This window comes from Gopherus evgoodei, chromosome 23 (genome assembly GCF_007399415.2).
Source record: "Gopherus evgoodei ecotype Sinaloan lineage chromosome 23, rGopEvg1_v1.p, whole genome shotgun sequence".
In the NCBI taxonomy this organism is placed as follows: Eukaryota; Metazoa; Chordata; order Testudines; family Testudinidae; genus Gopherus; species Gopherus evgoodei.
This window is the reverse complement of record NC_044344.1, coordinates 6,800,741-6,942,356: the sequence shown is the minus strand read 5'-3', so window position 1 is coordinate 6,942,356 and position 141,616 is coordinate 6,800,741. Positions and strand designations below refer to the sequence as shown.

General features: G+C 43.8%; 5 protein-coding genes and 3 long non-coding RNA genes across 23 annotated transcripts in view; 5 read left to right on the top strand and 3 right to left on the bottom strand.

Moving 5' to 3' along the window:
* Window positions 1-7,917, top strand: part of LOC115639000 (protachykinin-like) — an 8,215-nt gene extending 298 nt beyond the window's left edge. The window contains 5 exon segments of the mRNA XM_030541235.1: window positions 1-167; window positions 2,294-2,393; window positions 3,202-3,234; window positions 4,430-4,482; window positions 5,872-7,917. The exon segment at window positions 1-167 is cut by the window's left edge and continues 298 nt beyond it. Coding sequence (XP_030397095.1) covers window positions 60-167; window positions 2,294-2,393; window positions 3,202-3,234; window positions 4,430-4,482; window positions 5,872-5,976 — 399 coding nt within the window. The 5' untranslated portion in view covers window positions 1-59 and the 3' untranslated portion in view covers window positions 5,977-7,917.
* Window positions 7,918-8,000: 83 nt separating this feature from the next.
* KAT7 (lysine acetyltransferase 7) lies at window positions 8,001-24,592 on the bottom strand. 2 transcript variants are annotated; one of them, XM_030541227.1, is made up of 15 exons: window positions 24,348-24,592; window positions 21,949-22,159; window positions 20,258-20,434; window positions 19,801-20,040; window positions 18,507-18,589; window positions 18,181-18,270; window positions 17,144-17,242; window positions 16,859-16,969; window positions 15,728-15,919; window positions 15,273-15,362; window positions 14,347-14,487; window positions 12,798-12,891; window positions 11,930-12,076; window positions 10,417-10,523; window positions 8,001-9,832 (listed from the first exon to the last, which is right to left on the bottom strand). In XM_030541227.1, the coding sequence occupies exons 2-15, from the start codon at window positions 22,118-22,120 to the stop codon at window positions 9,731-9,733; spliced, it is 1,845 nt and encodes a 614-aa protein (XP_030397087.1). In that variant the 5' UTR covers window positions 22,121-22,159; window positions 24,348-24,592; the 3' UTR covers window positions 8,001-9,730. The 2 variants fall into 2 exon arrangements, with proteins under 2 accessions (XP_030397087.1, XP_030397088.1); XM_030541228.1 differs by having other exon boundaries at window positions 21,949-22,096; window positions 24,348-24,591.
* Window positions 24,593-24,737: 145 nt separating this feature from the next.
* Window positions 24,738-32,285, top strand: LOC115639001. The gene is made up of 3 exons (XR_003997560.1): window positions 24,738-24,947; window positions 29,508-29,607; window positions 31,440-32,285. It is a non-coding gene; the product is annotated as an uncharacterized LOC115639001 (long non-coding RNA).
* Window positions 32,286-36,680: 4,395 nt separating this feature from the next.
* LOC115639002 lies at window positions 36,681-37,152 on the bottom strand. The gene is made up of 2 exons (XR_003997561.1): window positions 36,756-37,152; window positions 36,681-36,722 (listed from the first exon to the last, which is right to left on the bottom strand). It is a non-coding gene; the product is annotated as an uncharacterized LOC115639002 (long non-coding RNA).
* A 7,967-nt stretch (window positions 37,153-45,119) lies between these two features.
* Window positions 45,120-74,350, top strand: FAM117A (family with sequence similarity 117 member A). Of its 5 annotated transcripts, none has more exons than XM_030541229.1 (8): window positions 45,122-45,283; window positions 61,913-62,079; window positions 66,201-66,296; window positions 66,916-67,020; window positions 67,392-67,526; window positions 70,661-70,886; window positions 71,292-71,445; window positions 72,522-74,350. In XM_030541229.1, the coding sequence occupies exons 1-8, from the start codon at window positions 45,160-45,162 to the stop codon at window positions 72,862-72,864; spliced, it is 1,350 nt and encodes a 449-aa protein (XP_030397089.1). In that variant the 5' UTR covers window positions 45,122-45,159; the 3' UTR covers window positions 72,865-74,350. The 5 variants fall into 5 exon arrangements, with proteins under 5 accessions (XP_030397094.1, XP_030397089.1, XP_030397090.1 ...); XM_030541230.1 differs by having other exon boundaries at window positions 45,123-45,283; window positions 71,325-71,445; XM_030541232.1 differs by lacking the exon at window positions 45,122-45,283 and adding an exon at window positions 50,681-50,702.
* A 6,193-nt stretch (window positions 74,351-80,543) lies between these two features.
* SLC35B1 (solute carrier family 35 member B1) lies at window positions 80,544-88,386 on the top strand. Its single transcript, XM_030541502.1, has 9 exons — window positions 80,544-80,769; window positions 82,863-82,966; window positions 83,639-83,769; window positions 84,410-84,440; window positions 84,671-84,831; window positions 86,038-86,164; window positions 87,135-87,241; window positions 87,548-87,701; window positions 88,053-88,386. Exons 1-9 carry the CDS (start codon window positions 80,567-80,569, stop codon window positions 88,103-88,105), a joined length of 1,071 nt encoding a protein of 356 aa, XP_030397362.1. The 5' UTR covers window positions 80,544-80,566; the 3' UTR covers window positions 88,106-88,386.
* A 7,213-nt stretch (window positions 88,387-95,599) lies between these two features.
* LOC115639115 lies at window positions 95,600-107,670 on the bottom strand. 3 transcript variants are annotated; one of them, XR_003997604.1, is made up of 4 exons: window positions 107,418-107,670; window positions 105,803-105,866; window positions 98,466-101,221; window positions 95,600-97,764 (listed from the first exon to the last, which is right to left on the bottom strand). It is a non-coding gene; the product is annotated as an uncharacterized LOC115639115 (long non-coding RNA). The 3 variants fall into 3 exon arrangements; XR_003997605.1 differs by having other exon boundaries at window positions 105,817-105,866; XR_003997606.1 differs by lacking the exon at window positions 107,418-107,670 and adding an exon at window positions 107,043-107,106.
* Window positions 107,164-140,667, top strand: SPOP (speckle type BTB/POZ protein). 9 transcript variants are annotated; one of them, XM_030541494.1, is made up of 12 exons: window positions 107,164-107,294; window positions 107,924-108,075; window positions 111,563-111,634; window positions 126,766-126,912; window positions 127,529-127,650; window positions 128,172-128,323; window positions 128,425-128,552; window positions 133,357-133,534; window positions 134,221-134,276; window positions 134,705-134,827; window positions 138,551-138,693; window positions 139,456-140,667. In XM_030541494.1, the coding sequence occupies exons 4-12, from the start codon at window positions 126,835-126,837 to the stop codon at window positions 139,598-139,600; spliced, it is 1,125 nt and encodes a 374-aa protein (XP_030397354.1). In that variant the 5' UTR covers window positions 107,164-107,294; window positions 107,924-108,075; window positions 111,563-111,634; window positions 126,766-126,834; the 3' UTR covers window positions 139,601-140,667. The 9 variants fall into 9 exon arrangements, with proteins under 9 accessions (XP_030397354.1, XP_030397353.1, XP_030397352.1 ...); XM_030541493.1 differs by lacking the exon at window positions 107,924-108,075 and having other exon boundaries at window positions 126,770-126,912; XM_030541492.1 differs by lacking the exon at window positions 107,924-108,075.
* Window positions 140,668-141,616: the final 949 nt, after the last annotated feature.

Genomic DNA, 141,616 nt, shown 5'->3' with positions numbered 1-141,616 from the left:
AACCCAACTATTTAAACATTTGCCAGTAGAGGTTTAGACGAGGATCGTTGTCAAGAGCTATGGAAAGCTTATAGCTTTTTCCTGCTGGTTTTCTTTGTTTACAGATTTTCTGTTTTGAAGATGTGCCCAGTTTGGAGGAAGACTCTGGGACGGCCCCATCTCTGAAGGTAAATGGCTTATTCTTCCTTTCTTTGTGGATTTTTGAAGACTGGGAGGGTGTTTTAAAGCCATTTATGGCTTGGGGAATTTATTCTCTTCAGTATCTTAGCACAGTCTGATTTAACTTTATAGTCTCCTGCAAAGGAGGACCACTAAGAGCTAGTAGTGATGCTTTGCACTGATGTAGGATTTGCTCTCATCATAGTCCTTTCCAAACAACAATACTCACAACACCACAGGAAGGTGTGGTAGGTAGAGAGGTATTTATTATCTCCACTTTACAATCGAAAACTGAGACCTAGACAGATTAAGTGACTTCACCTCAAGCTTCTCTGGTTAAAAAGGAAAAGTGTGTACATATTTTTAAAGGAATGATTTCTAAGAAGTGAAAAACATCCATCAGTAATCCCGCTGGTGCTAGACACCACAGCAATGGGTACATTAGAAATAAGGTACTTTGAAGGGTTACTACATATGGTACTTTTCTAGACAGCGTTATCTGCTTTGAAGTGCAGTTGCATACAGAAAAGGGGATACGTTAAATATAGCACCTTCTTCAAGTCCTATCTGCTCAGATCTCTATCACTAGTAAGTGTTAGCCAATGCAGCTAAGGGACAGGAAGCTAAAATATATTCTGCCCCATGTATCAGCAGCTAAATTGTCATGCAAGCTTCCATTGAGTACTGCAATCTTTTCTACTGGCAATAAAGGGAAAAAATAACAACCATACTTAGCTTGTACACAGTGCTTTTCATCTGTAGTTCTCAAAGCACTTTACAGAAGAAGGTAATGATATTCATCTCTACTTCACATGTGGGGAAATTGAGTCACAGAGCAAGGCCATGATGTGCCAGAGGTCATATAGCAAGTCAGTGGCAGAACTGAGAACAGAATGCAGGAATCCTGACTCTCAGTCTAATGCCCTTACCACTGGACCACAGTACTATCCCAGTATGGTTTGGAGTTTCAGATCTCATGGAGAGTTGGCAGGCCTGGCAGTCTGAAAACTCCTCTTATGATTTGTAAGCTATAAGCAAAGTTGACAGGAAAATCGTTGAAAGCACAAGGTGGAACCCTGTAACGTCTTAATGATACATAGGAAGTGCCAGACTGGATCAGATAAGTTCGTTGTCCTGTCCCTGGCAGTGGCCAGTACCAGCTGCTTCAGAGGAAAATGCAAGAACCCTACAGTAGGTATGGGATAATCTGTCCATCAGAACATTTTTCTTCTGACTCCCATCCATTAGAGGTTGGCTCATGCCCTGAAGCAGGAAGGCTCATGGATCTTCAAAAATTCTGTGATTTTTCAATTTGAAACATTCTTTTTACTAACAGCACAGCATATTAAACAGGAACTAACTCCTACCCTTTATAAGAGTTCCAGCCTTCCAGGACATGAGGTCAGAGTTAAAAAAAATCCACATTTGTGACATATATTAATACATCTGAGAATCTTTACATTACATGTGGCAGAAATCACTTATAGGCTATATCTCAGTAATAAGGAACAAAAGAAAAAGTGAAATTGTGAGTTTGTTTAAAACCAAACACTGAAACACACTCGTCCCCCACAGTGCACACACTGAGCCCGATTCTCTATTGCAATGGAGAACTGGGCCCCCACACACTGGGGTTTGTTTTACCTCTTCATTTGCAAAGTATATACAGCAAGGCTCCTGCTTTGCCTCCTGAGGTTTTACAAGAGCCATGATGAAAATCACTCTTTGCCGTTGCGTGTTGTATTATCATTAATGTTCAGTAGTGGTTAAAATGACCTGAGCTCTGAGTGGAAATTTCATAACCTGGACTATCCAGCTACAGGGATTGGATCTCCCGGAGTCATTTCAATGGAGGGATGAACTGAGGCAATGGCCCAAGCTAAGTAGCACTATGGCAATTAATGTCAAGCTGTGTTATTGAACTCCTATCAACTCTCTGTAGATATCAGTATCTGCATGTGTAGGAAGCTAACGAGTAGCATGACCAATTTGGCATCCTTTAACTATTTCACCCTCAAGGCTCCAAGCTGCTGCTTGAAGGGAAGTTTTCACTCCCAGACTCTCAGCTCGTTCATTACTAACAACGGGGATGGGATTTCAGCTTCTGTCTTTGGCTCTCCCTTTTGCTTTCTAGGATGAAGGCTTGCAGAGCGGCTCACTCCAGCGCTTTGCACAGCTGATGAAAAGGGGGAAATTCCAGCAGTTCTACGGCCTGATGGGAAAACGGGCTAGTGGTAAGTTCAGTGTTTATCAGAAATAAAAGCAACAGGCGTCCACCCTTGCTTATTATATCAGACCAATGCATGCAAATTGCCACTGAATGCAAGGACCTAGTACTTTCCCTTGTTCAACAAGAGAAATGTTGGGCTTTTCTTTTGGTGAAGGGGAGGTCAGCTGCTTTCATACTGCAGCCCTAACGGACTTCTATTTTCCCCTCACTTCTGTGATCCTTTGTGACAACCACTATTGTTCTGCCTGAAGAGATTTCATTCAGAATTTATCAGTGGCACCCTGATAATCAAAGGGTCAATATTTTCACAATACCACTTTTCAGAGGAGCCAAAGGTTACCAACATTATCCCCATTTTAGAGATGGGGAAACTGAGGCTCAGAGAGGCAAGTGACTTGACTAAGGTTACAGAGTGAGTTAGTAGCAGAGCTAGAAGCAGAACTTAGGTCACTCTTCTCCCACTCCCATGCTCAAACCACTAGACCAAATGGCCTGAGGAACAAGCTCAGAGTCCTTCCTACACAGCAAAACTAGTCCCTGCTCGTCTCCACTGCACAAGAATGAGACTAGATCTGAGCACCTGGCAACACAGTATTAATTCGCCACCTCTTCCTCTCCTACATTAAATAGCCACCCAAGAGGGAATCTCATTGCAATTATAGCACATGACCTTGTACATCTCTCTAGAATGTGGGCAGCGTAATAAGCAAAATGCATATCTGATGTTACACAGATCACTTGGAGAGATACAGGGGAAAAAGAACGAGGTGTTCACAGCCCAACCTTCATTTCTCTCTTTCTTTTTAAAAAGGGGGTGCCACATACTTCACCAGAGGAGCATAAGAGTGGAGTGTTTCTTTTACCCTCATCTTTCTGTTTGTAAAGGCAGTGATGCACATTCACCCCTACCCACAGCCCAGGGCGTAGACACAATAATTTTGCTTAGGTCCCCTGCCTCTGTGTCCCTAAAAATGATAGATGAGCTTTTCCACCACCAAATCCTAACGGAGTCTAAGTGGGTCCTTGATCTGTTGCTAAGGGGAGGAAAAATGTTACTAATGAGATTGCTGTAACATGCTGATGTGCTCCAATCTGTATGAAAGGAGAGATGAGCACAAAAACCATCTTGAAACGTACTCATGCTGCTTACTCCCCCGCCCCCCATAAAGGCAGATAAATACCATTCCTATTTTACAGCTACAGAAACTAAGGCAGGAGGTGAAGTGACTTGTCCATGGCCACTGGAGGAGTCAGTGGGATTAGGAGTTGGGTGGCCCTGGGTCTCAGTTTCATACTCACACCCTCAGAATACCCCTCTCTTTCCAAACAATGAGGGGCAGGGGAACGCTTCAATCCTCCATCCTGCCCTCAAAGGATTCTTATTTGCACAGGTCAACACTCAATACCTAGTTCTGGGCTTTCCTGGAGTCAGGTCGATCCAGACAGACTAACTTTGTCCGAGCTTTTTTTTTTTTTTTTTTCTTCCTAGCTTTAAACCACAAAAATTTTTTGAACCAAAGTCCCTTCTTAGGAACAATACTGTCCTCTCCGCTCAGCTCCAGAGTAGCTCTGGGCCTGTGGCAGAGGAAGAGACACTCTTCACACTTCTAGAGTATGGCCATTCAGCAATAGACAGTGGTTCACAGTAGTATAACAGGGGAATCTGTGACAAAACCAGAGTAAGGGCTTGGCTACATCCTGTCTGGGTATTGCTTTAGCTAATATCGGTTTGAAATCCATATAAATTATACAACCCTCCCCTAGTGTGGATGCAATAATGCCAGCATAAAGAAGCCTTTTATCAGTAAACTGCAGCCAGCCCAGGGGTTTACTGCTTGAAACTATTTGGTAGAAAAATAGTTTTACTGGTACAAAAAACTGTGTGTAAACCAGGCCTAAGGAGGCTGAAATGACCAATTACCATGTCCACTGTTGACATACTATAGGTATGGGTCTCCTTCTACTTTTCCTGCCTGTAATAGGTTGCGTTTCACTTTTACACGTCTCCTTGCAACCTCTGCATCTCTTTTCCCACGCTAGGGCACCAAGGAGAGACGTTCATAGGACTCATGGGACGAAGATCCTCCAGTGAGGTGGGTGAGCTCCCATGCCTGACGCTCCTTAGATCAGTCTCTCTCCCCTGTCCAGCTATTCTGACAGGGAGCTCTCAGCTCATTATTCACCTGTTCCTCCTCCTCCACCCACTTATTTATAGGATCCTCTATAGCTGCTGGAGTTTGCAAGAACTTTGCTTGATGCAGACAGACCCTCATTGGTTCAAGTCTCTCTGGTGGCATTTGTGTGTGTACAGTTGTGTCTTAGTCATGCAGCACAGGGTTTTTATCACCACCTCCACCCAATCCTTTCACTAAGGAACTGCCCTCTTGGCAATTTACCATCATATATACTACATGCTGCTGATTACTACTCCAGCTCCAATTCTTGAGAAGCAGCTGGTATTACTAATTGGGAACTGCCAACTTTCCTACCCAAATTAGTTTGAGCACAATTTAAAAAGAAAGATACTGATTCCCAAATATTGGAGTATGAGGATAGGGCATTTCCCACCTTTACGTCCACACGAGAGCACAGCCTAAGAAGCTAGGGAATAACTACTAGTGCACATGATAGCATGACTTCATCCCCTCTGTGCAAAGTTTTTCCAAGTTGCCGTTTTTCTCTTCCATAGAATACTTTGTAGCTGCAGTTTATGATTTTGAAGGAAGCTAAAACTTACTGGAACCCAAGTCTCTTCTTACACCCGCCCCCCTTGCATATATTTTCTGCTTCAGAATTATTATTTGTACTAGGATAGCACCTAGAGGCCCCAATCAAGATCTGGGCCCCAGTGTGCTAAGTTCTGTGCAGATGCATAGCATGAAACATTCCTTGACACGAAGAGCTTACATTTTCAACAGACAAGATCAACAAGGGGAGGGAGAAATGATCCCCAGTTTGCAGATGGGAAACTGAGCCCCAGAGAGATTGAGTGACCTTGCCCAAGATCATACAGAAGTCCTGTGGCAGAGCCAAGAAAAGAAATCTGGGTTCAGGAGTCCCAGCCTTGTGCCTTAACTGCAAGACTACCGTTCCTATCAGGCCTGAAGGTCTTCTCCACTGCAGAAACTGGATCTCAGACCTGGTCCATAATAAAAAGTTAGGTGGACCCAGCTATGCGAAAAATCCACCCCCTGGGCGACACAGTTAAGCCAGTCTAACACCTGGTGTAGACAGCATTAGGTTACAGAAGAATTTTCTGCCGACCTAGCTACTGGCTCTGAGGGAAGTGGATTACTTACACCAATGGGAGAACTCCCCTCACATTAGCACTGGTACTACATACACTGAAGTGCTTCAGCGTGCCGCTGCAGCGCCTCAACTGTGCTGCTGTAGCATTTCAAGTGTAAGACCGAGCCCTTGCTACTACAGAAACCCATCCAAATAGACTTCCCTCATGCAGATATTTTTCTCTCCTCCTACAGAGTCAACACAGGACTGGGACAACAGCCAGCCACTTCCTGCATGGGAGCCATAGCATGACACTCCATCAGCAACCAACATCTGCTCCTTTCCTTCACAAGCACTAGATTACGATAGCTATGTAGTCTGCTCATCTATTCACACCCCATGAACGGAGTAACACAGTGCTTTCTAGTACCAGATAAGCGCTTTAAGATCTTTTCTTTTACTACTGTCTCCTTTTGTCAAACTGCTATGATGTATAAATGTATTGCTGTTGCAGCGAAGAGTTGGCGCTTTCTTTACATCACATTCGATGAGCAGTGCACAGGGTTAGCACATCCCGTCCTTACTCCTGTAGACAGACAGACATACACACTTTGGTTTCCTCGATAAAGCCTGAAATGTAAGTTCTTAAAAATCAAAAGAGGAAGGAATGCTTATCTAATAATTTTCTTCAGTTTTTTAAAGTTAATACCTGACTGCATGGAGCTAGTGGGGACATAAAAGTTGAATAACTTAAGTACACAACGTATATGGCAAGAAAGCTTTATTTTCTCTCCTTCATCTCCCATTTCAATTCATTATGGAATAAGCATCTATTGTGGGGCAAGCACAAAAAATAACACCTGAAAAGCTTTCAGTCACCTCATTGTGGGGTGGGAATGGAGATTTTTTTGTTCTGTATTTGTACACAGAACAATTGTTCAGCAGCATTATAATGGGATGCATCGCTCTGGTAGGTTAGGCCACAGAGCTCTGTAGTCTAAGGTGCAGAGTGTAATTAGGAGGCTACTGCATTCAGTAAACTTTCACCATTAAGAGTAATGAAGAATTTCCTAGTAATCAAATAGCAGCCTCAGCTCAAAGAGACTACAGTGTGTCTCAGCACCATCTTCCTCTTGAGAGATACATACAGCTGCTCGTTGAGAAAGACACTCCCCTCTACATCCCCACAAACACTGTGCGATCCTCACAGAAACCTTGAGCATCACATTCATATTTCCTCTTGTCCCTGTAGTCTAATAAATAGGCAAGTGATCTACTGGTACAGCTACCAAGATCAATGGTTTCTGCCAAATTCCCACGAGTTGTTTTCTACGGCAAAAGTATCAGACTTCACCAGAGTGAGACATTCCCTTATTTCTAATGTCCAACCCTTCTGCTATAGGAGAAGGGTGGGAATGATGTCAACAGAGGCTATTTAGCAATGTTCTCATCATCAAGGTTTCATATATTCTCCCTGCTGATCAAAGGCTCTTCCTCTTCATGGAGGAACAGAGCAGGTGGTAACACAGGGTAGGTGCACAGGATGCTCATCCCAATCAGAGGGTAAGAGAGGAGAGCAAGAAGAAGGGGAACCCAGGATGAGTTCGCTTCCCACAGTGAATCTCTGGAGAGAGATGGAACCAGAAGCAGTTTGATTAGCTTTCCAATTTAAATCAGACATTGTAGCAAAGGCTCGAAATCTTTAAGGTCTGCCTTGAACTTCAAACTTTTGATCTTCAAAAGACAGAGACTTAGTTCTTCAAAATTCTCCGGGGGGGGGGGGGGGGGGGAGAAGGAAGAAATAGGTCTCATTTCAAAGAGTTTAAGGCCAGAAGGGACTATTGGATCACCCAATCTTACTCTATACCACAGCCCATTATTATCACCAGATACCCCTATATTAAGTCTGAAGACTTCCATTAGACTAAAGCATTTCAGTCCTCAGTGGACTAAACTGTGTGCCACAGGCAGAGAACAGGAGACTAAAAGGTGTCATGATCATGGAAGAACAACTAGGACCATCAGTCCTAGGAAGCTCCTCCCTTCTTTCAACAACTTTGGGTGGCCACTACAGTCAGCTTGGTATGAAGTATGGACGTTGGCAGTACGGTCTTTGTGTAACTCTAGCAGGTACAATAACCCTTTCTCAACAGCACCATCCACCGCAGAAAGCCATTTCTAAACAAAGCTAATACAGGATCTAGGACACCTTTAACGCAGCCAACTTGAAGGCTGCTTCAGTCACTATCCCCATTACAATGACAGCATAAAGGCAGGTTCAAAAGTATCTTACACGTTAGGAACGGAAAAGCAGTCTCACTTGACGGAAGAGTCACCTTAAATCCCCACTGCTCAGGAAAACTAAAAGGAAGGAATTGACGACTTGAGCAGAGAACATGCTTTATTGAGAAGTAGATACAGGAATAGCACATTCTACCACATCAGGGGAACAGAGTTTAGCTTGTGTACATGACTGGCCTTCTTCCCCACTCCCCAGAGTTCCACCCTGCCAGATGTCTTCAGCTATAACGTATGATCCAAGGACACTTGACAGCAATCCTCAGTAATGCCCACAAGGATATAAATCCTGTGCCGAGATCTATTTATTTAGGGAGGCAAAGAAAAAGGCACAGCCCACCATGAAAGAGCCCGCAGAGAACTTCTCCACACTGGGAATGGTCAGTGATTAACAAGAAATGGCCCTTACTTACCAGCACAGGGTAAGAGCTTCATTTCAGACACCACGCAACAAGAGATCATCGGAAGGGTCTAAATGCAGCTATCACTCACCTCACATCTGTCCCCTTGCAGGAGGCAGATAGGAAACACATAGCACAAGGACAGTGGTTATACTTGAAAGCCATTTTACGGAGGTTTCTTTTGGTGGTGCAGAGGGGTGTGTGTGGGGGGTCACTGTTGTTCTACAAGAACAGATAGGATGCACTGTCAACAGAAAAGCAACCATCCACACAGCTAGCTGGACCTGCTGTTGATGCACAGAATGTATGCTTTAGACAATCCAACAACTGAGGATATTGCTTTATAGACTCTCTGTGGCTGTTTGGACAAGGTTATCAAAAATTCACCTGAAATTAATATTTTATTTCTTTAATATATAGAATCTTTTCAAAAGCTACAATTCAAAGACTGTTTTAGGAGAACAACTAACTTGAAATACATAAACTTGTTTCTATACGTGTAAAGGAAACCACCAACTCCAGCAACAGGAAATCAGTGATATCTGACCTAAGAGGCCTGTACTGCCACGATACTGTACTGCCATGATACTGTACTAACCTCAGGAGAGCCTGCCACACCCAAAAGGGCTACTCTGTAACAGTATGGCACACCAGTGCTTTCACAATATTAATCTGGACTCTTCCAGGGTAACACCAATGATCACACCACTCACTGACAGGTACAAGTTGTGCTAGCTTCAGAGTGTACAATATTAGCAGTCAGTTTTTGTTACACGAAGACCTGGTATATTATGTGGGGAAGCTTTCTTTAAAGAGGTGTCATGCTGTCTTACTGAAACTAATTGATACATGGGGTAAGGAAGCTCATCAGACAGGGTTAGTTGTAACAATGCTAAAGTCAGTAAACTGGCAACATGTTGAGAACCTGCTTGGATGCAGATTTACAACCCTTTTCCCAAACAAAAGGTATTGATATAATAATTTGGAGAACAGATTTGTAGACCTTGTTCAAAGGCCACAGAAGCTGTCCTGTCCATTACTTAGAAAGCAGAGTGCCTGCAGGAAGGAACACAAACAGATTATAGGACACGACACAACCTCATTGGAATAAGAACATGAGGGTAGAGGACCAGTGACTGGACAGGTACAGTACCAGATATCAGAACTCCTTGGGCCAGTGCTTGGGTCCTATACAGATCCAATCCTTGCAACCTCATTGAGGCCGAAACATAAAGTTCCTCAGAACCAGCGTCTGTGGTGTGCACAAAAGATCTGGGCCAGAACAGTACCAAGGGGAACTGATCTTCCAGGAGGGTACTGTACCAGCCAATCACAACAGCAACAGATACAACAGAGATCCCTAGGGTACTTCCTACTGCTGGGGTTCTTCACTGGCTTCTGGAGTGATGGCCAGTTAAGTTCCCTTGGGAGGGGTCCATTTCAAACAACTGGGATCCATTGTCTTATTGGTGTTTGATCTTTTTGCCTCTTTGGCTATCCATTCGTCAATCAGATCCTGAGAAAGAGAGCATGAAAGGGCAGGTTAAACCAAAGAGAATAATTGATGTGAATTATCCATTGGACAACCCACATGTGAGTCCAACACTTTGGAGATGACCTGTGCACCATCTGCTTGGTAACACAGAGATGACACTTTGTGAATGGAGCAGCCCATATTACTTTTTAGGAACTCCACTAATAACATAGGTCAGGCTGTCTTCATCTACAGGTAAGAGCCTCAGGAAGGGGAAATTAAAATAAACAGTGAAGAAGAGCTGGGTTTGAGGATTTACTTGCTTAAGACTAGCAGTGGAATGTCCCTATGTCAAAAACAGCACAGAAGGTGGTTAAAAAACAGAGGATTTCTAAACTAGTTGGGCAGGAGGGAAAAATCAGACTGGGGACCCATCTGAAACTTTATCAGACATTTTTTGTTTTGCGTTAAGATTAAAAAGTTCCCTCACCAGAATCAAAGCGCAAGAAAACCCAACACAATGCATAGGGAATGTAGATTAAGATAGGATATTATCCTATGGACCTAACACACAAAGCTGAACTTTAAGCAACAAAAAGTGCAGGTGCAGCCACCAGAAGTCTTACCTGTCTCTTTAACACCAGGTGTTTTCCCTTCCAGTATTTGAGCATCTGAAGTGCCTGCAGAGTACTAACAATGTCAACAGGGTTCACTGCAGTCTCCTGGCTGATTTCTGAAAAACAAGGTCACAGTCCACAGGAGGATAGGAGGCAGCAGGCCAGACCACCAAAGAATTCCCTCAAGACTGCAGCTGTCGTACTTGTTTAGTTCTCAAATATAACTTCATGTTTTGCTGTACCCACTCTTCATAATTACATCTACAAGATGCCTTGCGAATACTGGGATCTTTTAAGTTTAATGCCAATACTCATTCCTCTGCTTCAGCTTGGTTAATGATTGGGGAAGCAGTGTTATCTAGTGGTCAGAGCCCACAGGCCCTGTTGTGTCACTGACTTGCTATGTGACCATAGGCAAGTCACCACCTCTGTGCTTCACTTTCCTCACCTTCAAAATGGGAATAATTGTTATCGCCCAAGGGATGACTGTGAGGCGTAACTGTTTGTAAAGAACTTTGGAGAGCCTTAGATTCTATACAAATTGCTAGTAATGAAGTCTACGTATCTATCACTGCATAGATTCGAAGTATTTTTAGAAATTTTCGGAAATCTCTCCTTAGCCAAAGAGTTTTTCCCTTTTGAAATTAATATTCTAAATTAGCGATGCATTTCATCCTCTAAAGAAAGCCATAACACAAATCATCCTCCACCTCCTGGTACTCTCTCAGCCAGTTGGCATATGCAGTGACTGAATGCCATTTATTCAGACCTCAACAGTGACCATTGTGGAGGAAAACTATAAAGATTTACTGGATTGTCACACAAAACCATCAATTCATACAAAGACAAGAAGAAGAGAGGCAAAATGGCCCCATATTCTCCTCATATGAAAGGAAAGTAATGCTGCAGGTCAAATACTTCAGCCAGCTGGCCACCAATACCAAACCTCAGAAGAAAACAATTTGGATCTATTGGGACCAAGCAAGAGAATACTCACCACCTACGCTGAGTAATGCAGCAATGAAAAGGGTTGATTTTTGAAAGCACAGACATGAGCTAAGCAGCAGTCCACGTGCCTGCTGTGTTCCTACTAACTAGATCTGCATAGCATCAGAGGTGTAACATTACTCATTTGTATCTAGTTATTCAGTCTTGCTTTTCTAGAGAGTGAGCTGACGCTGACTTTCAAGTTGCTGTTTAGATCCCTATCACTCACTGTTTTTCTTTTTATTAATAAACAATTAAGGGCATAAATGGGGGTGCTCTGAGAGTCTTCAAAACCCAGCAACCTAGCTTAATTTCAAAAATAGTGGGGTAAGACAGCCAGACAAAAACCCATCTAATTACAGTCTAGAGGAGCCACGCCACTTTAAGAACCCCAGTAGGAGAAAGCAACTCACCCATGAGGGTAAAATGGACCAAACATCAGTCACTGCAGGTCTGGGGAAAGGGGTGAAGAACAAAGCGCACAGAAACGTTCCTGAACAAATTCTCTATGAGCTCATTTAGCACTAGAACCCACCTTTGATAGAGATCTCTTTGCCTTGGAAATTATGTAGATAACGGAGAAGAACTTCCTTCCAGTAACTACGGTAGCTGATAAGGCCCAAGTCAGACAGTGGGCGTTCTGGAGAGCCAACCTTTTCTTCCACTTTGGAAAGTAAATAACCTGTGAGCAAGAGAAAACATTTACTCACAGTATATCAGGCTCTCTCTTGACTGTCAACTAGCTACAGTTAACTGCAGGGATTTGTCATCACGGATGCCCAAAAAGCAACGTGTGTGTTGCATAAGTTCACCAAGAAATAGTTAATCTGGGGCAGCCAATGCCTCCTGAATACCACTGTATGTGTAGCATTGGAAAAGCAGCTCAGAAGTCTTTTTCCATACAGACAGACCAACTACAGCCTGCTAAGTGGTGAACGATTATAATTCAGTCCAGGAAATACTGCTGACTTGCATCATGATCAGGATGATCTGAGACACATTTGGAAAGAAGAACAAGAGGCAACTGTGCAGATTTTGTTAGCATAAGTTTCCCTGCAAGGGAGTAACAGTACCTGGATCTGAACCATGCTAAAGGCTCTTCTTTTGATTGGCCACTTCTGCGCCCACATATCTGTTACAATCCTGCCCTGAATGTCCCCACTGGCACACACATGCAAAAGCGTGTGCTCAACAGCTCTTCTGGGAGTCAAGGGCACGGATACATTATGTGCAAGCTTGGTTTGAAGGAACTTTATCTGACTCAGCTGTGCACTTCTCTGCTTCTCAAAAGTCAGTGCAGGAATACAGTATAGAGACAAAAGCTGAACTCTTGAAGATAGAGGGTTTGCCTCATTTCACAGACATTGCTGAAAGATTTTGTCATAACTTTTCCATATACTTACTGAAGTCAATGAGCATTTTGCCATAACCCTGCCTCATGTACTGGGGCATCGTCAGAATACAAGACACATTGTAGTTGAGAAAAGAATTCTTCTCCTGAAAGCAAGAAGAGGGAGGAACTAGATCAGCAGGTCTCAATCTGCACAAACAGCAAGTACATCACTATTGCCGCAGGCCAAACAAGGCAGCACAACTGATGCAATACAAGTTGAGTGAAACAGCAATGTAATAGCCAACCTGACAACTAACTTTCAGTGTGAGCGTCTTCCACCCACCAAGCTGGCTTAGAGTTTATTACTGTATTAACCATTAAACTGGGTATCCACTCTCATGATTGCTAGGGGTAGGGTGGAAGGCAAATAGAGCCCTGTCATGAGAGACTGTTGATTTAATCAGGACATTAGAGTAGTGCTGGCATAGCAATCTCTGTTCTGAATCCAACAACCTTCTTAATTGCACATGCAACATAAAATCAACACTGCATTAGAATGATACACATACTGCACTAGCAAAAAGTTTAATGAGGGAAGAGACCCATTAGGACAATGTTATCTGCAGGCCAAGGCAGGATATTTCTTTATGTTTCTTTAGTGCTTTATCCAGTTATAATTTAGGTGGCTTAAGAGACGGAGCTTCCAACACTCTCCTTGGGAGACTATTCTACTGTCTAATGGCTTTCATTTGCTGCATTTTTTACTCTCTTAGGACAACTGCACCACAGAAACTGCATTTAAATAAAGATAGCTAGGAAGTGTATTTCACAAAGATGTACTAGGCATAAAGGAAAAAGTCCAGAGACACTTCTGTCTATTAAGGAGGCAACATGGGTGAGCAGACAAGGCAGAGAACTATGAGCCAGGAAACTTAGCTTTTACCCTAACTTCTGCTACTGACATGTGGTGTGGTCTTGGGCAATTCACTTCACCTTTGTTCCTCAGTTCCCCTATCTATAAAATGGATATGATATTTTCCCATCTCAAAGTGCTTTATAAAGCTCTAGGGATAAAAAGCATCAGAAGTGCTAACTATACCTCTACCTCAATATAACGCTGTCCTCGGGAGTGAAATAAATATCTCACCGCGTTATAGGTGAAACCACGTTATATTGAACTTGCTTTGATCCACCAGAGTGTGCAGCCCCGCCCCGCTGGAGCACTGCTTTATCACGTTATATCCAAATTCGTGTTATATCGGGTCACATTACATCGAGATAGAGGTGTATTATCAGAAAATGAATCTAAATGTATCACAAAGGAATTCATCTCCATTTGAGATAGCGAGATCCTAGCTAACTTGTATACAAGTGATTACGAATTACTGTTTAATATAACGTCTCTTTGCAAAGTTTGATTTTGCTAGCAATTAGGAAAGCTAAATAGCAAAGCTTCTGAAAAGCTTTTGTAGTTTAGCTTTGAAATTTTAGCTCTGCCTGGACACTTGGATGTTGGGACTTGTAGAAAACTGAGGAGTGAGGGTTTGCACGGATAACCTCTGTCTCAAGCTACAGCATTACTACAGGTTTACATATATCGGTGGTTGATTTCTACTGACCTTGGAGAAATACCCTATCAGGTGGCAGCCAGTGTTGTCAGCTTCTGTCATGACATAGAAGAGGAAGGGTTCAACGTCATAATACAGAGTCTTATGATCCAAGAAAAGCTTCGCCAGCAGGCACAGGTTTTGGCAGTAGATCTGGAAGCAGAAGGAGAATCTGACACACCTGTTTGTCATGGTGCAGCATCTCTGAAAGAGAACCCCTTCCACTTTTGAAAGGATGGGAACTGTAACAAAATACAGATTAGAGTAGATCTGTTCTTCCACGAAATGCGTGTCTTCTCAAAACAGCTTCATTCCTAGCCATGGCAACAAACCCCCTCAATGTCCAGTTTCTAGCAGGGCTTAGAAGGGTCTTCCACTATAGCAATGGCTCTAGCCATTTGGAGGCAACTGTACCACTTCACTAGACTGAGCCCTCAGTTGTACCTGCCAGTACACACTACATGCTAGTCAACTGTGAATGCTCTAACCAATAATGGAGCTGGGTTGCTCCGCTGCAGTTTATAGCACTCGTAACTGAATGGGAGACAGGCAGTGGTGGCTTGAGTCCAGGAACTGAGGGTCCTCATTAAAGGTTCAGAAGGGGAAATGAACATACAATTGATAGCAGCTCCTGCACTAGTACTTGTACGTGAACAAGCCGATGGTACTATGGACCTCCAGGAGGGCTGAACAACAGCCACGAAGACGATGCAGATACACATTATTCAAGTGCACTGTTGAAAGACCCAACCAGTGCATTAAGATAACTACTAGCATTGCAAGAAGGGGCAGTGTAGGCACTAACACCCCTTCTGGAATCAGAGGGAAAGAGGCCATGATCTCCTGCTTCTCTGCAGTATAAGGCAGGCAACATATGAAGTGCATTAGAAAAGTGAAAACCAGAAGCAAGACTGTGCCACCATTGCAATTCCAGTTACCTTGTTCTTTTTCCCATCCACTTCAAACACTGAAATGGAGCCTTTGCGGTAAATTTCGTCCCCTGGTGGATGTTTCCAGACACATTTTGCCTACAAGAAAATGACAATCAAAGTTAGGATAACAATACTGCTCTAACAGCTGCTCTGAAAGCAGAGAGAGCCTCTTGGATACTGAAGAAGTGTTCCCAACACGGAAACATTCATTCCTGTTCAGCTACAATGAGAAACTGGATTCCCAGCCCCAACTCCTACTCCACTGCAGTCCATCCAGTTGGCCCAGGGATTAAGAAAATCTGAGAAAACCCGTCTTCCTTTCAAAGCTGTGCAGAGCACTTAGCATTCAGGGAGGCAGGCTCCCAGAGAGACTATTAGAGTCCAAAACAGCTACTTTGTTTTGACGTGTTTTCATTATACTTCCAATCTCTAAACCTGGGCAACGATCACCAAGGATTTACCATATGTCTGCGTAGTATTGTCTGACTCTTCATGTATTTGAGACAGAACTCGCACATGTAGAGGCGTCCCAAACGAGCATACTCTTCTGGATAGGGAGAATGATACCAGGTGTCCAGCTCATAGCGGCCAAAGGCAATTGTTTTAATCATGTTGCTGCCTTCTGTGATCTGGCCCTGAAGCCGTAACTTCTCCTATCAGCGGAAGGAATAGAGGAAATGTAATAAAAAAGGAAAAGGAAAAACAAACATTTATTTCCCTTCTGTGAGCCTCTTCCAGAGCCATCTTACAAAATGCAAATCCCCAAGGAGCCCTCCATGCTAGCCTGACACGTTAACAAGTTTCTTGTCACGCCGGTATGGCCTGTGATCTCCAGGACCTCACATCACTCAACCTTACCGTAGATTGTTAACTTAAAAGCAAATTTACCCTCCCATGCCACTTTGTATTTTCTCCCTCCCATAAGGGGAAAAGGGCCACTGACCATTCTGGTTGAGGTGGCCCCAAGCTACCACCAGAGACCATCAAAATTACTTCTGGATCAGCTTTGGGGGTGGGAAACGGCATCTCAAGAAGCCCTTATCAGTCTAGCTTAAGACACAGTTCCGAACTCCAGGATGGCAGCGCGCTGATAGGCTGGCCTCCTGCAGAGCATTTTAACTCTCAGCTCAATCAATACTAAGCTATTGTTTCAATGTGTGAAGCTGTTGCCCATTCTGCCCAGGAACACATTGAGCTTCTCTCACAGGAGGAAAGCTGCAAATGAGCACTTGATAAATGGGACCGAATCACTCTCTTGGCTCAGAGCTCTCGCAGTGTCCAAGACAGGAAATGCACAGCTCCAGCTGTAGCGTGGGCAAATTCATTGTCGTCAGACACCTCTAGACTCCTTATATTTTTAAGACCAAAATACAGGAAGACAGTCAGCCCTGGTGTAACTCCACTGACTTGGCTCTTATTTTGAACATGTTTCACTCTGCATTCTATTGCCATTTACACTTTGCATAGTTCAGAGGTGGTTCTCCTCACATGCTCTCACTTATCAGCACAAGCACTGCAGACTGTGGGCACATTCAGCTCTTGGAAAAGCAAAGGCCGCTGCTAGCAGACATGTTAAGGATTACGAGTCTCACCAGGTCTTCAGAAGCTCGTGCTTGTGCTCTTCGGAAAAGCTCTAGGTCATACTCGCTAGTCAGGTTTTCCAAGAGGGGTTCTCTGGTGTTGCCATAGGTTTGTCTGTGTTCCTGAAACAATTAAATATTAGGAGCTTTAAACCTCTGAATGATCTATGCCAGCCTTGGGCTGCTGAATGCCACAGCCTTGTTAGCCCAGCATTCTGCAGGATGAGTGGAAAGCAAAATCTCCATATGCTTGTTGCATATTATAGAAAGGAACTAAAGTAAATTTTGCTGTCATACCATGTACTTTTCTTTCTGCTCCTTGGTTAGTCCCGCATTCCTTTTCTTCCTCAGCTCTGCTACTTTCTCTTTGTACCGCAGCTGTCTCTCTGTTGGTGCCTGAAAGAGAGACGCTAGGAATAGTCAATGCACTTAGCTTACTTCATATTGCCAATATCCTTTCAGTTCTAAAGGACTCAACATTCCATGCGTTCCCCCTTTCATCAAGTCTTTCTCCCCTGAAGGATACATTTAGTTGATTGTTCGTCACCAACAGTTAGGAAGGGCAACATGAAATCACAAGGCAACATAGGACTATAGAGTATGCTACGTGAGCAATGGGTTAATAATGTGTGCTAGCTGCATCTTCCATTAAAAAAAAGTGTTTAAATGAGTTTTATGAATTTCAAAGCTCATGAGAGAACACAGATTAGAGTCAGGCAGAGCGCAGACATGGAAAAGACAGAGTCCTCTTTCTTCCCCAGGCCTGCTAGTACGCCTCAATCCCAATGCATAGAACCATACTCTGTCTATTTGGGATTTTATCATGTGGACAAATATTCCTTGGAAACAGACTCAGGTCAAACTTGTTACAAAGATAAACTCATCTAGATTTGAACCCAAGTGTCCAAAATTTGAGAAGCATGAACCACTGAAGGCCTTCTCTTTGATTTAGCAGAAGGTATACTGACCAATGCGTTTCTGTAGAAACACGTTTGTTCTGCATTTCAAAAAGCATGAACAAAGAATAATCTCTCAGCACAGCCACAGCCTATTTTGTGTAACTATAATAGATTGCTGGATTTTGATGTTTCCTGTAGCAATCAAGGACAGCCACATCCCGTGTTCTCACCAGCAACCAGGGTTTGGGCTGCTCCAAACCCTCATCTCATGATTACAATGGAGAGGATAATGGTGCATGAGGGCCCAGCACAAAAGCACATCTCAAAAGATGAATCAGGAAGAGGAATGCAAGAGTTCCAGTCACAAAAGCTTGAAGACCCAAACTGAGGTTTTGCACCTGGAATTGGGAAACTGCTTATGCAGAGAACGCACACCTGATGTCTGGTGGCATGCCTGTTGTTGTCATCCTGTCTGTGGGACAGCATCCTCTCCTCGATCTGTTTATCTCGGCTCTGCGCTCTCACCTGGAAATCAGAACAAAGCCCTCAAAGCATGTGAGGACTCTTTTTCCAGTCCCCCTTTGAATTCCAGTATACAGAATGCACAACATGACATAAATATGCACTGCTGTTTCATGTCTGAAGTGAGAGACTACACTTTGAGCATAATAATCATTCATTTAACCCTGGGCTATTAATGACAGGCCTTGACATCTCGTACTGTAAAAGCAGAATGAAAACAGAAGAGGAAAGAAAGTTACCTTGCACTCATCTGCTGAGAGATTATGATATAGTGGACATCCTGATATGGAAAAGTGTCTCTCATGCTTCCCTGTTAGGTGTCCTGTGGAGAACAAGAGAAAAAAACCTTATAGCCAGTAAGTAAAAAAGCCAATAATTAAAGAATCTTTAGATCAGGTTGTTAGACACTGTGGCTGGGTTTCAAAGAGGGGCTTAATAAGTTTATTACCCATAAAACAGGATGAACAAACCTCATGATTCAAGAGATAAGCTGTAGGGGTCAAACAGAGAACCCAAATATACACACAACATCACATTATCAGGTTAGATCATCTTCCTTCCAAGTATCCTGCTTCTGGCAGTAAAAGGGTCTTACCTCAAGGACCCTATATTTTCCCCAAGCCTTTCTGAGAAATCACTTTCCTGTCACATCACATCCGTTCCCCATGTACTCTTCATCCGTCCACTGCAGGGTGCAAGAATTCCAAAAGGATTTACTAGGCTTGGAACCAACAAATTTCAACAATGTTCCATCCAGAATACCGCAAGATATCAATGTCAAGAGGGTTTTTTCATTTTGTTTCAAAGTGAATTTAGCGCAGATTGCATTTGTCCACAGAACCGGTAAAGTTCAGATAGCGGCAGGGCAAGCTTCCTCCACACTATCCTGTCATAGCACTGACACGCATTGACCACCCCAAGTGAGAAAGGGTATTTCAAACTCCATGGCCCATTTGGTTGCTCTCTTTGCTGAGAAACTATTAAAAAAGGGGCAACTAAAGTTTGTGTAGGCGGAAACTGAAGCAAGATCAAAACTATTTCCACACATGCCAAAGAGCCAACAGGTTGCACAGCATCTAGTCACTTCTAACAGACTGGATCTCAACTACTGACCTAGAAGAATATTCCATTGACCTTCCAGGCCCAACGCTGCAGAGAATTTTGCAGTAAACTAACAGCTTTTTGTATAAGTGATAAGGCATCTTGAGAATTCCACTGATCTTGGTGCAGACAGAGAAACTTGGAAAAAATCAGCACTGTAACCATCCATTCCCAGGCTTTTCTTCTCCTCACCACCCTCAACTATTTCCGGCCAAAAGACACCCCTGAAATGTATGTATTGCTGGTGTGTTCCAGTCCCCACAAGTGGTTTTCTATTTCAACCATCCAACAAATACCCTGATCCCAATAAAATGCATGCTGCTGAGACATGCAACTCCACCCAGTGGGGATTCTCAATCCTGTGAAACATGGGCTACTGAGCTCAATGTCAGAAATGGAAGGGAGAGAAACTGCTCTTGGAGCTGGCTTTACCTAGGGAGTTGCAACCAGGTGTGGGACACTTCATGTTGAAGTTGTAGCTTTCGTGGAAGCGGCGGCGCTTGGGGCGGTGAGACAGGTCACTTCCAGAATCCTTCATGGACATGTCCTTGGCAATGCTCTCATCATGGGACACATTTGGACTGGAAATATCTATGTCAGACTCTGAAGAGGGGGCATTCCCAGTTGGGGTGCGCGGTGGAGACTCGTCATGATCCACTGCATTTTTGGTATCTGAATGAGAGTTAAGACGTTATAGATTTGCATGAAGGGAAGCTTACAAAGAAATTAATTATGTGACTTCACACAACACACAGCCACCTGCTGCAAACCCTCATCCTTAAGGCCCTGCATTAAACCCTCAGTCTCATAGGGCTGGTCTCAGAAAGAAAGCACACCACTTAGCTGACATCGTCCTGCAAGCATTCAAAGCCACACCTCACTCCCGTACCTCTATCGGATAAGTCAACCACTTGCTCTGTTTCTGATCCAGATGAGCGGGTCTGTCGGAGTGGATATTTTTTTGGAGTCACAGGGGTGGGTTGTTGTTGACTGCGGGTCACCCTCCTAGTAGAATAGGCAGGCTCCTCTGTGCCAAAGGATGGCGGATTACGAACTGGGCTGGAATCTAGTTTAATTAAAAAAAACACCACCAATTTAATTGAAGGCAACCACTACCAATCACTAACCTGCCTCCCCGCCTGACCCCAAAGCCAGCGTCAAATTACCTCGGGTTCTGCTCCTATCAACAATCAAAACTACAGGTTCAACATCATCTGAACAGCAAGGTATCTCTTCCAACACCATTGATACATCTACTAGTATCGAGATCTGTTTGTCTAAGCTGCCCTCTTTCACAGTTTTACAGACACTACGAGCCACAAGAATCTGAGGAATGAGGCACAAATCAACTTGCTCTGTACTCCATCATTTATCCAATCGTTACAAACCATCTCCCAGTGAGAAAGAGAAAAAGCTGCCAGTGAAGATGAGAATCATTACTAGTTAGATCAGCCCTCTGTATACCACAGCTGCTTTTGGTGCAAGGCAGTAGAGTTGGAACCCTGCATGTAACCTTCCAGCATTACCATCCTTAAAGGTTCTCAGGCAGCAAATTCTCCAGCAAAAAATGTTTTTTCCTTTTAATTACTGTCAGCAGTCGTTAAATCAACTGTGAGAAAGTGGAGAAGTAAAACATACCCTCAGTCTAGATGCCAAAATGTTAAAACTTACAAAATATACCCCACTGACACAATATATTGATTACACTCCATTATACAACAGGCTTTCAACTAATCTGAAAATACACTCCTCCTCACAGCACAGAGCCTCAACTTCCATTTCTGAGCACCTCCAAGCTGCCTGAAGTCTCCAAATACCAACTTCCCTCTTTCTGTCTAGTTATTTATATGCTGTTCTCATCACCATGATATTACTAAACTAAAATTCAGCAGAAAAAACCCCAAGGTCCAGTTTCAGGGACATGGTTACAATGAAGCCATAACAGAACAGCAAATTCCAGGTGTGTCAGGCCTTTATGCAAAGGCATGTTTTGAACATTTCTTTTGATTACAATACAAATAGCTGTTCCTTAAAACAACTCAAATGACTTAGAAATTTTGGGAACATTCATTCATGTGAATGATACTTAGCACTTCTATATAACTACACGCTTAAGAATCTTTAAGTGCACCAAAACCACTAAACTTGAGCATCACAAACGTTTGTATTAGGTAGGCAGCATCCATTATACACATAAGGAAACTGAATTAGAGAGGTCAAGTGACTTTTTAAAGGTCTCAGAAAATCAGTGGCAAAGCTAAGAATAGAACCTAAGAATTCCAACTGCCAGTTCCTTTAAATACAAGACAACACTACTTTTCAGATTAGGGAATAGATAGGAGGTCAGACTTCCAACCCCGTTTAATCATTAGATTGAACAGCCTCATTTATGCAATGCATCCATGCAATGCCTTTGTTCCTTTCCCTGGCACACCTGTATTCAATGAGAAAAAATAATGAATGGGATTAACTAATGTGAAGGTATAGATTCACTGAAATTCCTTTAAGTATTACCAAGCCAAGGATACTGTGACTGCCCAGCCAGCTGCATCTGGTGGGGCTGGGAAGAAAGGCATTTACCTTGAGAGCTCTGACTGAGCCTGGCTGAGGAACGGGTCACGCGGGCGGATCTTCGCGATGTGCCATCGCTTTCAGAGCTGTCCGTGTGCTCAGGATCTGTAGAGAAATCGGAGTCTTCGGTTCCATCTGAACTACTGCCTGCATTCCTCTGTAACACCACAGACCCAGACATTAGCACAGGAGCACTTCTACTTGTATACTTGTATTAATACTAGAAATAAGAGAATATTTGATGCTATAAAGATCATTTCAATACACAACAAAAACAAACTAATGGCATCTGGGTAGTTTGCTCTGGAGGAAAAACTCACTTTAGTACAACAAAGATGAGATATCAGACAGTACCATCCATAATACAGGATTTTTGCAAACAGATCAGGTCCATAAAACTGCAGATGACACTAATTTCATTTTAGAAGAACATACTTGAAGTTTCAAGCAATTCAGACATTAGCTCCCTAATTTAACACAAAAGGTTCCAGACTACCTGCTCTCTTTCCAGGGCTCTCACTATACACCACCTCACATAAGCAGCAGTGCTTCCCCTTTTATCCTCTGAAAGCATGCTCTTTCAAGAAATTAAGACAGCAGAGCCAAGTGCATCCTGGTGATTGATGTGCAAGCACCAGCAGAGTTAGCAGTGGGAAAGATGGGAACCAAGACTACATGTTCTGACCAAATGACCATTCCACTTGCCCCACTGGGGCAGGGTTTGGGGTCCAGAGTGGGAGCAATGTGAAAGAAAGCCCAGGACTGAGTGAACATGCAGGATTTCATGCCATGGCAAGCCGATGAATGCAAGTGCGTCATCCTGAGTCTTCTGGATGCTCCTATATACAGGGAGTCCCAGCTACACAACCCTGGGATTTGGGAAGGAGGAAGGTGAAGGAGCTCAGGGGAATCTGAGGGGGTAAAGAGGGGAGTATAAGGGGTAGCTGATGAAGCCCATCAAGGGTGAGCTTTAGCAGTGCACAATGGTGTAGTGTAGAGAGGGTATGGGGGAGGAGCGAGATAAAAGCAGTCCTGTGGGTGTGGTATAGCAGGAATAGCTAAAGCAGCCCACGGTGGGGATGCGTTTATGGCATAGAGGGAAATATGGGGGAAGAAATAAGGCCAAGTGCAGGAGGGTGGCACAGATAGGCACAGCATGGGGAGAGCTAAGACAGTCTGGGTGGTAGTACAGGAGAGTGCATGGGGGGGGGGAATTAATGCAGCCCAATGCAAAAGTCTTCCCTGAGGTACATTAACTCAGCCAGATATTTGCCTAGTTTTACACATAAAAAGCACTAGTGAAGTCAGTACCAACTAGTGTCACACAGTGATTTGCTTACACTGCTCTCTATACTAATACACTGCAATGTAAGTACACTCTATGTCCCAACTGATCTGTTTGGTAATTATATGGTAAAAATGAGAAAGGCAGGAGGCTGCAACTTTCCAGTACCAGTGGGGCTGTGACACTTGGGTGGTTTTCGGCCTGATTTTGTAAGCAAGGAGTTTGTAAGTGAGGTGAAACGGGGGTGGGGGGGTGCACGCCCAATCAGACGCCTGAAAGGGGTCCCGTGGTGTGGAGAGGTGGGGAACCCCTGCTCCAGAGAGTGAGGCGAGCCTAGGGTGGGGACGCTCTAGTGGGGAGTAAGGCAATCCGGGGGGGAGGGGAGATGGGAAAGGGCAAGGCAATCGGGGGGGGGGGTAACAGAGACTAAGCCAAGCGCTACACCCCCGTCCCTGGCTTGTGACTGGGGCCGCAGCCGCTTTGTTTTGCCCCCGCTGCGGTACGGCTCACTCGCGCGCTCCCCCGACCTGGTCCAACCAATCACGGGGGAAGAGGGGAGGGGCGGATAGGAATCCTCTCCAATAGAAACGGTAATGAGAAAGAAGCGCGGCCCCAGGGAGTGACTGACAGGAAATTTCGGCCTATCCGCGTGCATTTCGCTGCCACAGAACCAGCCACTCAGGGAGGACAGATTGAACGGGAGGGAAGGGAGAGCGAACGGGAGAAACAAGGCACGCGTGGGGAAGTGACGGTAGAGGGCGGACACGGGCAGCAATGATGTCCAGTCATGGTGGAGCAAACCCGTAGGGAGGAGCCAATCAACGACCAGGTTTCCAAATAGGTGTCCAATCAGAAAGGCAAGAAGGCGGAACGTGCTCCAAGAGGGGGAAGGGGGAAAGATGACCGTTGAGGCGATGAGTGACAGCAGCGGTGACCAATCAGAACTCGGCAGGCCCTACTGAGGAGCCATTCAGGTTGCAAGATGGGCGGGTGCTGGGAGCTGAAGGCCGCTATTTTCGCTCAGTTTTCATGGCTGTAGGGGGCTGTTCGGTGGGGGGCAAACAGGATCTAACCGCCCTTTCCCTCCCCAGGGCTTTTCCAGCCTGCTCGGCCCTGTACTCACCTTCCTGCGCGGCATCCTTGGTGGGGGCGGGGGCAGGGAAGGTGGTTGGTCTCCGGTGCCCCCGGCCCGGGAAGCGGCGGTAGCCGCCGCGTTAGCACCGGCAGGCTCCGTGGTGACAGCCGTGTCTCTCGTTCTATCTCGCTGACGGTTACTCCGCGCCAGGCCGCTCCTCCACCGCCAACAGCCCCTCTTTCCAGCTAGGTCCCTCACGCTTCCGCCGGGACACGGTCCACACCCCCGTCACGTGACTCAGATCCAGCCTCACGCCAGCGGCTGCCGCCATCTTGGATTCGGACAGGTAGAGTCAGGGGATCTGTTAAAAATGAAGCTGGTGGCAGCCATTTTGGATGTGGGCACTGACATTTCTAGCGGGGGGCTGCCCGCCATCTTGGTTTAGGGCATTAAGAAGGATTCGACCCTATTGACGCTCAAAGTTTGAAGGGCCGTTTGGGATTCGGACACGATGTTTTCCAAGGAGCCTGATGTCTGCGACCGATTAGAGCAGCCCCCGACTGCCTCTGAGGCCATGATCGGCCATCTTGGATGCTGTCAATCGAGCCCCTTGTTGGTTTCATTGATCGATTCGGTGTGAGTAGGTCGGTGAGTATCGATGATTTTCCTCTGCGAGGTGGGAGAGTCAGGTGTTGTGGTCTCGGCTCTGCAGCTTGCCCTCCTCTTTTCCTGACTACCGGGGGCTTATGGGACTTCATCCCTGGGTTCTGTCTTCTGCCGATTCAGTCGGATATCCGCCGCTGAGGCGGGGTACGACAGGGGGCATCAGGGGACTGGGAAACCGAGTTCTTTTTTTACCCAGCTTGGGGTGGCAGCGTGAGTTGGTGGCTGGATCAGCTCTTTAGGAGACCAGTGCTCATTGTAGGATTGAGGTCTTAAGGTATCTTTCACATCAGAACTCCAAATAATAGCTCTTTCATATTTCAGTGAGCCAACACAAAAAAAGTCAAATTTCAGCGGCTTAAAAAAATGGCCCACAATTATATAGGCTACTATATAAAGTCACTTAAGCACTTTTGAAAATTTTGCCCATAGTGATGATTGGGATGAAAATTTGCAAAAAGAAACTAAGAATCCCAGTTCCCCTCCTTATTATTTTCACATGCTGATGTTCTTTAATCTGGCATTGAGATGCTGTGTGATAAAGTCACTTAACCTTTCAATGTCTCAGTTTCCCCGTCTTTCAAATAAGGATAATACTTCCTATGTGGATTGTAGGCATAACCCAGTAACTTTTGCAATATGCCTAATGGAATGAGTAAGTAAAATCTATATTAATAACTATTTATTTAATTGTTTTGTTATAGTCTGCTGTTACAAATCTGAGAAGGAGAGAACTCTATCAAACGGAAAGTTTGTGTGCCAGTCACAAATAATGAAAAAGATTAAAAGAAATGGGGGAAATGTTATTAGATTTTTAAAATAGCAATTCCTTCTAAGTTAAGCAGACTTCTTATTGGTACAGGTTTAAAAAAAAAAAGTGGAGATATACCTATCTCCTAGAATGGGAAGGAACCCTGAAGGGTCATTGAGTCCAGCCCCCTGCCTTTACTAGCAGGACCAAGTACTGATTTTGGCCCAAATCCCTAAGTGGTCCCCTCAAGGATTGAGCTCACAGCCCTGGGTTTAGCAGACCAGTGCTCAAACCACTGAGGGCTTGTCTACATCAGAAAGTTGCAGCGCTGGTGAGGGAGTTACAGCGCTGCAACTTTGAAGGTGTACACATCTGCAGGGCACCACCAGCGCTGCAATTCCCTGTTTGCAGCGCTGGCCGTACTCCCGTTTTGTCTCGGGTGTAGAGGATCCAGCGCTGGTGATCCAGCGCTGGTAATCCAATGTAGACAGTTACCAGCGCTTTTCTTGACCTCCGTGGAAGGAGGAAGCCTCTGGTAATCAAGCTGGTTTCCTTTCCCGGTTTGCTCTCTCGGTCCCGGAGCCAGCCAGCAAACCGCAGGGAAGGAGACCTGCTTGCTCGGGGTTCCGGGACCGAGAGAGCAACCGGGAAAGGAAACCAGCTTCGCCGCGGTTTGCTCTCTCGGTCCCGGAACCCCGAGCAAGCAGGTCTCCTTCCCTGCGGTTTGCTGGCTGGCTCCGGGACCGAGAGAGCAAACCGCGGCGTTCCCGGTTTGCTCTCTCGGTCCCGGAGCCACCCAGCAAACCGCAGGGAAGGAGACCTGCTTGCTCGGGGTTCCGGGACCGAGAGAGCAAACCGGGAAAGGAAACCAGCTTCGCCGCGGTTTGCTCTCTCGGTCCCGGAACCCCGAGCAAGCAGGTCTCCTTCCCTGCGGTTTGCTGGCTGGCTCCGGGACCGAGAGAGCAAACCGCGGCGTTCCCGGTTTGCTCTCTCGGTCCCGGAACCCCGAGCAAGCAGGTCTCCTTCCCTGCGGTTTGCTGGCTGGCTCCGGGACCGAGAGAGCAAACCGCGGCGTTCCCGGTTTGCTCTCTCGGTCCCGGAACCCCGAGCAAGCAGGTCTCCTTCCCTGCGGTTTGCTGGCTGGCTCCGGGACCGAGAGAGCAAACCGCGGCGAAGCTGGTTTCCTTTCCCGGTTTGCTCTCTCGTCCCGGAACCCCCCTTGAAGCCGCCCAACAGCGCTGCAGTGTGGCCACATCTAACACCACTTGCAGCGCTGGTTGCTGTAAGTGTGGCCACTCTGCAGCGCTGGCCCTATACAGCTGTACTAATACAGCTGTAACAACCAGCGCTGCAAAATTTTAGATGTAGACATGGCCTGAGCTATCCCTCCTGCCCCCACCTGTAAACAGTTAATGAGCTAAACATTCATTGCAAGGTTTGTTTATTGCTATAATAATACTTGATGATGTGTTTTATATTTCATTAGCACCATATGGCAGTACAAAGATCTCAGAGTACTTTAAAAATTAATAATAATCTCACAACAGTCTTATGGGGTATTGTAGATAAGGCCAGACCCGCCCTAGAAAATTTTGCCATTACACTAAGGCTTTTTGCTGGTGTAAAATGCCATAGACACAGTTACGTTGGCAAAAATGTCATATTGCTTGTATAACTCATTTTGTTGGGGAAGTTGGGTATGAGCTTTACATTGCACTTTTAGCATAGACAAGGCCTAAATGTTATCCCTGTTTCTACTGATGATGAGTGACCTATCTCCTCCAAATCCTAAACCTTACAAAAACTGAGGTTGTTTCCTTCCACCCCAAACAAATCATGATGTTTGAAGGGCTTAAAAATTCTAAGGTTCTTTGGCTGGATGTTCTTCTATAATCTTGATATTTGATGTATTTGAAGACAGGCTATGGAATCTAAAAGAAAGGTCTTGATCATCTGTGGTCATTTAAGAACGGCACCTTTTCATTTTTGCCAAAGTGTGAACTCTGGGGTTTTGGCCCAATTCTAATGTGGGCAGTTATATTCTTCCTCACTTAAATCCTCTTTCAGATTCAATTGGATAAAGAAGCCTTTGCTAGTGTTCCTGCACATTATTAAACAGTGCTGGGGTGGGATGTGGCAGTTGCTGTATTTCAGTGTTGGGTGAAGGATTTGTCTGTGCAGCTTGTACATCAGTTATAGTTTGTAAAGTGTTTTGAGAGAAAGTTCTGTAGAACTGAAGTTCTGTTAAGTGTGCATCATACACCTGTGACTTATGATTTTTGTGGAATGTTGCTTAAATTAACTTCTTGCAAATGTGCACATCCTGTCAAGTTAGACTTCTCTGGAAGTGTCAGTGCTGACAAGAAAACTATTGGCTAAATGGGACAGACAATCCTGCTGTGATAATACTTGATTCAAATTTCTTTGCAGAAGTTAATAAGTAGTGAAGCAAAACAGCATTTTGCAAATTGCTTAGAAAATTGCTGCATGATCCTGATACAATAATTATCTGCTGCTACCAAGGGACAAGAACTGTAGAATTGAGAACAAAGGGCATTTTGTGGCCAATGAGACATTAATTTCTATATTTAACATGGCCAGGGCTTTATTGTAGTTATAGCTGCATCTTGTTATGTCAGCAGAGCTCTCTAAGCAACATACACTATATAACCATGTTTAGAGCTGGTTTATTAGGCTGTTACTGGCTCTGTATCTCCAGAGTCAATATTCACTTAAAAGTAAGAGTCAGGGTCCCGTGACTCCATTTACTTAGAGTACAGGCAAAGTCTATTTCTGGGAGTCTTTATTTGCAGTGCTCCAGTGTGTAATATTCTGCACTTAGCCATAATGTTTCAGTTGGTAATATCAAAGCATTGCACAAAAGTGGGTAAGTTTTTGACTACGTTTATACAGACGATGAAACTGAGACACTGAAGTTCAGCAATTGGCTCAAATACTACGGCACTTGGAATCTAGGCCTCCAATCTCCCATGCTTCTAATAGCAACACTGACTCACTTTTATAGTTCCTAAAATAGTTACTCCTAGGGGAATTCTGTGCCAAAAAATTCTATACATGATATTTTCAAATTCTGCATATTTTATTCATCAAAATAACACAATATAATTATGCCAGTTTCAATTATTTTGGTAATTTATTTCAAAATACCTCACAACAAATATGTCTATAACAAAAAGATTCAGGAAATGTTTTTTGACAAATAGATTCCTTACTAGGCATATTAATACAGAACTTTGAGTAATTTATTTAAAATACAATACAGAAAAGTGTATTCCTGCACCCCTCAGAAGCTGTGCAAAGGCGTGGGGGAATCAGGGGTAATGAGGGAGAGGGAAGTAATTGCTGGGAAGGAACCTGAGAATGAATTTGAAAGGTTGTTGGGTTTGGGTGGGAGAAGTTTTTGGGAGGGGGATTGTTAGGGGGTTGGGGAGCCTCCTCCTTGCAGACCCTGTTTGACCCCTAGCCTCTCCCAGTGATTCAGGCACATCTGTCCCTATTCCTGTGTGTCCCACCACCCTTCCTCCGCCATCGCCATGTTTCCTTTCATCCTCTGCCCATCATGTGTCAGTGCATCCCGCAGCCACCCCTCCTCCTTCCTTCTGTCCCCATGTGTCCCTGTACCTCCACTCATCCACCCCTCCTCCCCCATCCCCATGTATTCATGCACCTCCTGCCTGCCCCCCAGCAGTATATAGTATGAGGATGATTGACAATACCCCTATTTTTACAAAGTATGCATGAATGGAAAAAACACATTTTCCTCCTGTAAATAGGTTCTGTTCAGATGGCTGGTGAGAAAGGAAGATAGATGCCTTCAATGCTGAGTTTTTCCATCCTCCTTGTCATCCTCTGTTGGAAGGAAGAAAGGACCAGGTAATGACTATTATGCTGCAGCTTGCCAGAACTTTTCTCATGCAGATAAATCTATGATGGAGCTAATATTAGGGACTGGGTGGCTCAGGGGATTGAGAATGGGATACAGAGGCTTTTGCTGTGTGTCTGCTAGTTCAAAATCCAGTTCAAGTTGGGAATGTCTGGGAAATGATAAAATCTGATGGCTGTTCAGTGACTTGCATGTTCAAAGTCTCTGTCCAGCTCCTCTCGAAAATTCCACTATCGCTAGTTCTGATTAGTGCAGTTGTAGGTACTGGGGAGAACTATGTAGTAAAAGTTTTTGTTGTGCCTGCCCTGGACATGCTTGGTTCAAACCCTAGTACAATCATTCTCTTTCACTAGCACAGATTGATTGACCTTTTCAAGATATATTAGGGAGAGGGTATGGGGAGGACATTTGTCTATTTCTTTTTTGGCCATTGTGTTAAAATAAATTCCCTTGCATGCAGAGCAGTGGGCTGTGTCAGGAATGAGGATCCTTCTTTCTGTCTGGGTTTTCAGGCATTCCCTTCATCACCTGAGTTTGGAATAAGACATTTAAAGTCTCATTTCTACACTGACTTAGCATTACCACTAGATGTCACTGTATTAAGCGAGTTATTCACCCTTCTAGATCTAAAACTTCACAAGTTCTTAAGTTAAAGGGCTGGATCTGACTCCACTACATGCAATGATCAAATGAACTTTTATCTATGAAGGAAAAAAAAACATTTCTGGCTCCCTGTGGTCCCTTAACCAGGACTGAAAATCTTCCAAGGAAGACCCAGAATGAAGAATTTTCTGGAGTCACTTTGGGTTAAATTTTCAAAAGCACCTAAATAGTTTAAGAGCCTAACTTCCATTTTCAAAAGTGACTGAGGAACCGAAGTCTCACTGAAAGTAATTGAGATGCATTGTCCAAATCCTAGCAGTATCAGCAACTATAGGAGGTGAAAGGAAAAGCATTCCTGAAGAAGGCTGTGGCTCTTCTGATAAGTAAAAGCAGTCTTCCTAATATCTAGTGAGGCAATGGTATGTAATGGTTAGGACAGAAGACTGAGAGCTGAGAGACTGGAGTTCTGTACCTGGCCCTGTTACAAGCTTGCCAAATCAGGTAACACTGTTTTAGGTTACCCACCTATAAAACGAGGATAATACAAATCTACCTTAACCAGGGATGTCATGAGGCTTCGTACATGTTTGTGAAGCACTTCACGATCCTCAGTTGAAAAGTGCTGTACAAGAAGTGCTCTATTATACATTATTAATTGCTAGGGTTGGGGGGTTATTTTTTGTGAGACATTAAGAGATCACTTTACCTGCAGCAGCACAGTTAGGTGAAGTGGGGACAAATGACATATGAGTAAAACACGACACAGGGGAGATATCTGAAACATTGGCTTTTCTTTGCATGATTGCACATATCCATTCCATTTCAGATGTGTGTGTGCATGCCCAGGGTACCAGAATCACGGATTTTTCCCTTAGCAGTGGCTGTTGGGGCAGTACATGGACCCTTCGTTACCTTGTGCTGCTGCATGTTTGACATAAAGATCATGGTCGCCCCAGACCCTTCTCAGTTCCTTCCTACCATTGTGACTGGTAGTCGAAGCGTATCAACTTGCCACTGCAAGTTTCTCCCTCTACAGGAAAATTGTTTTTCATTCTGTGAATAGTAAGTGTATTTGTTAGTGTTAGATTAGTATAGGTTTTCTTTGTTTTTCTTGGTAGTATAGGTTTTCTTTGTTGTTTTTCTTGGAGCCTGGGTTCCTTTTTTTTCACCGGGTACCAATGCCTGGTACTAGAATATGCCTTATTCTCTGGATTTTAAGCCTTGTGCAGGCTACAAGAAATCTATGCCAGTGACTGTCCCTCATTACACCTGCCTGAAGTGCCTCAAGAGGGTCGCATTCAAGACTGCTGCCAGATTTGCAGAACTTTAAACCCCGGACAAAAAAGAATAGAGAGGTGAGGCTGTATCACGTCTTCTTGGAGGCAGCCCTGCGTATGCCTTCTGAACCTTCCCGCTTTGGGCACACACTCAGTATTCTGCATCAATGCAGATTGCTCTCTGGACATCACTTCTGAATGTTGGCACTGATCCCCTACCCTGGCGCCAAGAAAGAAGCACAGAAGATCAGATTCGTTAAAGGAGCAGAGGCGTGGCTCCACTAAAGTAGTGGTTCTTAAACTGTGGATTGGAACCCCAAAGTGGATTATGATCCCGTTTTAATGGAGTTGCCAGGGCTGGCTTAGACTTGCAGTGGCCAGGGGCTGAAGCCAAAGCCTGAGTCCCACTGTGTGGGGCTTCAGCCTGAGGGCTTCAGCCTTGGGGGTGAATGGGACTGAGTGAGGCTTTGGCTTTGCTCAGCCTTCACCTGGGGTGGCAGAGATCAGGCAGGCTCAGGCTTTGGTCTCCCTTCTGGGTTGGGTAGTAACTTTTTTTTTTTTTTTTTGGTCAGAAGGGGGTTGCAGTGCAATGAAGCTTGAGAACCCCTGCACTAGAGGATTGAGGTCCCTGCTACCATCCACCAATAAAGAATCAAGAGGACAGGGTAGAGCATCCTCTGGGATGCACATACCAGTCTCTTCTCATCAGGGGTTGTTCAGGTGTCAGTAGAGCTGTCATAAACAGATAGTTAAGGGTTAATGTCTCTCTTTTACCTGTAAAGGGTTAACAAACAGGGAACCAAACACCTGACCAGGGGACCAATCAGGAGACAAGATACTTTGAAATCTCAGTGGAGGGAAGCCTTTGTTTGTGTTTTTTGGGTTTGGCTTTGTTCTCTCTGGGATCTGAGAGTGACTGGACGTACTACAGGCTCTAATTTTCTATTCAAGTAGTAAGTGCAAGTAGAAAGGCGGTTTAGTCTTTTTAATTGGTTTTCTTTATTTGCAAATGTGTATTTGGCTGGAAGTATTTTAAATTGTATTTCTGCTGGAGGAGGCTTTTTCTCCACTTTCTAGAAGCTGACAGACCCTGTAATATTCCATCTTGAATTTACAGTGATCTTCTTTATTCTTTTTTTCTTTTATTAAAAGTTTTGCTTTTAAGACCTGTCTGATTTTTAACCCTTGTTGAGGCTCAAGGGAATTGAGTCGTACTTAACAGGGAGGGAGAAGGGTGGAATCCCTCTGTTTTAGATTCACGGAGCTTGAATCTGTATATCTCCCCAGGAGCCCAGGGAGGGAACTCCTGGAGGGGAGGAGCAGGGGAGGGAAATGGTTTATTCCCCTGTGTTGTAAGACTCAAGGAATTTGGGTCTTGGGGTCCCCAGGGAAGGTTTTGGGGGGACCAGAGTGTATCAGGCACTGGAATTCCTGATTGGTGGCAGCTTATCAGATCTAAGCAGGTAATTAAGCTTAGAGGAATTCATGCTAGTACCCCAACTTTTGGACTCTAAGGTTCAGATTGGGGAAAGATACTATGACAAGAGCTGCATCAGAAAAGCGTCTCATTCCCAAGCGTATAATGCTAGGACAATTCCCATGCTCACCTATGCTGTCCCTGGAGAGATCTTCAAGGTGTACGTGATAAATTGTCACTGTCTTTCACAAAAACATCTCTTTCAGGGCTGATGGTGGCTTTGTGCTGCCAACTGCACGTCACTGGCTAGGAATCTTGGGCCTGATTCTTTACTGTCTTGACCTTGTATAGTTACTTATCCCTGTGCAAATAGGGTGTAAAATGCCGACATGCTGATTTGGTAGTTTTTACACTTTTTTCGCATGTGTATGGAGATGATACAAGGTGCAAAGCTGTAGTGAATCTAGTCTGGATTAAAGAGCAGATGCAATTTCACAGCAGTAAGCCTGGCTCTGCAGCTGTTGTGCCTCCACTTCCTTTGGAGTTGAGGGTGTCCAGCAGTTCTCAAGAGGCCCTTCGTACTCTTCAGGGTTAGGCCCAGTCTGAGTGAACTTGTGTATAGCCCAGACTGTAGCAATCATGAAGATAGTCTAGGATACTGGATTCATTTTCATGTTGGCACAGTGTACTTATTCATGGATTTAGCAATTAAAATATTCATCAGCTGTTGTATGCAAAGGGGACTCTAGTTTTGAGCGTATGTGCCCACAGTCCTTTTAGCAAACAGCTGGCTGAGATGGACCGATGCCTCCTCTTCATTCCCTTTCTGCTCTGATTTCCCATGAAGCAGAGGGCAGCTCAGAATCCTTTTGTCTAGTAACCCCAAGTTCCTTTTCCAAGCCAGTTTGAATGTAGCCAGGTACTGTAAACAATAACTACAGAAATCTTCACTATCAAGAGACAGTCTTGGACACCTACCATTTATTGAGTTGAAAGTTTTTTTGCAGGGCACAGTTAGCTTTAGGTAGACAAAGGTACTACAGGGAACTCCAAAGAACTCTTGCAATTACTTTTTCTGCTGGCATCGCAGGCAGTTCTCTGGAGCCAGCATTTTCTGGAATCCAAGAACAAGGTCTAGGCCAGTTTGGCCCAGCTGACTTTTAGTGTAACGGAAAGCAGTCCAGTTTAAGCTTTGCTGAAAGCGAAAAAGTTTTCACTCAGCTATAGCTGCAGACTTCCTGGTTCTTTCCCCCGGCCCCAATGTTATAATTGAATTTATTGAATAGGTCCATAATAAAAGTAATTTTTGCTAAGCAGGGTCAAAACACCTCCTGATGGGCCAAATGTTTTATGCCTTCCCTGCCCCACCCAGCTTGGGTGTTTTGTATCCTCTTGGCTGCTTTTGAATTCATGACCTGCTCCTTTAATACATTCCTTCCAGTCTAAGCACTGCTCTCCAACTGCCTGGCACTGATGTTAATGTCTTGCTTCCTGATCAATCAAGTCCTTTGCATGCTTCCTTAAAGGAAAACTCTACTCATTTTATTCAGCCCACTGGCGCAAACATTCCCAGGGGTAATAAACATTTATCACTAGGACTAAAACTTTGACACACGTGGGAAGGGAGATTAAAATGTTTATCCCACTTGGCATTTCTGACCCTATCCTGTGGGCAGTCATTTTCCCCTAAAATTGACCCAGGCAATGTGGATAATGAGTAGCAGAGACTATGTAATTTCCTGAATAGTGGTTTGACTGTAATAAAGAAAGAAGGAGAAAAAAAAAAAAGAGAGACTATGCCCTTGGTTACAGATGGTCAATTTCCCTGGAGTCAGTGGGTGTACTGGGGATAAAATCTGGTTTGCAGTGTTTCAGTGTTTAAACAGTGGCCCCAATTCCCCATTGTCCTGTGCCTTTTGTAGTCACACTAATATGTATAAAATGTTATCAGATCAGACTGCTAGCATTTTATACCCACTTTGCCCTGGATTAAATGAGTGCAGTGGTGAGTTGGGCCAGTAACGTGTCCTTTTTTCTAATGAGTGTCAAACTATTATCAAAGCATATGGGGAAACAAGATGACTGCTCTTTCCACTAGGCTTGCACTCTGCCAGAATCACTCTTCAACAAGATGGCTGCCCTAGGAGAAGGTTCAGAAATGCCAGCTGGAATTGAAAGTTTATTTGAAAACTCCTGTTTTCAGTTTATTCATGGTAAAACAAAATCTGCCCCAATTTTCTTTCCTTTGGAACTTCTAGACTGTTATGTTGAGCCAAATGGGTTGTTTTCTTTCTGTATCTGCTTTTTCTTCCTATATTCTGCCTGTTACTAAACAGCTCTCTCTATGTAATCTATTTCCTAATTCATGGGTCTTAAACTTTTTCAAAACGAGAAAACCAACTTAATAGAAAAGCTGTCATTGGAATCACCTTGCCTCTGATAGAATAACATTCCCGTGCCAAATATAGCAGTTTACATGGAAAAGTAACATCAGGAAAATATTTAATGCATGTTTAACTTATTCTAATGCAATTTAGTAGCTGGAAACAAAGCAATCCAACACCAAGTGACCAGGCAGCTGCCTGCAGGCCACCAGCTAATGCTCTGTGGATCACAACTGGTCCATAGATAAGAGTTCTAATTACAGAGGGTCTCATACACTAGTTCAGAAGCCATGTTTTCCCCCCACCCCAGGAATGTAATGCTTACTCCTGCTATTTTATAATTCATTCTCCTAAGCAAGCCATTATTCTGTGACTATTAACACTTTGCATTTAATGTAGCCCCTCTTCTCAAGGGGAATCTCAAAGCATTTTAGCAAACATTAGTTAAGCCTCTGAGGTAGGGTAACCTTTTATACCCATTTTTTTGTGGCACAGTGACTTTTTTTTCTTCTCACTGTGAGTCAGTGGCAGAGTTGGGAACAGAACATGTGAGTGGGGATTTTTAGTGTCTCATTCTATCCAAGGGACAGCATTCTCACACTGTTTCTGTAACCAGACCCTTTATCTTCTGAATCCATGCATTATCTGGCATTGATTCCTCAATGATTGACTGGTTTTCTCTCATGGGTGCTATTCTTTATTCATTTACATGCTCCCTTGCTGAACTGGCAATGTTTGACATCAGTGATTCCTCTTACGTGAATTTATTACTTTCTGCAGTATGATAATACATAACCTAGTGCAAATTGTCTGTTTCATAATATCTCGTCTTACTTTTATTATGAGTTAATGGCAAAGGTCCCGCTAAATTCAATGTGAGCCGGATCAGACTCTGAAGTAGCTTAGATGTGTGGTGAATAATCTGTCAAAGCCTCTAATTTAAAAAAAAACATCAGTTATGCTGTTTTACATCAAACCATGTGAGTGTACAAACTGCTCACTAGTGAAAAGCAGCCATCTTTGGGGGATGGGGCTAGAAGATAGGTAGCCATTTTATGTAACAATTTAGAGTGAGTGAGAAGAATTTTGTTCAAGGACACTGAGAGAAAGCCTGGTTCATACAAAAACATACCCTTTGAAGTTTCACTCAAAGATCAAGACCTTAAAACTAAGCTTTGTCTCCCTCCCGCCCATAGTAAATACCAAGGAATTTACTTAATCTCATTCAGGACTTGTCTGATGGACCAGAATGATGATACTGTAGCTGGATCTGTTCATTCTGAGAGATTTCCATTTTGCTTGTGAATCCTTCCAGTGAAGCTGATAGACTCAGAGCCAAGGAGGGGGAGATGGAGTTTTTTTTTGTTTGTTTGTTTGTTTGTTTTTTTTTAAGGTGTGACTCAGGGCAATGAGAGGAGGAAAACCTGTTACACACAAATAGATGCTCCTACACATACAGACTATAAATACTGAGCATACTGTTGTACAGACTGTGTTTTTTAAAAAGGCTACTCCTTTGAGAGAGTATTGACTACATCAGCACTTTGCTTCAGATACTATGGGACAGACTTGAAAGATTCGGAAGCTCTGATGCAGCATTTGCTCTTCCTGATGAGGTAGCTGGCATTCTGGGGTTCTGCAAAGAGAGAGATGGGTGAGAATGGTAGTTGGCTGGCTGCAGTAAATCTCTGCAGTAGATTAGTTCTGCTTCTTGACTGTTCAGGATTGGAAGGTTACAGAAATTACAACAGGAGGATTCATAGAAGCCAGCAGATACAATACAATAAACAAAACATGGGTTCTTAACCTTGGGCCCTTTAGCACCAATAAGACTACATCACTTTTTTTGCTGTTTTACAGCACAGCATTGAGGAGGAACCTCTGTTATGAGGAGATGACTACATTGTTTAGCTATATTTGAGCGCAGCATCCAGGATCCAGCACATCAGAAAAGTAATTGGTTTACCTCCACCATTCTCAGAGCTGTGGCAGTGACTTCTGGAAGTGCAGCAGCTCTTGAAGAGGTCCAGAATGCACAGCATGTAGACATTTTCTTCTGTCACAGTAGACACAAACCTTCCATCCTGGGCTGATTTGATGAGATTGAGGTGAGATTTTAAAATAGCTGCAGCCCTCTGGATGGAGAAAAATTAGTTGTTTTCCCATTGTGGAGTAATTTAAAACCAACTGTTTTTAGCAGGATGCCAAATACTGCAGCTGTCAGCCTTGCTAATTATCAGCTCATCCCACTCCTAACCATCTTCCTTCCTTACAGTTCTTTTCTCCTCTTCTCGGGAAGCTCTACCTAAAAGTCTTAGAGGTAGTAAGCTTAGAGGCATTGGCAGAACGAAATAAATCATTGCCGCAGGAGACCCTATAGGTAAGGCACTGTAACTATATCACTATATTATCATAGTGTTGATGCTTTCTACAGTGACAGAAGGTTTTTTTCATCACTGCAGGAACTTCATCTCCCTGAGCAACAGTAGCTAGGTCAAAGGAAACCATCTTTGGTCAACCTAGTTGCATCTACAGCAGAGATTAGCTCATCATTGCTACGGTCCTCAAGGGTGTGGATTTTTCACATCCCTGAGTGCTGTAGCAGTGTCAACCTAACTTTTTTAAGTAAAGACCAGGCCTAAGAATCTAGAGGAGGAAGAAACAACTTGGTGGGGAAGACCGGATCAAATTCGGAAGATGATCTGGGGTAGTGCTTCTCCTCAAAGTAGCAAAGCTAAGCTGCATCCCATTGCAGCCTGCAAACACCCCAGCTGTATTTATAACACATGTTCTGGTTAACTCAGGCATTGGAACACATTTGTTTTACCTCTCTTATGCCAGAGTGAAACAACAGCATGGAAACACCAGTGCTGAGGTGGCATGAGGCGTGATAATTTTCGATCTGTGTCCAGTTGTAGAAATTGTTTGAACTTTCACAAGATGTGGACCAATTAAATGATCAGGGATTAATAGAAGGGTGAAGCTACCAGTCAAAAGCTGTGACAAAAGAATGCAGTCAGTTGCCTCTATTCAGCATTGCTAATTCCATTCTTCACTGTCTTCTTATGATGGAGCTGTTCTCTTACCCATGTGCCCTTATCAGTTCCTGTTCCATTCTTGTATCTTGGCTCTCCCAGCTGACTTACATGCATCTCCTGTTCCTTTGACGCTATTCCATGTGGACCTTGATAGTTAAGTGTAGTTATTTCCAGGGCCAGTGGTTTGCTATTGAAAAGGCTTTGTGTACAAAAAGGCAGAAACAGCCTAGAAGAGACTGTCTCTAACAGATAAACTTTACTCTTAATTTCAAACACAAATTTTGAAAGGGGCAGGGGATTCTATGTGGTCAGCCAGGAGAACAGGCTCAAGGACTCTCTAACAGGAAGTTAAGGTACTAGTTGAATTGAGGAGAACCTGCAGAAACGGCAGCCATCAGAAAACCCATCTGGGAATATATAGTATAATTTTTCCCCTGCCTTCAAGAAAGTAGTACTGTGAATATGGTCAATAGTATGTCCTTCTGGGAGAGGCTGGGACTAGAGTGTTATTATTTATTATCATTTTCATTATCTATGAATTCCTGTAGCACCTTGGAACCCCAGTCATGGACCAGAACCCCATGGTAGTGCTTGTAGGTGTTTTACAAACACAACAAAAAATGGCAGGTTTGAGCTTCCGCACAGGGAGATCCTAAATCATTCCTGCCCATGATGGGATAGGATTGGAGTAGATGTGAGCTCCTGCACAATTTTTTATAGTACCATGAGCTAGGAGAGGGTAGGCCAGTAGTATCTGTGAGCTCCCAAACAGGGACTGATTCTACAGTACCCATAGTTAAGAGTGATTGGACTAGGAGATTTTTATGGGGATGACAGTAGGTGGGTATTTTTTTTCTTTTAAAAATGTTAGTAACAAAATTGTAGCTTATATTTCATCTGTGCTTCAATTACAAGATTAATTCTATGCATCTGTCATTCCTTCATTTAACTGAAGTATTGCAGTGTACACATGCATACCCTCTGTAAGAGAGTTCTTCTTGAAATAAGAAGATGATTGCTCTCAATGCAAGAGTTATATCCTGAGTGTTCCCCATGCAAATTGAAGCAGCAAGCCTTGTGAGAAGGGGGATAGAGGAAGACAATGAAGAGCACTGCTCTGCTGTGATCTCCACTAAAGGAGGTCAGCTGCTCACTCCTGTAATATAACATTTTCTTGTCTCCAGAAAGGTTGGAGTGGAGCTGAGGCTGCTTTGCCACCTCACTCCTTTTCTCCTGTCTCTTATCTAGTTAAACCACAGCTTCCCAGGCTCTGCTGCGTCTGCATGAGATATGCATACCACACCCGTCTCGCTGCACACCAGCCATCCCCTGCTGAAGACACCCATGGGGAAGCAGAAAAGTGATGTCTGAAACCATTAGACAGAATCTGATCCCAGGGTGGGCCAGGATAGGATTACAAGAGCCACTGTAAGTTTTTATAACAATGTCTCTTGGCCTGAAGTTTGATCACCTCTCTTTCAGTTCGGACTAGGACATAAAACTATATGTTGTGTAATAGCTTGCCTACAGAATGTGTGACATAGAACTATAAAGCTCCAGTGAAAGCAAGGGCAGGAAAGATGATCCCAAACGGTATTTGAGAATTAGGGGAGTGGGTGGGGTGAGGGAGTAAGAGACAAAGAGGTTGTGAAAAGCACTTCCAGGCAGTGAGAGAAGCAGGGGAGAAGGTCCTTGCACCTGAAGGAATGGAGCAGTAGATTTTCAAAATATCTCAGGACCAGGTTTTCAGCATCCACCAGCTCACATTTTGACACTTCTGTGAACAGATCTGCAAGAGAACTCTGCACCCAAAATCAAGAGCAATGGTGAAAATTTGGCTCTGACTGTGGGTACTGAGCTCTCTTTAAAACCCTGGCCTACCTGAGTGGAAGGGGTAGGGAGGGGAATAGAAGTGAATGAATCCTGTGAGGAAATACAATACAATTCTAAATATCAGTTCTGCAGTCAGATGTATGCTGCATGTGAGCTTAGGAGGTCTGCTTGCCTTCGTGGATCTGATTTGCAGGATTGGGTCTTAGAGTATTTTCAAAGAAAATGAGTTAGCTAATTCCAGCTATCAGTAAATGGTGTAAATTGCAGAAAGCTGGTGCGAAGGCGTTTGTATAGTGAATACATTTAAAACCATAAGTGAGGCCAATAGCAGAGGAAGAAGCTATCCAATATGATTGATGTGCTATGTGTCTCAAATAATTTCTTATTTTAGAACATTCAGGGTCCTACTTAAACTCTCCAAATCCAGGTGAAACCACGCTGCAACTGTCATGCCAACACTTAAACTCTGTATACTGCGAGCCACCATCACATCAGAGAAGATGCACCAAGCACAAGACTAAGAGGGCATGTGAGTTTGCATACCTGTCTGTGACATTATGGAGTAGCTACCCTGCTTTGTTGTCCCTCTGTTGTGGTACCCATGGTGTGTTGGTTTGTCCACTGCCTAGAGGCTCTGGCAGTATCCCCTGTACAAGATAGTTTAAGGGTGGGGGTGTCTGCTTTTCTGGCTTATTTTAAGGTTCATCCAGTTCATTAATGCTGTTTGAACATATTTTAAATGTAGCTTAACTTCTTGTGTGTATTTGTTTCTATCTTTTCCTTAGAGGATCCAAAGAGAGTAAGCTGGGAGTATTAAAGCAGAATGGAACCAAATTCATCCACTGCAGTTGGTGGTTACACTAGGGTCTGAATTTGGCCCAGTGCATTTAACCACGTTCACCATGTTCCTGTGATACAGTTTTAAAATATTTTATATGATTTGGATCCTGTATGATTTTAAACTTGTAGATTTTGAGGTGCCTGGAATGCTGTGACAGGTAGGTGATATCAAAATAAAATATATTAATAATATGGGGCCTAACTTTGAGGTCTGTTTTTTATTCATTCCATAGGATTTGACCTATGTGTATTATCATGTATTCACATGATGGACTAACAAACTGGATCATTTTAAATTTTCTCTTATTCTCTACAGGTGGCCCAATGATCCTGTTTTCCCCCAACCTTTAACCCTTCCATTATTATTAAAGCCCTACACTACAGTGATCTCCCTTCAGACATGGGGTGGGGCACTGGATGGGACAATTTTTGGAAGCTACAAGTGCTGCTCCTTCATTTAATTAGAGACACTTCCAGAACCTACACTCCTAGGGGCTTGATCCTGCAAGTAGCACAATATCTCCTGGAGATACCGAATGCAGTCAACCCATTAAAGTCCATTTAAGTTGAGGGCACTCTGCAGATTGGAGGATTGGCATATAAAGAGAGAGGGTCTGATCCCTTTGGCAACAGGAGCTGGATTAGACCGTAAAACCTGGACTGGGAGTCAAATCCTGGAGGTACAAAACATCATCACTTTGGCTTGTGTACTTGGCACTAGCATGAGTTACTCTGGTTTGAAAGCAGCATAAATTGCACTAGGACAAGCCCTGCCGTATGCTGGTGTAGCACATCTACCTTGAGACTTTGCATCAGTGCAGCTCTACTGTTGCAAAAATTGCTAAGTAGACAAACCCTAACCTATCACTTTCCCTTCTTTGCCTATACCTGTTATCTTTATAAATCTAAAGTAGTTTCTTAGCTTTATTTATTTATTTATTTTTCTTTCCCTTCTCATTCACCCACATTTTTTTAAAATGATATTATTTGAGAGGGGAGCTATGCTGAGAGAGAACTCTTAGATTTCACCTGAAAGAGGGAAGAAGCTATGATTCATCTAGTAGTAAATAGTACTAGTGAAACTGCTGTTAGGAGAAAAACTTGTTAAGGAGAGGTTTTTTCTAGTTCAAAGACAAACCATGAACATTTCACTGACTTCAGTGTGGGCAGAGTTAGGCTAAAACTGAGTGCTTTTGCAAATCTGAGCCACTAAGGGACCATGGACTAAACATGAGGAATCCTGAGTTCTAATCCTGCCTGCTAACTCGGTGCATGGCTATAAGCAGGTTTAAACCTCTTCCTGCCTATAAGGTGCCACAGGATTCTTTGCTGCTTTTCCTGCCTCAAGTTTCCCCAACTGCAAAAGAGGGCTAATACTTAAAAGCCTCTCTCACAGGGATATTGGAAGGATAAATATTTGTACACAGCATTGAAACTAATAATTACTAAATATTTTCATTAGAGACTTGTTCATAAACACGCTTTGCAGTCACTGAGGATCCAGCATTCTTCACACAAATTACATCACATCAAAGAAAGTACTGTAAGCACTTCAAGCAATTGTTGTTAGAAATGGCTAAGTTATTTGAGGTGGATGATGGCATAAGCGTGTAATTAATGGATTGTTTAGTCAAACTGTAGTAGTACCCTAAGTGGACACAAAGATACCATCTTCTAAAGAGATGGGTTCATGCAGTTATGAAATGTTGTAGCCATATTTTTGTCTTCTCCTCTTTTCTATGCTACCAATTATTATTAGGGCAATCAGAATTACTTGTGAGAAAAGACTGAAAGGGTGTCCTTTGATTTCTGTTCTTGCAAAATATATTTTCCATAGGTAATATCTTTTAAATTGAGCAACCCATCCCCTACTGGGACGCGACAGCCTAAAAATTTAAAATATTTTCCTTAGCAGACAATTAAGCTATCTGAGCAAATATGATTATTTCCCCCCTCTCCCTCAACCATGATAGCTTTTATTCTAAAATTTCAGAGGTTGGGACAACTTTTTTCATATTTTATGTGATAATTATCAGGACTACCTACCTCTACATTTTCTCTTTTGCTCTGACACATATGATGATGCTCTTCTAGCTATATCACAGTACTGGCAGTAAGAAAACATGCTCTCGAAGAAGCATACTCTCTGTGAAGTATAATATGGATGATGCTGCAAATGCATCATATGGCGCATTGTGTCAAGAACAATGGACATAGTTACTTCTAATTGTCCTGTAAAATTATAATTACATTTTTTTTAAAAGGTCTCAGAATGAGAGTGCTAAAACCTGAACCTGTTAAACTACCTCATTTTCTTCTTTTCCTCCCTTTTGCATGTAGATAAATCAGTAGCTAGGGGCTAAATGATTTGGAGGATTCCTGGAAGAGGTGAAAACCTAAGTCACAGTGTTCAAATCTGACCAAGCAATGACTGAAAGTTGGTACTTTCTGACAGCTAGTCAGTAAGGTTTATGGGAAGTGAATGGAGGATGCTTGCTGTAACTTTAGAGTGAATAAAGGACTTCAGTTTCCTGATCTGACACATCCTGGGAACACGCAAATTGATAAAGATGAAATTAAGTACACTTGTGTGAACACTTATTTCGTAGGGTCTCATTGCTGTCATTTAGCTTGTCATCCTTAAACTTCTCATTGACATCAACTGGAGTAGTGCAACAGAACTATTATTCCATGTAATAATAAATTAAATTCAAGCTTTTTAGTTCTGATAGCTAATGGTGCATTTCAGCTAAAATTGTTTATCATCAGTTATTTCATATGGTATTAGGAAATAGCCTGTATACTCATCATTTAAATGATCAGGTACCTATTATAGGTTAATTCCTGAATCCAGAAGAGTCTTAACTATTTTTTTTTCCATGCTCCTTTTATTCCAGGTCATACAAGAATCTGTATTAAATAATTATTTAACTGCAAACCAGTGGGACCTATTATATTTTCCTCACAAAAGAGGTTCATTGTAAGTAAAGGTTTTGCTTCACTAGAAATAGAGATTCAGTATACCCAGGTTCTGAATAAGATGGTGTTTCTGCTCAATATTTGGAGAAGATAATTCTGTACACTTATGTCATCACCTGTGTTCACACCCTTTATCAGTGCATCACTTTGGAGACAGAGAAAAGAGACCAAGTTTCTTGATAAGTGTGCAGTTTGGCAGAACTGTTGTGGTGTCCTGCTAGTAAAATAGTAGTGAATTAAACCCCCGCTCCCCTGTCTAAGAAGCTCCTACAGTAGCGAGCTTGATGTTCAGTTCACCATTTTTAAGGAGGTGGTACTTCAGTAACTCCTGTTAGACAATATTCATACTCTAGTGACAGGCGCAAGCTAGGAGTCCTGACTCCCCACTCACACTAACAGCCTTTTGATGAAGCGTTGAGAGAATATAGTGTATATATGTCATCACCTACTACATGTTTTGTGTTAGCGACTCCAGCTGTGTGTGCTCAGCGCAGGCAGGCCCTACCACAGCGGGCTTCCCCCACGTGGTCCTGGTGTAGGCCTCAGCCTCTTGCCCTACTAACGGGCTCTAAACGTGGAAAAAAACCCTCGGTTTCGTCAGTGAGGCTGAAAACCAGCCGGCAGGCGCTAAACCCCAGCGCTCACCTGATCTGGCGTGGGGAGGGGACGGGAGCCTACTACCGCCTGCCTTGCTGATTGGGCATTGGGGCGGGGCTTGAGACACAAACATGCCTTGCGTTTCTGATTGGTGCTTGGAGTGAGGGGGTGGGACTCTAATTGGATTTCCGATTGGATGCCGGAGAGAGGCAGGCCTTCTGGACGCTTCTCCTTTTCTGATTGGTCTCTGGTGGGTTGCCCATCTGGGGCGCCTCTGATTGCTCTCTGGTCCGGATAGGAGGGGAGTGCGATATTATTATTTCGTGCTCTTCTGATTGGACCCTGCACAAGGGTGGGACCTTAACAGTTCTGCTCCCTTCTGGGCTATGCGGGGCGTGGCGGCGGCCCTCCATTGGCCGGTGGGCGGAGCCGGCCGCCGCCGGGGCCCAATGGGCAGTGGGGTACGTTGGTCAGCTCCGCCCCCGAAGCTCTGATAAGTGGCAGCGCGGGGGGGTTCGCTAGTTACTGTTGGGGCTCGCGGGAGAAGGCGGGTGAGGTTGGGTTGGAGCTGGGGATGTCGGGGGCCGCCGGGGCCTCCTGCTGCCGGGGCGGAGTGGGGGGGCTGCAGCCGCTTAGGGCCACCATCCCTTTCCAACTGCAGCAGCGGCGCGGGGCAGGCGGAGACGGCGGCCGGGCAGGTAATGGGGGCCTGCGGGAGGGGCGAGCTCTGGTGCTGGTGGGGGAATGGGAGGGAGGGGGCTGGGCTGTCGGGCGCGTAACGAAGTGTTGGGGGGAAGGGGAGAGAGCTGGGGGGGTGGGGAGAGAGGAGGGGGGTGTGGGGGAGGGGTGAGAGCTGGGGGGTGGGGGGAGGGGGTGGGAGGTATGGGAGGGGGTGGGAGGAGGGGAGAGAGGTGGGGGGTATGGGGGGGTGGGGGAGGGGTGACAGCTGGGGGGGTGGGGGGAGGGGGAGGGGGAAGAGCAGAGGGGGTGGGGCCGTGGTGCTTGACAGAGACCGTACCCTGGAGCCTCCACTTCAGGAGCGGTTAGGGCCGAGCCCCCGCCCGGCCACAGCTCCCCCCGCCTACGAATTCTCTCCCCGCCCCTCCCCCATGTCAGTTGGGGTCCCGTTAGCTCGCACCCGCCCGCCACGTGCTTCAGGACCCAGCCGTGCGGGACCGGCCCTCCGACGCAGCAGCACCGCCGGGGCTGGTCAGGCCCTGAGGTGCGCCCCCCTGCAGTGGCCGTAGCCCCCACCCCCTTCATCTGTGGCCGTTCAGCTTCCTGCTGGGCTGACCGGCTCACCCCGCCTCTCCCGGGGGACGGTTCCCAGCTGACAGCTGGCCAGTAGGGCTTGCCCACCTATTCCCGTTAGGGGCCCGTTTCTGTCGGTGTAGCCAGATTTGTTGCCGACCCAAGTTCTTCTCTTGCACGTGCAGTAAACAGGTGTGTGGGATGCATACAAGGAGGAAGACCAAAAGCGGCAAGTGAACAAAGCAAGGCCCTTTTCCCACCCAGTAAAGCATCCTCAGCTGTACTCCTGCAGAGCCTAATCTGGCCTTTAGGGCATATGGCAAAGCACCTTGGCTGGCTCCTGCCTGAGGGTTGTGATGGAGAGGCTTATACTTGGGTTGCTTAGCTAAGGTTGAGTTTTTCATAATGTGCTACTGTTTGAGTTGTAGGTGAGCCCAGAATCTTTGTGATGAGCTGGTTTTTAATGGTGGAAAAATAGCTTAGTACTTGTTAACATGGCAGTGTGCGTGTGATAAAATGCTTAATATCCACTTCTAGAGCTGGATCAGGTTGGAAACATAACTTCCCTGTATTTATCAGCTGGTACTGGCTTGGTTATGGTGACATAACTCCACAAGTGCCTCTACCTCTTAGCCTTCCATTTCCCATCTTTGAAAAGAAAATAAGGTACTTCTCACAGGGATGGTTAGGAAGATTACTTAACCTTTGTAACAAGAAGATGAAAAGCTTTATTAAGTGTGCCATTATCAACTTGACAAACTGAGCAATGATCCCACCCAGCACAGGGATCAAAACTTGTTAGCTACACTTGGATGGAAGGATCTGTATGCTGAGAAAGAGAGGAGGGAACAGCAACATATAGCAGAGAGCAAAAAGGTAGGATTTTTCAAATTCATATGACAGTAGCTCTGGTGATCTTGGATTCCTAGAACCTCCGTTCTTGGCTTCAAAGTTAGTTTTGAGTTTAAATCTGAACTTTTCTGAAGGGTGTGGGTGGAAAGCCCCTGCGTCTTAGTCTAAACATGCTCTCTGGTTGATTAAATTTACAGCTTACACTCTCTTTATTCTAACCATATCATCAGTCTGAGCAGAGTGACTTTGGCCCAAGCCATGAGTATATAGTGTTCAAATGGCTGATGCTGCGACTCAGGCTGAAACTGAAATTATATAGTGGTGCAAATTGTTTGCCTTCTTTTTTTTTTAAAGAAGAGGTAATTTGAATCCTTATCAAGTACTGAGTCAAGGGAAATAGTATTGCCTAGAGCTAGACCTATGGATGGTTCTGAGACTTGTTTTCTGTTCCCACATCTGCAGCTGACTTTGAGAAAAATCACACTGCTGGTTCCTACGTCTGTAAAATAGGGATATTTACCCATCTTTGTAAAGCATTTTTAGATTCAGTGAGGGAAGTCTCTTTTCAGAGTATTAATGTAAGAAAAGTGCATAAAATGAGTATGTACTTGTGAATGCGTTTTAAATACAAATTGAGTGGGTGGAAATGAGAATAATGAGAGACTGGAATGGGTGAGATATGGGGGAGACACTGGGGGGGATTTGGGATGAGAGGCAAAGATATAGTGGAAGGCGAACAAGAGCTAAACTAATTGGAAGATATTTTTGACTGCATTAAAACCATTTTGGGGTAGATGCGGTAAGTTTAAAATTCCATGTGGGCATTCTAATTATATGCACAAATAAGGAGCTTTCATCTTTGGGCTCTTGCAGTCCCTTATGCACATTTGCCTGTTTGAGGCAGGGAAAATTTATTTGCCTTGCATTATAACAAGTTGCCTTATTTTAAGATGGCTTTAGGTCACAATTAAAAGAAGCTAAACTGAAAGCTGTATCTGGAGTTGAACAGTGCATCCTATTACTGAGGTCACTTGACTTGACACAGAAGCAATCATTTAAATTTATTTGTACTGTAAACCATAATGGGTCCCAAAACTGCATTGCTGAGGTATCTCTAAAGTCATTTTTTTAAATCACTAAGTATAACCTTTTTGGAGGGTTTATATGAGCTTGTGGAAATGTTTTTCCTTCATGTGTGATTGCTGATTTGTTTATATGGTTGCTCATGAATGCTGAGCTGCTGCTGAAATCTTTCTTACTATATGAAAGAGCAGTGCAACACTTATTTTGGACAAAACACAGGATTGCATGGGCTTTTCAAATAGTAAAGAATGTTGGTAAAAATTTTGGCCTACCAACCTTGACAACATCCGTTTGAAATGCTTTTATCTGGTTTTATGCATCAATTCTTAAATCTACTTTAGGGTGGGTTAGAGCAGTCACTTTTATAAAGTGGGAATTAATGGCTGTTCCTCAAGTGGTGTGCATTTTGTTATTGGAGGCTTATAGTACTAGTTTTTCCTGCCACTGTGAGGATTATTGATCAGAGAAACCATTAGAGTATTTTGCCCAATTTACACTTGAAATGAGTTCATGAAATAAATAGCCCATTTCTTTGAGTACTCATCCACCCTCTATGCCACCTCTACTCTGAAACTGAAATGAAACTGCTGTAAATATGGCAATTTATCATTTGACAGTCTGAAAACTTATAAAATTAAAGCAAAACGTTATCAAGAAATTAGGACATACGTAGGGTAGCTTTTTCTGCCAGCTGCATTATGGAGTCTCATTGTGGCTCTGTACTGCCCTGTGACATGGCATTAGATGCTTGTAGGTTTTCTGAGCGTTAGAAGGCTGAAAATCCACTGACAGTGTTCAGAAACAGGAATTGCTGGTCTTCATTTCTTCCTGGCTTTGTGCCCTCACTGCTCAGGCTCTGGCAGCTTGAATTTTTCCTCTTGATTTCGTTCATATACAGTTTGAGATGTATTTAAATTTCCATTGCTGTGCCCCAGTCACTGTTCATACAATAAGCTTCACTTACCGTTTGTATGTGTGGGAGCTACTGCAGTAAATTGGCTGTGGTTTAACTAAAACTATATCAGTGTTTCCTAACTTGAAAACTTTCTTTACATTCTTGGGATCCCAGCCCTGAAATCTGTTGCTATCAATTTTTTTTTCTTCATTCCTGTGCCCTGGTTTATTGGATTGCTCATGAGTGACTTGACTGCTGGCCTGCTGAGGTGGGTTACTCTTAAAAAGCTGAAGCCCAACATTTTCTCCAGTACTAGCTGTATGTCTTTCCATGGCTTTGACTGACGCATGGAAAGACAGTCTTTGAGCCCGTCTGATTCTGCAGCTGCTTCGTTCACAGAAAATCCTGCTGAAATAAAATAGGGAGCAGCTGTTGAATCTGCCCCTTAAAGAGCTTTTGCTAAACTGCATAGCTATTCTGCAGTGGAGAAGCCAGGAAAACAGTTCTATGGAGACTGGGGTTTGTTGTCTTGGTGTTTAGAAGTCTTCATGCTTTGAAGTTTATAGTGTGTGGCAATGGAGGTAGCCATGAGGGTTTCGGACATCCCTTATCTCTTCAGTGGTGTAGTTTATGCTAGTAAGGTAGGTAAATTACTACCCTGTCTTGAAGAGCCTGTTCAGATATGGGCCAAACTCCTCCACTGTCTCCTTTTGTACCAGTTAGATGGCTTGGAGACTGCTGGTGCTATCAAAATTCCATAGGTTCAGTAACAGTCAAGAGCTATGTTCTCACAAAGGTGGAATCAGCTCTTTGGAAATGTTGAGTTTTATTTTAGTTCGCTGTAGACAAAGCTGTGCTGTGTGAAGCTCCAGTTTCCCCCAATGTATATTTCGAGCTCCACATTAACTGGAAAATTTCTCTTCTGAGTATCCAGACTCTAACCTCCACAGGGACCTATGATTACATTTCTACATGCTTCATGCCCTTGAATCTACTGGGATGAGAACCAAGCAGTCTTGGCTTTCTGAAGATCTTGCACAGATGGCTTAAATTTGGCTTTCTAATTGTCTAAAGTAAATTGTTGAGGTCCTCTGAGCTTTCTCCTTGCCAGACTGACCATTGGAAATGGCAGCTGTTTAAGAAAACTTGGAACTTAATATGTGTGGCAGCATTGGCGTATGTGGTGCTTTATGAATACAAGTGGACCAACTACGTGCCCTGCTGAGCTTGCAGTCTAAATTAGACAACACATAGAAAAAAGTAGAGGATGGATCAGTGCACCATAAAAGCAAAGCAACTCCATAGTTGTTTTCTTAGTAGTTCCAATAGTTCCAGTAGTGATGTTAAAAATAACAAAACTTTTGTTTATACTGTAATATAAGCTGTGTTAAAGGGTCGTGGTGATTCGGGGCTGACTGGTTAGCGGTGCACAGGTGGTCACAAACTGCATTTTAAGGGGAGCCTTGGAGAAAAGGGAGGACATTTCTTGTTCCATGAGAGGAGACACTCTATGATATAGGGAGTGGCATGAAAGAAATGCATAGTTGGTGGAGGGCATAGGAGTTAATTATTGGTGGTAGAGTGTAGTACATGAGAGGGGGGGAATAGTGTGAGATGAGTAGAGATGAAGGCAGAGGGTCTTCACCTGTGCATGCATGTAGCTGTGGCTGGGAGATGACATTGGTTAGGGATTACGTTTTCTGCCAATTTCCATACGTCCTGTCGTCTTAATAGAGACTGTATTGGTAAAGAATTATGGACATGATCACTTATGGGTAACTATTCCCTTTTCACCAGGACAAAAAGTTTCCTCTGTCATGTAGCTTATAGAGTTATATAGTGTTCTTTAACTTTTTGGGAAGTTGATATTAACTGAGGTGACTCATCTAACTAGCATTTTGTAGCTTGCTCTCTGAATTTGCCTGTTTCTGAGATGCCAAATCTTTTTCTTGCTGCGTAGATCTTGCTAGACAGTGAAGAACTGAGTGAATTACCAAATCAGGATTCATCGTGGCATCAGTGTGAAACCATGTCTGGTGAATATTCTAGATTTAAACTGGTTGGGACACGGTTTCATAAGCGGTTAAGTCTGTGTATGCTTGGCAGAACAAAAACGTTGTTTAGGAGGAAAATGTCTGTTTACCACTTGAAAGCATTGTGAATGTATTTTGTCTACATGGTATAGCTAGAGCAGAGCCTGATAAGTTAATATTTCTCCTCCTCACCTCTGCTATAGCCGTTTTGAAATAAACTTGAAGGCTTTCACTACCAAAATAGTGGCCCAGGTGTTTGTGGTTTTGCTGTTCTTGGGTTTTCTTTTGTGCTGTTGAGTAACTTCCCCAGGTGTATTTATGAAGGGATGGTCAGAGTGGGGCCCACCCCTCATCTTTAATATGTACCTGTCCTCTGGTAAGGAATTGCTTTGTGGGGGTGATTGCTTAGATCCAGTAAAGCATTGCATGGTGGAATCTGTAGTCTCCATATGCTGCAGCCATCCTTTACTTTAAATCAGGAGTCATGGCCAATTATCTGATCAGTTTAGTGTAAGTTGGCTAAAAGTTATATGTCCGTGAAGTAATGGATCTCCTACTAACCCTGGCATTCCCTCCCAGGGATTTGTGGACTTCTGGAAAACATGTAAATGTGATGTTGGTACCATATTGAGCAGGGCTGAGGATCTTGTTGCTGGTAGTGATGGGAGTAACTTTAGCTGCCTTCAGTATTCAATTTCTTGCATTGTTGGTCTGATTTTTTTCCTCAGGTGAAACATCCGCATGTTGGCTGATTATATAGTAAAGTTTCACATGCATGTGTTTAGTATGTGTGGAATGAATCGTTCCCTGTGATAGGAATAAGTTGGCTGGTTTCATTCAGCAGATCTTGGATTCTTGAGTGCGTCTATGGTTGTCTAATTGGCAGTCTACCTGTAACCCTGTGTTTTGGATGAGGGGTGTCTCAGGCAGGATTAACAGGTCAGGTTGTGTCAACCATAACAAAAATAGGAGAATTAATCCACTTTCACGCCAAGTGAGAAGATAGTAATTGTAGGAGATGTAACTCAGGACACTATGAACTTCAGTAATAATAGAGCCTAACTTGGATTATGTTGTACTGTGTCACACAGCAAAGACACTTGCACACAAACTCTGCTCAGCTAAATTGAAGGAATAAAGCTGAACTATTCCTTGCAAAAGTCATAGGACATCCTGCTGCTTTTCCCTCTTTCTTAAGGGCTTTTTCAAGGGTGTGTGGATTGACAGAATTTGAGGGATTAGGGACAGGGAGGAAGTTGTCCAGAAAGTGAACATCCGTAGGGACTGGATTGAAGATGGGAAGATCTTGCAGTTAATATTCTTGCTGCTGCTCTAGACAAAAGCAGTTCATCTTTGCCCTATGCAATCAAGTCAGTTCTCTTTATCTTCTATAAAGTGTGGCTATATACAGTATAAGGCTCTGACCTGAGGCCAGATGCAAAACACAGGTGGTGTAATGTTAAGTGTAGAACAAGTTTGTCATGAGCCATGTAATTAGAGCCACTTCAGGGTGTTCTGTTCATGTGGATCATTCACTATAAATTTGCTGCTCTCAGCTTGCTTGCCTCTTTACAAGTCTGGGAACGGGGAAATAAAGGATGTGATCGCATCTGTCACTAATTTTGACTTGTATTGACAGTTCTGTATCAGACAAGCTGCTCCCTGCTTTAATATTTTGCTTCTATTGGGTAAATTTGAGGTTAGCTTGTGCCCCGAAGGAACGAGATGGCTTTTATGGGCTATCTGAATTGCTCTCTTGAGATCTGGGTTTGTGTCTTTGGATCCTTTTTTTTTTCTATCAGAATGTAAACAATAGAGTTTCCAATGGTCTACCAGTACATTTCAATAACATTGCTTTGAGTATGATACAGAGCCAGAAGCACTGGAGACCATAATCTGTTAGGGACCGGGTGGACTGTAAACTCTTAATTCCAGGCACTGTTTTACTTTGCATGTGTACAGTGTCTAGTGTATTGGTGTTCTGATGTCAGCTGAGGCTTTTAGACTCTACTGTAACACATTATAATACATAATAAAATAACTTTTCCTATGGGAAGTAGTTGGATACAAAAACAAATAATCCCAGTTTAAACTAGTTATGTTTAAAACAGGGATGGGCAAACTTTTTAGCCCAAAGGCCGCATCTGGTTATGGAAATTGTGTGGCAGGCCATGAATGCTCATGAAACTGGGGGGTGGGGGGGTGAGGGCTCTGGCTTGGGGTGCAGGCTTTGGGGTGGGGCCAGAAATGAGGCATTCAGGGTGTGAGGGGGCGCTCCGGGCTTGGGGGTTGGAGTGTGGGGGAGGGCTGGGGGTACAGGCTCTAGGGTGGGGCAGGGGATGAGGGGTTGGGGGTGCAAGAGGGGGGATGAGGGCTGGGACAGGGGTTTAGGGTGCAGGAGGGGGGCAGGGGTGGGGTGTACGCTCCAGGTGGCACTTACCTCAAGCAGCTCGTGGAAGCAGCGGCAAGTCCCTGCTCCAGCTCCTAAGCGGAGGCACAGCCAGGCAGCTCAGTGTGCTGCCCCGTCCGCAGGCACCTCCCCTGCAGCTCCCATTGGCCATGGTTCCTGGCCGATGGGAGCTGTGGGGGCAGCGTTTGGGGCAGGGGCAGCATGCGGAGGTAGGTCCCTGGCTGCCCCTGGATATAGGAGACGGAGGGAGGACATGCTGCTGCTTCTGGGAGCCGTGCAGAGCGGGGCAAGGCCCGGCTGGATTAAATTAATCTCGAGGGTCAGATTAAAATGTCTGAAGGGCTGGATTGCAGCCCTTGAGCCCTAGTTTGCCCACCCCTGGTTTAAATGCAAGCTGACCTCATAGGCCACACTTCCCTTTTCCCCAGATTAGCAAAGCCATAAGAGAAATTTTGGTAACATATTGTGTATTGTAATTCTTTGCTTTTTTACTTTTGCATTGGAGTCATGCTATAATTTGTGAACTTCTGCTATGCTTCCTACTCTGCAGAATTTACTTACTGGCTTCGTTGTTGGGCACCAAAAGCAGGTGGCGAGGCCTGGAAGGTTTCTTGCTTGTTTTTAACCTTAGAAATATCAGCAATAGCAAATCTGATCTGTTTTTTACTGGTTTATTTCCAAGGACCCAGAGGATTGAATGGGTATTTCCTCATCCTTTAGTCGAGGACAAAGTTGAATCTTAGTGATCTCTACTCCTAACTGTCAGGTGTTCGGTTTGTTTTTGTTAAATCTATTTAAAATAGAAGTCTTTAATGAGGACTAGAAATTAGTTCCTCTCAATTGCTCAGGGTTTCACTTTCTGTATTTGACATAATCCTACTAGTTCTCCAGTCATCTGTAATCCACTGGGTAAAAGAGTAAACAATGTAAATTTCAAATGTAAAAACCTGTTTCTGAAGCAACCCTTATATGGTTCGTATAGGGTCAGTAACCCACCTGTTCTTTGCCAGCTCACTCTTAACTTTGCAGAGCATAAAAGCCAGTTCAGAAGTGCTGCATGTATGCACTGGGATAAGTGATCCACTTGCTTGAAGCCCTGGTTGAAGAATGCCTTCAGACCAGGCCTGAGAATGTCTGTTGGAGCCAAAGATTTCAAGTTGGAGGATGTTGAAATACTCCAGATTGTTTTTTTTCTAATTATAAAATAAAATTTTAGAGAGTTAAGATAAAAGGTGAAAAGTTCAGCTCATTTCCTCCAGTAACTGGGTATTTAGCTACAGCCTTGGACCCTAAGTAACTTGTGTTTGTGTTCAGTGGAGCTTCTCCTTAAGGCATGCATTGTCTTTGGATTTGATTGAGTGCCACAGAAAAGCCTGAACTTCTAGTATTCCTTATTGAACAATATCCTTAAATTACATCTGCAGATGGCTTTTTTCCTTGGACAGCTTTCTCCAGCTGCATTCAAATACAGCCTGTAACTAGGGAAATGGTTACAAAGTCTGCAATTTCTTTAGTTTTGCTTGCAGGCCAGATCTTAAAACTCCAACCCAGTTTAGCAGTGCCTACAGGAGAAGTTGATTTGAATCATACCTAATGTCAGTCTAGCTCTTCAATCTGGTAGCTCCTCTTGTCATACACTGCTCCTTATCCTTGGCTATGAGTGAATGAAAATTCTTTTCCACAAGGTCATCAAGGGGCTGCATCTTTCAGTGCAAAATGGTAGCCTATCCAGCTGATTCAGCCTATAAGCTAGATGACTAGAAAGGCTCTTGCATGTTTTTCAGAGGGTTGCATTTTGGCGTTGGCTGTCTTGAAACTGTGTTGGAGTTTGGAGTCTGGATGTCTTGGAACTGTGTGCACAGATCTTATGCAAGAATCGGAGGGGTACTGTGGTTTAACCTCAGCTTCTGCCTAATCACCGGAAGATGCAGTGGATTTCAGTGCTCCCAAGGCTGTGCAGTTTATATATGTTTATTGAAATGGAACCAAGGGCTATGAAATATGTAACTGGTGCGTATGTGAATTTACCATGTTGGTTGTAAATCTTTTATAAGTAAAAGAATTATAATCCTCAAGGTGGAGGAATAGAACAGAGGCAGAGATGTAGAATATTTACTTTGCACGGAGATGTCATCTTAAAATAGAATGTATGCCAAGAGTTGTGGATGTTTTCAGCTATTTGTGCTACAGAGAAATGTTAATGCTAATTGTTGGGGATGGGGATGGACATTTTTGTCCTCTTCCTAAATCCCCCTGTAACCTGGTGTTTTTTTTAAACTTTCACTATTATGAACAAACCCCCTGGCTGAGCTTGCTTCCGGTTCAAATTATTCTCTTGTCTACCTACTCATGTACGTTGAATGGTTGACATAAGTTATCAATGGATGTCTCACTTGACCTTACCCCTCCTCCATATTTGTGAATATAGTCTTCCTTTTCTACACCTACGTTCTGGATAAAACTGGCTTTTTCCCTGCTAGAATCAGCACTACCTTACCGTTTTCAGCTCTCGGAACAAGGAGATGCCTCAGTAGCTAATCTGCTCCTTATCTTGCATCAGGGATCCCTTTCTTCATACCCAGTTCAGTGTTTATTTCTGTTTTGCAGTACTTGGGAATTCCTCCAATACTATTGTGACAGGGGCTTTAGTACCTAAATAGCTCTGCCCTTCAGTGGCTTGAACAAGAAGCCAGCATCTTCAGCATGTTCTCTTCTGGGGGCACTTAAAATGCTCCTTTTGTTTCTGGTACAGGCTTTAGATCTGCTCTTTGTCCCTTCCGCTTCAGAAGGGCTTGCTTATTGTCTTCTTCCATAGAGACAGCTGTCTTTTCTGTGACATCCATGGGAGCTTTAATCCTGAGCCCTACCAACTTCCACATCTCACCTTGATTCCAGTCTTGATTATCAGCTCCTGGCTATGCCCTAAATTCTTGTTAATTCCTTCAGACTAAAATCTTAGGCTTCTCTGTAGAATTCACTGTGTGCTAAGCACAGGAGTATTGATCAAGGATTTTAAACTTCATCATAACTGTGACAAGTGAAGTTACCAATGCACTGCTTTGCAGAACTCCTAGATAAAGACCTGTATATTGCATAATACTAAATTGCTCTCAAACCTTTTGATGTCATCAAGGTGTGCTCCAGCAGCAGTTTGAAGAGGAGGCAGCACCTAATGATATACTGCGCTTTAGCAGTGTATGGAATATTCTTACTGAGAGTCATTAAGGGAGAGAATAGCTTCTTATAGATTTGGCTATCACTTCCAGAATATGGGAAATAATAAACATTTGGTTTAGTCTTTGTTCAGATGAGATGATGCTAGTAGGATTGATGGATGCTGCAATTTGCCAGTGCTGCAGTGTACCTTGAAATGTAGTAACAAATCTTTCTTGCACCTGTCCAGTCTGCAAAATATAAATGCCAAGTTTAAAATGAAAATTGAGAATAAATCTATAGACTCCAATCACTGCTATTAAATGTTCTAGCCTTGTTAGTGACACAGACCTCTATCAATTTAAACTATGATGTGCTATTGTCCTGAGTCTGCCAAGAGACTGAAATAACTGCATGATGCAACACTGAAGCGTCAGCTTTGATCACCTTTGTCAGTATTAATGCTTTCACTGCACTGGAAACCTCTAGATAGTGTTTTATGGCACGTCTTGACATTTTGTGAGGCTAAGGTAGCAAATATCGGTTGGTATTTGGAGACCTGATGGCTTCAATTAAAGTGATGTCAGATGAAGTGTCTCCCTGAATGTAGTTTGTGGACTCCTGAGTTTTCTCTGAAATGTGGTTCATTAAACTAGAGCCCTCCATGTGTCTTTTGCTAAAATGTAAGTAGGTACAACAGAAAACAAAACTCCATGTAGACTTTTCCTTGAGAGAGATCCCTGCAGATTTATCGACTGTACCCATAACATCTTGAATTTGGATCCTGTCAGATTAATAGCTGAGCTGTTAATAAGGCCTAGTTTCTGCAGTTTTTGTAGTGATGTAACTATGTAGATTGGGGTTTAAAAAAAAAATCAGACCAATATATTGGTACAACCCCTGGAGTGGACACAGTTACACTGATAAAAATGTGGCTTAATCAGTGTTACTTATTCCCCTTCCCATCTAGTTGAAAAGGTGTATGCCAGTCTATTTAAAGAAGTACAACTTTCCAGTGTTGACATGACCCCTTAGATAAGAGATCACCAAAGAACATCTAGATCAGTGGTCCTCGAACTTTTGTACTGGTGACCCCTTTCACATAGCAAGCCTCTGAGTGCGACACCCTCCCTTGTGAATTAAAAACACCTTTAAATATATTTAACATCATTGTAACTGCAGGAGGCAAAGCAGGGTTCAGGGAGGAAGCTGATAGCTCACGACCCCCCATGTAGTAATCTTGCAAGCCCCTGAGGGGTCGCAATCCCCAGTTTGAGAACCCGCCTGATCTAGATGATGGAGAAACTGTTATTGCTAATTCAAGAATTGGGCACACTTTTTAGACACTCAGCCAATGGCCTACCTTGATGTTAGGTTTCACTGTGCTGTAGGAGGCCTTTTAAATGACTTGAAATCAAAGTACCTGTTGTAGTTTGCAAGAACTATGGTAGAATGCAAGCACCCCACTGGAATTTTATCTGCCTAAAATTCCTCCTGTAGGTTCAGCTGGATATAAAGTATTTACGATATGCTTTGAAAAATTTCTGCCCAAGTGAAGTGAACTGTTCATATGTAGCTTGTAAAGCTTGTTGCATGCTTTGGGATACTTGGCTGGAAGGCACTGTATAAATCAGTTATTGACCCTAGTAATCCTCACATGGGAGTGGCTTTGACTGTGTCTCTACTGGATTCTCATTTTCATGAGAGCCTCTAAAAAAGTAGACATCTTGCATTAAATGTTTAGATTCTTTGCTTGAGCTAATGAGCTCAGAATTCTAACAAATTCCTTGATGTGCCTACATATCACAGCACACAAGTAAAATTTCTCCACTGTATGATACCTGTAACAGCCAGGCACAATGAGATAAGTTTAGCATTAGTTCAGCCTTAACTTTGACTTTTATCTAAGCTCTGTCAGTTTGTTAGACCCTTAAAGGGACACAGTTAATCTTAAGAGTTGACATATTTCAAAAGACTTCAGTGTCTGATTAAACTGCATGTCCTTGAACTTTTAAAAACATTTTTCTGCTTCCCTTTTGATAAGGATTAGCTCAGCAAGGGAGAAACTATAAGGGGGATTGTGAAATAAACTATATACAAATGCAAAACTACTGAAAATATTTTTGCTAACTTCTGTTTGTACATTAGATGTTGCCTGTAACTACACTGGGTACAAAATTTCCAGCTACAAATGTGTTGCTGTCCCTTTAATGATTTTTAATAAGTTTGTCCAGGGATCTGCTATGTCCTTCTGCAGATGAGAAAGATGAGATGGGCACTTACTTTTTCTTCCTACAACTCCCTAGAAAGCTATATTTGCTGAGAGCCCAATGCTAATGTGATGGGGATAGAGTCCAGAGTTCTAGTATAAAAAATGAACTGAAAAGGCACCCACCTTAACGATCAGGTCACACTTGACCTGAGTGAGTAAAAAGGACTCTGCAAAAGTTGTCAGGCAGCAGTGAGAGACAACCAAGTGGGTCTCTGAGATATAGCAATGGTTCTGTTATCTTGAGTGGCTTTGCTGTCGCATGAAAATCGAAAGCCCTCAAACTTGACTTTTGTCAGCTGTGTAGTTAGCTTTGGACCAAATCCAGAGCCTACAGCCAGGTGGCAGGGCTGTTTGGACTTAGTGCAATAGGATGATAATAGAACTGCTGTAAACAGGACACTCCACCCTGTCTCGACTTCTCTCATGCACCCTCTTTGTCACGCTGGAAACGTCCTTTTACTGTCTCCACTTACTGCTTTTTTTAGATCTATTCACTTTGACTGGAGGGGGGTAGCCCTCATCCAACACAAGCCCTGCCATCTGACTTCCTCCACACCCTTCCCCCATCTTAGATTGCTGCTGCCTTTAAGGGAACAATGTTGTCCACTTGCAGAAATTGACCTACTGCAGTGGTAGGATGCTCCATCTGAAAGAAGGAATCGCAGTACGGCCACTCACATATTGCAAGTAGGCATTTCCTCCTCAGGACTTTAATCTGTGCATTTGTGATTCCTCTGTGCAACAGGCATAGCTGTCTTAAGAGACTGTGTTTGTGCCCACACTCATTTTTCATGTATGCTGTAGAAGTCATTTTAGAATGGAGAAGAGCTGATATTTGCCAGACCGTCCCTGCAATCCAATTGTGTTTGCAAATGGAAGGGCATCAGTTGTCATGTATCAGGAGGTGATGGCTATAGCAACACAGAGAACCTTCAGTGGTGGTGTAAAGGGAGTTTCTGGGATCCAATAGGCGCTGACTCTGTGGGTGCTCTGGGACTGGAGCACCCATGTGGGGAAAAGCCTCCCATATCAGCTCTCCCACTCCCCACATCTCCCACCCACCATGATCACAGTGTGCAGGAGGCTCTAGGGGGGAGGAATGAGGATGTGGTGTGCTCAGGGGAGGGAGTGGGAAGAGGTGGAGGGGTGTTGGGGGGGAAGGAGTGGATTGGAGCAGAGTGGAGGCGGGGAGGTTGAGCACTCGACCAGCACATTAGAAAGTCAGCACCTGTGCTGGGATCTCTGGGATATAGTGGACTCTGGGGTGGTGGAGTTGGGAGCAGGAGGTTGTCCAATTATGGTAGCAAGTTTAACTCCTCTTTTGCCAGAAACCTATTCTTGGGGACCTGCATGAGTGGAGGGGACAGCTGATGCCATATATAATTGAGATGCAAGTGATGCAGCCTGTTGGGCAGTGACTCACTGAAAGGAGCAGCTAACACTTGAGCAGGTTTTTAAACTAAAATTAGAGTGGTGGTTTTTCTCAGGCTGAGAGTTATTTGAGGCAGGGACCATCTCTTCCTATTTCTACATGTCTGTCCACAATCCAATTTGAGAGCTTCTAGGTCCTGTTGCAGTACAAATATTAATCTTTTCCAGCCCTATCACAGGCCTCTATGGCAAGTTGCTCTTTGTTTCCATTCCTCCTCACCTGGAGCTCAATTTCTATTACTTCTGTCATTTTTAGATGACAGATTAAGTTGATGGGGAATCTCACCGGAAACACAGAGGTTAGTAAACAGATGGCAGCCATTTCTGAGCACTTAAGATGCCATGTGGCAAGGACTGAAAGCCTTTGTATATTGAATCATTCGGTTACTAGAGTATTTTTACTAGAATTAATAGAAATATTAATACTAGAGTACAGGCTTAATTTACACTGTAAAACCAAAGCGCTAAATTGTTTTTCACCCACTGTGCTCTGAATTTGGGGGGTTCATATATAAAACACCTGAACCAGGGCTGTCCAAGGCCTCATTGACTCTTTGCCAAGAGGCCAGTGCGCAGATTCTAATTTGCATATTAATTTACATGTTTAATCAAACTAAATGCAAACAACCCCTAGTGTTGACTTGAGGTTGCATGTTCCTTTATAGAATAGAAAATGCTCATTTGACTTCATTAGTAATAAAACCCTGCTGTTCTGTCACTGCACTGCAATTCCAGGGAGAGGGAGACTACACTGTGTATTGTCAGGCCACACATGGAGTGCACACCTACTTTACAGCTGACTAGGAGTGTAATATGCTGGGGCTGAGGTTATATGTAACATGTCCCCTCTTTCAGTGTGCCTGCCAAGAGAGAAGTTTGGCATTCTGTACTCTTAGCTGTTGGCATGAAATAGAAGCACGTCTGTGCACACAGTTACTGACATGGGAACTTACACTGGCGGTGTTTACAGAAGCTTTTCTGTTCGTCATAAAGCTGCAGTTGTGAAAATATTCCTCTGAATAGGCAATATAGTTGTCCAGTGGACTGAGCATGAAACCGAGAGCCAGGACTCTTCTGAATTTTTGTTCTGGCTGTGACGCTGACCAAGTCACTTACCCCCTCTTCTTCATATTTGCTGTGTAAAATGGGGATATGTATTTACTAACCTCCCTTAATGCTTACATAGCCCCTTTCATTGGAGGATCCCAAAGTGCCTCAAGTAAATACCTCCTTTTTTACAGATAGGGAAACTGAGGCACACAGGCTCCAGCTTGCATGCAGTGTCATTATCTTAGATTAGAACCTGGGTTTTCCGACTCAGTAGTGTACTTCGGCCACTGGGCAACATTGCTATGCAGGCTTAATAGATGTTTGCACAGTACAGCGTTAATGCAAAAATATTGTGTACGTCTCAAGTATTTCAGTATGCCATTGAGCTGTGACTACACTGAATTCTTAAGTTCGATTGGAATTTCTAATCAACAGTTTCCAGCAGGTACTTCAGCACTGAATTAAAAGTTCCTGCACTAGGGAAAGAATCTTACTTTGATAAACATTAGCATAGATCTCTGTAGTGGGGGCATTTAGGCAGATTTCCCTTCCCTAACCCAGCTAACCAATGACCATGGTGACTTCTTACAGTTGAGGATGAGTAACAGGAGTTTCATTGTGGTCTAGATTCAGATTGGGAGATGGCAAGTGAGAGCCTACAAGCTTTTGCTACTATAATGGCATGAGTGCAGTGGATTAATTAGAAATTATAGGACTTTTCTTGTTTCCAGTAACTGAACTAATTTCTCTATCCCTACCTGTGCATTCTGGTTACTCGCGTAATCATCCCTGAAATGGGTTTTCACTTGGTTGCAGTGTATCAAATAGAAGACATTTAAACACTAAGTGTTAGTTATAGGCAGAGACTTAATTTTTTTTTTTGCTTTTTCCTTCTAGCTAGTGTTCCATGTGCTACTGCTGTTGAAAAGACATGCCGGACCAGAGCACCCAGAGTGAGGCGCACCTCTTCGCTGGATACCATCCTTGGATCGTACCTCCTAGGACAGTGGCCACGGGATGCTGATGGAGCTTTTGCTTCGTGCATGAATGACAAAGCTACCCAGGTATGGAAGGTACCTTTTACAAGGTCTGAGGTAGTGGCAGGTTTACAGAATGCTGAACTGGGGCTGCATAAACTGATTGTTAAAGACAACATCAAGCTTTTGTCTGTTCTCCTGCAACTTTCTAGGAAGACCTTCCCCTCTTACTACTTAACCTTACTTCACTCCAGTTTGGTGTGGAGTTAGAATTCCCTTGTCCTTGTTTGGAGGCAGATGGCCTCTGGTGCTTTGCTTCAGTACTGGCTCAGTGTTGGGGTTTTTTGTGCGTTTTGTGTTTTTTTTTTGGGTGGCTTGCAGCTCTGGGCCAAATCCTTATATAACACTCATGGGCTCTGTGCCACAGCAAGAAGTCAAGGGTGCTCCCACAGAAGACTTGCTCAATGCGAGCCGCACAGCACTCTGCTGTATAGTGGAAAGGCTCCAGACTCTGAGAAACTCTTAGCAACCTGTAAATATTACTGTATGGCAACAGATACTTGCTCTGCATATGGAGAGGTGGAAGAATTTAGAAGGATAAGAGCATCTGTTCACTTCACTAGCCATTTATTTAGCACATTAACGCTGTCTGTTAATGGAGTGTTCATTCTCCAGCAATGTATTACTTACTGGGCTGTTTGCAGGAAATTCTCAATTGGTTTCCAAGTTCAGGGGTTGAAGAGCATTCTGAACAGAAAGGGAAGGATTTCTTTCGCCTTGTACCTCTGGGGTGGGAGATGAGGGAGACGGTCTCTTAAAGCATATCGGCACCAGAAAGGAAATTTAACCATAGTATTTAAGATCTGCAACTAAAATGTTAACTTTTTTAGGCATTTGACCCTCTTTCCGGGCCCTCTTCTCACTAGTATGTTAAAAGCTGATAAGTTCATTTGACCCCTACTTCCCATGTGGATTTAACTGGTGTCCCTTAAGCAAGTTATGTCAATGAGGTAACAGTACCTTCCATCTGACTGTCTGAAAGCTCTTTGCAAACGACACCTCCCAGCACACCTGTGAAGCAAGTAATTATCACCACTTGTTTGTCGATGGGGAAACTGACAGGGTTAGCAATTTCCTGGGAAAAACTAGATTAGGCCAGGGTGCTGGTAAAATCCTGGCTTACGCCTGATTTAAACTGGGAAAAATAATTGCATCAGTATCCAGCAAGATCAGCAAGCATGGAATGAATCTTTTCAAATTTGGGATACATCCAGTCAGAACTGCAAAAGGAATAGGCTCAGTGTGTCCAGTGCATCAGAGTTGGTTGTCTTCTACAGACTGTGGCATGGCCAAATGGACCTGGACTGCTAGGCTGAAATTCTGTGCACCTGATTGCTTAATACTTCAAGCCTACCACTCTGCATTACTGTTTTCTTATCGAATGTTTTCAACTTTTGTTTATACAATATTGAAAACTGAAATGAGTCACGACCTGTAGAACTTCCTTGAGAAAATACTGAACCAAAATGTGTAGACGTTCCAGTGTTTGGTGGTATTACATACATTAGTAATATGCCCACTGCAATTTACTTTTTTTTTTGTACAGCTCTAAAGTAATCTACTGCCCTACGTAGCCACAATTTGAATATAGAACTAAAACTAAGTGTAATGTGGTGTGCAGTAACAAATCCATTTTTAAAATAGAACATGCCTTAAACAGAGACTAACTAGTTTTTCCTAGGGTGGTAAAAAACATGATTTTACCTGCTAAAAAATACCTCTGGTAAATACCATGCCATCCCTGGAAACCGAGACAAATAGATTGTAACTTGCCTAGGTGTCACACTAAACTTGTGGCAGAGCTTAGAATAGAGCCCAAGCTTCACAGCTGCCAGTCCTGTGCCTTATCCATATCACGTTCTTCCACCTGTCATCCCATTCGAACTTTTACTGAGCAGCAGGATAATCTGTGGTGCTGTTCTGCAATTTACCAGACTGAATTTGTCAGTGTCTTCGGGCACAGTGAAGCAGACTCCCTGGAACTTCTGGTGGCCTGTGCATGTTTACACCTTTCTTTAAATAGCTACTGATCAGCTGTTTTGCAAAACTCTAGATCTGCTAGCTTAAGGTGGTTAAGTGAGATGCAGGTGCTGAATATGGGAGCGAGGATGGCAGCAATATACATGATTGGAGCTTGTGGTTTCATCTTTCTTGCTGCACAAAGCATTTTGTCCCTTCTCACTCTGAGAGGAAGTGGTTTTTGCCACAGTTAGTACAACAGGTTCTGTAATTTCCTTCTCTGCTGACAGACTTGGCCCTAGAGAGGTAGGAGGCACATACATACTCAGTCTTCAGGCGTTGCCACTCCTGCAGTGTTCGTTCTTCCTTTTTAGGCTCTCTTCTTCTGATGTGAGCCTTCAAGCAGTGCTAAGTGCTCTGGTGTTAAGGTTCTCTAGCCCTTGGAGTGCAGAGCACAGTGTAGATACCTGGAGCTCACTAAGGTGGTGAGGGACCAAATGCAGCTTTGGAGTATAACACCCCACACCTACTATGAGGGTCCAATAGCATTTTACAAACAGCTTGGAATAAATTGTCTTGAATATCTTTCTTAGCATTGGTTCATAAGTACATGAGGTGTCCAGCATTTTAAGAAGTTGAATTACTTTAACCGCAGAGCAGTAGCAGCCGCAGCCCTGGAAGCTGCAATTCAAGCATCCCCATCAATGTCCCTGCTGCTCTGACCAGGTTGCCGAATGTGGGGTTGGGTCAGCCCCATGCCCATTCAGTCTTTGATCTGGCAGACACTAGTTTGTTTCATGGAAACTACCACAAGCAATAAATTTCAGGTGTTGCAGAGAACACAATTCATCACTTATTTGAAGTGGGCAACTGGATCCAATCTGCTAGCATAAGAGGATTTCACTTAAGTTTTTGGTCTGGTGACTACCCTTCCTATCTGCATGCCACATCAGACAACGGGAACCCCTGAGTAAAATCGCAAGCTTGTTGGTGGAAAAGCAGCATGCTAAACTGCCAGTGGTATGGGTCCTAAGGAGTCCAGCTCAGCCTTTGCTATTCAGTGAAAGTTGGAGCACTACCTGTAAATCAGCTGTATTCGGTTATAAAGCTTAATCTGTCAGAGGAAACCTTGTACCTGTCTGGATAGCTTGTCTTGTCCCTCTGGCTTGGACTGTAACCTTTTAAGCAACATTCTGCAGAGCGGATTCTGCAGCCTTAATGACTCAACAGGGCTGTTTTAAACAGCTGCTGTTTTTGCAATGACCTCTCCAGGGAGGTCAGTTGAGTTGCTTGGAGAGAAACTGTTCTCAGGCCTTTGCACCTTCTGGCAGCTTGTCCAGTGAGGGCTGAGGAGGAAATTAACATCAATCCCTCCCACAGAAATGGCAGGGAGGGGAATGACTTGGGATGAGTGGTTTGTGTTGAGTTTAAATGCGGTGGTGGGGAAAACAGTTCTGTAAAATAGTGCTGAGGTTGTTTCCCCAACAAGTTCAAATTTGCTCAGTTTACTGTCAGTCTGGAAGACTCAAATGGGATCTGAGTTAAGCCAGATTCTGGTATCACTCATGCATCAGAGCTAATACAAGACTCTGGTAACCAACTTCTGCTTTTGGTTACACGTATGAACTTCCACTCAAGGCTGGACAGGTGTAATGGGGAAGAAAAATCTGGCCTAGCTATCAGAACATAACAATTTGCTCTGAGATGTGCTGACTCTGCTAGGCTAACATGAGGGAAAAGGAAAATAGGTACATCACTCCCGTCACCAGATCTGACTGGGTGTATGTGGGAGGCAGGAGATGTCATTTATACATGCCTGCTTTTTTCTCTGGCTATGCGTAGCAATATTATTCATCATTGATATCTGAGCACCTGTCAAAAAGATAAAGCCAGTGGCTTGAGTGGTTCTCTCCTTGCTTATCCCAGTACAGGAAGAGGTAGATTCAAAGAACTGCAAATTCAAACAAACATTGCTTGATTTTAGAGTATTAACATTCAACTATTTTCTGATCTGTTTTACTATGCATAGTACTGAGACCCAAAACGGTTAATCCAGAGCTGAAGAAAAGACTGGAATATAAGTGTGGATGCACAGTACTTGTTCACTTTTTTTCCTAGGAGGCCTTATCCCCTGCCTTGAAGACAGTAAATTTGGTGGGTGCAGTCTTAAATAATCTCTCTCCCTTCAGACTCCAACATCCTGGCACGAAGTGGAAGTCGGGAAGGCCAGTGCCAGTACTCATAAGCGTTCTGCATCTTGGGGTAGCACGGATCACCGCAGAGAGGTAAACAGACCGTCTTCTACAACTTACAACCAATACAAATCTTACCCATTACGGACGATACCTTGCCCATAAAGTGGGGGAAGAGGGTATAACTGAAGCTGAGAGATTAAACTCCCATGTGCACTCATTAGCCCTTAGTTTGAGGGCTGCATGGCCTAAGCAAATATTACATGGCAGATCAGCATGCTCTTCCCACCTCACCCACCCTTTGTTTGATAAACTGCAAGTCCCTCCTCTAGCCAGCTTCCATGTAAGGAGGTTTGCAAGTGATGGGCTGAACTATAGTCAGAGGGGCCATGCCCATAACACCAACCCTTGGGGTGAGCTCTATTGAGTCCTGGTTCAGAGCTGATGCTGTAAATGGAAAATTAATATTTCTGGGCCCCTGGAAAGGGAAAGCTGTCTACACCTTTCTAAAATGGGGGAGTTCACCATTAAACCTTTGGAATAATGTCCTCCCCACCCTCTGAGAGATGTCCAAGGTTTGTTCTAGCTTGACTGAATGTGTCCCTCAGTCTTGCAACTTCCTGTGGGGGGGACATTGGGGAGGGGATGGTGAATTTTAGTTGTGAGCCCTGTTTTCTTGTCCAGTTTAATATACGCTGAATTTGTTTGCTAGATTGCTAAACTGAAGCAGCAGCTCCAGCGAACTAAGCTAAGTGGCAAAGAGAAGGACCGGAGCTCCCCACTTCAGGGGGATCACGCTGTCCTTGGATCAGTCAGGGTACGTTTCATGTTTCCCCTCCTTCCCAATCTGTTTTGCAGTGTACCCTACTTAACCTGGGGAGCACAGTCCAGTTCTGCTGCCGGATTACAAATTCAGTTTCCAAGTGGTTCTCAGTTTTGTTTAAATTCTAATATCCAGTGTGGTGGTTTTTAAAAAAACCAATCTTCCCCACGTACCCCTTAAGGCTTTGGACTGCAGTCAATGGGTTTAATATGCACACTCTCCTGTCAAGGTTTTCCCCAACCAACTGTCTTCCTAGAACATCCTGGCTGAAAATTCAGAGCTGTGGGATAGACACAGCTGTGCTGGGAGATCTGTATGAGTTTGTGTGGCTGCAATGGACTCAGTCTGACTCTGTGTTGTCACAGGACTCCCCTCCTGGACTCCCTCCTGCTTCTCCTGTTTTGAGGCTCAGCCCCTGCTTACATAGGAGCCTAGAAGGACTAAACCAGGAGCTGGAGGAAGTGTTTGTGAAGGAACAAGGAGATGAGGAGCTTCTCAGGGTGAGTTGTCCCTTCAGGGCAGAATCATAAGTATCAGGCTGGAAGGGACCTCGAAGACATAAAGTGCAGTCCCCTGCACTAAGGCAGCACCGAGTAAACCTAGACCATCCCTGACAGGGGTTTGTCTAAGCCTCCAACAATGGAGATTCCACAGCCTCCTTGCAAGCCTATTCCAGAGCTTAATTACCCATATAGTTAGAAAGTTTTTCCTTATATCTAACCTAAGTCTCCCTTGCTGGAGATTAAGCCAATTTACTGCTTGTTCTGTATTCAGTGGACATAGAAATCAGTCTTTATAACAGCCATTAACATTTTTGAAGATTTATCAGGTCCCCCATCATCTTTTCTCAATACTAAACAAGCCCAGGTTTTAAACTTTTCCTAATAGATCAGGTTTTCTAAACCTTTTATCATTTTTGTTGTTCTCCTCTGGACTCGCTCCAATTTGTCCACATCTTTCCTAAAGGATGGTGCCCGGAATTGGACACAGTACTCCAGCTGAGGCCTCACCAGTGCTGAGCAGGACAATTACCTCTTATATATAGCACTCCTGTTAATACACCCCAGAATATTAGCCTTTTTCACAACTGTCACATTGACTCGTATTCAGTTTGATTCACTGTAACCACACATGCCCCCACAGGTTTTTCAGCATGACTACCACCTAGCCCCTAAGTCCCTGTTTTGTAGTTGTGCATTTGATTTTCCTTCCTAAGTGAGTTATTTTGCATTTCTTTGTTGAATTTCATCTTGTTAAATTCAGACCAGTTCTCCAGTTTGTCAAGGTGATTTTGAATTCTAAGCCTGTCCTCCAAAGTGTTTGCAACTCTTCTAAGTTTGTCACCTGTAGATATTGTAAGCATACTCTTCACTTTATTATCCAAGTCATTAACGAAAATATTTAGTACCAGATGCATGATTGACCCCTGTGGGACCTCACTAGATAAGCCCTTCCAGTTTGACAGCAAACCATTGATAACTACTCTCTTTGAGTATGGTCTTTCAATCAGTTGTGCACCATCTTTAAGCTCATCTAGAGCACATTTCCCTAGTTCGCTTATGAGAGAGTCACTTGTATCTTAATTTTAGTTGATACAGTCCCTTCATGTCTACAGCTTCTTCCCTATCCACTGGGCCAATAACCCTGTCAGAGAAGGGAATTAGGTTGGTTTGGCATGGTTTGTGCTTGACAAAGCCGTGCTGGCTATTCTTTATAAGCTTATTATCCTCTAAGTGCTCACAAACTGATTGTTTAATAATTTGTTTCAGTGTCTTTTCAGGTATTGAAGTTAAGCACACGGCTCTAATTCTCTGAGTCCTCTTTGTTCCCCTTTTTAAAGATAGGTACTGTATTTGCCCTTCTCCTGTCATCTGGGACCTCACCTGTTTCTTCCATGAGTTCTCAAAGATAATTGCTAATTGTTCTGAGATTGCTTCAGCTAGTTCCTTATGTACCGTAAGATGAATTTCGTCAGGATTTGTTGATGTGACTACATCTAACTTATCTAAACATTCTTTAACGGGTTCGTTCATTCTCTATCTTGACTTGTTCTTTCTCTCCTGTTGTTAATTGTGTTGAGTATCTGACCACCTTTTTAGTGAAGACTGAAGCAAAACTGGCCTTAAACATCTCGGCCTCCTTGATACCATCAGTTAATAGCTCTTTCCCTGCTAAGTAGAGAATTTGCACTTCCCTTCATCTTTCTCTTGCTACTAATGTATTTAAAGAACCTCTTTTTGTTGCCTTTCATGTCCTTTGGTAGGTGTAACTCATTTTTGCTTAGCTTTTTCTAACTTTGCCTATACATACTTGTGCTATTCTTTTGTACTCCTCAGCAATTTCTCCATGTTTCCACTTTATGTAGGATTCCTGCTTGATTTTCAGGTAAACAGCTTCTGACAGAGCCACATTGGCCTCTTGCTAGTCTCCCTGTCTTTCCTTTGCATCAGGATAGTTTGCAGTTGTGCCTCTAATACTCTCTCCTTGTGAAAATGCTAACTCTACTGAACTCCTTTCTCCCTTCATTTTCTTTCCATGGGACTTTACCCTACGAGTTTCCTTAGTTTGTCTGCCTTTTTTTAACAAGTCTATTGTTTTTATTCTGCTGCTCTCACTCCTATCCTTTCCTGGGGATCATGAAATCTATCACTTTGTAATTGTAGATTTTTAAAGATTTAGGCACTTAACTCCCACTGGTTTCAATAGGAGTTAGGTGCCTAAATACCTTAAAATTCAATTCTGCCTTTCACATGGTCACACGGAGTCCGTGGCAGAGCAGGGAACTGAACCAAGGTCTGTTGAGTCCCAAACCACTGCCCTGACCACTTCTTCTTGGGTTTGTGTTTGTCATTAAAACTATAGGAAGCAACCAAGGAAGTTCTGAAACTCTTACAATTGCTTTGCCAATGGATGTTATGATTATCTGCTCATTTGTCAGCTCTCCACCTTCTTACTTGGGCCCTTTGGGTATGGAACTCCATCCCAGAGCTGAGCCATAAGGCTGCCTCTCTGCTCCACATCCCTCTTCAAACCCACTGCTGCTGTGACACTTAAGAAATCAGCCAATTAACTACATGCACCCTCATTTTAAAAAGCATATTAAATTATGGTAGTGTTCCAAGGTCTCAGTGAGAATCAGGGCCTCCTTGTGCATATGTAGGAGAGCTTTTAATCTAAAGGATTGTGCCTATACCAGTTCTGCATAGTTGCCTGTCCCTCCCCATTTGTATGTTGCTTGTCTAAGATTACATAAACTCTTCAGAGCAAGGGTTGTGTCTTTGTATTGGGCCAGGCTCTGTCTGTGTCCAGCCGGGCCCTCAGCCTGTCTGAAGTATCTGGACATTGCTGCAGCATAAATATTGAATTGTTGCCTAAGGTGTGTGGCATTAAACTGGCAGGGAGAGGGAATTCGTCTGAAGGCTAGTAGAGAAATGACTTTCTAATTCAGCACCTCCGTGTGTTCTGGGTGGGTATATGATCTGGCCCTCCCTGTATAAATCCCAAAGCGCATGGTCGAGAGCAGTAGGATTGCTTCAGTCCACTGAGCTCTAAATGCTACTTGTAAGTTCTGCCTGCCTGTGTGAAAGGGGGCTGAGGTTGGGGGCTTCTGTTCAATAAGCTTTCCTCTCTCTAGATTCTGGATGTTCCAGATGGCCACAGGGCACCAGCCCCTCCCCAGAGAGGCTCTGAGGATCTTTTGCTGCTGACTCTGGAACCCAGCAGTAGCAGCTGTAGCAGCCTTTCTCTTTCCCCATCCCCTTCTGTGCCTCTCCGATCTTCTCCGCACACCCCTGCAAGAGCAGCTACAGAGGAGCTCTCTTCTGCCCTGGAGGAGCCACTGCCTGACCCCAAGGAGAAAGGTAAATGGCAGTAGCTAGGCTCAGCAACGGCCTTCTCCCAGCACAGGGAGATATGGGAATGTGAAGGGTGATGTGAACGCATTAACCTCTAGTGTAGCAACCCAGCTCTCTCCACCTCCAGTGTGTTTTGAATTGGGATTGTGGGAGCCCAGAAGTTAAAACAGGAGATGGGGAGAGTGGGGTGGGGTGTCTTTGAATAGGTGCTGGAATAAATTGGAGTTGCAAGGACTCTTCTATGTAGGGTTTTTTTCCTTCAGTCACTTGGGAATTCTCAGCACCAGGCTGACTGAGGATACATGTTGGTAACGGAATGCAGTTCTGGCGCCAGGACTTTTTAGGACACTACTGTGATCTCGGGGAGCTTATCCTGTGTTGATTTAAAAGGGCTCTGTTGAATTCTTTTAGAAACTTCTCAAAAAAGTCTTCCTTCCCTGCTAGAGGATGGTAGCCCCTCTCCAGTCCTGGCCTTTGCCTCATCTCCTCGACCTAACCACAGCTACATGTTTAAACGGGAGCCTCCCGAAGGATGTGAAAAAGTCCGGGCCTTTGAAGAGGCTTTGTAAGTATGAGAAGGGAGGAGGTCTTGAGGGAGAGTTTAAATGAGATAGTGCCAACGCTTATGCATTTCCCTTGCCTACATTGTACTGCGTAACTGTCACTCTCCTCTCCTTGCCCCAGCTCCAAGGAAATAAACCTCTAAAACAGACTGGAATTGGGGAGCAGCTTCTCTTGGGATGTACACAGACATTAGATGTGCTGCCCTCTTGTTGGGTGCAGAAGCAACGAGCCAGAGTCCTTCTGGCACACTGGAGGACTCTTCTGTGAAGATGCCTAGTGGCATCTGCCTTCCCACCACACATACAAGCACTGTGCTTACCCAACCAACACGCCCGCTTGGCCACAAGAGTTGGCCCTCAAATAAACCAACTCTGCTTTCCTCAACCCCCAGCAGGATGGAGCTGTTGACCTCACCTGTGCTATTGGCCGTCCTTCCTGCTCAGCCTGGTTGTTTGCTCCCATAACCACCCACAGTTGCCTGGATGTTTGCTCCCGGTCAGCCTGTTTCCCTTCTACTGGTCTCCAGCCCAGTGGCTGAGCTGAGAACTGTAGGGAGGGCAAGCAAGAAGAGGCCAATGGGGGTTCCTACCATTGTCAAGGGTGACTTGGGTCTCATTCCATCTCAGGCAGGTCTACGCTTAAAATGGTACACCATAGTAGTCTTCGGTGAAGATGCTACTGCACCGAGTGCGTCTCCGGTCATCATAGCTACCTCCGCTCGTGGAGGTGGATTAATGATGTCAGCGGGAGACACCTTTGACATAGCTCTGTGTACACCAGGGGCTAGGTCAGCATAACTGCGTTGATCAGGTGTGTGGATGTACATTTATAGTGTAGACCTGTCCCTAGAGTCTTGGTCTGCCCAGCTGCTCATAGCCCTCACTCATTGCTGGCCGAGTGCTTCTGACTGCTGCCTGCCTGGGAAGTGGCCAGCTTGCGAAGGGTTAAGACAGTAGGCAGTCTATGCCCTCCCCACAATAAGCATATACCATTAAAGCTGCAATTGCTTGAACAGCTGTATGCACTCCGAGGGCTCCATTCCTAACCTATTTCCTTTTCTTTCTCTCCCTCCTTCAGATCCACCAGCCCTGATCAGAATTTTCTGCCCTCCTGTCCTGATAAGAACAAAGTCCACTTCAACCCAACAGGCTCTGCCTTTTGTCCGGTCAGTCTGGTAAAGCCTCTCTTTCCAAACATGGGCTTCCTGTTCAGAAGCTTCCCTACTACCCCAAGCTCCGTGCCACCAGGCACATTCACCTCCTGCCAGTCCACTGCCCCAGGCCCATTCCTTGGGTCGCGGAAAGAGTCCGCAGCAGATGGCTTTAGTGAGGTCTCCAAATCACCTCCACTGAACTTTGAACACTGGAAGCGCACCCAGACAGAAGAGAGTGTCCTCTTCCATAGCTCTCTTGTGGTCTGAGGCCTTTGGGAGACCCGGCACAGCAAAGCATCTGTGGTTCTTCAGTGCATCTTAAACAGCCTGTGGTGCCTTGAAGTTGGGACTTGAGGGTTAGATGGGCAGTCCTGGGATTGAAGACCACAGCAAGTTTCCTCCAGAATGATGGTGAAAACTGTTAAGTACAATGTGCCACAGGACTCTTGCTGCTGGAGTGGTTCCTTTCTTCGAGCCCCCCAGTACTTAAAGCACTTTCCTCTCCTGTGTTGAAATGTATTTTTTCCTGTATGATTGTTTTGCTGTCAAAGAGCAGCTGGGACTCTGCTGCTGGTGAGCAGCATGGAAATTCAAGCTCTCTGGCTCTGTAAATGAAATTCCTTGCAGGTATTCAGGGGACAGGGAGTTTCCTAGCACTTCTCATCCCCACAGTTGTCACATGGATTTCCTGCACCCGGGTCGCGGGGGGAGGCCAGTAGCTTGGCCGCCTCTTGGAGAAGCTGGTAGAACCTGGCTTAGCTGATTTCAGCTATCTGAATGTATTGGGCAGAATTTGACAATGCATCTGCACTCTATCAAAGGCAGCTTGAGTCACTTAGAGCACCCAAAATACAGAAGAGAGAGACGTGAGGGGTTTGGAAGTGAACTGTAGACAGTTCCACTACTGGATATCCGAACCCTTTGAAATAGCCACCTAGAGCTTTCAGGAGCCTCTTGGAATGCCTAGCTGTACAAGGATAGAGAATGCAGATCAGATACCTGCCAGTGCACCTTCAGGGACCTCTGTTTGCGTAAGACCTGTACTCTGGGACGCTTCTTACGTGACGGAGGATTAATAAGGAGAGATGTGCTGCTGTGGAGCTGTCTGCATGGCTTGGTAGGTAGCGGAGGGCCTCTCAGACCCCCACAACAGCCTTTTTTCAGGGGAAGGAAATGGAAATCGAAGTCCGAGCAGCATACAAAAGGTTTCCATGGAATTTATGAAGGTTGCTGCTAGTAGAGATGTTACATGCTGCTTTCCAGCTGGATGCTGTGGACAGCCCGACTGGCTCTGGTATTGTTTGCATGTGCAGGGGTGGAGTTGGGGATCCAGAACCATTTTGTCTCACTGCAGAAAAACTTTATGCACAGACGTAAGATCATCCTACCTGGGCTGGAGTCTGAGATCCTGTTAGACCCAGTGATGCTTATCCCAGCACAAAGCCTTATAAGATGAAACTATAAGATGGGGAATTCTGATTGTAATGCCTCTTGAAAATGAAAGTATTTGATTTGTGTTCTGTTGCTAAGGCTCTGGGTTGTATTGAAGAAGCCTATTTTCTTGTATCTGATGTAGAAACTCTATTTTCTTCCAAAGACACTATTTTTGCAGCTGTTTGAAGTTTGTATTTTATGTATGTATTGCAAAGCTTAAAGGAGGAATGTTAGCCTTGGAGTTTTCGTCTTGTGTTCAGATTTTTTTTTCAGATATTGGTGTTGCCAGTAAAAAAGAAAAGAAAAGAAAAAGTAATTATTCCAGGTATCCAAAGCTCCTTTTCTCTTTCTTTGGGGTTTGAGTGTGTTTAGTCTAAACTGGAATTTCTGCATAGTTTAATCGACAGATGCTGAAACGACAGGCCAGATCGACTGCATTTTCTGCTGCAGTGGCCTCTCTCTGTTGATACATTACCTTCATCTTAGAACGTGGGCTTGCCAGCCCATTGCTGGTGCACAGCAAAGGGAGTGGTTCAATACTATTTACCACTATCCACTAGACGTGCTGTAGCTCCACTGCAGAGCATATGCTAGGCAAGAGTCTTGCTAGTGTGCTACACCTCAGGTGGTCCTTCTACTGTTTTTAGGCTTAGGACAGACTTTCTAAACTCTTGCCAGTAATGCGAAATAGCAGCTAGTGTTAAAATTGCTTGTCTGTAATGTACTGAAGATGTGTGCTCATCTTAGCAGTATGAATACAGCTTCTAAATTAGGCTATGGAGAGGAAATGCAGCCGGCTTGGAGGAAAACGCCTACATACATAAACTCTGCTTCATCCTACTGCACGAGCTGCAAAACAATGTACTTCACTTTAACTCCCTCCAGTTGGGCATGGCATTTCAGTGCTGCCCTGGGAGAGCTCTGCAGCTGTTGGTAGTAAAGGCTTATTGAAAATGTGAGATGAACCTCACTAGGCCAGGTAACCATTTACCCAGAGCTGGGGAAAGCTGCAGACCTCAGCTTGGAGAACATAAGTCAGATTTATTAGAGGAAAGTGCAGTGAACAAGGTACTGTGGGTTTTTTTTTGTTTTTTTTTGTTTTGTTTTTTTGAAATCTTGAGTCCCTCTGTCCAGCTCTTCTTGAATCAGAATTTGATATTGCAGTGGGGAAACGCTCTGCTACCAAGAGTTCCAAACTGCTCCCAACTCTTCAGCTGTTGCCACCTTCTGATGAAACCTCAGTCATGAATTTGAGTGGTTTTGGCAGGGAGAGATGGGGAAGAGTCTTTAAACTAACATGCCAAGTAGCCTTAAACACTTATTTTTGATTGCTTATAAACATGAATTCGAACAACCTCTTCCTGACATTGCAAGTCACGCTATCTGCAGCTCTGCCAACACTACAATCTCTCACCCACACCTGCCATACTGCAGACTCTGGGGGAAAGGTGGTCCACCAGCCCAAACTGTGTGAAGAGAAATAGCAAGTAGACACCAGGAAACACAACTGTACAGGTGCTGCCCCAGGAATAGCTTTCTTTGCTGTTAATCTGTAAATCCATCCTTTACCCATTCCAAATGGAGTGGGTAATAGTCAGTGGGGCCTGTTCAGAGCATGGCAACCTCCATCACTCAGAGCTGTGGTTTGAGAGACATGTCATGGCTCCTAGTATGTGCTATGCATGGATTACAAGCTTGCTGTATGATTCAGGGAAGCAAGATGGAAAACTGGCTGCCTGATGAAACACTAGGCGTCTCATAAACTGCTAGTGCATTCATTTCTCTGCACCCCCTGCCTGCAGACTGAATGACATACTTCACCCCTCTCCTCCGGTGTGCAATTAAATCTTGAGAGTAGTGCCCTGCTGGAGTACTCCTTTCATCAGTCTGCATTCCAGTCAAGGCTGGGATTATTTGAATAAAGAATCCCTACTGAAAAGAGACAGAAGCAGTGAGGAATAAATGACTACGGACAGGGGAAGCCAGCACTGAAAACCAAGGAGCCTTGTATTTAGTTCTAGCTAGAGCTGGCCTGGTTCCTGCACTATGCTGCTCAGCCATAAACTCCACAGCCACCTAGACTGATCATCCCTCCTCCTGTACCTATAGTTAGGACTGGATACAGGGTGTGCAAGATCTGTACAAAAATGCTCAAAGCTTTCTGGGTGGTCCTGTTGATGATGGTGAAATGTTTGGATTTGTGCACACAGAAAGCAGAAGATAACCCAATTCAGTTGGGTTAAGAGCCTGAATGACAGCGAGCTGTGTATGTAGACCAGTGCCAGCGCATTCTGCCTGGATAAGTAAGGGCAAGTTTAGATAACCAGAGGAAAAATACAACCCCCTACTTCCGTCAGCAGTATTTCATCTCTTGTCTAACCTGGATGAGTTCCTGAAGAACTTCTGTTTTTGTTGCCAGTCTATGGACAATATGGAGACACTACATTAATTAGATTGTGGATAAAGAGCTCTTACATAGTCCCAGAAGCTGGACTTCTGGAACTGAGTGGACAAGATCGTCCAGATAATGGGCAGTTACCATATGAGTAAATTTAGCAGAGATCATTTGTGGGGGGGGCTTGTATATTGTAGGCAGGCACTACCAGCATTTAAAAAGCATTCACTGCCTCCATATATTTTTCTTCTCCAGAACTCCACCAGTATAGTTGATCCCTCAGTGTTCCTCCATGATGATCTTTAATATTAGGTGGGTCTGGTAACTAAAAGCCCTGTCTTAAATTTGCGGGATGGAGTTGGGTTCTAGAATCACAACTTTAACAGTGATACAGAAACTGCTTTAAGTTATAATAAATATACATCCCCCTGTTTTTCTTGCCCCAGCCATCTTAAATCATCCCAATATCCAGGTCAGTTGGACTCGCTGGTTCTTGTATGGTAGCACAGTGCTGCACTGTTTGGATTGCAGACAGGAATGTTTAAATATCAGCATTTTTTATTAGGATTCCACTTCATGGAGCCACTTCTGATGCTTCTAAATTTGGGGAAGTCTTGTGCCTCTTTAAACAACATGACCACACTGACAATCAGCGTACAAACCCTGTACATGTCAGCTACAGCCAATGGTACTTCCGCACTCCCACTACGGTGGACTTAGTGGAGAAGTCAAACCTGTTCTCAGTGGCAGGCTCTGTGTTTAAAAATAAAGAGTTTTGCAGATGTGGGGGGTCAGCCCAGCAGGAGGTAACCATTCTTGCTAGACAGTAACAACGGCATCAGAGTTTCTAAAGGGTAATTGCAGTAAACCAAATAGTTTAGCATTTTGCCAGGTTGCACAATCCATCTCAACACTGAAATGATTTCCAAAAGTCTATCTTCAAGGTGAATCTGTGCAGAACAACCTCACCCCCACCCTGCTTTCTGCAGGTGCACATTCTACACTGGTATTTCCCAAACCTCTGGATTTAGTTTGAAGAAAAGCAAATGGAACATCTCATGCTGCTAAGTGCAGGATATGGTCCCTACTCCAATCCCCACACAGAAGGCAGAGCTGTGGAAAAGTCCCTGTTGGAGTTGGTTTTTCTTTTAAAAAGGGGAGGGGTGGCAGGGAGGGAAGACAACATTCCTTGGGCTGGTGTGTGTTAATTGAAAAACAGCAGACACTCCTTTTTAAAAACAGGAATGAGAACCTGCAGTGTAGTGTAATTGTAGTATTTGTAGATCACCTGGGGGGGAGAAGGTGATTCATCTGCCAGCATGTGCTGAGCCCTATGTGAGGGTGAGGAAGGTGGCTGTGCTTTCCCTAGCCTGGAGCTGCCTGGGGAGGATGTACACCTCGCTGAAGGTCAAGGGAACTGTCAGAGCTGATCCCACTTGCACCCTGCCTGCAATAGCCCCTCTGCACTGCGTCTGCTGTCATGAGAACCCTCTCCTGTGACCAGGCCTCCTACAACAGCAGTGCCTCTTTCAGGGGGTGTAGAAGAGGCCCTATGCCTGCCCAGGCTCTCCCTTGACAGCAGTGTCCTAGGGCTGCCTTATGCCTGTTTTGTGACCCTAAAATGGACATCATGTAAGCAGGAAATCCCTTCCACTTCATATCTGTCTTCAGTTGTGTAGGGGTTTAAAGCCTAGTGTTAGGATTTGCCTGTTTGTTTGCTTTCTGGACAAGACTTGACTTGATACTATTCTTGAATAGGGTAATATGTACCAATTCTAGATGTACTGGACTAGACCGCTTACTCCTTATATAGCTAATGATGATTTGCCTTTAGTGCCAGCAGCCTCTGCTTTTGGAACAGGGGAAAGTGGGTTCTGACTCTAGCAAGACAAGAACTGGGTAGTGGACTGAAGTGCAAGTGACCTGGGTTCAGGTCCTATCTCAGTGAGACTTACTGTGGGAGTTAGGCAGGTTAGTTTATTCTGCACTGGTTTTTGTCAGCAGGGGAGGACTGTGTACAGTCAAGGACTTCGTTTGGGGGGGTTTCTAAATGGTCTCTGTGCTCTGGCTGTAGCAGAGATGGCAGCCTCTAGAAGTGCACCTGGCAGTTGGCATGGAAGACGGGGAGGGTTGGGAAAGTCCCTCCTTCCTCAGGCAGTTCACTCTATAGCCTCAGAGCAGCTGCTGTGAAAACTCTTGTTTTCTACATCCATGAGCTTCCCCTTCAGGCTGAAAAAGTTCCCTGGAGCTGCTGACCCTAGGCCTCAGCCTGCAGCTTTAGATGAGGTGGGCTTAGTCCCTGGTGGTGCTTGAACATGACTTGATATTCTGTGGGGACACTACTGCAGGGAGCAGAGGCCAAGTTGCTGGGGACATGGGCTGCAGGGTCTTGTACTAGCCCCTCAGCTCCCCAGCTGCAAACCGGGGGCTAGTGCTTCAATCCCTCACCGGGGCAGCTGGAGTCATGGTCCAAAGTGCATATGGTGGCTGTGTGAGCTGGTGCTCCTGGGAAGAGAGAGATGATCCCTGCGCACGCGGGGTGGGGGTCAGGGCACGTGGTTATACCACTAACCCCCCCACCCCCGGACACGTAGTATGGAGGTGACTGGCCAATGCAATAAAACTGGATTGTGCCAATACAGGGGCTTCTACACGCTTCCCCGCCTGCCTCTTCCCCTCCCCCTCTTCTACCGACCCCCCCCTGCCTGCCTCTTCCCCTTCTACCGACCCCCCCGCCTGCCTCTTCCTCCCTCCCCCTCTTCTACCGACCCCCCCCCCCGCCTGCCTCTTCCCTTCCCTGCTACCAGCCACCCTCCCCCTCTTCTACCGACCCCCCCGCCTGCCTCTTCCCCTCCCCTTCTACCGACCCCCCCGCCTGCCTCTTCCTCCCTCCCCCTCTTCTACCGACCCCCCCCCGCCTGCCTCTTCCCTTCCCTGCTACCAGCCACCCTCCCCCTCTTCTACCGACCCCCCCGCCTGCCTCTTCCCCTCCCCTTCTACCGACCCCCCCGCCTGCCTCTTCCTCCCTCCCCCTCTTCTACCGACCCCCCCCGCCTGCCTCTTCCCCTTCCCCTTCTACCGACCCCCCCGCCTGCCTCTTCCTCCCTCCCCCTCTTCTACCGACCCCCCCCGCCTGCCTCTTCCCTTCCCTGCTACCAGCCACCCTCCCCCTCTTCTACCGACCCCCCCCCGCCTGCCTCTTCCCCTCCCCTTCTACCGACCCCCCCGCCTGCCTCTTCCTCCCTCCCCCTCTTCTACCGACCCCCCCCCGCCTGCCTCTTCCCCATCCCTTCTACCGACCCCCCCGCCTGCCTCTTCCCTTCCCTGCTACCAGCCACCCTCCCCCTCTTCTACCGACCCCCCCCCGCCTGCCTCTTCCCCTCCCCTTCTACCGACCCCCCCGCCTGCCTCTTCCTCCCTCCCCCTCTTCTACCGACCCCCCCCCCCGCCTGCCTCTTCCCCTTCCCTGCTCCTACCGGCCACCCTCCCCCTCTTCTTCTACCACCACCACCCCCGCCTGCCTCTTCCCCTCCCCCCTTCTACCGACCCCCCCCCGCCTGCCTCTTCCTCCCTCCCCCTCTTCTACCGACCCCCCCCCTGCCTCTTCCTCCCTCCCCCCCTTCCACCGCCCCTCCCCCGCCCCTTCCTGCCTCTCTCCCCCGCCCCCTTACAGGCTCCCAGCGCTGAGACTTCCCCGCAGCCTCTCCTAGCAGCTGCTGCGGCGCATGCGCCTGGGGCGGGGTCCCCAATGCTCCGGCAGCCCTGGTATTCGACTGACACTAAGACCGCGCCAGAAACCGCGCTCCTGGTTCCGCCTTCGGGCCACGGGGCCAATCCGTGCTGTCCACATTGGAGTACGTCACTGCGGGGCACCCGCGCTATGGAAGGACCCCCGGGCTTTGGGGAAGGTACGCGCTGCCTGATCAAAAAGCTGCTGTGTTGGGGCTCGGCTGCGGGGAATAGGCGGCGGCGGCGGCGGATTAGCCCCCTGTGCGGCAGCAGGGCCCTCTCGGCCCGGCATGCGGGGCCACTGCCCCTTCCACTCCCGCTCTTCCTGCCTCGCGGGGTCCGGCAGCGCCGCGGGCAGCCCTCACCCGGAGCCGGCGGGGCGCGGGAGTGCGGCTGTCTCGAGTCGCTTGTATGAGGCCCCCTGCGTCGCCGCTGCTGCCGGCTCCGCTCCGCGATGTGCGCCTGGAGGTGCCGCCTTCCCTGAGCGGGCCCAGCGCCGCCGCCATGGGAGCGAGCGGGGGCGTCCCCCTGCTGTCCGAGCGGCTCCGCCTGCCCGTCTGCTTCCTGGGCGTCTTCGTCTGCTACTTCTACTACGGCATCCTGCAGGAGAGCATGTGAGTCACCCCCCCCCCCCGACCGGCTCCTGCAGGAGAGCATGTGAGTCACCCCCCCCCCCCGAGACCCCCCGACCGGCTCCTGCAGGAGAGCATGTGAGTCACCCCCCCGACCCCCCCGGCCGGCTCCTGCAGGAGAGCATGTGAGTCACCCCCCCCCCCGAGACCCCCCGACCGGCTCCTGCAGGAGAGCATGTGAGTGACCCCCCCGAGACCCCCCCCGCCCGGCTCCTGCAGGAGAGCATGTGAGTCACCCCCCCCGGCTCCTGGCGGGGAGACCCCCCCCGACCCCCCCCCCCGCCTGGCTCCTGCAGGAGAGCATGTGAGTGACCCCCCCCGGCTCCTGGCGGGGAGACCCCCCCCGCCCGGCTCCTGCAGGAGAGCATGTGAGTGACCCCCCCCCGGCTCCTGGCGGGGAGACCCCCCCCGACCCCCCCCGCCCGGCTCCTGCAGGAGAGCATGTGAGTGACCCCCCCCCGCGACCGGCGGGGAGACCCCCCCCGACCGGCATCCTGCAGGAGAGCATGTGAGTCACCCTCCCGCCCCCCCGCCCGGCTCCTGCAGGAGAGCATGTGAGTGACCCCCCCGACCCCCCTCGCCCGGCTCCTGCAGGAGAGCATGTGAGTGACCCCCGCCCGGCTCCTGCAGGAGAGCATGTGAGTGACCCCCTCGACCCCCCCCGCCCGGCTCCTGCAGGAGAGACCCCCTCGACCCCCCCCGCCCGGCTCCTGCAGGAGAGCATGTGAGTGACCCCCCCGGCCCGGCTCCTGGCGGGGAGACCCCCCCGACCCCCCCCGCCCGGCTCCTGCAGGAGAGCATGTGAGTGACCCCCCCCGCCCGGCTCCTGCAGGAGAGCATGTGAGTGACCCCCCCGACACCCCCGCAGCCCAGCTCCTGCAGGAGAGCATGTGAGTGACCCCCCCCCCCCGGCCCGGCTCCTGCAGGGGAGACCCCCCCGACTCCCCCCGCCCGGCTCCTGCAGGAGAGCATGTGAGTGACCCCCCCCGGCTCCTGGTGGGGAGACCACCCCCGCCCGGCTCCTGCAGGAGAGCATGTGAGTGACCCCCTCGGCTCCTGCAGGAGAGACCCCCGCCAACCCCCGCCCGGCTCCTGCATGTGAGTGACGACCCCCCTCCCCGCCCAGCTCATGCAGGAGACCATGTGAGTCACCCCCCCGTGCGGCTCCTGGTGGGGAGACACCCCCCCCCCCGCCCGGCTTCTCCAGGAGAGACACACACACACACCCCGCCTCCAGTGCAGACACTGGTGAGCACCTGTCTGGGTCCTGCAGTGCCCTGTATTTGTAAATTACACTGGTGTGTGTGGGCGGTTGTGTTTCATTTGTGGGCATGTGCTGAGCTCCCCCTATGCCAGGCCTGAGGGTGGGAAAGGGGTTCCTGTTTTCCCTGGCCTGGAGCTGCCAGGGGAGGATGTATCCGTGACAGCCCCTCCCAGCCCCGGTGCTAGGAGAGCATGTGAGTGACCCCTGCCTAGTGCCTCTTCTGCCCCAGCACTGGGGAGCTGCTCCGCCTGGATCTTGCACCAAAGCATGTAAGAGCCCCCTCCCAATCTGGGCAGCCCCCTCCCAGCTTGGAGACCAGGACTATTTATAGCCAAGCATGTAAGTGACTCCTATTTCTCTGTATCTGGGTCTTACACTAAGATGTAAGTTGCACCCTTCCACTGCGAAGTCCCCCTCTCCTAGTCTGGGGACCTCCCCTACTTTCTACACAGTGGCAGAAGCTGGACATGTGATCTCTCCTGGGCATCCTACCAGAAAGCAAGACGTCTCCATGGGGGAATCTTCAGGATCCTATGTTGTGCTGGAGTTTCTTTCCCAGCTGTGTGACTAGGGTTTGAGAAGCCTCATTCCACTGCAGGCTTAGAACAAACACAGCTGAATGGAAGGGGAGGTGGGGGGACTAGTAAATACAGCTGAGGGCACCGTTTGCTACATGTTTGTGTAAACAGGTTGGTAGCTGTTGGGCTAAATCACCTGGGAAGAAAGCATGAGTAAATGTGTGCCATGCCTTATGCTGCTGTCTCACTCGGTGTACCTCTCTATCTCCTGTTTAATTCATTTGCTCTTACAGAACTAGAGGTAAATATGGAGAAGGTGCCAAGCAGGAAAAGTTCAAATATGCTTTGTCCTTGGTCTTCATTCAATGTGTGATCAATGCCATCTTTGCCAGGTTAGGTAAGTGTTCCAGAACAACCAGTATGTCACTCCTTGCTTTTCTACATTAGGACCTCTTTGAGCCTGACTCCCTTCCCACTTCCTTCTCCTCTGGGCTGGGAAGTTACCCTCTTCCAGAGTTGTGGGGCCCACCCAGTGGTTACCTGTAGTGCAGGTCACACTCCCGATACCAACAATTGCCTAAGTAGCAACTTCCAAGGGACTGTGAGCTTTTGCTGAGCACACGGTGGTTTTTCCATTTGTCTGCACAGACATTGCACAACTACTGGCTAACTTGATTTAATAAAGAATTTTATAAATGAGAGACACTGCATAAAACCAGATTCCAAATTCTTTTCATTCAATGTGGTTTTATTGTTGGGAGGGGTCAGAGTAGACCACTGGGATGTCCAAGCTTTTGTCTCCTGTAAGAGATTCTATACCTATTCCCTTGTGGGTTTTTTCATCTTCCTTCTGTCCCACCAGGTTTCAGGAATTCAATATAACTCCTTTGCCTCAGAGAATGTGAGCTGAAAAGATTGAGTGGTTTTGATGCTCTGGAGAGTTTATCTCCCCTCTGCTGTAGATACTTTGTGGCTTTTGTATCTCAATGGCATTATAAAATAGCCTTATGATGCCAACTTCCAGTCTTATCAGCCCATTTGTGTTTCTTTTGTTTTGTCTTCTCCACAGTGATCCAGTTTTTTGACGCCATCAGGGTGGATCGGACCCAGAACTGGCTGTATGCAGCTTGCTCGCTTTCCTATCTGGGTGCTATGGTTTCCAGCAATTCGGCTCTGCAGTTTGTCAACTATCCAACTCAGGTGAAGAAAGGCAGACAGATGAGTGTGTTAGGAAGAAGGTTGTGCTGTAAAAATTCCCCTTTACAGACTTGCCCCTTCCCTGTTGAGCATTTTTACAAATTCTAATTCTGCACTCTTGGTATGTGGGATGCTCACATGTTCCATCAAAGCACTGTGACAGGAAGCAATTCTAGTTAAAGAGTAAGTCACTAAAAAAGATTGACCGTGGAGGACGCTGCAGTTCTGACCCTCGTTGCCCTGCAAGAGTGGCATTGAGGATGGTGTTCTACTGCTTTTCTTTTTACTCTATCCCTGCAAGGCACAGCGATGATAGTGATTCCAAGAGGGACTAGCCATCCAGATGGATAACAAACATCCAGAGTTCTAATAGGAATTGCTGAAGGAAAAATTCTCATGTTTCAGGGGTTAAGCCAGTGTCAGAAACCTGCACTGGGGAGGGGGTAGATGATCCTCCATCTGCCTACTGCAAGGTTTCTTGCATCTTCTTTTGAAGGATCTGGTGCTGACCACCATCAGAGACAGGACACTGAACTAGATGGACCATGGGTCTGATCCAATATGGCAGTTCTTGTGATCCTCTTGCCTGGTGTGGGGGAGGCTGTAGTATGCAGCTAGTTAAGATACTCTTTTTCTCTTACAGGTCCTTGGGAAGTCCTGTAAGCCCATTCCAGGTGAGCAGCTACTAAATTATAGCTTTGTGTGTGTCTCATGCCATGAGCAGGCCATGGGTTGCATTCCCAGAAACAGTCCAGCTGCTCACCCGACAGCAGCATACCAACTAGTGTAGATAACAAACTGTCTGTGCACTTCCCAATTAGGTCCAGAACTGGACACCAAGTCATTCGATTGCTAGCAGAGGGTTTTCGGGAGCACTTTACCAAATCATCTTTTTTCTTTTCAGTTATGCTCTTAGGGGTGACAGTGCTGAGGAAGAAATACCCACTAGCCAAATATCTGTGTGTCCTGCTGATTGTCACAGGTGTGGCTCTGTTCATGTACAAGCCTAAAAAGGGAGGTGATGGTGAGGATGACCACATCTTTGGCTATGGAGAACTCCTCCTGGTAAGTACTGGGCTGGTGAAGCATAAGTCGTTCCAAGGTTTTGTGTTGGTGAAAGTTACTAGAGGAGAAAACAATTACGGGTGTGGCTTCTGCCTGGATCTACCCACCATGAGGGATTGGCAAAAAGCCAGCATTAGAATGCTTTGGTAGTGATCTTTTCAGAGGGACATGCTTGCACACTGCCACATGGTGATATAGGGTGAAGCACTGGCACTTCCTCAGAATGCCCTCTGAACTGTTCTTAAATAAGCAGGTGGAAGCAAGAAACCTATAGAATTTAAATGCTGCTACTGGGGAATTCTGCACATGTGCAGAATTTATGTCCTCCATAGATTTCTTTGCTGCCCTGCAGAAAAACGACTTTCTGGCAGGGAAGCCACAAGAGCAGTTATACAACCCTCCCCAGCGGTATGTTTCAGGTGCCCAGGGCAGCCGGCAGAGAGAGCAATCACTGCGAGGCAGAAGGCGGGACTGGGAAAGACCTGGCTCGTGGCTCCTACTCTGCACCAGGCTCAGCTTCTAGTCACGGCTGGGCTGGGGAGGATAGGACTTTCTCTTCCCCTTCACAGTATCCAGAGCCAGGTCAGATCCTCCCCCAGATTTCTCCCCCAGATTTCTTCCCCCCACTTCTGGAGGAAGCTCTGCAAACTGCCTCCCCGCCCCCGTGCTTCCTGCACCCATCGCTCCTCAGTTGTAGGGGAGGGATCACTCTACAGGGAGCTGCTCCCCCATCTGCCCAGACCTGCTTATACCCAGATCTTCCTCCCAAGCCTCACCCCCACCCCAACAAGCCCCAATCTCCCTGCACCTGGAACACCCCAACGAGCCAGCCAGCTCCCCACCCTATTGAGCCCCAACCAGTTGCACGTGACCCTGCTCCCACTGACCTCCCTTCCCCAACATCTGGACACTTTCCGCCCCCCCGAGCTCCCCACATCTAGACAACCCCTTGCCGAGTCCCAACCACCTTCACCTGGACCCCCTGTGTAGCCAGTGGCCTGTGCTCCGCAGTGCCATGTTGGAGCCTCCTCATTATTTGACACATATATACAGAATTTTGCACATTTTTAAAATACTGTGCGCAACATTTTTAATTTTTGGTGCAGAATTCCCTCAGGAGTAATTCAATGCCTGTTCCAGGAAGGGAGTAGCTAGCAGAGAGTTCTCTTCTAGTCTTCTGCAACATTTTTTTTTTCTTTCCCTTAGCTGTTGTCACTAACATTGGATGGACTGACAGGAGTGTCTCAGGACCATATGAGAGCTCATTACCAAACTGGTTCCAATCACATGATGCTAAATGTTAATCTGTGCTCCACCTTGTTCCTGGGGGCTGGTAAGGAACATCTGAGGAAGCCATAGCGACCTGGCCTGAAGACTGATTTGTAAGATCCTCTAGGCAGGACCCTCGTCTCTTGTTCTAAAAAGGGCCTAGTATGTCTTGCAGAGCTTATTTTTTGTTTGTTTTTAAACCTAATCTGTGGAGATTTTATTGTAGTTTCTTAAATTGCCACCAGGGGACACTGCTTCTCCTAAAGTGCCATTCCCAAAACTGCATTCACATGTCTGAAAAGTTCCTGCTTTCAGGCTGGCTCGGTAGCATAGATTGTAGCTTCCTAGGCCACAATTTGGTGTCTCTCTTGTTTTGGCAAAGACTGGGGTCTCATCAGGCTTCTAAACAGAAGCCGCCTGTTCTATTTAAGGGGTGTGTGAGAGAGAGAGACTGTTGGCGGCTGTCTTTTGAGAATCGGGATACATAGTGCAAGGTACAATCTGTTGTCATGAGACACTGACTGTGATGTTTGTTTCGTCTGTTCCATTCATAGCTGAGGCCAAGTTTAAAAGTGTACATGACATCTGGAATGTGAAGGATGTGTTCCTTGCTAAGATGACGTTCTTACGTTCTGCTGTAGCATCTGATTCCTGTCACTGACCTCCAGGCACCCCTTATGCTGCCTGCAAACAATGAGTTCAGGCTAAGTGGGTACAGGAGGACAGCAATAGTACATAGAGCTGCAAAACTGAGGCAGCAAAGTGAACTTAACTCCTGGATGTTATGTTACTTTGTTTAAATCCTGGGGTGGGTAGCCAACTTGCTGTTTTCTCTCCCAAAACAACCTATCTGGCATGGTGCAGTGACTGAAAGTTCTTTGCCACTGGTATTCTCTGGGTGGAGCTTAGTCTTTGCTATCTGTATCTGTTATCGGACCGTAATGAACGTGAGCTAGGACTATAAATGCTCCAGCCCTGTCTGCCCAGGATGTCTCTGCCTTGAGTTCATCCTGCTCTCTTTAAACTTTCTGCAGGTATCTTGTTCACTGGAGAGCTCTGGGAATTCCTGAGTTTTGCTGAACGCTACCCCAGCGTCCTCTACAACATCTTGCTGTTTGGCCTGACAAGTGCACTGGGTCAGGTAAGTAACTTTCTGGTTTCCTTACCCCAGGCACGTGATGACCAAAGAACATTGAATGTTCATTTACTTGTGGGACGGAAATGTGAAGTTGTCTGGTCTTCCTGCCATATCTGTTTGTTCCTAGCTCACTGTTCAGTCAGTACTTTCAGATCAAGACTGTCAAGGTTGTGTACAAATTCTTATGTCATCTTCAGGTTGTGGTCTGGATTTGTTCTTTGCCAAAAGATTCTCTGAAAAAGTTTAAGATGATCTTCATGTTGGAGATCTTGCCTTCTCAGACAGACTGAATCTATCTTTCTCTCTCAGAGTTTCATCTTCATGACTGTGGTATACTTTGGACCCTTAACTTGTTCAATCATCACCACAACCCGCAAATTCTTCACCATTTTAGCATCTGTCATTCTATTTGCCAACCCGATCAGCATGATGCAGTGGGTGGGAACTATCCTAGTATTCATGGGTAAGTCCTGGAAGCCTGGCTTTTTAAAGTCTTTTCCTTATGTTAGAGTAGTGGAGTATAGCCGGAGGGGGGATGGGTTGACTTAGGATTTTGGACAATGGATTTTCTTGGACAAGCTTGCTGGCAAAATCACTATCTCAGTGTTTTGGGGAGGGGAAGTGGGAGGGATGGGGGTATCTTTGAGGCTGTTGCTATGGTCACATATCCAACTGCTTTGGGAGACCTTTTTTGGACCCTTTAAAAAAGTTCATAGGTACCCACTCTCTCAAGTAATTCGGCATCAGTTAGCATGTGGAGCTATAGAAAAGCCTTGGGCTTTCCCTTAGAATTTTTTTTCTCATTTCTCTGCAGGCCTTGGACTTGATGCCAAATTTGGGAAGGGATCAAAGAAGACAACACATTAGGAAGACGTTTGAACTCTACAAAATTGGAATGAACTCTTTAACTTATTGTCTTGTACCTCAGCATCTGTTATGAAACTAGACTCAGGATGGGTGCCCGGGGAAGGGAATGGGTATTGGTTTTTAATTATGAAGTGTTTTAAAATGTGTTTAATTTTAATCAAGAGTTTAGCCTTTTTTTCTCTGTAATCAAAATTGCATTGATGGATCCCAGTAGCAGGGAGAAATTCAAGTCTTAATGGGAGAAACACTTCATACTTTTTATTAAAGAAACGGAGAGAAGAGTCACTTTTCTGACCTTTATTTCAAAGCAGTCTTCCAGTTCTTGAAAGCCTTGTCCTCTGCAACCTTGCAGCCTTGTCAGCATGTAGAAATATTACAACTAGCATTCCTCCTCCACCATACTCCAAAGGAAAGTGTCAGTCTTTGTTTCTTCCGTCTGAGTTTGGTGCAGTGTAGCAAAAGCCCAGGATTAAGTGACAATATTGAAAAGAGAAATCCCATCTCTCCCTAGGAGAATGGGTCTCCAGAACATGGTTGGTGAAGCAGTGAGAGGGGATTCTAGTTTTCATTAATATACCCAACTTGTACAGCTTGTAATCTTCTCTCCATCAGCACTACTTAAAGTAGAAAGAGCAACTTTGGGTATATGTAACAAAGTCCCGGGCTCTGCAGTTTTCATCCCATCTGCTTAACCACTTGGGGCCAAATTAATTCTCTTTCATCCCACCCCCTCTGCTGTTGAAGAAACAAGACCCTCTGCTGCTAAAACCATGCCAAGGTTTTGTGACAGCAGCTTCTAAATGTTGAAAGTGATCTTGTTAATTAACCAGCATCACTCAGAGCTGTGGAATGCCTGCTCCTGAGTGCACAGGCTGTCTCCCAAGTGTTGTAGGGGGAGGAGCTATTAGCATAATGATGCCTTCAAAGTTGGAGAGCAAAATTCTCCAAAGAGCAAACTTTACACATGAAAGCGTGTTTCCACCAGCTGTTGCTTCGTTTCCATCTGTTCTGTGACTTGGCCTCTTGCCCCTCCAGATGGGATCTTGATCGCCTTCCTGAGTGACTGCTGCAAGTCTGTTTTTCCCCACACCCCCTGGAACCTTTCTGGCCACAGCTTGGCTTTCATTAATCTTTTTAATGTCCCATGGCTCTTCCCAAAGGACAGGTTTCTTTCAAAATTGAACTTTTTAGGAAAATATATTAAAGTTCATCTGGGAATTTTTTCCTCCATCACCAACTCCTCCACACTAGCTTCCTATTTCCTTAAAGATTGACTGATTGATAGCAAACATGTTCTCTGTAGTGGAGAATCCGATTCAGCTCTCCTGCTATTTAACTCCATGAGTCCTGTGTTCACCATGAAATCTAGCTATTCTTAGTCCCTATGTAGACTCTGACATCTCTCCTGTAGGTACAGCTTTAGCCTCTTAACATCCCATTTCTACAGTTCAAGAAGTGAGCCATAAACTGCGACTCAGTTCATATAGGGAGCCTATGGCAGAGCTAGAAATTGGACCTGGCTCTCCTGATTTTCAGTCCAGTGCCTTAATTACAAGGCCATCCTTCCTCTTTTTAAAGATGAAGACTAGCATGAGTGGTGGGAGATATGGCCTATGCACCTGGAAGAAACCTGTAGTTAAGACTCCATACATTTATGCTGGAGCAGTAGCAAAATTGTTTTAGGTTGGCTCCATGTTCTGATAACTGTTTCTTGCAGTTGCCCCTTTAAAATTACTGTTGAGATTGGTGCCTGAACCCCTTGTGTAAACAATGCCTTATTCTCACATCACTCAGGCTCCAATGTAGCTGTAGGGGTTACTACTAACATAAACAGGGTTTACTGTAGGACTGCTTACTTACCCACCTCTGAGCTCAGTACAGTCAGGGTTGACGTTCCATCAGACAAACCCAGCATATTTTTAGGATATACATGAATCGATCTCTTATTAGTAACTGTGAGTCTATGCCTGGTGAACACCGCAATTCAAAGGGAAATTAGTCAGTTTTTACTATATCTTAGCCAGACACCAGTTTGTTGTCAGGACAATGGAACATCATCTTTAAAAACAAACAAACCTCTTCTGCAAGGCTTTAAGTGTTACTCTCCCCTGCAGATAGGTTGATTGCTGGTGTTAAGAAATCTAATTAGCTGTTGGCTGACTTGTCAGCAAATGCTGACAGTCACAGAAGGAAGACCTGTGCCTAAACTCAGCCTTCTTCAATGTATTTGATTGTCCTGTTATACAGCTGCAAGAGGCTGGAAACAGAAATTGTTTTTAATAAAAGGGTGATTTGGCAGAGGTGCTGACACATGCATGATTTAGACCGGAAACAAAAGAGCAAGTGCAGAACACAGTGAGAGCATCCAGTATCAAGATAAGTTAGCAAAGGCCACATCTTCCTCCTCTCTGCATGTTCTGAGATTCATGTATGAGAGCAGGGGTGGGCAAACTTTGCCCCAAGGCCCACAGCGAGGTTGGGCAGCTGTATGGAGGATCAGGTAGGGATGGCTGTGCCCCCTTCCACTTCCCACCCCCACTGCCCCCCCTCAGAACCTCCAACCCATCCAACCTCCCCTGCTGCTTGTCCCCTGACCGCTGCCTCCGGGGACCCCCTGCCCCTAACTTCCCCCTGGAATCCTACCCCACCTGCTCCCTGACTGCCCTCCTGACCCCTATCCACATCCCTGCCCCCTGGGACTCCCACTTTCAACCCTCCCTGTTTCTCATCCTCTAATGGCCACCCCCCCAAACCTCCATGCCCTTCAACTTCCCCCAGGATACCCTGTTGCATGCCCCCTTACCACCAGTAGTTTGCCCACATCTGTACTAGAGGCTTTTTTTTTGGTGAACTAGTACATCACCACTAGGGGGCAGTCTCCTTTCAAGCATGTCTATTATATATATGACAAACAGCACTTTGGTTAATATACTTTTATTTCTAAAGTCTATGGGCTCACAGCAGAAATACAATTTGGGAATTAAGGTCTTCCTCCATTATCATTCTATTTGTAGAGTCTATAACCCCCAAGATGCAATAGTGAAGATGCATCATTAAGACCAAATACTGATTCTTCACTACATTTCCAGTATGAGAGCTGTTGCAGGGGGTGTGTGTGTGTGTATACCTGCACACTTTCATGTTCTCTTGTCATTGTGTAAGAAACAGGTGCCACAGGCCTTGCAGTCATTGTTTTTAAAAGCACATCTAGCAGAATCCTGTTAGGAACATCAAAAAGGTTGCAGAGCAGTTTTTAAACTAGGAGATGGGGAAAAGCTAAGTACTAAAGAGGAGCATGTGGATCGGACAGAGACTTCTCTTAGAGGCGAGTCTATTGATAGAGATTCTCTAGGTTAGAGTCAGGAGCAGAGGATGGAAGAAGATAAGGGCCAGATCAGATGAGAAAACATTCACAAAGAATCAGACACATCAGAAAAGGGCAGACAAATAAACAGTGACAAGTTTTTAAAGTGCTTGTACACAAATGTTAAAGTCTAAATAATAAGCTGGGTGAACTAGAGTGCCTCATGATAAAGGAGGATATTGATGATAATAGGCATCACAGAAACCTGGTGGACTGAGGACAATCAATGGGACACAATTCCGGGGTACAAAATATATCGGAAGGACAGAACAGGTCGTGCGGGGGGGAGGAGGGAGTGGCACTATGTGAAAAAAAAATGTAGAATCAAGATGTAAAAATCTTAAGTGAATCCACATCTTCCATAGAAACTCTATGGCTAGTAATTTAATGCTCTAATAAGAATATAACATTAGGGATCTCTTATAGACCACCTGACCAGGACAGTGATAGTGATGATGAAATGCTAAGGGAAATTAGAGAGGCTATCAAAATTAAGAACTCAATAATAGTGGGGGATTTCAATTATCCCCGTATTGACTGGGAACATGTCCTCAGGACAAAAAGTGCAGAGAGAAAATTTCTCAATACTTTAAATGACTGCTTCTTGGAGCAGCTGGTACAGGAACCCATAAGGGGAGAGGCAACTCTCGATTTAGTCCTGAGTGGAGCGCAAGAGCTGGTCCATGAGGTAACTATAACAGGACCGCTTGGAAATAGTGACCATAACAACATTTAACATCCCTGTGGTGGGAAGAACATCTCAATAGCCCAACACTGTGGCATTTAATTTAAAAAAAGAGGAACTACGCAAAAATAAGGGGATTAGTTAAACAGAAATTAAAAAGGTTTAGTGACTAAAGTGAAATCCCTGCAAACTGCATGGATGCTTTTTAAAGACACCGTAATTAGAGGTCCAACTTAAATGTATACCCGGAATTAAGAAACAGTAAAAACTAAAAAAGAGCCACCGTGGCTTAAGAACCATGTAAAAGAAGCAGTGAGATAAAAAGGCATCTTTTAAAAAGTGGAAGTCACATCCTAGTGAGGTAAATAGAAAGGAGCACAAACACTGCCAAATTAAGTAAAAATGTAATAAGAAAAGCCAAAGAGGAGTTTGAAGAACAGCTAGCCAAAAACTCCAAAAGGTAATAAAATGTTTAAGTACATCAGAAGCAGGAAGCCTGCTAAACAACCAGTGGGGCCCCTGGATCGAGATAGAAAAGGAGTGCTTAAAGACAATAAAGTCATTGCAGAGAAACTAAATGGATTCTTTGCTTCAGTCTTGACAGCTGAGGATGTTAGGGAGATTCCCAAACCTGAGCCAGCTTTTGCAGGTGACATCTGAGGAACTGTCACAGATTGAAGTGTCACTAGAGGAAGTTTTGGAAGTAATTGATAAACTTAACAAGTCACCGGGACCAGATGGCATTCACTCAAGAGTTCTGAAAGAACTCAAATGTGAAGTTGCGGAACTATTAACTATGGTTTGTAACCTGTCCTTTAAATCGGCCTCCTTATCCAATGACTGGAAGATAGCTAATGTAATGCCAATATTTAAAAAGGGCTCTAGAGGTGATCTCAGCAATTACAGACTGGAAAATCTAACATCAGTACTAGGCAAATTAGTTGAAACAATAGTAAAGAATAAAATTGTCAGACACATAGAAGAACATAAATTGTTGGGCAAAAGTCAACATGGTTTCTGTAATGGGAAATCGTGTCTTACTAATCTTTTAGAGTTCTTTGAAGGGGTCAACAAACGTGGACAAGGGGGATCCAGTGGACATAGTATATTTAGATTTACAGAATGCCTTTGACAAGGTCCCTCACCAAAGGCTCTTATGTAAATTAAGTTGTCATAGGCTAAAAGGGAAGGTCTTTTCATGGATTGAGAACTGGTTAAAAGACAGGGAACAAAGGGTAGGAACAAAGGGTAAATTCTCAGAATGGAGAGAGGTGACTAGTGGTGTTCCCCAAGGGTCAGTCCTAGGACCAATCCTATTCAACTTATTCATAAGTGATCTGGAGAAAGGGGTAAAAAGTGAGGTGGCAAAGTTGGCAGATAATACTAAACTGCTCAAGATAGTTAAGACCAAAGCAGACTGAAGAACTTCAAAAAGATCTCACAAAACTAAGTGGCAACAAAATGGTAACTGAAATTTAATGTGGATAAATGTAAAGTAATGCACACTGGAAAAAATAACCCCAACTATACATACAATATGATGGGGGCTAGTTTAGCTACAACGAATCAGGAAAAAGATCTTGGAGTCATCGTGGATAGTTCTCTGAAGACGTCCACGCAGTGTGCAGAGGCGGTCAAAAAAGCAAACGGGATGTTAGGAATCATTACAAAGGGGATAGAGAATAAGATGGAGAATATATTATTGCCCTTATATAAATTGATGGTACGCCCACATCTTGAATACTGTGTACAGACGTGGTCTATCTCAAAAAAGATATACTGGCACTAGAAAAGGTTCAGAGAAGGGCAACTAAAATGATTAGGGGTTTGGAACGGGTCCCATATGAGGAGAGATTAAAAACGCTAGGACTTTTCAGCTGGGAAAAGAGGAGACTAAGGGGGGGGATATGATAGAGGTATATAAAAACATGAGTGATGTGGAGAAAGTAGATGAGGAAAGGTTATTTACTTATTCCCATCATACAAGAACTAGGGGCCACCAAATGAAATTAATGGGCAGCAGGTTTAAAACAAATAAATGGAAGTTCTTCACACAGCACACAGTCAACTTGTGGAACACCTTGCCTGAGGAGGTTGTGAAGGCTAGGACTATAACAGCGTTTGAGAGAGACCTGGATAAATTCATGGAGGTTAAGTCCATTAATGGCTATTAGCCAGGATGGGTAAGGAATAGTGTCCCTAGACTCTGTTTGTTTGTCAAAGGGTGGAAATGGATGGCAAGAGAGAGAACACTTGATCATTACCTGTTAGGTTCACTCCCTCTGGGGCACCTGGCATTGGCCACCGTCAGTAGACAGGATACTGGGCTAGATGGACCTTTGGTCTGACCCAGTACGGCTGTTCTTATGTTCTATGAACCTTGCCAGTTCCTGGGAGATAAGTCATGCACATACACAGAACAAACAGCAGGTTACAGTGCTGCAACGTTTGTGTGCAAGGTCCTTCTAGAAGGTACTGGTTGATACAGCTAAGAATGGTGAAGTTTTATTTTACAGCTGACTGAAACAGCATCCACAAGGGGAACAGCTTGGCAGCTTTCCTTTTCATCCCTCCCTTCTATACTCAGGCCCCCTGCAACTCCATCAGCCTTTTGTTTAAATAATTACTGCTGTAAACTCTCTCAAAACAATGTGGTATTGTATGAATATTCAGTTCATTAAGGGTACATCTGGCTGTATAGAGTGGATACTTTTTTGGGGCACAATACAGTACAGCATTGTCTAATGACAATTGTTTAATGGATAATGGAGATAATTACTTCTTTATTAATTGCTATCTTATAGTTGCCATTTTTCAAAAGTGCTCAGTGATTTGGGGATTTACACACTTATGCTTGGCATCACATTCAACTAAACAGGAGACTTTTTCTTTTTTTTAAAGAGAAAAGTGATTTTGAGTTCCCAATTTATATGGACCTGATTTTCAGAAAGTACTGAGCACCTGAATTCTGAAAATCAGGACCCTTTTAAAGTGTCTCAAGTTGAGCACCCAAAACTCATTAGTCGCATAAAAAAATTCCTACCCTTACATTTATAGCTGAGATAGGGCCAAAACTAGTAGTGACCAAGAAGTCCAACACGAAGACGATGATCCTTTCAGGGACTCTGCAGTAGGTGAAAGAGAATGCTAGTGAGTCCTTGGAGATAAAAGGAAATATGTTTACACACTTATAACATCTGTTAGCCATTGGTGGTCAAACATCATACTGGTTTTAGTTAACTGGCAGAGCTCCTTCTCTGCATCCCACCTCCATCATGTGTGTATACAACCACAGCAGCTGGGACTAAAATCAGGCCATTTGTGGTCCACAGGAGCAGTTTCAACCCACTGAGGCTCCCATTGGTTCAATCCATGCTCAGCTTATTCTCTACTAAAATTGTTCTTTCCATGGCAGAACTCTCATCCTGTCCCTATTCCATTAATCTTTTGTTCCCAAGAGATTGACCCTTTAACCCTTTCTCTTTTAAGTGACTTCTTGTATTTACAGCCCCAGTTGTGGAATAGAACCCCATTGTGCTAGGCCATATATGAACACAACAAAAAGGAAGTCTTGCCCTCAAAAGCTTACAATCTTGCAGCTGTGCCATCTGTAAACAAGGTCTATGTTAGGTATTTAGGATGATGGACTGCTGTTGTCACCAGTTACCTAACCCTCTAGTAACAGTAAAGTGTGCACTCAGCTGTGCACTCACTGCTTCCATTCCTGACAGTTCCAATACATCATACTCATTCCATTTTTCGTTTTATCTTCTGAATTTCACTGGTGTTTATTTCAGAGCCCTTCCCACTGCCAGAGCTGGCAAAATTCTATACCTTTAAGAAGAGCGGCAGTGAAAGAAAGAAAAAAACATTGGCATACAAGACAGAGTGCGGAGAATGGAATGGTCTCTAATTTACCAAATTTCTTTTGCATATACTGCAAAGCAAAGCAGCTGAATTAAGTGGTTGTGAGATGCCTAAAAAAATAATCTGGTTTGATTTTTTTAATGGAAGTTTTTCCTAGCTGAAGATCAGGTTAGCTTTTCAGCCACCCAGTGGCTTGAGAGTTAAACAAATTAAGTTATGTGTTGGTTCCCATTGTTCTATCAAAAGGCTTCCTCACCACCATGCTACTGGGATACTAGATGGAACTCCCTTTGGACTCTCTGTGTTGACACTTAAGAGTGATGTGATGCAAAGTACTTCCTCCTCAGAAGGTGTAAATGAATTGCTGATCCAAGAAATATGAGACTGGGAACTGCTACCAAATGTAGTTATCCCATATGGCTCTGCAGAACAGTAGAGTATTTTTGAAGAATTCCTATTTATTTCCACAAAATAAAGGATGCAGATGAGATCTTCAAAACAGCATGCAAAGGAAAGATATAAAGCAAAAGACCCAACAGTTCCCAGGGAAGGCAAGATTGAGAGTCCAACTTCAAACTGGAATCAGTATTCCTGGTGATAGGGAGTACTGAGCATCTCACAGCAGCAACTGGGATGGGGATATATGCTTGAAACAGGTACATTCATATGGAACAGTTTTGTGCCTGGATTTAGAGTATGCAAACTAATAAATATATGATTCAAACAAGAAATAAGGCAAGGGATGCATTTAAAATAGGCATGACAGAGATAAGTACATCACACAGATTAATATCTCATCTGTAACAAAGGTTATAAATATTTTAAAGGAAAGTGAAATCAATCTGTATTAAACCTCTCATAATTAAGAAAATAAACATCCTTTTCCTGTTTTCTCCATTTTGTCTGTGATGTTTGTCTCTTCACTTTAAGAGTATAACTGCATGTATGAAACCCTTTAGTCTTTTTATTCTTCTCATTCTATTTTAGGTATTTCTACATGAATAATGTGTTTCCATAGAGATTTGCAGGCATTGTACTTGGTTCAGAGTGGTCATTTAAAAAACAAACTCAGTCTGTTTTCCACATGCAATGTAAATAAATATACATAATTTAATATCAACTCACCTATGCAGGGGAAAACATTATTATGTCTTACTTGTTTTCCCTTAGTGCCAAGGAGTCTTAGTCATAGATCAGAACCCAATTGTGCTAAGCACTGTACAAAACACAGCGTCTCACATTAGATACATCACAGGGACAGTTCTGCCAGTATTACGGATAACGAGCTCTGTCCAACCACATTTTAGTAGGAGGCATTCAATCACTGGAGAGTGGTGCCTAGAGAAATGTGTTGGTTAGCTAAGAGGGCAAGGTCCGTGAAGATAAGCTGAGAGAAGATTTCCATAAGTAAGTGTACTGATGTATTTAGTCACAGTACAAAGTTTTGGGGACTACAAAGAAAGGCTTTTGTATGGAGACAAGGTGTGAAGTCTTCCTAGAAACCAACAGCAAACTTCATTTTGTGTTTTCTCCTTTAAACCATCCCCACAGAGGAGCAGGATTCTTTGATGGGGGCTTGCCTCAGCCTTGGAGTAGGGGTCAGACTGTGGCAGCATCGGTTGACAGCAAAAAGCAATCCTATGAAGGACTAACTTCCATCAAAGTTAGCCATTTGACAGCAATGCACTTCTGCTTTCTCCTCTCACCTGCACTCCCAATAGCTGAGTCCGTTACCTCCACCTACTATTCCAGAGATGGGAAGAGACAGATTGGGATTTGAATTTGTATGATTTTACAGCCTTATCACATAACATTAATCTAAGAATTTTTAAAGCTTTTCTTAAATTTCCACTTAACACAATGTATTGTTTCCCAGGTAATGCCCTTTCTTCCTTGCTCCTTATTAGCTGTGAGGAGTTCTGCAACATGTTGCCATTTTAAAAAGAATTTGATGGTTCCTGCTCAGGTTTAGTGGCTGCTGCTGTTTAATTGCTCTTTGGTGGCTTATGTGAATCGAGCTGGCAAGTTTCTGTTCAGTTCCTACTGAACAAATGGTCATATATACAAGCACCCTAATAAGCTATAAGCTGTCATTTACTGTATGTTTCTACAGTGCCTGCTACCATAGGCCTCAACCCTGGTTGAGACTTTTAGGCTCTACCACAATATAAATGTAAAATAATTGGCACTAATTAACCCTTCCTATCCATCTCAGAAGAATAAACATCCCTAGTGGCTCTCCCCTTAGGGCAGCAATGAAACAAATAGGTAGGGCAGTAGGATCCTTGCACTATTGCTTTCTCAGCTGTACCTGCTTAGAGGGTTTTATTCTCAAAAGACTATTACTAGGTAAATCTTACATGCCAACCAGACTGCATGGGCCATCCCTACAGAGCAACTGAACATGCTTCATCCTGAGCCTGCAGGGTCTGAGCAAGACTTACCTTGAAATTGTATCTTCCAGCAGCTGAGGGCCCACTGTAGTGCCAAGCACTGAAATTGACAGCAGTGTTCCTTTTCTCTGTGTTCTCCTGTGCTGGCAACCAGGAAGTGTGGAGAAGGAGGTGACAACTACACTGGAATGCAGAGAAGCAAGGAAGGAAGGAAGGAAGAGGTGGAATGCCACAGTATGGGTAGGACAGGAGGAGGGAGGAGGAGCCAGTGGGGGCTGGAGTTTGGCTAGCAGCAGAGAGGGATGAATACAGGCTAGGGGAACAACAGCCTTTAATCACTAAAGCATGCTTCCCCTACAGAACCTGGAATTGAGTCTGGGGGACCTTAGTCTCTACATTCCTCTGCTGTCAGCAAATACCTGTGAAGCCCATCAGCAAAATATCTGTCTCATCTTCTAATGAATGGTCCACCTGACTTGTGAGATAACAGCCTAATACAGCTACCATTTAGTCCATTAGCACAAATAGCAGAAGTCTGAGCTGTGAATCTAAAGGTCTAAACCCTACTGATGACCCAAACTGGTGAATATAGTTTCACATGATGGAATTTCTGTTGTTTTTTTTTTTTAGTTTGTTACTTTTTTTAAATTAGGAAGCTACATTAGAAACATGACATTAAAAGAACACTAAGGTTGTGAAGTCAAGTGCTCAAATGTTAGGAAATTTCAGAAATAAGGTTCCCTGTGAAAACTTACTTCAGCCTCCTTATATACAATATATATATGCACATTATGATAGTCTTTCATTACATGACCCCATACTATTTTTTCCCATAAGACCCCTTCCTCATTTGGTGCACAGGATGGAGGTTCATCTCAGAATGAATCAGGATTCTGTGGTCAGTGCGGCTGTTGTATGAATAAGGCAGGGAAGAGAGGGGACAGACTCATAGTTAAGGAACTCAAATGTCACCCTAGAGAACTGTATTCTATCCCTGCCTGTGCCACAGGGTTCCTATAAGATGCTGGGCAAATCACAAACCAAAATTGTCACAGGTGACCACTAACTGTGGGTACCCATAAAATGAGGAACACAATGTGATACACCTGGTCTAGAGTTGCAAAAAATTCTGAATGCTCACAACTGCAACTGGTACCAACTGGAGCCATGTTTTGAACAAAAAGTACTATGGAAATATTAAGTCCTCTGCAAAATAAGGCCCTAGATGTTTCAGGCTGGCTACCCAATATTAGTGTACACATTTAACAGTTTTTGACCTTAATCTCTCTCTGCGCTTCAGTTTCCCAGCTGTCAATTGGGGATAGTACTATTACATAATCTCAAATGAGTAAATAAACTCATTAATGTTTGTGAAGCATTCAGCTACTATGGCCTGAGCACCAAGCAAATGCCCATGAAGAAATTATTATTTTTTTATCCACTGAAAAGTATGCATGGTGTGTGTTAAATAAAGCCTAGAGGCACACATTCAATGTGGAGGATAAAAAGAAATATTAAATAGCTGCCCATTCACTGAAAGAGACATGGTACCTGTGGGGGGAAAAAAATAGTATGTGATCATGTAATTAAAGATTAAAGTGTACATGTGCATCGGGGCCAAATTAAAGTTGCCTGGCAAAATTTGATTCTGGCATTTCCTATCTTTGGAGTGTTTGACTTTGCAACCTTAACATTCTTTTAATATAATTATTTTGGATATCATAGCATGTCATTTAACCTCTCAAGTTCTCTATTAATGAATAGCATTCTGTCCTGCACAGAGGTATTCTTTCCTTAAGATACATTTGATGTAGGCGATAAACCGTAACTAAACATCTGAATGTTATATTGCCACCTTTTGATTACAACAACTCAATGCCATTCCAGACCTATTGTAAAACATTGTTCTTGAGGAAGTCGAAACAAGCAAAAGCAACTGATAAGCTGAACATGGGTGAAAAAATCAGAGTCCTCTTAAAATGCTTTAAGATGGATGCTGCAATTTATAATGCTCATTATAATTTTTACAAGAACAAATAAGTGTAAATTAATAATATGAACTTTCATTTTTTTATTCTCAGTTAAAGAATGTACATTTACATACATGAAGCTTTCTCCATTAGTGACAAAGAAAGTGGAACCTAACTAAGTTGTGCTCTTTGCATAGCTATGTACCTTGACACCATCACTTTAGGAGTCTAAAACCAAACTCAGTAGGTTTTGGAAACCTTGCCTTCTTTTCATCCTCTTGTCCTTTATCCCTTTTTTGGTCCTGTTCTCTTTCCCTGCAAGGTGACTAGTCAGATTTCATCTTTCTTTTCCCTTAGTTCTCTCCACTCTCTCCTCCTCCTCAACCTAGATGAAATTTTAAATAATCATTACTCCTTTCCTAGATCCTCTCTCTTCATTGTCCCCTACTCCCTTCTCATCTCATTCTTCATTGTTTCTTCCCTTACCCTCTTCTGTAGCTTGTCCTTTTTTAATCCAGATTAATGGCTGTTTAAACCCCCTTTCTCTTTTTGTTTATTCAGGTCTTCCTACCTCCTTTTATACTGGCTAAATCATTCTCTATTTCCAAGTCCTTTGTCCAGTTATCCTTCTCTACCTGCAGAGGGGGAAAACAGCAGTGATAAAAGCCCTTCAGATTCTTCTCCACCCAATTCCACTTCTCCACTGAAATCAATTGCTGTGATAACATTGAAGATTAATTTTTGTTTGTGGAGAGAAGCAGGTTTGAATAAATTGGAGGACTTTTGACAATATTTTGAGCTCCTCTGTTTTGTAGGTGCTGGCAGAGTTAACAGCATCTATGAGAAAAAGAAATAGTTTTACAGACCATTAGGGCTGGTGGGAAGCAGCAGGATCAGGTTTTAATGAATACAGGATCAAAAGCATCTTAAAGAAAACCAGCCGCTGAAAACAAAAGCCAGGCTCATCAAGGAAGACAGGAGATGCTTCTAACAAGAAACAAGTCACTGACTCAAAGACATCAGGGAGTCATTTCCTGATAAAGGCACATTTAAAAGTATGATTTCCTCCACTAAGAAATTAACTTTGATACTTTTCCAATAGGTGTAAAAATAGAACCATACACCAACTGCCTGCAATTAAAATCTCAAAATCAGATTTTTCTCTAAAGGAGACCAGCGCTGTCTAACAAGATTAGCCCTCTCACAAATAAAGCTGCAGATTCAAAACTTAGCACTAATGCAGTGGTTTGAGTATCCTCTGGTGTTCTGCAGTTAGGAAGGTAAATCCTGACAAGCAGCGGTGCACTCAGATCTGAGCATCCCTGTACAAAAATCACACGCCAATATTACAGACTGACCTAAGAAAATGACTCTCGGCAGTAGTGTTTGTGTCTCATATCAGACAGACTAGGAATCCTTTTGGTTTGTATTTTAAATGCATCTTTTGCACCTGAGGCATAAGCAGTTCTGTTTATTGCTAAGTAAGCTGCTGCAGTCCACCCCATACTGTAATATTTTGTCATTATATAATGCTTTTAATCAGATAATTTCAAAGCACTTCAGAATCAGTTAATAAATCACAACAATTTTGTGAGATAGCTAAAACAAGAGAAGTTACATGACTTGCTCAAAGTCACAGAGCAAGTTAGTGGAAGACCTGAGAATAAAACCTAGGAATTGTGGCTCCTGGTCTCATGCTCGAACATTAAAATAATGCTGACCATCTCTTCTCACATATAAACTTTAACAACCTCTTCTTCCTACATCTAGAGTCCCAGATGAATATTACCCAAGAAATGTAATCTAGTGGTCTGTACATGGGACTAAGTGCAAGAAACTCCTAACTTCTAAAGTAATCCTGAGTCTGCTAATGACTTGCTGAGAGGCCTTGAGTAAGTTTCTGAATCTGTCAGTTGTACAACTTTAAAAGAAGGATAATAATATTTAACTTCCTGCCTCATGGGCCACTGAGGATTAGTTAATATTTATACAGCATTCTGAAAATACAGGTGCTAATTACTATTCAGCTTCCCATGAAGAAAATGTTGGAATACAGGAGCCTCTCTCTTATAAATTTAATTCAGAGGAAAGAGGGCTATGGAAGAAAGATTCCAGCAGTTTCCTTTCCTTTGAAATTCTAGTCTATAAAAGCTACAAGCTTGCTTGATACAACCAGAATCTCAGCAGCTCTTTGTTATATCACAGACTGTGCAGATACATGCCACATCTTGGTGCATTCAACAAGTGCGCTAAAGCTAATTACTTCTCTTGCCCAAAATTGTATGATGTAAGCTTTATCTAGGGGTAAGGAAGGATCCTGCATTTCCAGGAGGATGGACTGGGCAGCCTAATGGATGTTATGTGGGGAGGGATAGCTCAGAGGTTTGAGCACTGGCCTGCTAAACCCAGGGTTGTGAGCTCAATCCTTGAGGGGGCCACTTAGGAATCTGCGGCAAAAACCTGTTAAGGACAGTACTTGATCCTGCTGTGAAGGCAGAGGACTGGACTTGATGACCTTCCAGTTCTATAAAAACAATTTTTTTTTAAAAGTCTGTGTTACTATTACCAAAATTTCATGGTTAAACCACACACCAGTAATATCAAGATTCATTTTTAAAACCTTTGCTTTAAAAAACAATAACTGTATGCTCAGAGCAAGGAATGAGCCCATTATTGCTCATGAATACACTGAAGCATTCCTTTGGGATTACATTTGGAAAATGAGTTGTGCAGATTTCCCCCAGCCTAAGGAGAAGTGAATGAAATAACTTGCATTGTGTGTTTGACGGCTGCATAGATAAAAGCCTCATTAAGTCTCTCCAGTGATTGGAGATAGGTTTTGTTTGGAATGGTTTTGTAACAAAGATAGCAAAGAGAGGAAAAAATTAAATAACTGTTTTCATAGCCTCCTGATCATCAGGAGCCTATATGAGTTTTTAATTAGTGCTGCATTTTCAATAAGTTTGTATCTGTACATGTTACTGATTCTTTCCTGGATAACATCGAGATAATTATAAGAATCCAGTTTTTCAGTCTCTCACAAAAGGGATGGCGGATATATTTAATCATGATGTAGAAACACTGGCAGCTTTCTCTAAGCGCAGCCTCCCTCTAATTACATTTCTACATTTTAGTGAACTGAAAGGGAAAAATATAGCAACTCAATAATTAAAACAAAAGATGAAGTGAATATTAAAAAGCAGCAGCTGTTTAAGATTCTTATACAAAACTGTTTCAAGGACATCAGTTTAATCAGCATCACATCAAACCAAACATCTATGTACACAAAGGCTATAGAAAGAGCACCTCCAAAGTCATTTCTACATTAGCATTTGCTGCATCTTTTCATGCAGAAAAAACCCAAACCATCTGTTTCATATCATTCAGATGATCACTGGGAATTTATACCCCACACTTGGGCACTGGAGAGTTCAGTACTCCCACATGCACACTAGCGTCAAAACTCACATCAGTGCATCACTTTTCAAATACTCACGCTCTGAGCAGTTACCTCCAGCTGGGAATTCTCCAGCACTCTCACTAGTGTCCTCTTTTCTATATGTGCATGTTTACTTTCATATGCACAGCTACAGCAGAGGGCAGGACTGACCTAAGTTAACATTTCATATGAAGGATAGAGGGAATTTCATCTTTTTCATGATTCAACTGGATTTAAATATCCAATTATAAAAAATTGATATTTCAAACTTGTTTGACCACAAAGAATCCATGTTTCCCAACATTTCCTGAGCTATATAAAAAGGAATATCTATTTAAATGACATGGATAACATTGAAAGTGAGAGAAATCCATCTCTGCTGGATCCAAATGCAGTTGCTCGATTAGCCGATTGAAAGGAACATCTCCATTAGCTTCCAGGAGACGTGAAAGAGGCAAGCTTTTGAGCTTCCACAGAGCTCTTCTTTAGCTCTGTAAGCTTGAAAGCTTGTCTCTTTCACCATCAGAAGTTGGTCTAATAAAAGATATTACCTCATCCATCTTGTTTCTCTAATATCTTGAGACCAACATGGCTATACCAACACTGCAAGCAATTCACTAGAAGTAGTATTTTAGTCTTTCAGTGCTCCCACTACAAGAAATTAAGATCATCACTAGAGACTCAGCATTTCTGGGCATATTTGGAACAAAAGTCAGGTAATTGCAAGATGCAGATGATAAAACTGTATTCACTGCTATTGTTATTCAAGCTACCTAGCTGAAAGTTAGCTCTGTTCTACACATGCTGCAGTCACACTTTTGATGGAAGTGTAGACATGCCCTATAATTAAATCTCATGCATCAGCCAGTCATCTGCAGGAATCAGAAAGGAATTCCTCCCCCCACCCCCACACTACTCACTTGGCCAAATGTATTCTCAGTCCCCCCACCCCCCTCTTCTGAAGCACCTGATATTGACTACGGCTGGGGACAAGACACCAGATGAGGTGGACCAGTGCTCTTTGGTGATAAACAGAATCCTCTCTCTTTGATGCCTGACAGATGCGTCTTAGTCACATACTCAGGTTTATACTGATTGCCAGATTTAGTGTTTGTAAGGAATCTTCCCCCAGAGAAAATGGACAGGGACCTTGGGGGAGGGAATTTGACTTCCTCGGAAGCCTGGGCTATTGTTTACCTGCTAGGATCATATGAACACATCTCACTTTATTCCCTACCTCTGCAGAGTCATTGGGCATTGGTGGCAGTTTCATTTCTCCTGTTCTCTGCATGGAGCACAGAACAGTTTGGTCTCTTGAGAACTGAAATGCTTTGGTCTAATTAAAGTCATCAGGCTCAATACAGGGGTATTTGGATGATATTTAATGATCTATGATATGCAGAAAGTTAGATTAGATAATCTAATGGTTCCTTCTCGCCTTAAGCTCTAAGAAACTCAGCAGTCTTTACTGAGCATGCAGAAGATGGGGCAAAGGGAAGGATTATACTTATAAGAAAATAGTTCATGGGAGAAAAGTAAATGTGTCATTTCCACAAGTTTTGAATGCTAACTGCAATCAGAAATGCCATCCAGAGTGCAGTTTTATGGCGATTTCTTCATAACAAGCAGGATGATCTGCTGTTTTGTCACCTTGGGCAGCAGCTTGTGAAATATGAAAAACAAATAGGGTCCAAGGACTGATGATTACTTGGATGAGACCTCTGCAAGGAAAGGAAAGCCCAGCAGGAAATAATAGCATAGATGACACTCTTCTGAGTTAGTACTGGATGTCATAGCATGGTGCATGTGTTGTTGGTGATACCATCTTTCAGCTAAGATAAAATGCCAGTGCTCTGATCATTTCTGTTTAATACAGAGCTGAAGTACTTTTAATGATGACAGGCATGTTAGCCATGCAACATATTTTATGGAATTACCTAATTATGCTTACAATTTTAATTGGAAACTGGATGACTTACTTATTGTTACTTACAGTCCATGTAGTCTCTGATAAGCAGTTGCTGTGTTCCAGTGCAAAAGTACCTGCATTTCAGTGATACAATGAACAATCCCTATTTAGAATAATCAAAAATGATAACTTACAATATTGTAGACTCTATCTTAGCTGGCCTTCAGCTTTCATCTAGCTGTTCTCTCCACTCCATTCACTGAGAAGTGGAATTTTTAAAACCAAGTCAGATACAGAACTATATGATTCAGAGAACTGGACTTTAGGATTCCAGTTCAAATCAAGCCTGGGTTGGTAACTGGAAGCCTTCCTTCTCCTTGCACAATGTGTCCCATCAAAAGCTTCCCTGCTTCCTTCCCTCATCTGACACTACAACAGATTTCAAGCTGCGCTGTAACAACTTATGAATACTCTACACTGGGGTTGTTTTCATTATGACTATATTCATTTACAATAACAGGAGATTGTCTTAAAAAAATAACCACACAGGCAGGAAGAAAAAGAATGGCTCAGGATAAGCTACCTCTCTGCCAATGCTTGAGTTGCTAAGGGAGGATGACAGGACTATTAGCTTTGATGGTTCTGATGCCTCTCTAGCTAAACTACCAAACCGGTGTGGACCAACTCAGGAAAAGGCAAAAGATTTAAAGTGCTGGGGCTGGTTTATAAAGGAACACCACTTGAAGAGGAGGATGGTAATCGTTCGGAGGGAGACACACGGACCTGCTGGGGGTGGCTGAAGAGGTCAGGCCTGCCCGCGTTACAGGCAGGAGACAGGGGCGTCTTTAGGGAAGAGCGACAGGCCGATGAGAGCGTTGTTTAAAATCCTTCTCTCTAGCGGTCTTGTTCCTGCTGCTCCAGTGAACGCCACTTGGCCGTCTGGTCACCGCAGCCCACTGGGCAGACTCCTAAAGGGAGGAGCCACCGGCGCCCGAGGTCACTAGGCCCTGCTTGGCAGGCCAGGTCAATGGGCAGGGTACTACAGGTCAAAGGCTGTGAAAACTGGGACACTCCCCCTAGCTTAGCTGGTCACCTGAGAGGGGGCGCAGGTGCCACTAGCCCTGTAACCACGCAGCCTCCCTTCTCCCCAAGTGTCTGATACCCCACACGACGCCCCCAAGCAGCCCCTCACCCACACAGACCCCCGCTCTCAGCCCTCCCACAGGCCCAGCTTTCCCGCCTCGGGGCCCGGAGGGGAGGGGCTGTCTACTCCCATGCGCGCGCGCCGCGTTCTCCTCGCGCGCCCTCACCTCAGCTCAGCCCGCGAGCCTCGGCCGCCACGCTCCCGCTTCGCTCGACGCCCTTCCCGCCTCCCTGCACGCCGCGCATGCTCAGTGCGTCCCTCTCCACACACACACACACACACACACACACTCCCCCCTCTCCCCGAGCGTGGCGTCGTGGCGCTGAGGGACGGCGTCGCGGCGAGGCCCGGATGTGTCGGTTTGGGGCAGTATGAGGAGGCCACAAGGGGACAGCAACAGCCAGCGGTATAACCTCAGGTGAGGGGAGGGGAGACCGGATGGCGGAGTGCGGCGAGACGCGAGGATCTCCACCGGGAGGTGTTGGTGGCACCACACCCCCTCCGAGAGTGGCACGTAGGGCAGCCCCAAGCAGGGACTCACCAGCTGGCTGGGAGTAAGAGATCCGCTCCGAACTGCCCCTCTTTCCATACCGGCTGTTCAAATGGCACTGCGACAACGGCACCCGCTGCTAAATAGTGAGCCATTGTAGCTTAGGGGAACCGAAGGAGAACAGCGCATGTGCCGCAGCGCTGCCAAATTATGAGCTTCCTAGAGTCGAATCCCAGGGAGGGGCGGACGCAGCGCCAGTGGGTGTTGGGAAGGCGCGTGCGCGGGAACAGCAGGCGTCCGCTAGACTCCGAGATGAGGCAGTGTGCGCGCGCAGCCGCCATTAGGATGCCGGAGGAGGAAGTCAGGATATCACGCAGGCGCACTTTGAAGGGAAGAGCCAGGAGCAGCAACATCCTGCTGCTTCGTGTGCTCAGCGCCTGCGCAGAACGTCGCTGCAGGGACCTGCGGAATAAGGATCCTGTGCACCTGCGCAGGGAGACTTGGAGAAGGGAGACATGCTGCCCAATAGTGAGCTACCTCTGCTTGTATTCTCACAGGGGGCTGGCTGCAGAAAGTGGGGTAGGAGTCCTGAGGGAGGGGCTTTATCCTCACCTACTGCACCTGTCTGGGCCAGGGCCCCTCTGACTCGCTACCCTGCTGTAGAACAAAGCAGCCTTCAGCAATAGGGGTAACTCACTGAAGCCAGGAGGTAAGAGTCCTGGGGAAAGGGGCCAATAGTTAAGCCAGTAAGGATAATGGCGAAGGGGGAACACGCTGTTGAATCAGCAAGGAGTGAAGTGAGGGAGAGAGGTAACCACCCACTTAAAAATAAAAAATAAGGATTGGATGGCAAGACCAATAGCTGGAGGGAAATAGTTCAGCCAACGAATTCGAGTTGGGAGAAGGGGAACAAGGATTGGCATAAGGAAAGCGAGATGACCAGTAGCTAAACAAAGAGAGTGTGTTGTCGGAGATGGAGGGGTGGGGGGTGGAGATGACCAGTATTTGCTTAACTAATGAGAATTGTGAGGAAAACAGCTAAACCAGCGGGGAAGATCAGTTTTTATATCAGATTAGTACTGCATCATATATAAGTATTGATATCTCTCTTAGGAGAATGGCCCAGGCCTGGGACTGTATTAGTGCATCATCGCAGTTGATGAAGAGGCAACAAAGTTCCTTTTGCTCATGTTAAATATGTTTATAATATGAGCTGGTTGCTAGATGTGTTGGTATTTGTTACTGGAATACCTTGATTAATAATGTACACTATTGCAAGTGTAAAATAATTATCTATATGGATGTGATCTGTGAGAAGGAAAGTGTATTTTTGTAAAAGGGAAATGTATGTCATTTGATTGTGTTTTCACATTTCTGTTACCAGAGTGTGTTAGATGATGATCTGATCACAAAAATCACATCACATCATGGTTTATGAAAAGGAATGACTTCTTTGTAAACTAATGTTTGCTGGTTTCTATGTGTTGTTGGTCTGATGGCTTGCTGTAAGAAGTGTGACTAATTATCATTAGTGCTGCAGATTTGTCACAGCATTTTTTTAAATCAAAAATCACACTGCAGTCACGGTAAATCTAGTGTATGTTATGGGTTTAGGAGGAAATGGTGTATAAAGTCACAGTGTGAGGAGATCAGGTCCTGTCCCTAGGTTGGGAGGTCCTTGGGGTGACGGAGTGGGGGAGATGAGTGGTTTTCAAAGCAAGCTGAACCTGCACTCAGCCCTCAGCAATGACTTTTGTCCTGCAGGACTGACCCAGCTGTCTGCTCCAGCCCTTTGGCTCTTGCCACATTGTGCAGGCGGGTTGCTCCCCCTATAACATGTTGCCCCCACTCTTCCTGGCCGTGGTGCTGCCGGATCACTTGGCCCAAGGTATGGCGGTAAACGTGGTCAGGCCGTGGTCCAGGGTTAATCAAAGACACAAAGAAAAGTCACCGACAAACAGAAAAATCAAAAGTATCTCTGATAGACCTGCAGCCCTAATTATCAATATTCATGATCAAATGCTTTATGAAAATAAATAGTTTCCTCTGGAAAAGTCAAGTACAATGTATGGGAGACTTGATTCTTTGCTGGTAGATACACCTCTTCCCCGATATAATGCTGTCCTCAGGAGCCAAAAAATCTTACCGTGTTATAGGTGAAACCGCGTTATATCGAACTTGCTTTGATCTTCTGGAGTGTGCACACACATACACACCCCGGAGCGCTGCTTTACTGCGTTATATCCGAATTCTCGTTGTAGAGGGGTGTGTGTATATATATAATATATAATTTATTTATTTTTTACCAGAGTGCTAGGCCTGAAATGGCTTGGTTTGATGATGTCACTTGCATCATTGTGGTTTATGGAATGAAGAGATGTGGGTATGTTTGGGTTTTTTTTAATCACTGGTATATCTAGAGGCCTCAAACTTTGGCAGTACCAATGCATCACTGATAGCCTGTTACTAAATCAGAAATGGACAGTAATAAAAAACAGGCACACAGTATAAGCCTCGGTAACTACTGTAAAATCTGATGTATGGACTTCAGGGACACTTACTCCTTATTCTGATAAAATAAATCAACTTTTATAAACCACATATTTTACTCTTTGATTGATATTTCTGTTATCAAAGTGGTGGCATACTTTTTAAAGCCATAATAGAAAGTTACAAGATGACTTTGACACTTTTTTTTTTTTAATATTACAGTTATAGTAAATTTCTTAGGAACATGCTCGATCATTTTATATGTGCTCAGTATAGTCAGCAGTAGCCTGCTACTACAGCTGGAGCTTTATGTAGGATGTCATTGTACTTATATAATGGAACTTCATCTTCAAATTGTGGTGGGAACTGTAGTTGGGACACTTTTTTGTTTTGAAAGTTTCCACGAGTGATACCATTGCTGATCCTACGTGTTACGGTTGGGCAGTGTCATCAGTGGGAACACTTACAAAAAAGGCCCACTAGTTCAGTTGAACAGGTGTTAGAACTGGTCCATGATCTAATGTATATAAGACTCTGGCCACCAGAGCCTTTTTTTTCACTGCTGTGTCAGTTAGACCTGCTGAAAAGTAAAAACAGTTCCAGCTACCAGAACCATCTCTAGATTCATGTTCCATCAGGTCAACTGAACCAGTGTTAGCACTAGCAGAATTTTTTTGGGTGGTGCGGATGGGAATGTACATTTCTGAGGCATAGTCTGGACTTTAAATGTACAATGTTAGATTTGTTGTGGGCTGTGTGTCTGTCCTCTATGAATTTTCTAGATCTAAATACAGTATACAATGGGAGGGACTTAACAGCTTTATTTTTGGTATTCACCCTTCTGTTTAGTATTTGGCTCATGTGACTTGCCATTCCACTGTCTCACACATGTTCTCAACCTGTACACTTCAAAGTATCTGGTTCAGTTCTTCTTGGGTGTTTTATTTCTGTAAAAGTTTTACCCAGAGATGGCAAAAGGTATATTTATTGAACTAATAAGAAACAGTGTTAATCTTTGCTTGGAAGAGTGATAGAAGGCTCAAAATGGCTAGGGTCAAACTGGTGTGTTTGGAAATGTGTGCTGATGAACATCTGCATAGGTTTCTCTCCTCTCTCTCCCCCCCTCGCCTTTCGGCTTAGTTCTCTGCACAATTGAAGGGTTACGTAAGATCCTGCTGTAATGCTCCAGCCTCTGATTACTGCTGCTTGCTATTCAGCATGAAAAGGGAATCAAACAGAATTTTTTTATTTATAATAGAAATGATTTATATACTCAGTTTCTGATGCATTGCTTGCTTCCTCACTACTAATTCAGAATCTTGCAGGATGCTGCTGGGTTCTAGCATGAACAAGAGACTTATTAATGCCTCATGTACCCCAAATTCTAAAGACACATGATAATGAAGAAGGATAACATACAATTAAAAATACTCAAGTCTGAGTTTAAAATATGTCTTTGTTTATGAGGCAATTTTAGCCTTCTATTTCAGAAACTATCTCCAGAGATTTAGCAGAGGTTGTCTCCTCTTCTTGGTTTCACATTGTTACTGCTGGCCCTGTACTGAACTCTGTTGGGATTGGAGGTGGAAGAAAGAGGGTGTTCTGTAAACCTATCTTTCTGTGCTGGTGATATGACTAATATTCAAGAAAATACATAGTAGACACTGAATATGCCATTTACTTTATTTATTTTTACAAATTTCTAGGACAAAAAAGATGCAGAACCACTGACTGTGTAGCAAATGCCCAGGAAAGACTTGGGAGTTCATTTTTGCACTGTGAGTAAATTCTGTTGCTGATTACAGGAGTTGCATAGCTGCATTCTGTGTGGTAGAGCTGGTCTTGCAGCTTTTGGAGTGTTGGATTAATATAGAAGCTAACAGCACAGAGGGAATTAAACATTCCAACAATAACCTTTAACTGGACATATTTTTCTAGCTACTACTTTGGAAGAGACTAACAAAATATTGCTAGCTGCAGTGGTGCCTACCACTGTAGGAACAAGTACTAGAATTGCTATACTTTTCTGTAGACATTAGTATTATTACTTCTTAGCCTGTAATGTATATCATATTCTGTCCATTACACACTACAGTTATACTACTTCAAATTGCATTAATAATAAACCCAGTGTGTACATTGTTGATGTTGACTATCTTTTTTTTGGTACAGAAAAGGTTAAATTAATTTATTCTACTGTATTTGGCATGATCCATCTAAAGCAATTTCCAGGGCTCTTTTTACAAAGCTCTAGCTTTCTCTGACAACAAAAAACCCTTGTATGCAGACATGGGGAGAATGGACTACAGAATAAAAGCAGAATATTTACCCTTAAAAATAGCAGGTGAACACACTCACTAGTTACTACTACAACCATTTAAAATATTTTGGAATCTCATTCATTAAATTGCACTCTGTCTGAAATATGGTAGAATCTGAAAAAGACTGAATTCTTGCAACTGTTACGCTTTCAGGAGCCTCATAGCTCAAATGTCATCAGAGGTATAAGTCTATTTAAATTATGACATGGACTTTGAAATTATGGTATACTTTAAAAACACACTGAATTTGGGTCACTCTGACCCCATCACACATTCTTCTCTGTTGGGGTTGATTCAGCTAAAATTGACAGCTGTACTGCTAGAGGGTCAGACCTCTCTGAAAATCTACAACAGATGTCTGTTGTCAAATCTGAGACAATCCTGCCACTGGCAACATCTACACCAGTGGTTCTCAACCTGCAGGCCACATGTGGCCCAATCAGCACACAGCTACGGCCCATGTGACATCCTCAGTGCCATACAGGTAGTACAGGGATTGGCAGCCTTTGGCATGTGGCCTGTCAGGGAAATCCGCTGGCTGGCTGAAATGGTTTGTTTACTTGCAGCATCCACAGGTTCTGCTGATCACAGCTCCCGCTAGCCGCGGTTCACCTTAGAACTTAAGAATGGCCGTACTGGGTCAGACCAAAGGTTCATCTAGCCCAGTATCCTGTCTACGGACAGTGGCCAATGCCAGGTGGCCCAGAGGGAGTGAACTTAACAGGTAATGATCAAGTGATCGCTCTCCTGCCATCTATCTCCACCCTCTGACAAAGAGAGGCTAGGGACACCATTCCTTACCCATCCTGGCTAATAACCATTAGTGGACTTAACCTCCATGAATTTATCCAGTTCTCTTTTAAATTCTGTTATAGTCCTAGCCTTTACAATCTTCTCAGGCAAGGAGTTCCACAGGTTGACTGTGCGCTGTGTGAAGAAGAACTTCCTTTTATTTGTTTTAAACTTGCTGCCCATTAATTTCCCAGCATATCCCTCGGCCCACAGCACTTCCCGCAGCCCCCATTAGCCTGGAATGGCGAACCGCGGCCAGTGGGAGCTGCAATTGGCCGAACCTGCAGATGCTGCAGGTAAACAAACCGTCCTGGCTTGCCAACGGATTTGGCCACATGCCAAATATAGCCAGTCCCTAAGGTAGTATATATATTGTATGGATGTGACCCTCATAACCCATAGACAGCTGGATATGCTGCCCATAGTGGTAATTAGGCTGAGAACCACTGATCTACACAAATAAACAAACAGGCTCTTACAGATAAGTGAGGTAGTAAGTGAGACAGGTGGACTGTAATGTAATGGTCTTTAGACATGCACTTGTCATTTAAACACTGAAAAAACATTTTATCTTCCAGCGGAGTCAGAGAGATATGGAAGAATTAGACTATCTTAGAAACAAAGATATAATAACAAGTTAACTATAAACCAGTGGATTTTGAGCTGAGGCCCTCCCCTCTTTTGAGTTACAAGTTTAGGTTGAACCCCCTCCAACCCAGCAAACAACAGGAACATGTAAGGCTGGGTGGCTCACTGAGGTGAGTTGGGGGTGGAGTTGGTGCTCCCTTCCCAAGCCCCCCAGTGGACACGCCCCACAGTTTGGAAACCTCTGCCTAAGTCAAACTGAAGAAGAGAACCACTTGTGGGTTAAATATTGCTATTCTAGGGTCCTGTCTCTTCAGTTTCAGGATTGCATTACATGACACAATAGTCTTCATGTTTTCACCACCTAAGCCTTCACTGTGTATAAAGTGTCAGACCTCAAGCAGTAGTGCATAATAATTGAATCCGTATCAGTCAGGTAAAGGAATTTTTAGAATCCATTGTGAAGCGTTTACAAAAATCTGAAAACTGTATTGCAGTTTTTAGTTTGTATTTGCCTGCCATTTTTCACACTAGCGATTAAGTGTCTGTCCTTTCATTCCGATATATCTTCCACTGGGCAGAGAATCTTGTCTGCCTTTTCTAGGTATAAGGAGCATAGTTAGTCCGTGCAAGTGTTTGGACTTCCAAAGGTTTGGTTGGAATCTTGCTGGTACAGTTACATAACTGCCTTATAGAGATTTGCTCTTCTTCAGGCAAAATTGCAGTGCATTTGTATGCAAATTAAATTTCCAGCTCAGAATGAAATGACATCCATTCAATTTATGTACCTTTAGAATTAAGCAAGAAAAATAAAAATTACATTAAAGTAAGTTCTGAATAAAATAAAATAAGCATTTTAAAGTAACATTAATTTTAGTAACTGCTCCTTTGAAATAGAATGTTCAGATTATTTTGAGACCATTTATGATGGACTTGCTTACTATTGTCAAGAGAGCAGAAAAAGGGTTACAAGTCCTACTGCAACTGAGACTTGTCTTTTAGCCTGTGTTTAACCTGATGTTCACAGTTGTACTATCTAGTCTCTATGTTGCATGTATGTGGTTAGCAGACATCTGGTATCTCTAGTTCTATACAGCATTGGCTTTATAACATTGGGACTCAATGGGGTGTGAAAGAGAAGTAGGAAGATGACATTAAGCTGACCCAGATAGCAAGTGTAAAAAATCGAGACGAGGTGGGGAGTAATAGCAGTCTATATAAGAAAAAGCCCCAAATACCAGGACTATCCCTATAAAATTGGGACATCTGGTCACCCTAGCTGACATAGAAAAGTAAAAGGGAAAATTCATTCTGGTTTCTGTTTGAGAATAATGGAGAAACGGACTTTGAAGACTTTTTTTTTTTTTTTTTAAAGAGCTAGTTGGATTGATATGGGGACGGTCTTTTGAGGCTAGACGTAAGAAAAAAGAAGGAAAGCTTAAGTGTCACCCTTTCCCCCTTTCCCACCCAAAAATACTCTGACTAAAAGAATATCACAATGATCTCCATGCTGTCCTTTTTGCTTTAGAAAAGTGAACTGAATTCTTTGTGCAGGCAAAAATTCAAATATATTTTAAAACAAAAATAGCTGGAAAATCAATTCCCCATAATTTAAATCTTGGCAGATAAGTAAAGTCCCTTACGCTTTTCATTCCCTTCTACGCCTGATAATATCATTAATGCCAAATGCAGTATACAGAATGCAGCACCAAACTCTGCTTTAAGTGTTAATGATATAAACAGTTGCAGGAGAAATGCAGTAGTTTCCCTTATGCAATCTTTTGTGAAAATATCTAAAAACGCATTAAAGTAATACACAGAGAGAGCCTGTACTTCCTGAAGTCAGATCTTGCCTTTGTCAAGCCAGTTGGACACAAAGTTGCATGATTAGTATCTGCAGACTTAGATCTATGTGAATGCCTCAATTTTGTGTCAGTTGCAGGGTTCTTAATTCAGTTCTGAAATGTGATTATACATATAAACATGTGGACTGGGCATTATACCCTAAGGTCTGGCTAGAAAAATTCAGCTTTTTTTTTTATTTTTTTTTTAGCAAACATGGGCATACTTAAGATTCGTTGTGTAAGAAAGCAAGGCTACTGGTTTGAAGTAAATTCAGGAGGAAAGCACTGGCCAATTTGATTTTTTTTCTATCTTTGTGTCTGATAAGGTCACATTTAAAAAAAAAAAAAAAAAGTACATGCAACCTAGGAGAATGCGCCTCCCCCTTACCCCCTCCATTAGAGAGGAACTCTTATGTCCTGTAAAGCAGAAGGGCCAACAAAGTGCGAGCTGATAGCAAATTGCAGAACTCTGACAAGCATAATTTTCAATCCCTGAAAAGCTCTGAATGCTTTTGATTAACATGACACTGGGGGGGTTTCAATGGCAGGAGTTTGTTGGGCATCTTGAAGGCTGATGTGTGGCTGATGGTGATGATCTTGCAAGAGTATAAGGTTTTGGAACAATATACTGGAACCAGCAGAAGAGGCTGCTGCTACCAGTATGTTTCCAGGTTAAGAAGCCTCCCTACCACCTTAGGGAATATTGTGGTAAAAATATGTTCTGTGGGAAATGAGTATCCTGGGCAATTTATGGACTTATACCTTTATTAACAAGCTTTTTGTTATAAGCTTATATGTAACATCTCAAGTAATGAATGTGTGTACTCTGCTAAAAAGATTCAAGTGGATGAGAGTAGAAGAAAAGGCAAATATCTGGTAAAAACAAAATAGTGAGTTAGCCACTGAAATTCTTTAATGTTGGTGTTGAAACTTTTTTTAAATTGTGCACCATTCTTTAGGTTTTGATTTCTTTTTCTTATTTATTTGTGAGAGTAATGATTATGGTGTTTACTTCCTGCTACAATTTAGCCCAACAGAGCAAATATCTTCTAAATTGAGATTTCATCCTTCACTTTGCCTTCTTGTTCTTAGGTATAGAAGAGAAGCTCACAAGATTAGTAGTGATACATTATGTTCTGGTCAGAACTTCCTCCATTCTGGTTTATACCTAGAATGCCTGAATTTTACATTAATAATGTTCTTTGTATGTTTTAACTGGCTTTGGGCATTGCAGTTTTGCTATATGTTTGATCTTATTGGTCGTTAAAGGCTTTTGTGTTTTATTGGGGGGGGGGGAAAGGTTCTTGTGGCTTGGATCCCAAATATGATTTCTCCTTTTTTCTGATTGACCTCAATTAAGGGTATATGTCACTTCCCCAAGACAAGGACAGTATTTTAATTCAGGTTTACTGGAATTCTTCTGGGAACCTGATGTCTCATTCACTATTAATTTTAGTAGAATGTTTCTCCAGTTGTTTAATCTCATTCTTTTTCATATGGTTTTTCACTTTTTAATAGTGCTACTATTTGATATTATCTTCCGTCTCCTTACTATATAAAACGAGACTGTTGCTTCTTCACTTCTAGCTGAAAGAGACATTGACTGTATGATTTTCCTGGTCTTGGTTGTCCTGTGTTGTAGCACAAAAGGCTTTCAAGAGATGTATTGGACATGGATTACTTAAAAACATGTACACATTCTTTATTGAACTAATACATAATCAAATGCTGTAATGTTTTGGGCCAGTATGAGTCATTCCTGTGCTAGGTTTCAGAGTGGTAGCCGTGTTGGTCTGTATCAAAAAAAACAACGAGGAGTCCTTGTGGCACCTTAGAGACTAACAAATTTATTTGGGCATAGCTTTCATGGGCTAAAACCCACTTCATGAGATGTATGGAGTGAAAAATACAGTAAGCAGTGTGTGTGTGTGTAATTACAGCACATGAAAAGATGGATGTTGCCTTACCAAGTGGGGGATCAGTGCTAACGAGGCCAATTCCCAGCAGCTGACAAGAAGGTGTGAGTATCAACAGAGGGAAAATTACTTTTTGTCGTGACCCATCCACTCTAGTCTTTATTCAGACCTAATTTGATGGTGTCCAGTTTGCAAATTAATTCCAATTCTGCAGTTTTTCGTTGAAGTCGGTTTTTGAAGTTTTTTTGGTTGAAGAATTGCAACTTTTAAGTCTGTTATTCAGTGTCCAGGGAGATTGAAGTGCTCTCCTACTGTTTTTTTAATGTTACAATCGTTGATGTCTGATTTGTCCATCCATTCTTTTGCATGGAGACTGTCCAATTTGGGCAGTGTACATGGCAGAGGAGCATTGCTGGCACATGATGGCATATATCACATTGGTAGATATGCAGGTGAACGAACCTCTGATGGTGTAGCTGATGTGGTTAGGTCCTATGATGGTGTCCCTTGAATAGATGTGTAGACAGAGTTAGCAACAGGGTTTGTTGCAGGGATTGGTTCCTGGGTTAGTATTTTTGTTGCGTGTATCTACAACCTATCCTGAAGGACTATCCCTTACTCTCACAGACCTTGGGAGACAAATCAGTCCTCGCTTACAGACAGTCCCCCACAATCTGAAGCAAATAAACACCGCACAACAAGAACACACAGCAGCTCTGGTCCCTCCTCTTAAAGGAAAAGTGGTGCCTTCTGTTCTGTTTCCCTCCTCCTTTCTGGCCCTTCTGCAAAAGAGGATAAGTTCCTGCATCCCTACTGAAAAACAGCAAGTGGCTCAAATGCCATTCTGCTCTTTTCTTCCTCCCATCTATCAAGGGCGTTGATGGCTTCCCGAGTCCAACTCTTCCCACTCATCTGGGTTTTTCAAACTCTTAGTTAGCTAAGATTTACCCAATCATCAGTCTAGTTATTGAAAAGCACTCAAACAATATAACCCAGATCACCACATCACTTCTTTAAAATGGACATTCATTTTATTTTGAACAAATGTGATGAAGAAACCACAATTTTATTTATTCCATGACTGATCACACTTCCTAGTTCCAGACTTAAAAGCTGTGATAAAATTGGTTTTGTGGACTGTTCTATTTTTCTACCACGCCATGCAGTTATCTTGTTTAGCGCTTGTTTGAGAGAAGATTTGAGCTCCTGCAGATTGTTTTGCAGACACTTGCAAGGATATTTCTCTAGTTTGTACTCTAATAATATTGGTTTTGTGAGATGTTGATCAACTGTACCTGAAGCCTGCTTAAATAGAAGATGTATTGGAAACTAATAGAAGGAAAGCAGTAGCAATCAGTTTACTAATTAGTCTTTTTCTAAATATTATAAAGACTTATTCTGCCTAACATCAGTAGGCTTCTGAAAATTCCTTTGTTAGTAGAGTTCAGTAGATCCCGAAGTTATGATGTTGCAGGTGAAACAAGTGGCTTTAAAATTACCCGTCTCTTTGCAAAATTATTGTCCAGAGAAAAAAGGTTATTACTGAATTATTAACTTCTAAAAGAGGTTGCCATTGGAAACATTGTCTGTACTACATATAAGACTTAACACACAATTTTAGGGGAGTGGTAGAACAGTGCAGTATCAGAAGGTAAACATCAAATTCTCTTAATATGCAGCTTTAGTCTGTCTCAATTGTATCTGAGCACCTCTCAAGAATTTAAAAAGAGAAATAATCTATCTTCCTATTCTGTGGGGAAAATAGTTCCGTTAATTTTATATGACTTTCTATTTTGTGTGTGGGAAAAATTCAAAGGAAAGCCACATCAAAGAAATTAGTTTTAAATTGAGTTCTACAAATGGTCAGGTTCATGGTCATTCTTCTGCTGGAGTAAGTTCATGTAGCTCAGCCCCTGTAAATTCTGTCTCCAACACTCTCATTCGCAAGCCTCCACTCCACTGTGGTAAAATGTAGCTATTGGGAGAGGTGATTTCTTGGGTAACGGAAGCCAGTCCCAGGGAGGGCATTGAATGTTGGGACAGAGACCTTGAACTGGACTCTTAACTGGAAGCCCGTGCAGAGGTGTGGGGGGATATGTTAATAGTGACTTGTGTTCTCATTTTGGACCATTGGATTTTTTTTATGGTGTTTTGCTTCATTCCTAGATATCGCTTTTAGTACTGTATTCCAAAGATCTTCAATGCATGGTGCATCATCACCAGGTTTGTGTGTGATTAGAAGTGATGCACTTGTCTAGCCTCTGCAACCAGTAGCATAAAGGACACCAGAAAAAGCCCAAGGCTGTGACTCAATAGAACAACTTGAGAACAAAAGCCCTTCCTTGGCAGGATTGTTATAAGGAGACAGGTTCCTTCGTCCTACCATCGATCTCCTCAGTCTTGCCTTAGTTTAGCTTTAGTCATCTGCTGTTCGCCCAGTTGTGATTTTTAGTTAAACAGCTGTGGTGCTGTTTTGTTTGATATAAAGGAGATATGGAATTTTGGGCTTGTCTGCATACTGCTGGCACTCTAGCCTATGGTGCCTCACCAGTTCTAGTGAATTCATATGAATTTTGACAATTGAGCCTTTTGGGACTCTATAGATGGGTGCTTTGAAGGAAGAGAAGCAATTAATAGAAAAGCTTAAACTTTTTTTAAAAGTTATTTTGACATTCTTAAACTACATTTTTAAAGGTAGAAAGTTAGCAAATGAAAGCATAATGGGCTGCCAGTCTTTAGGGCTTTCCAAGGAAACCCACATGTTTGGGTTCTGTCTTGATGATATTCTGCTAAATTGATCCTCTTTCCCTTCCTATGCTCTCTCAATAAAAAAAAATAATTCTGTGTGTCCAGACTAGGTGGTGGCAATAACTTAATGCAATGTATTTAACCAAATTACATGTGCTTTGTTGCAGATTTTATTTTATGCATCTTAAAGTCACGCAGCTTCCAGGCTCTCCTATTGCCTCACTAACTCAGCTGGCTAGCTAATAGAGGAAGGAAGCTTCTATCGCACACTATGCCGGGGACTATTATAGAAATGAGTTGGCATGAAGTTATTTTAAATAAATTAAAATAACAACATGGTGTCTATCCAATGCTCTTAAAACACCATTAACAATACAAGAATCAGAGGGGTAGCCGTATTAGTCTGGATCTGTAAAAGTGGCAAAGAGTCCTGTGGCATCTTATAGACTAACCGATGAAGTGGGTATTCACCCACGAAAGCTCATGCTCCATTAACAATACAGAATAGCATGTCTGGGCAGTCGTGATTTAAGGGTGCAGCTTCAACTTAATCACATCTCTATCTGAATATTTTGGACCTGGATAACTGTAACTGAAAGAAATTAGCACAAAAACAAACAAATTGTGTAGTTTTTTCACTCTTCCTCCTGTATACTCAGTTTCTCCCTTGATGAAAAATACTGATGTTTGTAGGGTAATTAAGTGTGTAAAGAGGAATATCATTAGCAAATGGTTCTGATTCGCTTATACATTCAGAGAGACTATTGGACTGAGACCGGCAACCAATTCACTGGAACCTAGAATGACATGCAGAGGTTTTTGGTCTCTGAGAGAGCATTCATGGTTTTTTTGTTTGGTTGGTTTTTTTAATGCAAATAGTCAACTGAATTTATTCTACATCCCAAATAGGGAGTAGTGCAGTGCATCAAGGTGGAATGAATTTTCCACAGGACACTTCTCTCCTTACTATGATGATACCACTTTTCTCATCTCCTCTCCTGCCTGTGAACATCACTATTGCCAGCCTCCAAAGATTAAAAATTGTGAGATTGACCACAAAATCATGTGTGCATGTGTTGTCTTTTGATTTTTTTTTAACTCTCTCTGCCTGTCCTGTGTATGTGTAACAATTAGTGTTGCCTTCTCTTCCAAATTTATTAGGTAGGTGATTTTTGACTCTCACTGCAGGAGCTTTCACCCCCTCATCCACCTCTCCTTTGCCAAGAATTAAGTTTGCCCCTGACCAGCCTCCAAATCAGTCCTGCCACCCCACCTCCATCAATTCAGCCTCCCAGCCTCACTGCAGCTCCTCCTGAGGTTTTTCACGTGCATCTCATCCGCCAGGTCTGAAGGGTGCTGCAGCAGGATCCCCTCTCCCCTTCCAGGTTGCGGGGACAGCAGTTCCAGGGGCTCTTCACCCCCTTCTGCCTCTTCGCATGCTTGGTGTTGCAGGGAAAGATCGAGGAGCAGCAGAGGAGCCATGTTCATTGCTTACAGGAGGGTCGGGGAGGGAGTAGATGTACCTTGAACTGCCTTTTCTCCAGCTGACTCCTCTCCTGTGAGAGAATGGCTTCAGGTTACTGTGGGGATGGGGAGAGGGAGAAAAGGAGAGTTCTTCCTACATCAGTCCTAACTGGTAGCTCTGTTCCAGTGGGTGAGAAGTTGGGGGAAACCAGTCAATCAGAGGATGTTTTTACCCTTCCCAGGCTGGGCTCAGAATCATGTTAGGGCCAGAGTTGCTCACATAGTGATGAAATGGACGCTAGCTCCAGCCAGAATCCCAACACTGGTGGAAAAAATCATAAGAGTTGCCAGTACTGGAACACATTGGATGCAAACTCTGTATCTGTTTGCTATTTTGATTAACAATAATTCTTCCTTGGTACTTAGTTAAGAGGAAGAGGTCTGTAAGGTCTTCAGGGTTTAATCGTTACAGAATGAAAAGGAAGCTGAAGTGCAAATAAATAAATAAATGGAACTATCCAGCTCCTGTTTGGCATAAATGGCTCCCTCACTCTACCTTAGAAAAGGAGAACCCTCGCTGACCTGGAATGAGTTAAATTTCTGCACATCTCCATCCCCTTATTTCTCCATGATTGGCATGTTTACTTCATGGAATTTGCACATTACTGTATTTCAGTTTTCCAGATGGAAAAGTCTCTGGTTTTTAAGATATTTTCACCTTTCTGAGCTTTATATTAGAAGGAATGATGGAGGATTCCTGGGCTGTCCCCATGCACATAAGCTGTCTGTTTTGGAGAGCACCCCCTGTGTAGCTGGAGTGGCCACTGATATCCACTACACTTACTTTTTTGTTCAGATTAAACATAAAAAATAATAGCATGTAATGTCTACACTTTGATTGGAAATGTTTACTCACCAGAGGTGCCTTCCACAGCATTACGCATTGCTGCCAGCTGGTCCCGTGAAGGGATGGGCTCCAGGGTTAAAAACAGTTCTTGGCTGTCGGGGATAATGGATCCTTGGCTTGCCTGCCTCACATTCTCCTCCTCCTCCTCATCTTCCTCATCAACAATGTCCTCTTCATTGTTGTGCAAAGCACCCAGGGCTCCTGAGAGGTATCGGCGGAGACTTTTGGGGTAGTAGTGGGGTCACCACTGAGATTCGCATGCAGATCCTCATAAAAGCGGCATGTCTGTGGGGCAGAACCAAAATGACGGTTCACCTCCTTTGTCTTCTGGTACGCTTGCCGAAGCTCCTTTTATTTTCATGCAGCACTGCTGGTGTCCCCTATGCCCTGTGCATTCTTGGCATAGATGTCAGCGTTTCTTCTGTTGGATAGGAGTTCTGCCTCTACAGACTTTTCTCCCCACACAGCAATAAGAACTACCACCTCCTCTGTACTCCATGCTGGAGCTCTTTTGCAGCCTTGGGTCTCCATGATCAGATATGCTGGTGAACTCTCCACACTGATCAAACAGGAAATGAAAATTCAAAAGTTCCCGGGGCATTAACGGGAGCAGCTGTTTCCTGTGTACCTTGCTGACATGCAGTGGAGTTGAAAGTGCTCTCCAGAGAGGTCACAGCGGAGCGCTGTGGGATGACACCTGGAGGCCAATTCATTCAAATAACACAATGCCATGTTTACACTATCCCCATGTCGACCCGTGGCTGTCAAATCAAGCGCTATGCCTCTCATGGAGGTGGAATACAGAAGTCTACTTTACTGGCCACTTAGATCAGCGGAAGGGACTTGGTAGTGTAGATTGACTTAATGCAGCTTATGTCAACCTATGTTTGTAGTGTAGACGAGGCCTGAGAGAGTAGTGTCATCAGCCTGTGATCTGTCCAGTCCCTCCAAAACTGGTTTCAATTGCTCTTGTAAATTTAGAACCTCGCCACGGATTTGTTGTGTGAGATATGCTATGTTTTGATCAAAGTAGTCCACATGCTCAATGCAAATTTCAGTATACAGTTGTTCAGTACAAATGTAGAGAGACAATCTTCCTGAGAACGTCATCAGTCCTTCTTTTTCAATCAACCATGAAACTGATGGTAGTTAAAGAATAATCTGAGCATCTGCAGCATGCTGTAGGACTGTTAGCTGGTGGTGCTGAGAAAATAAAGCCTAAGTAATTCTGAACACTCGTATGTCTGAAGATTAGGTTCATTGGATCTCTATAGTGCTAGACACTGTACAGTCGGAAGCACACAGTTATTTTCATTGTGCAATCAATTTAGTAAGATTTTTACTGTACCTTTCTTTGTGTTCTTCAATGGCATCTTCATGAAGTTAGGCACAATATTGTATACTGTTCTTTTCACACACAATCAGTACCGTTTTGAAGGAATGCAAATTCTCCTATAAGAATGCTTGTAGCTGTTTTTTGATCAATCGTCTTGCATTAATGTGGATGCTATTTCTTTTATTACTTAGCTTGAAAAATCAGGCAGTGGACCTGCAATTTTCAATCTTTCTGAAGGAGTGAATATTGGACAAAGTGCTTTAGTTATTTATTTAAATTGCTCATTTTGTGCCACATTGAAGATGATGCTGTTAGCATAAAAAAAAAAAAAAAAGCTGGAACTTCTTATGAAGTCCAAGTCACTTGCTTTTCAGTTGTGGTTGGGTTTTTTAATGATATGATCAGTCTGATTTTTTTGTCATATTTTGGGTGTCAGATATGACAGACATTGCTACGGAATGAAACTAATCCTGAAGAGCTGCTGGAAGCCTGGAACAGGGAGTTAAATTATTATATTGGTTGTCTTTGATTACAGCAGTGATAGTCAATGTATCTCGCTTGAGGCTCATCAAACATATCCATATTTTGTTCTTCTGCTTTACTAAACAGTTTTGTTATGGCACATTTGATCTTGAATAAGCTGACTTTCTGCACTTAAAATGAGCAAGAGTCCCTTTTAAGCTTGTTACTTAACAACTCTTGACAATTTTTACATTTTACATTGCAAGAATTTTTTTATTGAATACAGTAGAATTCACTTATTTGCAATCTGTTGGTTCTCAGCAAAAAAGTTAATATATATGTACACGTTGCCAGTAAGAGGAAAATAGATTTGCATGGCTGCAGCTGGTGAAGGAAGCAGTAGGGTGTGCTTTCCCTGAATTCAGCCCTGCAGTCCTGCCTGCTACTAGTGGTTGGGATAGCCCTGCAGACTTGGCTGCAGCTGGAAGGGAAGGCTGTGAGCAGGGCAGCAGCACGGTTCGTGGGGCTGCAGCCAAGGAGGGCACATCCCAGCTCTTCCATCCCTGTCTGCAGCCCAGGAAGGACATGCTGGGATTTCCCAAATCCAGGGCCCAAATACAAGAGCAGGATGCAGCCCAGAGAGCACAGAGAGGTACTGTGTAGCCCTCTGGATCCCCAGCATCTGCTCCCCACGGAAAGCCCCAATATCTGGGCTTCAGCCCCCGTCCCTCTGTTGCCCTGCCTGCAGCCTCAGGCAGATTTGTAGGGCTGCAGCCAGGGAAAGCACATCAAAAAGTTGTGAGTTGGATACTGGCAACAGGCACGTGACTTAAGTCCGATTAACATTAGAGTCAGTTAGAAGGGATTGGTTCCCAGCACAATGTTGCTGTTAGCCAGTTGTTAATAATAGGATTATTATTAAGCAGTGTCCACTGTGTAATCAGTTGCTTTTGTTTTACCACTTCCTTCAACTTCAGAGGCGTTAAGTCAGATATATTCATACACTGTTTAGTAATCACTAAACACTAATCTTCGGTTCACTCTGTTGACCAGCAGCTTCCATATTTACTGCAATTAGAATGAGAAACAACCGCGTAGTGAATTCTGCCATATGAAAACTGAAAAATAAAGCCAGCTTGAAATAGAACTATAGTTTCAAGTGCCCTGACCATCTTCCGGAAGCTTATAGATCCTTGCATTTCCTACTCCCCTCTTGTGAACATTCAGTAACAATTGAGTCAACAAACAGGCCATGCCCCTTCTCCAATCACTAGTTCCTCTATCCCTTTTCTCCGTATTTCTTGTTAGTTGTATAACTTTCTCACTGTTTTTAATAAGCATAAGAACAACCCACATGTCATTACCACTTCTCTCTTAACTTTTCAGAATAATTTCAGTCTCTGAATGAAAGCTAGATCCTATTGTTTCTAGTATTAAAAATAAAACATTGAAATACATGTATTAATGCAAATGTTTGAGGTAAGGTTTTGGTGCACTTTTTTAATGAATCTTCCCAACTCACTAGGGTACCCCCTCCACACAAAATAAGAGAAAATCCTAATAAAAACCTTGGGGGTGCAAAACAAGTGGGTTGTTCATTTACAGAACAATTCTGTTTGTTTGTTTTGTTTTTCACAACCCTGTACAGCAGCTGAGTAAATTCTGCAGACTCATTATGGTAGTTGTGGGTTGTGGACTTCACCAGCATATTGGGGGGGGGGGAGGCATGTGGCTGTCTGTCCCTCTAAGCAAAGGGACCAGCTAAGCTTTGAGAGAAAGCTTAGGCTGAAGTTTTTTGTGGTGTTGCTGCTTCAACCACCAATAAAGCTGAACCCCGCTATTGGAATAAGTTTGGACTATGTACTCCATTTCTCACACTGCCATATATCAGTTTGGGTACTGTGCCAGAAGAAAAATGAGGAGTAAATGTCATGGACCTTAATTGATAGTCTAGGAGAATAATAGGATCATATTGAGGAGGTCATCTAGTCCAGATGAACAACAGTAAATGCAGGTCAAGCAGAGAGTGCCCTACTCTAGTCTAGGAATATGGTCCATATTCTGGTTCCTATCGAGAGTTCATATATCGAAAGCATGAGTGAATATGGTCTTCGTCTCAGATTTCCCTCTTTCTAAGTGTATGTCTGCACTGCAATCAGAGGTGTAATTGCAGCTTGGGTAGACAGGCATACCCGTGCCAGCCTTTTCCATATCTATACTGCTAAAAACAGCAGTGGTAGATATGCTGGCACAAGCTTCTTGGTGTGCTTGTATAGCTCACGTTTGACCCTGGATATGTACTTCCATTGCTAGTCCACTCTGAAGCTCATGCCACTGCATCTGTGCAGCTATTTTTAATAGTGCTGATACGTCTACTCAGGCTGCATTTGCACCTTGGATGCTGCGTAGACACCCTAACGTGCTTCTGTCTAAAGTTGTTGAAAGGAGAGGGTGAATGTGACTTCTTGTTTTGCTTTTACTCTTGAGTAAAGTGTCCTGCAAGTTCTAATGGAATTGCTCTTTTCTCTGGCCAGGTAGGGTGAAGACAGCATAACTGTTTCTTTCACTGAATTGTGAAACCCTGTTTAATCTTCAAACTGGCGATGTCAAGGGTGCCGAGTCCTCCTCCTCCGGCAGAAATGTCGAGTGGACCTGTAGCAGAAAGCTGGTGCTACACTCAGGTAAATTCACAGTGTGCTCAGATGGTCGGAGTTTACTAAGATTACACCATACAAAAAGAAGCTTGGTGATCTCAACAAATTTAGAGCCCAGGTTTTCAGAGGTATAAGTCTAATTACCAACTAACTAAACCAATGCAACTAGGACTACATCAGATTTTAGTTACAAATATATTTAGACTGCTCCGTCTCTAAACTCACTGGTTTTTTTCTTGTGAATCTGCCTATGAATGGAAGCAGCATGGGCTGAGTCAGGTCAGAGGGTGCAGAGGGAAGCTAATGTCACTCTATCTCCTTCCTTCCTTCCTGTCTCACTTTTATGGAACTTCCTGAGATAGACTGAAAAAGTACTGATGGTCCATTTTGGACATGCAACTATTATAGAACTAGATTTGTTTGTATGTTTCCCTTGGGTTACTTTTCACACGCACGAGAGGAAGTCAAGTGCCTTGGCAGAACCCTCCATAGGTTGCTGTGTAGTGCAGTCATGGGCATGGGCAGATCTTAATGCTGTCCTTTGATTAGTAACATAGTGATGAGGTTATTTCAGTTCTTCCCCTCTACTTGCTCATTGTGCACAGTCATGACTCTGAACTGCTTTCTTGTTTTGAATCTTCAGATTAAGGTGGTAAAGTTTTCGTACATGTGGACCATAAACAATTTCAGCTTCTGCCGGGAGGAAATGGGTGAGGTCATCAAAAGTTCAACCTTTTCATCAGGAGCCAATGATAAACTGAAATGGTAAGAAAGATAGCAGAAGATACTCACCCAACATATCCAAACTGGAGAGAGAAGTTAATGCCCTTAGCACACTGAGATACATCAAACATATCTAAACTGCAGAGAGGTCCCGGTTCCCATGGGCACACGCAACATACACTCAGGGAAAATAGAGTGTTGCCTTGGTACAGTGTTTGGGTGCATACAACATAGACAGCAGGATCTGTCTCTGTAGTTTAGGGTCTTTATACTTTGCTAATGGAGACCGTTAATAAGCACGTAGCCCTTTCATGATTTTGAATTGATTGTCTTGTAGACAGATTCATATTTCTGGATCTACCTAAGTGCCCATATAGGATATGTAATCTAGAAGAAACATCACAGTGTTCTTGTTTTGTTTATCTTAGTCAATGATCAGCATAGCAGAACTTGTTTGCTGTACACTTTATTGTGTAAACTTTATAATACTCTTCCATTGAAAGCTGTGAATGCCTTGCCAGAAAACTGTTCCTAACATCTTATGCAGATGTCTATTTCTACAGGTGTTTGCGTGTGAACCCTAAGGGCTTAGATGAAGAAAGTAAAGATTACCTGTCCCTTTACCTATTATTGGTTAGCTGTCCAAAGAGTGAAGTTCGTGCAAAGTTCAAATTCTCCATCCTCAATGCTAAAGGAGAAGAAACAAAAGCAATGGGTATGTGTAGCTCTTATCTGTTTGGGTCATTTACTTGTGTTCTATGTTTGTTCATGCTAACAGCGCTAGCATTTGTTTGAATCAACAAATCTGTCTTTCAGAGAGCCAGCGAGCATATCGATTTGTACAGGGCAAGGACTGGGGATTCAAGAAGTTCATTAGAAGAGACTTTCTCTTGGATGAGGCCAATGGACTTCTTCCAGATGACAAACTCACCCTCTTCTGTGAGGCAAGTCTCTCTGTTGGGCTGAATTGCTAGCAATTCTATTGGCTTCAGATACTCATAACTCTGTTTCAGGATTGGTTTTTAAGGAGTTACAGATGGAGCCCCTGTGAGGGAGGAGTGTTGGCTATGTTTGCAGTGCTGTATGGATTTTTTTTTTTTTTTTTTTTTAATTTGTGACTGACTACAATATTGCCACTTCATTTATTTTCGGTTGCTTTGTTTCTGAGGTCACCTGCAGAGGTAAAGGACAACAACCAAACACATTCAGATGCTCCTTGTCATTCCAGTTCTGGTTCTATATCAACAACACATCATTTGACACTCACTGGACTAGTATCAACTTGGGTTTATTTTTTTGGTTCCAAATACTTGATAATGTAAGCGGGTCCATGAAGAAATTTGGTAATGGAGCAGATGTAATCTGAAGAAGATTCCTAAACTTACCCAACATACATCACTCTTACAATAGGAAAGGTTTCTTTATAGCAGTGTGCAGTTTTTGGTTTTTGATTGTTAAATATATACCTTGCTTGCTGAGAACTTTGTAGAGGAGACTAAGGGTGTCATAGAGTAAAACCTCGGATACCCGTCTGAGTCAAAGGGAGAACTTCAGCTAATGACAGATTATTGCCCAGTTTGGTGGGAAAATGTTTCAACTGGCTAACTATGCAGGAATAATATTCTGAAGGGCTGTCAGTATGAGACGAATCCAGTGTTCAAACTGACCAGAGATGCCCCTTGTGAGTTAGAGTGCATTTGAAATAAAAACTGCAATTGTTTGGGACTGTAGCGGAGCAAGAACTGCACACAAATATCTTGAAATTGAAAGATATAGATATCCCTTTTGGAGTTCAAGAACAAGCCACATGGATAGTATGTACCTCTGAGGAAGGCACAGCAGTGATAATTTGTGTAAACTGTCAGGAACGCATTGAATAGCTCCTATACTGATCATGAATGGCTTGAAATTTTGCTTTATGTGCAAAAAGGCAGACTCTTCCAGAGCCTTTGCTTGCAGCACCAAACAAGTAATCTTTTGCTATTGACCTGGCTCATGAGAAATATTTTTTTGAGAAATGAAGGATTTCCAAAAGTGTTATGAAGACCCCTCTCAAAAGAGTACATTTAGGGAGGGTCTCTTTAAAAGTGCTCAGTGTTGTCCTAGTTCCAAACATTTTACCGTTAACTTCAGTTGGAGCATTAACTTGAATGGGAGCAAACTTTAAGCTAATACTGAGAGCATTAGAAAATCCTACTTCTAGTATATTACACAATCTGTATTGTTTTTGCTCAGTGAGATTTTCAAAAGTGCCTCACTGATTTAGGAACACAACTTTCATGGACTTTCAATGGAACTTCTGCTTTTTAAGTCACCAAGGTACTTCTGAAAATCCCAGCCTCAGTGTTGTGCATCTAGGAGTATCTCTGATAAGAAATGGGCATTCCAATTATTCACTAGTGAGATTTAGAAAAGGGTTTCTCTCTTAGTTTTCTAAGTGTGTTCTAGCCTCCCTGAGTAGAAGAATTTTCAAGTGGGTTCTCTATCCTCTAGTTTCCTGTGGACAGTATCTTATCTACAGCTATTTGGAGGCCTCCAAAGCACTGTAGAGCCGTAAACCAAAAATTTCAGACCAGGATACTTAAAGTTAGGAGTCTAAATGCAGTTATATAGTTTAATTTAGCGTCCAGGTCTGAAAATGTTGGTCTTTAATCTAGTTCTTAAAGCGTCTCTCTTTGAGCCCCTGCATTCTGTTCCTCTTCATCCTTTACTAGAAATTAGTGTTCCTGGTACCTATGGACCTTTGCCAGAAGGCAGGGACAGCTAGCCCCCCTTTTCTGTGTATCATGGACGTGATTTTTCATGAGGGTAAAGTCTTCGCTTTTGCTGCAGCAGCCTCCTGAACCAAAAAAGGAAAGGCTTCAATTACTGTTGTACAGGGTGGCTATTTTCCTCTGCATATTTTCTTCCAACATCATAGGCTGTATCTGTTTGCCTCAGCAGACACCTTGTTTAAGAGACTTACTCAATCAGTTATGTGCTAACTGTTGAGCCATTCCTGTCATGGTTGGGATCCATGCTTTAATTTTTGTGGTAATATTTTTATGTTTAGGAAAATGTTTTGGATGGGGCCTGTGTAGCTTTAACAATTTTTGTTTCTCTTTCCTTTAATTATTATGAATGACTCTGAATTGCCATGAATGACAATGAATAGTCAGTGGGGCAGGGAAAGAGAATGAGTGTGACTTTATAGGCTGGTAGTTAAGGCACTCACCAAGGATGTGGGAGATCCAACTTCAAGTTCCTGCTTCCGTTACTATGTAATTAATTCTAAAAAGTGGAACAGCTTCAAGAGGAGAGATGGAGAAAGACCCACACCAGAATATCCCATAGCTGGTGGCTCAGACATTGTCCTACAATGTGAGAGATCCAATTTCAAATCCCTTCTCCATTAGGCAGAGTGAGGAATTGAACTCAGGTTTCCCATGTCCCAGGAGAGTGCCCCAACCACTGGGCTAAAAATGGTAAGGAGGGCACCACCAGCAGCTCCTCCTCCTCTTCCTGTTCTGTGAATCATAGGGTTAGAATGGACCACGAGAGTCATTTAGTCTAACACCCTGCCAAGATGCAGGATTTGTTATGTGTAAACCATCCAAGACTTTTTGAAAACTTCCAGGGAAGAAGCTTCTACAACCTCCCTAGGCAGTCTGTTCCATTGTCCTACTGTTTTACAGTTAGGAAGTTTTTTCCTGAAATTTAATCTAAATCTGCTGTGCTATAATTTGAACCCATTGTCTCTTGTGCTACCTTCTGTGGCAAAAGAGAACAACTTTTCTCCATCTTTTTTTATGGCAGCCTTTCAAATATCTGAAGACTGCTATCATATCCCCCCTTAATCTCCTCTTTTCCAAACCGAACATACCCAGTTCCTTCGGCGTTTGCTCACATGGCTTGCGTTCAGTCCCTTTGATCTTCTTTGTTGCTTGCCTCTGGATCCTTACCAGTTTCTCTGTACCCTTTCTATACTTGGTGACTAAAACTTGTTTTCAGTTTGACAGAACTGAAACTTTTTTTTGAATAGCCAGCGAACCAAAATATCATTATTTGCCCAGCTGTCATTTCATATCCTTAAGCCAAGTGTCTGCATTACCCAAGAGCAAAAGAGAATTTGTTCCTGGTCTCGCATGGCAACCTTTCTTCCTGTTATCTGTTCCATGATTTGTTCTGCCTGTCCGTCTATATTCATTGTGCAGGAGGAGAAGCTTAAGTTTATAGGTTGCTGATGTTGGAGGGGAAGGGAATGTAATTTGTAAGCTTAAAGGTGTTGAGAAGGAACTTTTGCTGACTTTTGCTGATGCTGTAAGTTTCTTACCACATAAACAGGTGTGCCATATGCTCTTCTAACACTTCTCTGCTGGCCACAGGTGCTGAGCGCTATTGCTTGCAGCTGTGCTTTCATTCAGCAAGAATGTTTCCCATCCAGAAGCTCTCTAAGGAATTAGGAACACTTGGTGTTGAGAGACTATTGCGTGGGGGTTGTCAGTGGTATGTAGGGTTTGGAGGGGGGCGGTTGTGGAGGCTGAAGGAGGAGGTTACGGGCCAGTTCTCTGTAGACCAGAAGATTGCTTAATTGTCTCTCTCTAAGCAGCACCTTCTCTGATTTGTTAGCTTTTCTAAAAAGTCTCCGCTCCTTTGTTCATCTCTAACTTTGACCCTTGATATCAAGTTGTTGAGAATGCAGTTGGGGAGGAGAATAATGGTCCTTGCCTAGCATTTTCAATTCACACCCCACTTGCTCATCAATTTGGAGATTCTCTGGACTGTCTGTGCAAGTGGTGTTTCACTCTCCATCTCCTGACTGACTGCATTACCTTTTGCTGTTAAATCGCTCTCTAATTCCAGGAAAATAACTGTCTACAGAGGATCGATACTTGCAGCCTGGAGAGAGTGGATGGTTTAGCCTTTCCTTGATTAGTCCTTTTGGTTATTCTTGCCAGATAACTTATTTTATTCATTTCAGGAACGAATTCAGTATGCAGATATCTGGAAAATCTTATTTGGCTGATTCAAAGTCAGAATTCTGGACCCTCAGTATTCTTGACTGAGCTCAGATTTGGAATTCCTCTTAGATGAGTCTGAAAAGGGCCTAGGTCATAGCTCTTTGAGTTCAAGTCACTGTTCTGGAAGTCCTCTTTTTAACAGGTCAAGAAGACGGTATAGTTCATGTACTCAGGTGTCTGCTGCTTCCTGAAAGCTGTCAAGAAACTGAGTCCAGCCATCAGATCCTGTAGCCCTTAATTTGGACCTAAAGCATCGATGAAACTTGTGTTTTGAGTTATCTGGGAAGGTCTTCCTCTATTTCCTTAAAGCTGGTTCCTTGAGTCTATAATGCTTGTTAGGATGATAGAAGAATTGAGGGCCGCCTTTTTTTTTACAGAACCTTGTCAAGGAAAGACTGGAAAAGGTTTATTAAGACATCTCCCACATTCACTCCAAAAACTTAATCTCTTTCTTCTTTAATCAAGAAGCTTCCCTTCTTTGAGGTCCATCTTCACTTGTCAAATACTGTTAGGATTCTGAAATTTAACTTGGACAGGACAGAACAAGTACAACAGCAGCCATCCAAGTTTCACTTCTGCTGCCCCTATCAGTGTTCCTCAGTTTTATAGGTGGCTTTTCAGTGTGGGCATATATCTAGTTCCACTATGTTTCATTTGGGAGATGAGGGTTTCATCTCTCAATCTCCCTTCACTTGTCCTGGAACGTGAAACCTGTTGTAGACAAATTTAACACTCTGCTTCTTTTCAGGTGAGTGTGGTACAGGACTCGGTCAATATCTCTGGCCAGAACACCATGAACATGGTGAAGGTACCTGAGTGCCGTTTGGCGGATGAGTTAGGAGGACTCTGGGAGAATTCTCGCTTCACAGACTGCTGTCTGTGTGTTGCAGGCCAGGAGTTCCAGGCTCACAAAGCCATACTGGCAGGTCGGTATTGACTTGTGCAGGTCTTAGCAGCATGGGAGACAGCAGCATCATGGCAGATGGAGTGCTCTCATAATAAGTCTTTGAGTTACTTCTTCTTTTAGGAAAATGCTCCAGGAAAGAGCAGCAAAAGGTGCCTCTGATCCCTGCCAACTATAGTTCTATAGCAAAAGATCCTGCTTTGACAATGGCAGCTAATTTACTGCCATAATGTGGCTGGGGGTGGGGGGGGGGGGGTTTCCTCCCCTTTAATGGAATTGTCTGCTTCCTCACTAGATGAGAATAGTGAGGAGGGATGTTTGTGATTGACACAGTATTGTGTCCCCCCAAAGCAGCTGTGGAGGGAGGTTACCAGCTTTTTCTGAAGCATCTTTGCTTAGGTCCATGAACTGTATTTGACTGCAATAGATCTCTGCATTTGCTCTTCAGCCTTGTTTTGAGGGCCACAGGAAATCCTAAATTACACATTTTAAAGTTACATTGACACTGGGTCACCAAAAGAGTTTATAGGTGTAGTAGTATTTTGAGTTTGTGACTGCTGCTATCTTGTAATATTTCCTGTCTTAATACCAAGGAAATTGGGTAGGGAAAGCTATTGGGTATTACCCCTTCTCCCCTAGAGGTGCTGAAGGTTATATCTCTCTAGTATTTTAATTATATTTGTTTTATTTCCTCCCACCCCCCCACAGCACGTTCCCCAGTTTTCAGTGCCATGTTTGAACATGAGATGGAAGAAAGTAAAAAGGTCAGTGTCTAAAGAGAGAAGGAGCTTTCCAAGCTGGACGAATAGATCTCAGGTCAATTCTTAATATCCTTGATTACTTGATAATGCCAGGTAGTAGCTGATGTAACTCACAAGTGCAAATTTTTGAACGTTTTGGGGTTTTTTTCATATTGGATACAGGAGTCTGTTTTAACTGCCCTGGCGGGAGGAATGAGATAGTTGTGATCTTTGTTACACTTGAGAAAGAGTGTGCGGTAGGATAGGGACAATTAGAGGCTATTAAATAAAACAGAATCTTTTTTACTCCCTCTACACACTTTTGTGAGTGGTACATGTTGCTAAAGAGTTCTCTGTATAAATACTTTCAAAATTTAGAAAACTCTAGTGTAGAGAGATCTGTTTTCTAGCATTGTGCCAGGATCTTAATAATCTTTATTCTCCTGCAACAGAATCGGGTTGAAATCAATGATGTGGAACCTGAAGTTTTTAAGGAAATGATGTGCTTTATTTACACTGGGAAGGCACCAAACCTCGATAAAATGGCTGACGATTTGCTGGCAGCTGCTGACAAGGTACAGTTGGGATTTGTGGTGGTTTGGGGGATTGGCAATGACACATGCCTTGTTTTACATGGCGAGCCTTGGAGATTATGGCATTGATATTTTCACAGAGATCCTTGAACTGTACTAAGGGAGTGTTGGGTGAGGTTAAATGAGCATGTGTGCACACGTGCCCTCATGCGCATGTGTTTCTTGCTGAAACATACTGTTGAACTGCTCCTGTTAACTGGACGTAGGCTTATATACCGTAGGAAAAATGATAGAAATACAAAATGTAACTCGTAAGAGGAATTAATGCAAACCATTCTGTCCTCAGTTCAAGTAGTGAGAGGAGATAGAGCACCTCTGTTCTATTAAATTCATGATGGTCATAAATATTTGTCACAAGTGCTCATTTGAAAAACTGCCCTAGAACTCAGGGTTTATCTCTGTTCTTCATAGTCTAGCATATGAGCTGGGGATGAGGTAGGAGGAAAGTTCAGAGTGGAACCAGAACTGAGTGGCCAGGGCATTGAATCTCAAAAGTAGCATTCTCTTTTGCCAGACAGGGATCATAGTCTTAGTCTTTGCTTTTCCCTCTGGGCTGGTTGGTAGTAGCAGCTTCCAGCAAGGATGCCCTGAACATAAGGGAGATGGAGAATGATGTTTGCAGTTTGAGGAGAAATGGATCCACTGGAGGAAGCTTCTTGCTTTAACCCTGCTGTGACTTTGCAGGGCTAATGCAGGGAGGTATTGGGGATATTCTGGCTAGAGGGCTGGTGGTAGTCCTTGTCTGGCAAGAGCACTGCAGTGGCCTAGCCTGCCAGCCTCTGTCCACCTCCCTTTGGAGCACCAAGGACAGAAGATGCGTTGCTGGCCTATGTGTCATATTTACTGGTGGAAATCCTTAATCTATAACCAGAATTTTTATTTCCTTTCTTTTGCTTTTAAAAGTGAACTTAGGGCTGGTGAAAGGTGCCAGTTTGACAGCACTGGAGACTAAAGTCCTCTATTTATCCACCAAACAGGTTCAGCACGGGTAGCAGCAGTGCAAGATTCTCCACACTGCCCTGCCACTGTGCCTCAACTCTGACCTGGAGGGACCACCTCTAGGGGTGAGAGCGTAGTTCAGTCTCCATGCTTCTTCAGTCCTTGGATTCTCTTGTGGGTGCCAATTAGCATGGTGGATTTTAAGATGTGGATGCATGTAACTTTGTTCCACACAAACCACCATGCAGCCATCAAATAGTAACCACTTCCCGTCACTACTGACCAGGGCCTAATTGAAACTGGTGATGTGGAAGTGAAATGCTCCATATGGGGGCTTCATAACGGCATAACTAGAATTAAAATGGGGAGTAATACAAGCAGATCCTTGGGCACAGTATAACCATTGCCATGTGTTTTATTCTGTATTTTAAATAGTATTGATTGAAGGCTCGGATACCATCTTTAACTGAGGCAAGAGTAAATAAACAGCAGAAGTATATTAAGAGCAGAGAGTCAGCTTTAAGTTTGAATTTCTTGCCTTTTAATATAGCTTTTCCCTTTAAAGTCCTCGTGTGTCTTTTTAAAAGCAGAAACGGAATCTTTCATGAAAGCATATAAAACATCTAATATTTGCCCAAGAGACCTGAAACAGCTTCTTCTGAACTCTTCCAGTCTCTTGGGAGAAAATAGGTAATTAGGCCCAAAACAAAACAAAACACGTCTTCTAAACCCAGGAGACACTATTTCAGTCTCTTGGGGAAGGCCGCTATTAGGCAGGTTTTTCAAAAGTGTAATTAAGAAAGAGAGAAAAAAACTTTGTACCTGAAAGACCAGGATGTCTACTTTTTGTCCACTTACATCATTGAGAGCTGTTATTCGTAGTGAAAATCCATATGAAAATTGTATGTGGGGAAAGAAATGTATTCAATATCCATAGAAAATAATTTTAAGCTTCTATTAACACAGACAATAATATGGAATAACTGCTTGCAAACCGTCCTCCTTGCTCCCTTGTTGAAACTCTTTCAGTTAGAATTTACTAGCTTAATTTGTATATTTCCCTTTCTCACACAGAGGTCAAACTATTAAACAGACTTGCCATCCTCCCTTAGATTCTTGGGCAGGGGAAAACTATCCTTGCTGTTAGTGCCATGGTTCAAGCTGAAAGGACCATTATTACTAAGTTTTTTATAAATGAAAAATGTCTTGTCTTATATGAAGCCATTGATTTTAACCTTAACTATAATGGAATAAAGTGCACCAGAATGTCTAAAAATTAGTTTTACACAATACCTTTCATACTGTGAGCATCGAAAATGAGGTAGACGCCAGCACTATAGTGACTGTAGGTAAACTAAGCAGTCCTTATGAGTCTGGAAGTAGTTCATACACAATCTCTCTCATATTAATGAGGATCTGCCATTAATACAGCTCATCCCAAAGGGATTCCAAAAAACACTATAAATTATACACAAGGATCATTGTATCCACCACTGAAGTGTAGTTACCTCTCAGATGAAAAGCAGCAGCTCTTTAACAACACTCAATAATGATACTCGTCATTTTAAGACAAGAAGTGAGGAAACCTTATCATGTTTAAGTATTAGGAGAATTTATGTAGTCTGAATGTAACCACGCAAGTTAGAATTTGGTCAGAATCCGGGGATTGCTGGCCTTATACTTGTGAAGGGCATCGTGAGATTCATAATGAATCAGGACCTCAGTTTTGTTTCATCCAAAAGACATCCACTCCAGAGTCAGATCACACAGGCCAAGATTTTCAAAAGTGACTTGTGATTCTAGGTGCCTCAACTTTTTGGTGCCCAACTGAAAGACTTTTTTAAAGTCTTATTTTAAGAGGCTGGATGTTCAGCACTTTCTAAAAATCAGATCCTTTTAAGCTGTCAAGTTCAGCACTCCAGATCACTGGCTGCTTTTCAAAACCTGGATCATAGTGCCTACAGATGGTTTCAGTACAGATTCAGGTGCTGCAGGAAGAGGTGTGTGAGACTGACAGCTGCTCTTCTTCTCCTTAGTGTTCCCTTTCAGTTTCTTATCGGACTACTGACCTGGCCCTACTGAGACTGTTGCAACACAGGATGACTAGAAACTGCGTGAGAAACACAAGTTAGAGTAGGGCTTTTGCCCAGGCTTTTCGGACGTTCTATGATGCTTGGATTATCAAAGGAAACCGGTAGAAAGGGCCTCTGTTTAACATCTTAATAATATAAAAGTAGTACTCTGTGTTTGAGCAAGCTTCATCTTGACTTGCAGAGCATTAATGACAAAGAAACGGAGTGAAAACTGGAACATAAGAACACCTGTGGAGCATTTACCATAGCATAGATTTGTCCACTGAACAAGAACCATATGTGTAACAATAGAGTAAGAGAAGCACTAGATTTCAGTAGTATGTGGTGTGCAATATCTGAGCTAATTGGAGTTTAAAATGAGAGTTCCAGGTCATCCTTAAGCATGACAACGACGCCTGTAATGCTGTAACACAAGAAGGCTGGGATAAGAGTTATGATGGGTATGATGCCTGTCCATTCCTCTGCTCAGGGTGGGCACATAATTACTGTATTCTTTTGCTGGTCAGAAGCCTCTTACGAATACAGATTGTGTGTGTGTAACAAAGTGGAGAGGTCTGTGCAGCATGATAGCGTAGTCTTTGTTACTGAAGGGAGAAGCAACATGAATAGAGCTTCAGTTCAGATCAAATTAGGCTTTCTCCATTGTAACCATAAATTGGCTTCTTTTTTGCAGTATGCTCTGGAACGCTTGAAGGTGATGTGCGAGGATGCACTGTGCAGTAACCTATCAGTGGAAAATGCAGCTGAGATTCTCATCCTGGCTGATCTACACAGTGCTGATCAGCTAAAAACTCAAGCTGTGGACTTCATTAACTAGTAAGTTTGCTCCAGTCTGAGCCTTGGAGCAAGAATGAAACAAATTTGGAGGAGAAAACAAACCACTGAATTTACTCCAGTCCTCTTGTGACTAATAAACCCAGAGGATGGGAGTAGTGATCTTCTTTAACCTTATAGGTCTGTAGTACCCAAATACAAACATAAATTAGTCTGGCATCATAGAAAATACCATTAGTTCTAAGGATGAATTAATGAGTTATCTCTGGGTCAGTTCAGGAGGGGAGTTCTGTAGACTATTGAACTGTCTTGCCATTTCTGTGTTGTTGAGAACTTTTAAAATGTAAAATACCACTAGAGGGAGAGATCAGTCATTAATATTTGTAAATGTTAATATAGCAGATATTTTCCTAAGTACAATTGACTATATATATCAATGTTTGAAATCTTTTGTGGGGCTAGTTTATAGTTGTCTTGTCTCCCACCTATATGGTATATGTGGAGAAATCGTATCTCTTGTCATGAATGGGGGCTAAAAGAGGGATACATTGTGTCTTTCTGGCCTTGGAACATTCATGTTTGGATCATTAAATCTTACCATGCTGAAGGACAGTGCAAAGCAAAAACTAGACCAGCAGGACCAAAACTTGTGAACATACTGTAAGTGATATAACGTGCACTAAACAAGAGAGATTCCAACAAGAGAGAGAACTTCCTCAGGGCATGTGAAAAGAATCTGTTTTAATATTGTTTACCCAGCAAAATCAATAACTCCAGATTTTTAATGTTCTGTTTTCTTTCTAGTCATGCTTCTGATGTCATGGAGACCTCAGGCTGGAAGTCCATGGTGGTATCGCATCCCCATTTGGTGGCTGAGGCATATCGCTCTTTGGCCTCTGCACAGTGTCCCTTCCTGGGACCACCACGTAAGCGACTGAAGCAATCCTAAGGCCGTGCCTGTTACATGACTCCATGTTTTTCCGGAAGCAGCAGCAGCCATTACTGCTCTGACCTTGACCACCAAGTAGACAGCGCAATCTGAGGAGCTTTTACTCTGTTGTGGGGGGAAAGACTGCTTCGTGACACCCAGACTTTTCAAAACAGCACCAAGTAACTTGGGGAGAGGGGGGAGGGTGGGCCTGGGGCTCAGGGGCTGTTCAACCTAACGAATCCCTGTCGCTGCATCGTCTGTGTGTTCCCTTCAACTTGGCTAAGTCAATAACTACGGGGTTCTGTTTAAGCATCGGCCCACTCAGACTATCCCAGTAGTGGTACTGGTGGGAAATAATGTCTCTGTGTCTGACAGCACAGAACAGATCGTCAGACACCTGGAGCAAAGAAGACATTTTAGTTTTGGAGAGAGTAGGAAAAGAAGAGAATTTCCAATGAGGTTCCGAAGAGGAAGTACATGGTGGGAGCTCCAGTAGTATTTATATAAAAGAATTTAAGTCCTTCCAGCTGTGCTAAAAACAGGACATTTGTGTAACTCCTTAATGCCATTCAGCAACAAGATGATCAGTTTCTCTGTTAGTAGCACTTGTATGTTGATTGCAAAAAAAGAAAAAACTTTTTACTAAATGACAAGTTGAAATGAAAAGAGACAGCAAAAGGCTGTGTGCTGAGGAGGATGTGAATAGACTAAAGGCAGCCTTTGCAAATCTACATTGGCTTTCCAGGACCGGCAAATCCTTGATCTGAAGTGTGCTGTTTGACAAGGACAGTGGTTACCTGTTTTTAGATATTGTGGGAAATGTTTTTGGCATTTTTCCCTGCTTTATTTTTTCCCCCTTTTTTAAAAAAAAGAGGAAAAGTTTTATTGTTGATGAATGCTGCGTCAAAGGTTCCTATCCTGAGTTGCTAAATGGTTCTTATCAATTGTTTGTACCTGACTTGCTGACTGTCTAGGAGCCAGTCCTGTTCCTTTCTATTAGTCACTCTTCTTACAGGGAAGAAGTTCCAAAATAGCTGGTAATTTTTTTTTTCTTTTTGAAAATATAAATAATTAGTATTTTGTACTGTGTGGTATCTTTTCTTTTTGTCTTTCTTGTTCCCTCTATTTTTAGACTCCTCCCAGTTGAAAACCAATTCCCAAAGGGTTCAGTTTCAGTCTGCTATAGGGTATATACTGACACGCCATTCCCAGAATCCAAATGGGATTTATTAAGGGAGGTTGTTCACAGAGCTGCAATGCCAAATTACATTTTATTCCTCTTAGCAGGTATTGCCAAAATACCTGAGAACATTTTGTTTTAATACTAGGTGCATGAAGTTGATCCCTAACCTTACCTGGGTCTGTATTTATATATAAATATGGGAAGGGTGCGTAGTTGTTCAACTGGTTAATAACAGCAGTATGAAAGGCTGGATGGCTGAATGCGGGGGAGAGAGGCCATCTGTTTGGGCCATCATTAGGTCCAGATATCCAGGGAGATTAAATTGAAGCACACTGCTTCAGGATGGTGGGAAACTGTTCTGGCTTCAAGATGTCCAGACAGGGCATGTACTATAGAGAACAATTTAGCTTTGTCTGGGAAATGGATTAGATGACTTTGTTTCTAATTTCTGATTCTATTATTCCCTTTCTCCCCACTGCTCCAGCTTTGTAAGAGCTGCGAACTGGCATCCCCAAGTTATAACTAGATTCTAACTTTAAAAGTTTGCTGCCAGTTAATTGAGAGGCGTAAAGCTGACTAATTATTCTACGGAAGCTTTGTTTACTGAAAAGTTAAAACCACAAAGCTTTCAACCCGTTGGAATAGCATGACCAACTGTTCTGGGAGTCTCCCTGGCTCTGCCTTTCCTGGGGATTCAGACATGCCTACAAGAAAGTAAATGGGTCTTGGCATGACTTGTCCCACCCCTTCTTTGGGGAGGTACTTACTGGAAAGCAAATACAGATTTGGCAGTCTCTTTCCCAGAGGGATGGAGATATACCTTTAGGAAAGTAATCAGTTCTGGGACTTGT

Coding starts and splice junctions, on each gene's coding strand:
- KAT7 (XM_030541227.1), bottom strand. CDS start 22,120: ATGTCTGGGTCTGTGGTGTTACAGAGGAATGCAGGCAGTAGTTCAGAT. Junction 20,435..21,948: donor GCTCAGTCAGAGCTCTCAAG/GTAAATGCCTTT, acceptor TAATTAAACTAG/ATTCCAGCCCAGTTCGTAAT. Junction 14,488..15,272: donor TGGATGGGAAAAAGAACAAG/GTAACTGGAATT, acceptor TTCTGCTTCCAG/ATCTACTGCCAAAACCTGTG.
- FAM117A (XM_030541229.1), top strand. CDS start 45,160: ATGTCGGGGGCCGCCGGGGCCTCCTGCTGCCGGGGCGGAGTGGGGGGG. Junction 62,080..66,200: donor TGAATGACAAAGCTACCCAG/GTATGGAAGGTA, acceptor CTCTCCCTTCAG/ACTCCAACATCCTGGCACGA. Junction 67,021..67,391: donor CTGTCCTTGGATCAGTCAGG/GTACGTTTCATG, acceptor GTGTTGTCACAG/GACTCCCCTCCTGGACTCCC.
- SLC35B1 (XM_030541502.1), top strand. CDS start 80,567: ATGAGGCCCCCTGCGTCGCCGCTGCTGCCGGCTCCGCTCCGCGATGTG. Junction 83,770..84,409: donor TTGTCAACTATCCAACTCAG/GTGAAGAAAGGC, acceptor TTTCTCTTACAG/GTCCTTGGGAAGTCCTGTAA. Junction 84,832..86,037: donor GCTATGGAGAACTCCTCCTG/GTAAGTACTGGG, acceptor TCTTTCCCTTAG/CTGTTGTCACTAACATTGGA.
- SPOP (XM_030541498.1), top strand. CDS start 126,835: ATGTCAAGGGTGCCGAGTCCTCCTCCTCCGGCAGAAATGTCGAGTGGA. Junction 128,553..133,356: donor AACTCACCCTCTTCTGTGAG/GCAAGTCTCTCT, acceptor GCTTCTTTTCAG/GTGAGTGTGGTACAGGACTC. Junction 134,828..138,550: donor TGCTGGCAGCTGCTGACAAG/GTACAGTTGGGA, acceptor TCTTTTTTGCAG/TATGCTCTGGAACGCTTGAA.